A 144179-nucleotide genomic window follows, 5' to 3' on the forward strand; every position below is an offset into this window, starting at 1 on the left:
ACAAGGGGAGGCCTGGGAGACTATGGGCATCCTCCGTCTCCCTGTGCTGCTGGAAATCATGAACATCATCATGCTGTATGCGCACACAGGATGACCCTGGCGTCTCACAGAACTCAGGACCTCCACCCGGCAAAGGGACGTAACAGTATCTATAGCTTTGAGCATAAAGCGGGAATCCACTCGGAAAAACACAGCCCAGCACGCACCCGCGGCTCAGCCATCGCTCGCGTGGCGCGGCATCCGGCCACACCTCGTGGGAGCAGCCCGCGGCGCCTTCAGGGCCCGCTGATCCTAGGGCGGGGTAGAGGGGGTCGCAGGGTACGATTTCGTTAGGACAAAGCAGAGAACGGGTCGAGGCACGGGCACCGAGACCCTTCGCGGACCAAGTCCATCGGCGGTAGGTAAGGGGAAGTGGAGGCACACTTGTTAGGTAGGACAAGCTCCAAATGTCCCCGGGGGTGTCCTCGGGAGAGAAGAGTGCGCATTTCCGCAGCCCCCGGGAGAGGCTGTGATGGGTGGTCACTGGACGGCTCTGGGAAGAGAATACAGAGATGGGGAGTTTCTTTCATTTCGGGTCGGCCAGGAGCGCGATTAATAGGCTGGGGGTAAGATTAGGTAAACGGCCACCTCAGCCCAACCCAGAGCCAGACACTGCCATACTGCCGGTATAGAGAACTAACTGCCGCCACTCCCCTCCCCCATTCTGGCGGGTGAGGCGAGAGAACGGTTTGAAGGAAAATGCAGGCTCAGGGAACTGGATACTAAATCGCTGAAGCTCGATGTTCAATAATCGCGAGAAGTCGCAGGCGCAAAAAAAAAAAAAAAAAAGCCCGAGGTTTATACAGGTGGGAGGGGCTGAGCCCCAAACGCTTGGAAGTAATAACTTGCTGGTTGGAGGTGGGTCGGCTCTTGAAAGTACGCCTGCGTCTGAGCTTTGTGTGACGCAAGGGGGCGGTACGGGCACCTGGCTGCGCTTGCGCAGAGCTTGCTCAAAGGGCCTTATTTAGGTTGCGCAGGCGCCCGCTGGCCATTTCGCTCAGCCACGCTGAAGTTCTGCGATCAGGTTAGTGTTTGTTCTTCGATGCGTGCCGCCCAGTGGCCCCTGAGAATGCCGCTTTTGCGAGGATCGGTTGCCCCCAGATCTGTGTAGAACCTGGGGTGGGGGGACCTTGACAAGGAACGGGCTGCCGCCAGGAGCCAGGAATGGCTCGCCGAGGGGTGGCAGGGCCGCTGGGGCCTGCAGGCCGCGCCGACTCTATTGTGTGAGATGGAGGAGGCGGAGCGGAAGCGTGGCCGCCATTTCCTTGCCTCCACGCTGGCGCCAGGCCGGGCCCCCTGCGGCTTGGTGCTCCGGTAACTAGTGCCCAAGGCGGCTTTGGCGGCCCACCCGCTAGCTTAAGGGGGCGTTTGGTATTGGAGTCGCCAGGGTTCGGACTTGCGCACGGGCTTGGTTCTTATGGAGGCGCCGCGGTTCCGCGGAGTGCTTCGCGCGGGAGGGCAGTTTAATTTGAACAATTCCCGGGTCTGACCCTCATCCTCTCTCTACAGTCTCTTTCAACGCCAGGACCCACTACTAAGAGACGATGATGTTGGGCACCGAAAGCGGAGAGGGATTCGTGGTGAAGGTCCGGGGCTTGCCCTGGTCTTGCTCGGCGGACGAAGTGCAGCGTTTTTTTTCTGGTGAGTTTGAAGCCGAGGCGGGAGTTAGCAAACAGGGCCGCGGGGCGGGGGGGCGAGGGGCGGGCAGGCAAGCTGCCGGCCGGGCCGGGCGCGCCCCCTGGTGGGGCGCGTGCAGCAGCTGTTTTCGCTGGGCTGCTCTTGCCCTGGCGTCCGCTGTTACGCAGTGGAAACTGCGAAAGCTCCGCCTTCCCGTCTTCCGGGCGCTCTTGGAAGACTGGTCTCTCTGGAGGATATTTTTTTCTTTACCTACCTTTAATTTAAGCACTAGCTTTTCTGTGGGTGTCTTCGAAAGGATAAATTGGGTTTTCCCCCTCAATCTTAAGAAAAGTGCCCATTGGTTGGGCAAGTAGTAATATTTGGAAAACTTTGAGTATAACAACTTACAATTTTGGCATGCCCTTGAAAAGGGGGCATTTTTATTTCTAGAGTTAAACTGTCACTAATTTTAGACAATTTCCTAACCAAGATTTGATAATGGAATTCTTGTTCATCTAGTTCTTGATTAATAACCCACTTTACAGTTGACACTGAAGCATAGGCAAGTTCACTTGCCTACTAGCTTTCTTCCCCAAGTATGTAGGTTTCCTGAATAATTTCTGCCAAAATGTCCTTGTTCCTGTTAGTATAAGATTAGACTGATACAGATGATTTGGAAGAAATCTACAGGTTTTGGAAGGACCCTTGTAGTATTGACTTACTATCTGAATTTAATGTTGGTAACGGAAAACGACCTGTAAAACAAGAACCAAGTACACTGGAAGCCACCTTACAGTGGGCAGGACTGGGTTTGGCTTCAGCTGTTCATCTGGGAGCGTTTTAGCTTTGTAGCATTGATTCCCTTTCAGGTGAGTATTGGCCCTGCAATTTGGGTTGTAATGTTGCTGCTAGTAAGGTAAAACAGTCATAGGTCCCAGACCAAAAGTTGTAACAAATATTCAGAAAATGCATTAAAATGACAAGGTCCAGCCTTATTGAGAAGTTACAATGATGTTAATGGAGAACTTGGGGATTTTTGTTAAGAAATGTCTTTGAATATTGGGTTTTATTTATTGATTTAAACTATATCGTCTATTGAATACAGTTTGATCTGGAGAGGATAACTGCAAAGAAACTCTAGGAGTCAGTAATATCTTGGTCATTTTGGGCTTCACATGTGATCTACTTTGTAGTTGGGGCATGAATAGGCATTTTATCTATCATCCAGAGGTGGTGTTAAATTTTAAATTCTGTATTAACGGTTGTTTTCTTTCCAGACTGCAAAATTCAAAATGGGGCTCAAGGTATTCGTTTCATCTACACAAGAGAAGGCAGACCAAGTGGCGAGGCTTTTGTTGAACTTGAATCAGAAGATGAAGTCAAATTGGCCCTGAAAAAAGACAGAGAAACTATGGGACACAGATATGTTGAAGGTTTGACTTATGTTGCCCTAGTACCAGTAAATAAACATTAAACACAGAGAGATCTGTTTTATCCCTTCTGAATTTTAGGTATTTGACCGCATGGAAATGGTCACCTAAGGGAGTTTGTGGCAGCTCTTCCTAGATTATCTAAAGACCTAGGAAGTCTGAACTTTGTTCTCTAACTTTCCAAAATTGACTAATTCTAAGCACCTCTTTCAGTATTCAAGTCAAACAACGTTGAAATGGATTGGGTGTTGAAGCATACTGGTCCAAATAGTCCTGACACGGCCAATGATGGCTTTGTACGGCTTAGAGGACTCCCCTTTGGATGTAGCAAGGAAGAAATTGTTCAGTTCTTCTCAGGTATGTAGTTGTGTTTGTTGCTGAGCAGTGAGTTTTGGCTAGCTACTGGCAACATGATTTAATAGATCTTAAAGTTGAGTAGCTTAGCTATTTAAACAGGTTGTGAGTATATGCAGATGAATTAATGTTTTCTTTCTGGAGACCTTAACAATTTATGTCCATCTTAATGGTGGAAATTAATTACTTCGAAATGCTGTCTTTGCCTGTACTTAGTATTATAGTTCAGAATAGATCTTTGAGGCTTGTCCTCAGCAGCTTTAACTACTTGCCTCACAATGCTGTTTAGCAAAGTACTTCAAGTTAAAGGTAAGATCCCTTAACATTAGATTAGTGTGAGTTAGTGGTTGTAATTTATGGCAGGTGTCTATATTTGTAAGACAAAGTGGGTTCTGGGTCCAGAAATGTCCCTAACGGTCTAATTCTCTTTATGCAGAAAACCTATTAAGGCAACAGCTGGTTTAGCCAGGGAATTATAAACTTATTGAAAGTAAAAGATGGGTTGAATGTATAGTCTTAGTATTTGAAATACAGAAAGGGTTTTAAAGTTGTTCTGGGCCTTGAAGTATTTGAATGTTTTTATGCCAAAGAGCTGATAAAATTGCATGTTTAGTAGAATGTTCAATAATATATCTAAAATACTATCATTTGATATTCATGATGTCATAAACTGGAATTAACAAATCCTTTCATGGTTTAGGGTAGTATGTATTAAAATCCTGACTGTTAAATATGCATCAAGTCCTAATATTTTGCCAGAATTTTTGAAATCAAGTCTGTTTTTATTGTTTTATCTAAATTGGTGAGAATTTAATGCTGTCAACGTTAAATATGAACATAATTTCATATCTTCTAGGAAAGTGCTTTAAGCCCTTTTTGTAAGCTTGGGAATGTATCCACGGAAAGGATTTTTCATAGACGGGATTTCCAGAAGTGAATCATACTGCTGTTAGAGCATGAGAGTGCATGATTGTGTTGTCTAGATCAGTTTGTTGAAAGTTTAGATTGTATGTTTGTCAATGATATACTTAAGCAATGTTTCAATTTGTATGTAAAAATGTTTAAATGTGTAAATTTTTTAAACTTGAAGTTCCACTAACTTAAAACATTGAACTATAAAATGAGGTGTAAAAGGTGTGCCTTGAATTTAGTAAAACTGTTGTATTTAATGCTTAAAACTATTCTTGTGTAATTTTCAACATTAAGTTGAATAGATAAGAGTGTTTGTAATTGTTGAAGTCTTAATTCATCCTGTGTTCAGCAAGTTTTTTCTTAAATACTGTGCCATGGGGTGTGTTAAGAATTGTTATACTTAGTAATAATGGAACTTCATATTTACTGCAATGCATATTTATAGAGTATTTGTTGAAAGCATACCATTCACCTAAAGTTAAAATTCTGGTTTATTTAAAGCTTTAAGAAGAATCATTTCTGGGCTTGTGATGTTAATATTGCCCCCCTACTGGGGTTATTTGTCCTTGGGTTGAAGGGTTGGAAATCGTGCCAAATGGGATAACATTGCCGGTGGACTTCCAGGGGAGGAGTACGGGGGAGGCCTTCGTGCAGTTTGCTTCACAGGAAATAGCTGAAAAGGCTCTAAAGAAACACAAGGAAAGAATAGGGCACAGGTGGGGATGGATGGTTGGTTGGATTTGTCACTTTTCTTATGGTAAAAAAATTAAGTCCATATTCTCTCTGCTTAGAAGGAATAAATCTATTTCCTAGTCCCTGTTAATTGATGTTTGGCCACAATTTTCAAATTTTACACTATGTCAAAGTCCTATAATGCATTCAGATTAAATTTTAGGTTTAAAAATTGTTCTCAGTTAATTTGGTCTACTTTACAATTTTGTAAGATGCCTACTTAACCCCAATCAATTGAGTTGAGAGACTATGGCTTTAAAAAATAAGTAATGCAAACCTGGCTTTAGCTGTAATAACCCACACATACATAGTAAATTAATATTACCATAAGAAAATGTGATACTTTCTGATCTTGTTTTTAAAGTTGAAATGCAACAAACTTTCTTGCTGTATAAATATTCTGCATATGTATTAATAAGCATAGCTTTCAAGAAATTGTCACAAAAGGTTTTATTCTCTTCGCTTGTGACTATTTTTCATTGAAGCATGCGCTTACCTATGCTGATTCCTACTAAAAGCATAGGCTGGGGTATTTGTTGGCGAAAGGAAATGTGTAGTGTGGGCTAGACTGTTGGTGGAGGCTGGCTTTTTAGCCCTCTTGCTATACATGTTGCCAAAGCATTTAAGACACAAAATGTTGAAAGTTGAGTGGAATCCTTTCCCTCCTAAAACATTTATTTTCAGTACTCCTCTCCACCCCTAAGGGTGGGCTCTCTGCCTTAGAGGAGTGAGTTTTCTGTAAAGTTTACATGAAATAATCTTACAATTGAGTGAATTTCTGGTCATTGCCTATGCAAATATAAGAAATCTGGCTTTAAATATTAGTCAGTTTCATGGCTATGACTACATTGTTTTTTTGTGTAACTAAATGTTTGTATGATATGAACTAATGTTTTCTCTCCCCTCCCCATTCCCTTCCTTCATGAACAACGCTTTTAGGTATATTGAAATCTTTAAGAGCAGTCGAGCTGAAGTTAGAACTCATTATGATCCACCACGAAAGCTTATGGCCATGCAGCGGCCAGGTCCCTATGACAGACCTGGGGCTGGCAGAGGGTATAACAGCATTGGCAGGGGAGCTGGCTTTGAAAGGATGAGGCGTGGTGCTTATGGTGGAGGTATGTGAGAATATGCAGGGGTGAGGAGAGGGTTCTTTGTGTGTTTTCATTTGATTGATTGTGCTTTTTTGTCTTTCAGGTTATGGAGGCTATGATGATTATAATGGCTATAATGATGGCTATGGTTTTGGGTCAGATAGATTTGGAAGAGGTAAGGTAAGAATTGAATTTCTCAACCGAAGGCTACTTACACTCTTGTCCATCTAGACCTCAATTATTGTTTTTCAGGAATGTCTGACCACAGATACGGAGATGGTGGCTCTACTTTCCAGAGCACAACAGGACACTGTGTACACATGCGGGGATTACCTTATAGAGCTACTGAGAATGACATTTATAATGTAAGTATAAGATGAATTCATAAGTCAGCTATTTCAGTATAGCAGTAAAATTGGGGTCTTAATTCTGCATAAGTGAAGCAGCATGTTTTAAATTTTTTCTAACATTAGAAAGTTGACTTGATTCTCTGGAATACCTTGCATTTAGTTTTTTTCACCGCTCAACCCTGTAAGAGTACATATTGAAATTGGTCCTGATGGCAGAGTAACTGGTGAAGCAGATGTCGAGTTTGCAACTCATGAAGATGCTGTGGCAGCTATGTCGAAAGACAAAGCAAATATGCGTAAGTGTGATTTAAATATCTTGGGGAGCCTTTATTGATGGTTGTGTGACTAACATGATGGAGGAATAGTAAGACTGTATGAGAACTTTGCTGATAATAGGTTAACTCTTGGGGATGTGTTAACAAATTTTTGTGGGTTTTTAAAATTAGTGTGACTGAAAAGGATTTGTTATATGAACATTGACTTGAAGTATATCCTTACAAACCTAAAGTAATTTAGGTGAACATTTAAAACAAGGCTAGTTTTGGAAAGCTGCATAAAGTAAATCACCTAGAAAAATGCATAGAATAGTATCTTTTTTTAATATATAACAAAAAAAGTAGATCTTGTTTAAAAACTTAGTGTTCTTTCACCAACAAACATTTTCAAACTTTTTTTTCTCATTTCAGAACACAGATATGTAGAACTCTTCTTGAATTCTACAGCAGGAGCAAGCGGTGGTGCTTACGGTAGCCAAATGCTAGGAGGCATGGGTTTGTGTAAATATCACTTTAGTGTCTTTTTTTTAAGCTAACCTTGTATGCCTTTTCTCTCATTTCAGAACACAGATATGTAGAACTCTTCTTGAATTCTACAGCAGGAGCAAGCGGTGGTGCTTATGGTAGCCAAATGATGGGAGGCATGGGCTTGTGTAAATATCGTTAGTTTTTTTAAAAACCAAAACATTTATATCTATATCTGTCAGTTTAGTATATTAAGTTAGGCAAAGGAAGAAGTTTTAATTTGAATTTTGTGTCTGACTTTTAAATCCTTGTTATGTAAAACTACCAATTTTAAGTACTTTGGGGGGGAGGAGGGCATTACAGAAAAAGTAGTTGAATCGTCTAAGTATAAAAATCTAAAATTAATGACTTAGAAAAAAGCATAGGATCAAAATAATTTAAATTTCTGGACAGAATTTATTGGGTATAATTAGGTAGGTGTTCAGTGATACCCATGTATTGACATAGTCTTATATATCAAATTATGGGGAACCACCCTACTAAGTTTAAATAGTTCATAAAGGTTTTCTCAGAATGCCTCTAGAATCGTGGATTTAGTCCTGCCGAAGTTTATACTCTTGGCCAATTGGTTTATAAATGTTTGACCAGCTCAAATGATTGATAGAAAGGTAGTATGTTCATAGAAAATAGGCAAAGGGTTATAGTAATTTATATACTCAAAATCATAGATTTAGAATTACAAGCCCGGTACCACCAGGGTACCACATTACATAGGGAACAAGGTTCTAATGGTGTCTTAACTTAACAGCAAACCAGTCCAGTTATGGTGGCCCAACCAGCCAGCAGCTGAGTGGTGGTTATGGAGGCGGCTATGGTGGCCAGAGCAGCATGAGTGGATATGGTGAGTGTGTTTTTTAATATACTTAACAGTAAGTGTTAGGTAGGTTTCTTTAGTTGGGGAACATGCAGGTTCCTTTTTTGGTTAAATTGGGTTATTAAATAACATTCTTTTGATTCGATTATAACGGTTTTTAATAGCTTATTTTGTAGAACCAATCATTGGGAGGGGGAAGTGTTCTATAAATTAAATATGCTTGGAATAATGTAGAGCCAGAAGACATCTGCCTTCATTTATTAAAACATTAAATAAATAGTTCACTTTTTTTTTTGGTTAGCGTGTTGAAACTATTTTAGATGGAGGGAGAATTTAAATTAGTAAAAATGGTGGTTGGGTTCAGGATCGTATTTTACTAGTCAGTTAACAGGATTGGTTTTATTTTTTTCAATTGGTCTAAAGAATGGTGATATTGGTATTATAGTCTTACCGTACAAAATCCTTTTGCAGACCAAGTTTTACAGGAAAACTCCAGTGATTTTCAATCAAACATTGCATAGGTAAATATTTTCTCAAAAAATGTAATTTAAATTCCCAATAGCAAATACTGATATATGTTGTGCTAATACTATTTCTATAGCAGTCAATGGCTGTGAATTAACTCCATGGAAGCTGCCATTTTGGGCATAGTGAGATGCCTTTAGTCCCACTTTGTCTCACTTCCTGCCCACCATGAATAGGAAAGGCAAGAGACTGCCCCTGTGCTCCCTATTCATACACACCATTCGATGGACACATTGTGAGTGCTAATGGTAAAATTTTTTAAAATGCCTTGTTTAGCTTTAGAAACATGAAGTAATTTTGCAATTTTTGAAAAACACTAGTTTTCCTTTAAACTTAATTTTTCATGTTGATCCTGAAGCATCTGCTTAAAATGGTAGCACAAGAGTCTGGCAAGACTTTGGTACTGCAGAGAAAAGGGATTAATTGAGACTTGTTTGGAGTCGGGAGTCCCCTTTCCCAAACATGCATCTCGCCACTTGGACAGCAGCCATTTGTACTCGTATACTTTTTAAACTTTTTCTTGGAATGCTATATTTTACTTGACTGATACGGTGTGGTATTTCTCCTGACTTATCAAATTGATCTCTTTGCAGGCAGCCAAGGAGCAGTGAACAGCAGCTACTACAGTAGTGGAAGCCGTATATCTATGGGAGTGAACGGAATGGGAGGGATATCTAGCATGTCCAGTATGAGTGGTGGATGGGGAATGTAAATTGATCCTTATCACTGACTCTTGGTCAACATTATTTTAAAGAAAAAAAAACAAAACAAAACTTAAGTTTAACAGTTTTGCAATACCAGCTTGTGATTTAGGCTTACTCTAAGTGGAAATCAGGATTGAATTAAAGACTTAAGGTTCAATATTTTTGAACACATATTCATCTAGGATGTAACAACTAAGTTGAGTAACTATAACTGTTAAACGATTTTTAGCTTTTCTCAAGTTAGTTCTATTGTAGGATGTACTTAAGCAGTAAGTATATTTAGGTTAAAGCAGTTGAATTATGTTAAATGTTGCTCTTACACATTACATTGAACACTGTTTGGAAGCATGTTGAAAGACGTGCTTTTTTTTGTTTTTGTTTTGTAAAACTATAGGAGCTGTGTCTACAATTAAAAGTGAAATATTTGGCATGTTTGTTAATTCTAGTTTCATTTAATAACTTCTAAGGCATGTAAGTTTAAGCTTTTTTTTTTTTTTTTTTTTTTTTTTTAAGTTAATGGGGAACATTTGAGACGCTATACCAATACTTTAGGATTTTGGTCTTGGTGTTTGTATGAAATTCCAAGGCCTTGATTTAAGTCTTTCATTGTATTGTGTTTTTCTTTTATAGGTGTATTGCGCTAAGTGAAACTTGTCAAATAAATCTTCCTTTTAAAAACTGCACTTTGTCTTGTCTATGCTTCAGTGTCATGTGGACTGTTTCTTGGTGCTCTATTCCTGCCTGGTGCGTAGGTGACAGTGGCCCATGTCTCTGGCTGTGACAGAGAGGCTCTACAGTTGAGGCTGTTGTGTAGATGTCTTCAGACTTCCCTCCAATACTACAACAGAAGGTAATCCTGGCTTTGGGGCCCTTGTGGAGGGGCTATATGTTTGTGTACTGCATTTGATTTGCTAAGCGCAAAGTAGAGGCAGAAGTGTCCTCACTGCATGTTGCATGTCCACAGAGGCCTTGAGGCATGGCTGAGAAGTGCTAAAAGCAACAGGCAAAGGGTGGTTGAAGCTGTCCTCAGTTGGATAGCATCTTTTGAGTTTTTCATTTTATATTTTATTGATTTTGGGGGAGTAGAGAGAAAAACATTGATTTGTTCCACTTATTTATGCCTTCATTGGTTGATTTCTTGTATTTGTGTTCACTGGGGATTGAACCTGCAACTTTGGCGTATCAGGACAATACTTCAACCAAATGAGCTTACCTGGCCCAGGGCTTTTTTGAGTTTTTATATTAAGTGTCTTCTAGAAGCTAGCTCATAAAATGTTTTCAAGTCGAAGGTTACTTTTTTTCTCCCCAAAGTAGAACGTTTGTTTAGAAAATTACAGAGATTGGAAGAAGTGGGTTTAGGAAACAAGTTACAGAGGCAAAAGAAAAAGGGCCCTTGGAGTTGGAGCTTGGGAGTGAGGAAGGCTAATGGGTAGTGCCCCTGGTGGGGCGGGCGGGGAGGGGAGAGGAGTTGCTACCAGGTTAGAGAATTCCAATTGAGGTTTTAATCTTTATATTTTTGTCTCATTCCTAAAGATCCAGGACCACTTAGGAGCAAAATTCTTTTCAAGCTACTGAGGTAAAATACCACATATTTCTGAAAGTAAAAATGGCTAGTTTAAGTCATTAATATTTATTTGGTAGATTAGGACTGAAATTTGACATTTGCTAGATTAATAGTTCTAGTAATCCCTTCAGTAGATACTTAGACTGTAGTTTGGGAACTACCATTCATTTACCATCCCTTTAGACCAGCAATTTTCAACTCATGGCACACAAAAATTACTAATACTCTGGCACACCAAAAATACTTTTTGCCAACCTGGCAATAGTTTTGGTGAGTTCCAGAAACAACAAAACCCTTTTTGCTCCAAAGTGACTTAAGTCAGGTGCTGCCTGTACTTGCATATAAGGATTTCTGGTACGAAGAATTAGTCAGATGCAACCTTATTACGTGACATGACCAGTACGATGCAATTCTGTTATGACATATAGTTCAAGAGGGCATTCATTCCAGGCAGCTATTGTGTTGGCTGTTTTTTTTGTTTTTTTTTTAATTTAAAATATTACTGTTTGGTTAATTCTTACCCAAGGGTATTTTCCCATTGATTGTTAGATCAAACAGAGACATTGATGTGAGAGAGAGATTGATTGGTTGCCTTCTGCATGACCCTGACCATGGCCAGTGATCGAACCTGCAACCCAGGTATATGCGCCTGACTGAATCAAACCCATGACCCTTTGGTCTGTGAGCCAATGCTTTAATTGCTGAGCCAAACCAGCCAGGGCTGTGTTCATTTGTAAAATTAAAAAAATTCTTTTTTGATTTAGAGAGAGAGGGAGAGAGAAACATCAATGAGAGAGAACATCGATTGGCCGCCTACTACTGCATGCCCCCCCTGGGGATTGGGCCCACAACCTGGGCATATGTCCTGACCAGGAACCGAAACAGCGACCTCTTGGTGCATGGGTCGACACTCAACCATTGAGCCACACTGGTCGGACTCATATTTAAATTTGACAATCTTTAAGGAAAAGGTTAGTGCTCTTGACCAAATAGTCAGGTATTGCATGTTTTAAAAATTCTTGTGGCACACCGGTTGAAAATTACTGCTTGCTGTAGACTCAATTGCATTGAGTAGAATTTAAGTTGCAGATACAGGCTTGTACTGTTTGGAGCCTGATGTGTGCACATCTTGCTGTGACAAGTGCTGGTCTTCTCTGTTCCTGGGTGAGATTTGTTGGGTGGGTCTACTCAATTCTAAGTCTGTAAGTAGAAGCATTGCCTGGCTGCATGCTCTCTGCTGGCTACTGGTGCTGCTTCACACTGGGGAAAGGGTTATGGATACGTAAGTGTTGCACATGGAATGTTTGTCAGTTCAGCAGGTTTAGAAATTAATAATTTTCAGTGTGAGCATTGGTGATCAACTACAATCTAAATCTAATATTGCCTGAGATCAATGTGGATTGGAGGCACCTGGTGTTGAGAAGGCCCAAGGAGTGTTCCTTCCCCTAGTCCTTTAGTTGTTTTAAGTAAGGAACATTTTCATTGAAAAACATGGAGGAGGGGAAGGAAAGGGACAGAACTAGAAACATGGAGTAAAGCTATTGAGTAAGCTAACCCAGAACATTCTGTGGGTTCTTAGGAACTTTGTGTTCCATGGACCAGCATCCTGCGAGCTTGTTAAGGATGACCAGAACCTTCACGCAGTCTGCATTTATCTTCAGATAGAGTGGAAGGGAGAGAGGGAGGAAGAGAGAGAGAGAGAGAATCAATGTGAGAGAGAGACAACTGGTTGCCATCCACACAACCCCAACCAGGGCCCAGGACAAACTGCAACCAACGTACATACCCTTAGCGGGAACCGAACCCTGGACTCTCCTGTCTGTGGGCCAACGCTCTAACCGCTGAGCCAAACCTGAAAGGGCTGCATTTTAACACAAATCTCCACTTCAATCCCCAGGTCAACTTGTGTACTTAAGCTTGAGAAGCACACTGTCTTAGACCATCTGTCATTATCCAGGTCGGGAAGGTTGCCAGACCATACGACCTCAAAGTTCAGGAGCTCATTTGATGTCTGAGTAAAATGTTCTTTCTTCCATGCAGCTAAATATTGGTAACTGGCACAAGGATTCTTTGTGAATAATGCTTGTTAAACATTTGTTGGTTTGGGGAGAAAATAAGTGTGCTAAAGGGAAGAGCATTAAGTGTGGCACAGTGGATGGGCATGTCATATACTTAGCCTTCAGAACAGTACAGAAGTAGGGGGCTATTACCCTGCTTCCTTTTGTATGTGCAGATGAGAACTAAGGCTCAGAAGTGAAGTGACATGCCTAAGGGTCCCCAGCAAGCTGGAGTATGAATAGGGTGCACTGAAGACAAGTTACATATATCTAATGCTAGACCAGTTTAGAGTAGTACAGCAGTAGGTAAATGTTTGGGGGAAAGTTGGGCCATGAATATTTAATTTTTTGTGTTTTTTTTTTTTTTTCCATTTTTTGTTCAGATGGAGTGGGAGTGGGGAGAGAGAGACGTGAAAGGGACACATTGAGTGGCTGCCTCCCGCACGACCCAACCAGGGCCAGGGACAAACTGCAACTGATGTACGTGCCCTTAGTTGGAACTGAACCCAGGATTCTGGTCCATGGGCTGATGCTCTAACCACTGCACCAAACTGGCCAGGCCATGAATATTTCATTTTTAAAATGTTTTTACTAATTTTTTTTTGGAGAGGAAAGGAGAGGGAGAAACTGATCCGATGGGCTGCCTCCTACACATCACCTTATGAGCCCGCAAGGGAGGCTGGGCAGGCCAGGAGGGTTAGCCCCTGATAGGTTTCATGGCTTTGGAGTTAGGCATGGTTTTGGAGGCTGGCTGCACAGATCCTGGGACTTAACCTCATGGAGCCTCTGTCTCCCATTTATATAATATAAAGATATATTTAAAGGAACAGATGTGGAACCTTGCACCAGGCTATGGATGAGCCTTCTGCAGAGAGCCAGGACCTCCAGCAGGGGCTGGCTAGCTGGGAGCATTCCAGAGGGAGGACTGGTGAGAGGTGCAGATGGGCAATAAGTAAGGTGAATCTACCAAGAGGGCAGTAAGGTGAGTCAGGGTCAGTGCACTGAAGCCTAGTACATGAATGGACTGACTATCCCTGACAGTTACTGTTTTTTGAACATTTGAGGCCACTGACTACTGTCTGGGGGTGGGAGGTGAGCATGTGCTCAGAGGAAGGCTCAGCTGGTTTTCATAGCCCACAGCTAACATCTGTCCTAGCACTGCTTCTGAAATTCAAACCCCATAGGTGTGTCCATCTGTAATGAGCTTTGGCGACAGGCTTAAGGTCACTTCTTTTGCCAATTGATGGACTTAATGGATCACCTGAGCAGAGCACAGCCTGTATCCCAGAACCCGGCAGGCTTTACCCCAAAAACAGCCCCCAAAGGGCCTTTAGTCGTGAAATGGGCTTGCTCTGTCCTTCAGAAGCTAACACAAGCTCCTTCATTTTCTACACTAGAGTAAAAAATTATTTCATTGCAGAGCCAATGATGGATGCAAGGGTGTGAAACGGCCCATTTCTTGACTTAAGCAGCGCAGGTATAAAAGGGCAGTGGGAGATAGGAACTGATTCCTCAGTACATTAGTACAACTGTTGCAAAATAGGTTAACTCTTTGAAAAGTGAAAAGTGACAGTAGCAAAACCATGAAGTTACTTCAATCCTAAACCAGTGGTGCAGCCAAGTGAGAAGGAAGTTCCCATACAAGTGAAATGAAAGGCACATGGCCACCAGTGCCAGCAGCCTGACTCAGGAGCCTGTTTGTTTTTTTTCCCCTTAGATACTCTTGGGAAACAAGCTTCCTGAGCCCCTTGAATCCCTGCAGGTTGGCACTGTTCTGAGGCCTTTAGGAACCAGTAGAGGAGGAGCAGCGCTGCAGGAGCAGGGTGTGGCAGCTGTCACACACGCGCACAGGCTTGGGGTAGGAGGGCAGGGCCAGCTCATTACTGGAGCACGTGTTGCAAAAGATGTGGCCACAGTTTCGACAGTGGTGCTAGAAGACAGAAAAGAGGCAATCACAGGATATGCTGTGCTCCCTGGGTCCACATGCCCAGTCTAGATTTCCAGCCTTTCAGAGTTCATTTAATACTTTCAGAGCCCTCCCCCAGAGACATGTACCAATTTGGAAGAGGTTCCTCTAGATTAGTGGTTCTCAACCTGTGGATGGCGACCCCTTTGGGGGTCGAATGACCCTTTCACAGGGGTTACCTAAGACATAACAGCAAAAACAGTTATGAAGTAGCAATGAAAATAATTTTATGGTTGGGGGCCACCACAACATGAGGAACTGTATTAAAGGGTTGCGGCATTAGAAAGGTTGAGAAGCACTGCTCTAGATCTTTGTTTCTACATTTATGCTCCTGTGGAGAGGGGTGTGTGCTTGCAGAAATGAGGTTTTTTTCTTTAAAATGTGTTTCACTGGTCTTGAGCCCAGATAATCCTGTAACTGCTTCACTCGTGGTGCTGACTCAAGGCTACTGGTTCCTCCTGGGATGATGGTGTGTATGTTGCTTTGTAAGCAAAGCTGCTACAAACCTTGGGAACAAGGCAGATGCCAAGACCAGGACCTATGTGTCCTCTGCTCCTCTGGCTATACATTCTGCCAACTGGCCCACCCCCATCAGGCTAGAAGATGGACCTTGAACTGGTGTAGGGAGTGCCAGGCCTGTGGAGCCCCAATCTCGAACAGGCCTTGTGAACAAGTGTGATCTCAAAGGCAGCCTCAGGATGGCTACTGCTTATTATGACTAGAATTTGGGAGTTTTGCTTCCTTTTTTCCACAGAGAGGATTTTAATGTGGGCAGATGACAGTGCATCCACATGGGAAGATGGGGTGGTGGTACCAGTGTGGCAGGCATTCTTCCTTTTAATAAGGTACCCCAATTTTGCTTGGAATCTGACCTGCAGCTGTCCTGCTCAACTGGTCAATCATGGTCCTGTCAATCCTGGACCAAAGGCTGGGCCCAGGACCTTTCATTCTCAAAACCTGAAGGCATTCTACACGGGCAGAGAAGCAGGTTCACTGGGCGCAGGTCACCAGGACAAGCACACTGACCAGATGGTCTGTGAGTTTTTGGTGCTCCTTGGATGCCTGTCCTGATAATTGCTGCCCATAGATAGGTTCTCCATATAGATCCTTTTTTGGACTAACAGGCAGATTTTGGTTCTGTTGCTTACAAAGAATTTTCAATGATACATTCACCTACACCAGTTCTGTACACAAGCAGCCCGACTCCCAAAGAAATCTGCTAGTCATTGAAAGGACTATGTTGGGAACACAAGGCCTATGACTAGTGACTAGTCGGTACCCCCAGAAAGGGAGCAGTCTGGCACACCAGTGCATGACCACAGTGTGGTGCGCCAGGTCCCAAGGGCTTTCCCAGTGGGGCACCAACCCAGCCCCTGGGCGCATGGTGGAGCCCAGTCCACATACCTTTCTCCGGGAAATGGAGAACTCCTTCTCACACTGCTTACAGTGAGTAGCTTCATCATCTTTCAGCCAAGTGTGGCCCTAGAAGGAAAACACATTGGCAGGTGCCTGGTGGACCCATAGCTGTGTTCTGGCTGCCCAGTATCTGCTGTCCCTTCCTAATAGTCTACATGCTTTTTATTCACATGAAGTGGCTCACAGACCCGGTCTGCCCTGTTGCTCTGGTTTTCCAACCTCTGCATGCTGTCCCCTGGGCCTCAAGCCAGATTCTCCAGCTTCCTGTTAACTTTCTTTCAATATATGCCCTCTTGCTGAGTACCAAGAGTCAGGATCTGATGCTTGCAACCCTAACCCTGGCTGAGGTGCTCCAAAGTGCCTCCTGAACTGGCAAGAGGGAGAAGAGCCAACCCCATTAGCCAGACAAAAACAATCTGCCTCAGTGGTCCTTGCCACAGAGATGGGAAGACTCCCGATCCTTACATCAACATGGAGGAGGCAGATGTTTCCATTGTACAATGGAGGCAACTGAGGCTTTGAAAGGGGCTCTAGAGCAGCGGTTCTCAACCTGTAGGTCGCAACCCCTCTGGGGATTGTACGACCCTTTCATAAGGGTCACCTAACTGAGACACCGCTCCTCTATCCGTCTCCAGGCAGGTCTGCCTACATGCAGATACGCCCACATACAACATGAAGAACTGTATTAAAGGGTTGCGGCATAAGGAAAGTTGAGAACCACTGCTCTAGAGTCATGCTTTTTACCCTCCCTCTGGTGCTATTAGCTGTGAGCAGTGCGGGGGGACATGCAGACAGGCAGTTCACAGCAGTGAAGGAAGGAGCTTTCATTTCACTCTACAAGGGAGGATAAAATAAACAGATGGTTGTTCCAAGTTCAGGTGCTGATAGGTGCTATGACCCTTTGCTGCCTCTGACCTGCGTGCCCTTGTAGGTACGATAACCCAGTCATTAGGTCGCTGCTCCAGTGTGTACCTTGGGGAAGTGACTATGCACTGCTGCCACTGCCACTGCCACAGGTGGACTGTCTCTTTTATTCTGAACTGTCCTGGAAGGGGGCGGTAAATTGGAGCCTCTTACCCTTCCTTTCTCACTGTTCCCACCTCAACAGGCCAGCCTGACACTCGTCCTAGGTCTCCTGGTCCACATGTTCCTGCTCAAGTGGTGTGTCATTCTGCCCTCCCCAAAATGGTCCAGACACTTGCCCTGCTAAGGGTTTCGGTGGTCCCCAGAAATAGCATAGGCACCGCAGAGGGGCAGGATGGCCTCGGGACCCTCACTACTAAAAAAAAACCAAAAAACCCTGGACCTCTTTCTGCCACCTTTTGCCTCCTTCATTAGGGCACAGCTGGTGGCAGAGGAACAGAAATCAGAAGACCTTGGTTCTAAGTGGAACCTGCCACTTGTCAGCATTGCCATCGCAGCAGTGGCATGGCTTTGAGCAGCATTTTATCTTTATTTTTTTATCCTCACCCGAGGACATTTTTTCCATTTTTTGTTCAGATAGAGTGGGAGGGAGAGAGAGAGAGAGAGAGAGAAACATCAAAGTGAAAGGGACACATCGAGTGGTTGCCATCCGCACGACCCAACCAAGGCCGGAGACAAACTGGAACCGAGGTACATGTCCTTAGCGGGAACCAAACCCGGGTCTCTCTGGACCACAGGCCGACGCTCTAATCGCTGAGCCAAACCGGCCAGGGTAGCATTTTATCTTTAAATAAATGATAAGAACCATGCCTCAACCACACGTTTCTCCACAGGCTTTTGTGAGAAAACCTAGTAGCAACAGCCACAAGAATGGTTCTTATGCTAATAATATGAAATATTCAGTACCTTCAGTGCCTTATTTACTTCTTTGATATCTTCCATCTTCAGCTTTGACCTTTAAAAAAAGGAGAGAATTCATAGCTGTGAGAGAGGCTCCTAAAGCAAACGCACAGGGTTTCGCTTTGTGAGGATAACAATTTAGGAGTATAATTACATGAGTTCTAAAATATTTTCCACCTTTATATAATCCTAGAGTCACCTCATCCATTGGCTCACATGTAAAAGGTCTGCTGAGTCTGGACTGAATCTGGCCCCAAAACAGGATTTTTAGCCTGCAAGGGTTGAAAATGACTTTGAAATCATTGCAATCATTTAAAAAATTGAGAATTATCTCACAGAAGCCCAGATTTCTGGCTTCTCTGGGCAAACATTCCTACACATGACATGCTTGGTGTGTGTAGGGTGCTCCCCGCAAGCCCATGGCAGAAAGCCACATCTGCAGGGTTCCCCCTGCTGACTGCGGAGTCAGAGCATGATCATTTGTTCTTGTTCCATTCTTGTGTAAGAACAATTCCTTAGATGTCCGTATAAAAGGACTGAATGTGGCCTAAACTGGCAGAATTAAACTGAAAAAAAAAATGAAGCTCTAATTTGGGGAGAATAGTCAGTCCCCCCTTTTTTTTACATTTTCACCACCAATTTGTCCCCTCTATGCCCTCTTCCACCTCCACCCACACCCCTTCTGCCCCGCAATCAGCACACTGTTGTCCATGTCCATGAGTTCTCTTTTTTTACTCAATGCCCCCCCCCCCCCAATCCTAACTATTACTCCTACCCACAGCTGTCTGCTCTAAGGGTCAACATGTCAGTGCTCTGAGACACAGGCTAGACTTCTGGTCAGGGCTCAGGAAACCAAGCATCAGGGCTTTTAGAAAACACTGGCTTTCAAGAAAGATCACAGGAACTCCCTCCCTTTTTCCCAAAATTGGCCAGCAGATTGACAGGCCCAGAGGCTGCCCAGGATAGACAGACTCCCTGGGAAACCAGGTCAAAAGGGCAGCCTGAGCACACAAAGGCTTCCGAGAAATAAAACTTAGGAAGAACCCAGATGTTCCCAAAATAACTGGGCAGCCATGTCTGTAACAGGTGAAGGGTCTGAAGACAGATTTTCCCTCCTCTGTCACCTGGTGTGGGCTAGCAAGGAGAAGAAGGAGAAGAGGGGTGACAGCACACAGTCCTGCTCTTGTTGCACATCCCAGCTATGAGGCGCATTTTCCTGCCAGACAGGCAGCACTTCGAGGCTGCCAAGTACAGGGCTTTGTTTTCCAGATCAGGATCCATACATATTTCTGAGGCCTGAAGGGTGCTCTCTGACTGCAGTTCAATGTGAAGACGACAGGCAGGAGAGAAAATGGTGCTAGCCACTTGAGGAGGTATGTATAGGGACAGACCACACCCAAGGTGTCCTTCCCTTCCTCCCTCTGAACACAACAGTAAACCAAGGAGCCAGCTGTATACCATTGTCCACACCGGGTACGCATTAGTCTCATGGACACTCTCAGAGTGCCTGTGCTCCAAGTGTGGGGTGGATACCTAGTCTTGCCCACTGTCCAGGAGCCCCCTCAATATGGGGATGGGACAAGTACTAGCCAGAAGACAGAGCAGTGCAGGGCACTCAGTGGGAGAGGTGGCAGTTAGGCCTCAGAGTGGAAGGGATCAGTAGCCTTGAGCTGGTCTAGAAAGATACAATGAGTGAGACAGGATCTTCACCTCACATCCACCAACCAGAGCCTTAACATTTCCTTAATAACTTTTGTGGGCCAGCCTAGAGCACTGCTTTATCTAAACTTTCTAATTTTCCAGACTAAGAAAAACCATAAGGTGGTGCAGATCTGTGTCATACTTTAGTGTTTATAATTTATTCTCATGTTGGTCCCCACCTCTGTACCTTCCTGGTCACACTGTATTCAGTACTGGGCCTGAGCTGAGGCTGTGCTGGTCACCCCCATCTGTTTGGTCACTGCACTTGTGTGAGGATTCAGGTGGGAACAGTGAGGCAGCCTGGGGTCTCTGTGGGAGTGCTGGAGAAAGAAGAACTTGTGTTCTCATAGAAACTGCTGAGCACCCTTCTGCCCCAGTGGGGGCCAGATCTACCTGTGAGGTAAGCGACAGGATAGCAGAGGTGGGAGGTACAGACTAATTATGATGAATTTTTTTGCTTAAGTCAGTTTGAGTTGGATTTCTGTCACTTGCAACCAAGAACACTGACTCATAAGGGAACAAAGCTGTCCACTGGGTTTGGAAATGCAATGACCACACAAATGGACAAGTTCCACAATTTGCAGTGTGACCCATCAGATTGTCCTGGCAGGATAGGAACACCAGGGAAAGCTGTGAAGTCAAAAGGGAGACAGAACTCCCAGGGTTTGCACTACTTCAGCACCGCCCTGTGGAGACTGATGGACTCCTGAGAAAGGCAGGTGCAGCACAGCAGGCTGAACAAGCAACCCTCTCAGCACCCGTCTGGTTCCCCTGGGACCTAGATACTAAGTTAGTGAACACGAGGGTTCTGTGCCCCTGAGGACTGACTTCCTGGGGAGGCCTCCTTGACTGGTTCTCCCTCCTCTGACAACAGGACATAGATTTGGGACTCGAGTCATGTTGATGGCCAGATTCTTCATGGGGAGGTTCTTACTGGCTGAGATGCAGTCCCATTTCCTGGAGGGCTTGCTCTTGCTCGTCACAAACCTTCTGTAACTCTGCCTTCTCATCCTGGAGCTCTCGCAGCTTCTAAAATGAACAAACCAGACACTTGACACAGAATTGAAAGTCTTTTTTTTTTCTTCTTATCCTCACCTGAGGACATTTTTGCATTTATCTTCAGATAGAGCAGGAGGGAGAGGGGGAAGAGAGAGAATGTCAGTGTCAGAGAGAAACATCGACTGGCTGCCACCCACATGGCACAGTTGGGGCCAGGGACAAACTGCAACCAAGGTATGTGCCCCTAGTGGGAACCAAACCCAGGACTCTGGTCCATGGGCTGACACTCTAACCACTGAGCAAAACTGGCCAGGGCTAAAAGTCCTTTTTTTATAAGGTTTGTAATCATGGCAACAAGCAGGTCAGAATGTTTTTCAAGTAAAAGGCAGTTTTGTTGTGCTAACCTCATTCAATACAGGGCAATTTCATGGGTTACTTCTCACTAGCTTACTTTTCCAGAATGGGCAAATGGAAGGTGAGTAGCTCTGCAGCAGGAACAGTGTGACATGGGACAGGAAGCAGCTATGTAGGTTCATCAAACAACATTCAAAACAGTCAACCTCAGGGCAAATATGACTTTGCCTGTCTGAGTTTCTATTAAAAGATTTTTAAAATGCTCTTATTGACTTTTTTTTTTTTAAGAGAGGAAGGGAGAGAGAAAAAAAAACATTGTGAGAGACAAACATTGACCTGTTGCCTCCCACACACACCCCCGACTGGGAATCAAAATAGCGACCTTTTGGTGCATAGGACGACACTCAACCAACTGAGCCACAACGGCTAGGGCAAAAGATTTTTTTTTTAAATCCTCACTTCAGGATACATTTTTATTGATTTTAGAGAGAGGAAAGGAGAAAGAGAGAAACATTGATGTGAGAGAGAAACATCGATCAGTGCCTCCCATACCCTCCCATGACTGGGGATCAAATCCACAACTTGGGTATGTGCCCTGACCAAGAATCAAACCTTTCAGTGTAAGGGACGATGCTCCAACCAACTGAGCCACACTGGCCAGAGCTTCTATAGAAAGGTTTTTTAAAAAAACTACACCTCATAAAATACACAGATGAACCTTGTACAAAATTACATGAATTTATAGCAACCAAGGCTCATTTGAATGAACTCTTCTTAGAAAGGGCTGGTCAAATTTCCTGAGAATGAATAAGGCTGATGGATGAAGGCTAAGATCATCATGGCTGGAGTACAGCTAGACTTTCTGGAGGCCCTGAAACCCTGTGTAGGAGCAGTGCCTGGGGAATAAGGGAACACCCTTGATGAGGTGTGTAATTTGGGGCCAGTGCACCTGGAGGACATAGGCTAATGAGGGCCAAATGCAGACCCAGAAAGTAATTTGGGGTCCAGGGCTGACCATAGGTAGCCATAGGTCCTATGCCTCAGTGGTGGGCATTTCCCCATAGCCATCCCTGGGCCTTCTGCACCAGAGCCTGTTGACCGAGTCTTACTGGTGACCTCAGACATGTTTTTTTTTTTCTCTTTTGTGTATGTGTGTGGTGGTGGGGGTGTGGAATTCAAAATTTACACCAAAGTACACTGAGGTGGAGTAAAGGGGGTATGTTCCATGACACAGTAGAGGTTTCTAGAAGTCTTCTTCTACCCCCTGTTGCCTCTCCTCCCCTCTCTGAGACTCACTGGCTCTTGCAACTCTCCTCCCTTGTGATCCCACCCATGGCCTGGTGGGATCTGTCACAAGAGGCCCTAGGCACTTGCCAACAGAAATCAAAAGGGCCTTTCTTGGCTCATTCAAATTGTGCAACGGTACTCATTACCATGTTAAACACAACAAATCTAGGTCTGGAATCTGCCCCAGCCCCAAGGATCCTCCTCCAGAGATGAGGTGTGGGAAGGCCATCTATGGCTTGGCAGTCCCCTGAGCCTGGCATCAGTCCCATCAGGAGAAGCTATGGAGGCCAGAGATGCCCCGCGGATCCCTAGATGGCAGCCAACTCTGACCAGAACTGCCAGGCCCCTTTGTCTTTCTGGGGATGTATGGTAATTTTATAGTAGGGGGAAGAATGTAGACTACCTGAGTTTCAGAGAGGTCCCACATTCCACAATCAGATGGCAGTGCTGTGCTGACATCCCCACTTTCCTGCTCTGGAGCTTCACAGGATCTAGGCCATACCTTCAGGTGAAGTGAGGCATCCAGAGGAAGGAGGGAACTCCAGGGGTAAACTAGATTTAGGTCTAATCTAGGGAAGATTTAGGGCCCTAATTCAGTAGGCTTCCTGGGGATGACCAAGGACCAGGTGGCCAACCCATCTCTGGGGTGAAGTGTGGACTGGCATTTGCTGACAGTGTTGACTGGTTAATTTGTTTCCTCTCTTGCAAACTTACTACCCATTCTCCACATAGCAGGTGGTGATGATCTTAAAATGAAACGAGTTATGCCCCTCCAAAAGCTTCTTATCATGCTCAGAATAAAACCCAAATTTGTTTACACAGCTTCAAGGGCCCCCGGTTGGCTGTCCACTGGAGGCCTCAGCTCAAGCGCCTCCTCCCTCTGCTCGTCACACCTCAGCCACGCAGCCTTTTCTCTGCTTCACTATGACACACCCTCACACTTCTTGGTGTCTCTGACCAAATCTCTGCCTGGTTGTCTTTTCCATGTCCTTCAAGTCTCTGGTTAACTATCACTCTTTTCCCAGACCACCCTCGCCACACTGTGGGGACAGTTTCCTGTTTTATTCTCTTCACTGAGTCTCTGGTTTGCTCAGTGGGTTTTGCTCCATCTTACTCTTTTCTCCTAGAGCAAAGGCTCTGAGTGAGGGTGCAGGGGCAGTGCCTCCCAGACTTCAGACCCCTGGTGCATAGGAGACCCAGTTTTGGGGTGGCGAGGGTCATGGCAGGTGCTTCAGCAGAAATTTCTTGAGATGCTAGAAGCTCTTTTCCTCCTGAGGACAGTCCACCTTACCTTTTTTAATCCTTCCACTTGTTGTAGCTCTGCTCGGAGGAGAGAGGAGGTGTCTTTCTCACACTGTAATTCTTGTTGAAGAGCTTGCCTTTGTTCTTTTTCTGATTTCCACTCTTTCTCTAGACTTGAGCTGTTTTCCCAAAATGAATGTGAGTTAGTCTCAGTGGGAGATTTTCATGGAAAATCCACAATCCAACTCAAGACACCACACAGGAAATGGATTCACATAAATTGCCTCATGAGCTTTTACCCTTCAACAAAGCATAGAAACAAGACTCCTTCTCCCCCAGGGCTGTCTCCCCCTCCACAACACAGACCAGGAACACGTGGGAGAAAGGAGGTGCAGGCACACACTTGACAGTCCACGAATAGAGAGAAAGGGAAGAGCCCTGACACACTCAGGCACGCACAGCAGAACCCTCTACTGAGATGGAGACTAGAGGAGAAAGTGTGACATGGATTCTGCCTTTTCTACCCTGAGCCAGCTAATGATGTAGGATACCAGGGGGTTGGGGGTGAGGAGATAGCTACCGAGGGTCAAGAGTGTGTGCCCCATGAGGGTACTGAACCCCTCAGGCTGTTTTCTCCCTTGTGAAATAGGGTATACAGACATCTCTCATCATTGGCCTTTGTACTTTACAGCACACTTATATTCACCCCGATTCCAGCCTTGCAGGGGTATGAAACAGTATACTGTCTGCCCCAATGGGAGCCACTTTCCCCCTGCCACTGGCCCCCAGCTGGGGCACCTACCACTGGCTGTGCAGCTGGGAGAGCTGCTCCTGCAGCATATTGGTCCTGCAGCCCAGCTCCTGCTGCAGCTGGTGGCTCCGCTCCTCAGCACCCTGCCGCACCCTTTCTGAATGTTGTAACCTGGACCAAAGTAAAGGATCAAAGCTCCAATTTAATGTAGAAAATTTTCATATTCTTGCTGGCTTTAGTTTTTTCCTTTATCTTAATTAATATACAGTAAAAGTGACTCGTGTGTCCAGTTTCATGAGTTTTAGCACATGTCAAGACTGTGTAACCAGGAAACAGAACAGTTTCATTGCCCCAGAAAACTCTCCAGTGCTGCCCCCTATAGCCACCACACCCCCTTTTCCATCCCTAACCCCTGGGCAACAACTGAGCTGCTCTCTGACACTATGGCTTTGTCTTTTTGATAAGATTATTCCTATAACCTTCTGAGATTGGGTTCTTTCTCTTGGTATAACACTTTCAAGATCTGTCCACTTTTTTGTGTAGCAATGGTTCATTCCTTTCTATGGCTGAACAGTATTTCAGTGTATATAGTGCCAGTTTGGTTATTCATTCCCCTGATGAGAGATATCTGGGTTGCTTCTGGATTTTGGCAATTATGAATTGTGCTGCTATAGATTTATGTATAGACTTTTGTTTGAATATAAGTTTTTATCCTCCTTGGGAAAATAGCCAGGAGTGGGGCTTTTGAGTCATATGGTAAGAGTATAATCAGCTTCATTGTAAGAAACTGTTTTCCAAAGTGGCTGTACCATTTTACATTCTTATCAGTATTATATGAGAGTTCTAGTAGCTCCATAGCCTCACCAGACACTGGGTGTTGTCATTAATAAAATATTTAGTTGTTCTAATAGGTGTATAGAGGCATCTCAGCATGATTTTATTTTATTTTATTTATTTTTTACCCTCACTCGAGGACATTTTTCCATTTTTTGTTCAGATAGAGTGGGAAGAAGAGAGAGAGAGAGAGAGAGAAACATCGATGTGAAAGGGACACATTGAGTGGTTGCCATCTGCACGACCCAACCAGGGCCGGGGACAAACTGCAACTGAGGTACGTGCCCTTAGTGGGAACCGAACCCGGGTCTCTCTGGACCACAGGCCAATGCTCTAACCGCTGAGCCAAACCGGCCAGGGCCTCAGCATGATTTTAATATGCACTTCCCTAATTGCTTCTTTGCCATCTCTATGCCCTCTTTGGTGAAGTTCTGTTCAAGTCTTTTGTGCATTTGTTTTGAAAGTTTTTTTTATATACACTGAATACAAATCTTTTGTCAGATAGCATGTGATTTACAAATTTTCTCCCAATCTATAACTTGTATTTTGATTCTCTTAACAGAATAAAAGTTTTAAATTCCGATAAAGTAGTTTATCATGTTTTTCTCTCATGGATCATGCTTTTGTCATGTCTAAGAGCTCTTTGTATAACCCAAGGTCATAACGACTTTCTATGTATTCTTCTAAAAATTTTATGGTTTTGAGTTTTATATTTAGGCTGATGATCCATTTTCAGTTAATCTTTATATAAAACTGTGAGATTATATTTTTGTTTATAGATGTCTAATTGTTCCAACATCATTTATTGAAAATACTATTCTGTCTCCATTTAACTGCCTTTTCACTTTTGTAAAAAATCAGTTGTCCATATTTGTGTGGGTCTATTTTTAGACTCTATTCTGATCCACTACTGACCTGCTGTTTAAATGTGACAGCGACAATGAGCTCCCTAGAAAGCCCTGATCCCCTGAGAGGATACTATGTGATTCAGCAGCCCAAAGGCTAATTGAGTGAATACATGCCCCCTTGCTGAGCAAGACTATGAACTTGAAGGACAGCCATTGCAACCTGTCTGTACTTTTGAGAGGGACTCTGAGTAAGTCCCCAGGCTCAGAAAATGCCCAGCACCTTCTAGGGAATATCTTCCTGGGGAAGTGATTACCTTTCTTCCATCTGTTTCATGTCGGACATAACTTGATTGATTTTTTCTTTAAAAGATGTGATGACTTCATTCTTTTGCTGTAAACTGCTCTCTGTATCCTACAAAAGCAAGGCCGGTGGGTCAAAATCTGCCTCTCCCTCACCCCCATTTCTGTAGGGTTTGACTGTTCACTTGGTACTTTCATAACAATTTCAAGAGCATTTCATTCACTGCTGCTCATCCCCAGAGCCCTGGAAGGCAAACTGGATCAAGGTTCCCAGTGTTGATCCAGTGTTGAACAGAAAGAACGGCCAAGCAGGAGGTAATGAAGCTTTTTGTTTCCTCACAAACAGTCCATGCTCCTTTCTGCAAAGGACCTTCAAAGTTGCATCTGCCTGAATGTTCAGAAGCTATTCCTATGTGCAGGGCACAGCCACCAACAAGTTCATCTGACCCCTGCAGAAGTCTCCTGGTAGATGTTGTAATCCCCACTTCTCTGAGACAGAGAGGGAGGCTCAGAAAGACAAAGCATTTGGGTGAAGGTTAGCTGGGTTCATACTCACCACTGTGTGACTTTGTGAGCCCAGGCTTTTAACCATGGCAGATGCTGAGGGACCAGCAGGGGACAAAAAAGCACTGTGTTCCTGTGTGTCTATAAGAGACACTCTTAAAATAAGACACAAAAGGGCTGAGGACAGAAGGAAGTCCTAATAAATTCTTAGGAAATAATATACAAACTGTATTCTCTGACCTTAAGGTAATAGAATCAGACACTAACAAAATAATAGCTAAAAACATCTCATAACATGAAAAAAAATAGCATATTACTTAAAAAACGACTGAGCTTAAACAAAAAACAGAAGAGAAATTATGAAATACTTAGAGCTGGATGATAATTAAAATACAGTGCTGTATATTACTACACTGAAGATGCCATTGAGCATAAGATGCACCCTAATTTTACATACCACTAAAAAAAGCAAAAAACTACTACTTGAAATATGTCATGCCATTGACTACAAAATGGGATCTCAATTCCAGAGATGTTAAAATGTGAAAAATATACTTAGGATGAAATATCTTTTGTCAAAATTTGAGGGCCACAGCTAAAGCAGTACTTGTGGGTAATTTTTAACTTTATAAAAACGTTTCGTTATTTTAAGAATTAAATCTAGCCCTGGCTGGTTTGGCTCAGCGGTTAGAGTGCTGGCCTGTGGTCGAAGAGACCCAGGTTCAGTTCCTGCTTAGGGTATGTACCTCAGTTGCAGTTTGTCCCTGGCCCTGGTTGTGTCGTGTGGGTGGCAGCCACTCGATGTGTCCCTTTCACGTCAATGTTTCTCTCTCTCGCTCCCTCTCTTCCTCCCATTCTATCTGAACAAAAAATGGAAAAATATCCTCAGGTGAGGATAAAAAAATTAAAATTAAAATTAAATCTATTGGGGTCACATTGATTAACATTATATAATTTTCAGGTGTACAAGACTATAATTCAACATCTGTATACCCAATTGCATGCTCCCCACCCAAAGTCTAGTTTCCTTCTGTCACCATATATTTAACCCCCTTTCCCTTCATTCCCCTCCCCTGCCTTCCTCTCCCCTTTTGTAACTACCATTCTGTTGTGTGCATCCAAGTTTGTTTTTGTTTTGTTAGTGTGTTTGAGGTAACCAACCGAATGGGAGAAGGCATTTGCAAATGATACCTCTGATAAGGGGCTAATATCCAAAATATATAACAAATCCACACAACTCAACAACAACAAAATCTGATTAAAAAATGGGCAAAATAGACACTTTTCCAAAGAATACACATAAATGGGTAACAAACATGAAAAGATGTTCAACATCACTAGTTATAAGGGAAATGAAAATCAAAACCACAATGAGACACCATCTCACACCTGTCAGAATGGCTATTATCAATAAGACAAGAAATAAGTGTTGGAGAGGTTGTGGAGAAAAGGGAATCCTTGTACACTGTTGGTGGGAATGTAAATTAGTGCAGCCACTATGAAAATTTATTATTTTTTATATTTATCTTCAGATAGAACAGAAGGGAGAGAGGGAGAAAGAGAGAGAGAGAGAAAGAAACATCGATGTTGAGAGAGACATCGACTGGTAGTCACCCACATGACCCAACCAGGGCCAGGGACAAACCGCATGGTACATGCCCTTAGTGGGAACCGAACCCGGTTCTCTCTGGTCCGCGGGCCAACGCTCTAAATGCTGAGCCAAACTGGCCAGCACTGAAAATTTTAACTTTAAGTAAAATTTTTTAGGAAATAAAAAAATAAAATAAAACATGAGTTAAGCATGCATTTCAGAAGTTTAAAATGAGCTACAGAGTAAACCCAAAGAAGAAAGAAAGAATATAATAAAAGTGAGGATAGAAATCAATGAAATAAGGAACAATAAATAATAAAGAATATTGAGGGAAAAAAGATGGTTCTTTGAAAAGATTATTAAAGAACAGACACATCTCTGGTAAGACTCAATAAGGAAAAAAGAAAATGCAAATAAAAAATGGTGAATGAAAGAGATTTTAAAAATTTATAAAAGAACATTATGAAGAACTATGAGCTAAAACATTTTGAAAACTTAAACAAAATAAGATACATTTTGGAGAAAAATAGAAAAATATACCAAAATGGGCCTGAGAATAAATGGAAAACATGAATAAATAGGCCAGTAATAGTAATCAAAGTCTGTCTGCTCAAAAGCCCCAGCTCAGAAGAATCCTATCACATTGGTGGGTTCTCAAAACCTTTGGAGTCTAGCCAGTGTGGCTCAGTGGTTGAGCACTGACCCATGCACAAAGAGGTCACTGGTTCGATTCCTGGTCAGGACACACGCCCAGGTTGTGGGCCAAATCCCCAGTGGGGGTCATGCAGGAGGTGGCCAGTCGATGTTTTCTCTCATGGATGTTTCTTTTTCTTTTTTCTTTATTGATTTTAGAGAGAGAGGAAGGGAGAGGGAGAGAGAGATAGAAACATCCATGAGAGAGAACTTTGACTGGTTGTCTCCTGCATGCCCCCATTGGGCCCACAACCTGGGCATGTGCCCTGACCGGGAATCGAACCAGCGACCTCTTGGTGCCTGGGTTGACGCTCAACCACTGAGCCACACCAGCCGGGCTCTCATCGATGTTTCTATCTCTCTCTCCCTCTCACTTCCTCTCTCTCTAAAATTAGTAAAGGAAAAAAAAAGTTAAAAAACAAAACAAAAACCTTTGGAAGACACTTGCTATCTTATACAAATTATTCCAGAGAAAAAGAGCAGGAAATCTTTTTTCTTTTTAAATCCTCACCTGAGGATATTTTCCCATCTATTTTCAGACAGAGTGGGAGGGGGGAAGGGAAAGAGAGAGAAAGAATCATCGATGTGAGAGAGACACCTCGATTGGTTGCCTCTTGCACCACCATAACCAGAGCTGGGGACTGAATAGCAACTGAGGTATGTGCCCTTGACTGGAATTGAACCCAATACTTCAGTTCGCAGGCTGATGCTTTAACCACTGAGCAAACCAGCCAGGGCAGGAAAACTTATTTTATAGGGCCAGTCCAATTTTGGTTCTGAAATAAATAAGGTTTGTTAAAAGAAAGCAAATTAGAGGTCCACCTCATATATAAACACACATATACAGGGTGTCCCAAAAAATGTATACATACTTTGAATAATTATAAATTCCAATGGATTAAATCTGAAAAGAAACACCAATTGAGCTATCAGCTGTTAAGTGTGTATACATTTTTTTGGGATATCCTATATAACTAGATAACTGGATCCAGAGTATATTTAAATATATCATAATCAAGTAGGATTCTAGGAATACAAGTCTATTAATATAAATTCCAACATAAGAGAAAAAGAACATGATTATCACATAGAGAAAGTGCAAAAAAAAAAAAAGAGCATTTAATAAAGGTCAACATTTATTTATGACAGAACCGCTCAGCAAATAAGAAATCATAAAGGAACATCTTTAATTCGGTAAAGATCATATACCATGCATCTAGCAAGCATTACACTTAATAGAGAACTTTTAGATGCATTCCTTTTAAGATAGGACCACAAGTCTGCTCACTGTTTCTACTCCTGTTAATGTAGTCTTGGAGGCCCTGGCCAATGCTATAAGAAACAAAAAAGAAAGGGTACAAAAATTGAAGGTGAAGAGATTAAACTGTATTTGCTTATGATATGATCAGTTACATCTAAAACCAACATGAACAATAGACAAACCATTAGAACCAGGTGGTAAGCAAGGCTGTCAAATACAAAGGCAACTTATAAGTACAACAGTGCTGTTTCTCCATACCACCAGCAAGACCTAATTGGAGAATGCAGTCAAAAGAAGGCAGCAGTCATAGTAGCAACAACTATACAGAATCTAGGACTTCACTGTAGAAAATGCAGGACGTTTATGGAGTAAAAAAGGATACAAAAAGAGAAAAGAATATCTGAATAAATGGAGAGTTACCCCATGGTCTTGGATGGATGACTTTATAGAGTACTGAGGTCAATTTTTTTCTCAAATTAATCTATCAATTTGATGTAATTCCCATTTACAAAATTCAGCTGGATTTAAAAAAAGGAAATTTATAAATTTATTCTAAAGTCTGGATCAAGAATAAAGATCTATGAATAGATAAGTCAATCTTAAAAAAAAAAAAGAGAGAGAGAGAGAGAGAGAAAGCAAGGAGGCAAAGAACACAGGCTTTACTTGTTATGGATTGAGTCCCTCCCAAACCTGTATGTTAAATCCTAACCCCAGTATCATACAACGTGACCTTATTTGGAAAATGGGTTATTGCAGACATAATTAGTGAAGACAAGGTCCTACTGGACCCCTAAGTAAGGTGGGCCCCTAATCCAACATGACTGGTTTCCTTACAAAATGGGAAATCTGGACATAGGCAGGCATATAGGAAGAATGCTATGTGAAAGTGAAGGCAGAGATGGCAGTGAAAACTTCTGCAACTGGGTTCTCCACAGACTGCCAGCAACCACCAAAAGTGAGGAGAGAAGGATGGGGCAGATTCTTCTATACAGACTCAGAAGAAACCAACCCTGCTGAGATCTTAATCTTGGACTTCTGACCTCCAGAACAATTTAGTTGAGAGTAAATTTCTGTGAGCCACTCAGTTTGTGGTACTTGGTTACAGCAACCCTAGCAAAGTAAGACAACTAACAAAGCATCAAAACATACTACAAAGATACCGTAATTAAAACAGATAAGTAGATTATAAAACAGAATAGAGACCTCAGAGATAGTAGTTCCATTTTATATGGGAACTTAATCTTATGATAAAGGTGGCACCACATATCAATGAGAAAAGAATGGCTTAGCTTTTAAGTGGCCAATAAGCCCTGCAAACAACACACCCAAAGAATAGACTCAGCAGGCACCAGAACCCTGAATACCACTCTGTGGCATCAGCTCCCACACAACAGCTTGTTCACTGTAGTCACAGCCAGTTCGCAAAATCAGTTAGCTGGAAAGTCAATCCTACCCACTGACATGCCAACAGCAATCAAAATTCAACTTACAGCCCTGGTTGGGTGGCTCAGATGGTTGGAGTATTGTTCCATATACCAAAAGGCTGTGGGTTTGATTCCCAGTCAGGGTACATAACTAGTTTGTGGGTTCAATCCCCTGTTGGGGTATATATGGGAAGCAAATGATTTTTCACTTTTTCTTTCCCTTTCTCTCTTTTTAAAACAAACAAACAAATCCTCGGGTAAGGATAAAAAAAAATCCACAACTCAATTACAACAGGAGAACACATACAACCCACACAAGGGACACATCTAGAGCACCCAGCTCAGGTGACCAGAGAGACTGCACCACTGGGTCCCACAGGATACCTATTATATAAGGTTATTCTACAAAGACCAGGAGACATAATGAATCTACCTAATACATAGAAACAAATACAGGGAGACAGCCAAAATGAAGAAACAAACAAAAAACATATCCCAAATGAAAGAATAGGATAAAAGTCCAGAAAAAGAATGTAATAAAGGCAAGAAATCTGTCAGATACAGAGTTCAAAACACTGGTTAAAAGATACTCAATGAACTTAACTCAGAAGTTACACAAAGAAAAACCATAAAAAAGAACAAGTCAAAGTGAAGAATACAATGTATCAAATGAAAATATGTAAGATGAAATCAACATATTAGATGAAGTAGAGGACTGAATCAGTGATTTGGAAGACAAGGTAGTGAAAAATACCCAATAACAGAAAAAGAATTCAAATAATGGAGATAGTTTAAGGGACATTTGGGATAACATTAGGTGTACAAACATTGACATCATAGGGGTACTGGAAGGAGGCGAGAGGGAGCAAAGGACTGAAAACCTATTTGAAGAAATGACTGAACACTTCCCTAACCTGGTGAAGGAAATAGACATACAAGTTGAGGAAGCACAGAGAGTCTGAAACAAGATGAACCATAAAGGCTGACACCAAAACATATAATTTAAATGCCAAAGGTTAAAGACAAAGAGAGAATCTTAAAAGCAGCAAGAGAAAAGCAGTTATTTACATACAAAGGAACTCCTATAAGACCGTCAGCTGATCTCACAACAGAAACTTTGCAGGCCAGGAAGGATTGGCACAAACTATTCCAAGTGATGAAAAGCAAGGACCTACAACCAAGATTATTCTACCCAGCAAGGCTATAATTTAGAATAAAAATAAAGATAAAAAGCTTCTCAGACAAAGAAAAGCTAAAGGAGTTAATCACCACCAAACCAGCATTATAAGAAATGTTGTAGATGGGTTAATAATGTGATCAAGGAAGAAATCAAGATACCTTGAAACAAAAATGAGAACATAACAACCTAAAATGTATGGGACACAGTGAAAGCAGTCCTAAAAGGAAAATTCATAGTATTACAGGCCTACCTCAAGAAACAAGAATCAATGACCAGGAGCTAGTTCTTGGAAAAGATAAACAAGGTTGACATGTATTTAACGAGACTCATCAAGAAAAAGAGAGGACCCAAATAAATAAAATCACAAATAAAAGAGAAGTAACAACTGACACTTCAGAAATACAAAGGATTGTAAGAAAATATTATGAGCAACTATATGCCAACAAATTGAAAAATTTAGAAGAAATGGATAAATTCCAAGAAACATACAATCATGCAAAACTGAATCAGGAAAAAAAATCAGAAAATCTGAATAGACAGATTACAAGTAATGAAATTAAAGCAGTAAAAAAAAAACCCAAAACCTCTCAACAAACAAAAGTTCTGGACTTGATGGCTTTATAAGAGAATTTTACCAAACATTCAAAAAGAGCTAACACCTATCCTTCCCAAACTATTCCAAAAAATTCAAGAAGAGGGAAGACTCCCAAGCCCATTTTCTGAGGCCAGCATTATCCTAATTTCGAAACCAAATAAAGACACTACAAAGAAAGAAAATTATAAGCCAATATACCTGATGAACATAGATGCTGAAATCCTTAACATACTATTAAAAAACCAGATCCAGCAATACATTAAAAAGTGCATACACCATAATCAGGTGGGATATATTCCTGGGATGCAAGATTGGTACACTATCCCCAAATAAACAAATGTGATACATAACATAAAAAAAAAAAAAGGATAAAAATCACATGATCATATCAATAGATGCAGGAAAGGCATTTCATAAAATCCAGCACCCATTTATGATAAAAAGACTCAGCAAAGTAAGAATATAGGGAACATACCTCAACATAATTAAGGCCATATATGACAAACCCATGGGTAATATCAAACTCAATGAGGCAATGCTAAAAGTGCTTTCCTTAAGATCAGGAACAAGAGAAGGTTGCCCACTTTCACCACTTTTATTTGACATAGTACTGGAAATCCTAGCCACAGCGATCAGACAAGAAGAAATAAAAATTATCCAAATAGAAAAGGAAGAAGTAAAACTGCCATTATTTGCCAATGACATGATACTGCATATATAACCCTTAAAAGCCCACCAAAAAAACTATTAGAACTGATAAATGAATTTAGGAAAGTAGCAGGATACAAAATAAATATCCAGAAATCAGCTGAATTTCTATATACCAATGACCTATCAGAAAGGAAAACTAAGAAAACAATCCCATTTACAACTGCATAAAAAAATAACTAGGAATAAATTTAAGCAAGGATATAAAAGAATTGTACATGGAAAATTATAAGACATTGAAGAAAGAAAGTGAAGAAGATACAAATAAGTGGAAGCACATATCATGTTCATGGATAGGAAGAATTAACATCATTAAAATGTCCAAATACCCAAAGCAACCTACAAATTTGATGCAACTCCTATCAAGATACCAATGGTGGATTTCACAGAAGTAAAACAAATATTCCATAAATTTGTGTGGAACCACAGAAGACTCTACCTGATATCAAACTACACTATAACGGTAATCAAAATAGCACTATATTGGCATAAAAAATGACATAAATTTTTGGAACAGAATTGGGAGCCCAGAAATCAACCCATCCTTATATGATCAATTAATATTTGACAAAGGAGGCAAGAACATACAATGAGGTAAAGATAGTCTATTTGATAAACGGTGCTGGGAAAATAGGATTATGTGCAAACAAATGAAACTAGACAACCTTATTACAACATACATAAGAATAAACTCAAAATAAATAGAAGCCTTAAATGTAAGTCATGAAATCATAAAAAATCCTAAAAGAAAACATAGGCAATAAAATCTCAGAATTCTCTAATATCGATATTTTTGCTGATGAGGCGATATCCTCGGCAAGGGGGAAAAATTAACAAATGGGACTACATCAAACTAAAAAGTTTTTGCACAGCAAAGGAAACCATCAACAAAATGAAAAGACAACCCACTGAATGGGAAAAAATATTTGCCAATGATACACCTCATAAGAAGTTAATATCCAAAATTTATAAAGAAGTTATAAAACTCAACACCAAAAATACAAATAATTCAATTAAAAAATGGGCAAAGGACCTCAATAGGCTCTTCTCCAAAGAGGACATACAGATGGCCAATAGACATAAAAAGATGCTCAGCATCACTAATCATCACAAAAACGCAAATTAAAACCACAATGTTACCAAGACTGTGAAGAAAAGGGAACACTTATGCCCTGTTGATGGAAATGCAGATTGGTACAGCTACTGTAGAAAGCAGTACGGAGTTACCTCAAAATTGAAAATGGAACTGTGTTATGACCCAGTGATTCCACTTGTAGGAATTTATCTGAAGAAAACCAAAACAATAATTTGAAAAAATATATGCAGCCCTATGTTCATTGTAGTATTGCTTACAATAGCCAAGATTTGGAAGCATCCCAAGTGCCTATCAGTAGATGAGTGGATTAAAAAGCTGTGGTACATCTACACAATGGAATACTACTTGGCTATAAAAAACAAGGAAATCTTACCTTTTGCAATAGCATGGATGGACCTGGAGAGTATTATGCTCAGTGAAATAAACCAGTGAGAGAAAGACAAATACCACATGATTTCACTTGTATGTGGTATCTAATGAACAAAATGAACTAAAAAACAAAATAGAAACAGACTCATAGATACAGAGAACAGACTGACAGCTGTCAGAGGGGAGGGAGCTTGGGGGCTTGGTGAAAAGTTGAAAGTATTAGGCAATAAAACATACATACAAACAAACAAAAACCCAACTCATAGATAGACAACATATGGTGATTATCAGAGGGAAAGGGGGAAGGGGGAGGTAGAGAGGGTAAACAGGAGATAAATGATGATGAAAGGAGATTTGACTTGGGGTGGTGAACACACAATACAATATACAGATAATTTATTATAGAATTGTACAGCCCTGGCCTAGTAGTTCAGTTGGTTAGAGCATCACCTCGATACCCCAAGGTTGTGGGGTCGATCCCTGGTCAAGGGCACATACAAGAAGCAACCAATGAATGCATGAGTAGAAAAGCAAACTGATGTGTCTCTCTTCTTTCCTCTCTTTCTCTAAAATCAATCAATCAATAAAAATAGAACTGGACACGTGAAACCTATATAATTTTAGTAGTTGTTGTTAATCCTCACCCAAGGATATTCCTCCAATGATTTTTAGGTAGCATTGGAGGGGAGGGAGGGGATGAGGGAGGGAGAAAGAGAGATAGAGACATTGATGTGAGAGAGACACATCAATTGGTTGCCTCCTGCACAACCCAGACTGGGACTAGAGACCAAACCTGCAACCCAGGTACTTGCCCTTGACCAGAAATCAAACCCAAGACCCTTTGGTCCGAGGTCTGATGCTCTAACTGCTGCGTCAAACCTGTCAGGGCATATAATTTTATTTATTTTTAAAAAGGGAATGTTAACCATGGCCAGTTTTGCTCAGCGGTTAGAGCATCAGCCCATGGACCAATGAATCGTGGGTTCGATTCCAGTCAAGGGCACGTACCTTTGAAGTTCGTCCCCGGCCCTGGTCTGGTCATGTGGGAAGCAACCAGTCAATGTGGCTCAGTCACTTTGATGTATCTTTGTCTCTCTCTCCCTCCTTTCCACTCTATCTGATGATAAATAGAAAAGTATCCTTGGGTGAGGAATAAAAAAAGGGGGGAATGTTAAAGGGACTTCAAGAAGAAAAAAATGGATTAAATGCTCCAATCAAAAGATATAGAGTGATGGCTGAATAGATTAAAAAAAATAAGACCCATACATATGCTTCCTACAAGAGACCTACTTCAGATCAAAATATATACACAGACTGAAAGTAAAGGGATGGAAAATATTTTATGCAAATAAAAATAGAAGAAAAAAAAAAAAAGCTGGGTCACTTATATCAGACAAAATAAACTTAAAAAAAAAAAAAGGACACTGCATAATGACAAAGGGATCAACCCAATAAAATAACATAATCCTTATAAACATTTACATGCTCAATATAGGAGCATGTAAACACATCAAGCAAATATTGATGAACCTAAAGGACAGATCGACAGCACTACAGTCACAGGAGAGGAATTTAAGATCCCACTGACATCAACAGATAGACCCAGATAGAACATCAAAAAGGAAACAGCATCCTGAAATGATACATTAAACCAGATGTATTTAATTGATATTTTTAAAACATTTCACCCCAAAGCAGCAAAATGTACATTCTTTTTTAAGTACAAATGAAACAGTTTCCAAGATAGACCACATATTAGGCCACAAAACAAATCTCAATAAATTTAAGGTAAGTAAAATCATATCAAGTATCTTCTCCATATACAATGGTATAAAACTAGAAATCAATTACAAGGAGAAAACTAAAAAAACACACGAACACATGGAAGTTAAATAACATGCTCCTAAAAAATAAATGGTTTGCCCTGGCCGGTTTGGCTCAGTAATTAGAGCATTGGTCTGAGGACCAAAGGGTTGCGGGTTTGATTCCCAGGCAAGGACATGTACCTGGGTTGCAGGTTTGATCTCTGGCCCCAGTTGGGGCTGTGTGGGAGGCAACCAATTGATGTGCCTCTCTCACATTGATGTTTCTCTCTCTCCCTCCCACTCTATCTGAAGATAAATGCAAAAATGTCCTTGGGTGAGGATAAAAAACCAACAACAACAGTTTAACAATGAGATTAAGAAAAAAAAATTAAAAGATACCTTGATACAAATGATAATGAAAACACAATAACCCCGAATCTACGGGACACAGCCAATGCAGGTGTAAAAGGGAAATTCAAAGGAAATAATAAAGATCAGAGCGGAAATAAACAAAATAGAGTCTAAGAAAACAATACCAAAAAATCAATGAAATCCAAGAAAATTGATAAATCTTTAAACAAACTCATCAAGAAAAAAAAAAAGAGCTCTGGCTGCTGTGGTTGAGTTGGTTGGAGCATCTTCCCCATACACTGGAGGGTGGTGGGTTCCATCAGGAAATATGCTTGATTTATGGGTCTGATCTCCAGGCAAGAGGCGGCCAATCAATGTTTCTCTCTCACACAGATGTTGTATGCTCTCTCTCTCTCTCTGCTACTCTCTAAAAATCAATAAAATTTAAAAAAAAGAGGACTGAAGAAATAAAACAGAAATGAAAAATTGACAAGTAACACCACAGAAATACAAAGAATTGTAAGAAAACACTATGAATAACTATGTGCCAACAAATTGGGCAACCTGGAAGAAATAGGTAAATTCCTGAAAACACACAATTTTATAAGAATGAATCAAGAAGAAACAGAAAAGCTGAACAGATTGATAACTACTGAGAAATCAAATGCAGCCCAGCTGGTGTGGCTCAGTGGATTCAGCATTGTCCCATGGACAGAAAGGTCCCGATTCGATTTCCAGTCAAGGCACATGCCTGGGTTGCGGGCTTGATCCCCACTGGAGGATGTGCAGGAGGCAGCCGATCAATGTTTCCCTCTCACATCAATGTTTCTATCTCTCTCTCCCTTCCTCTCTAAAAAAAAATCAATAAAAACATATTAACAAAAATAAAAGAAATCAAATCCATAATAAAAAAAACTTCCAACAAAAGAAAGTTCTGGACAAGACAGCTTCACAAGTGGAGTTTACCGCCATTCAAAGAAAAATTAACACCTATTCTTCTCAAACTATTCCAAAACATTGAAGAGGTGGGAAGGCCTCCCAAACTCATTTTATAAGACCATCATTACCCTGATTCCAAAACCAGACAAAGGCATTACGAAAAAGGAAAATTATGGATCAATATCCCCAATGAATATACATGCAAAAATCCTCCATAAAATATTAGCAAACCAAATTTAGCAGTACATTAAAAAGACCATACACCATGATGAAGTGGGATTTATCCCTGGGATGCAAGGTTGCTTCAATATGCACAAATAAATTAATATAATGTATCATATAAACCAACTGTAGGATAAAAATCATATGGTTCTAGCAATAAATGTAGAAAAAGCATTTGACAAAACCTCAATATAATTAAGGTCATATATGACAAACCCATGGCTAATATCAAACTCAATGGGGAAAAGCTAAAAGTACTTTCATTAAGACCAGAAACAAGAGAAGGTTGCCCAATTTCGCCACTTTTTATTTGACATAGTACTGGAAATCCTAGCAACAGCAATCAGACAAGAAGAAATAAAAGGCATTCAAATTGGAAAGGAAGAAGTAACACTGTCATTTTAGCAGATTCAATGTGATATAGAGAGAACACTAAAGAATCCATCAAAAAAATACTAGAACTGATAAATGAATTCAGTACAATAGCAAGATACAAAATTATTATTCAGAAATTGGTTGCATTTTTATATATCAATAACAAACTATCATAAAGAAAAATTCAGAATACAATCCCATTTACAATTGCATAAAAATACATAGGAATAAATTTAACAAAGAAAGTAAAAGTGATAAAAAATTTATAAGGAATCCAAAATGGTGGCAGAGTGAATGGAAGCTACACAGACCATCTCCCAGGACCAAACTGCAATTACAACTAAAATAAAGACAAATCGATGGAAAAAAAGCAACAGAAAAACAGCTTGTGAGGATCATATAACCAGGGACACTGACTCGATCCTGGTAGAATTGCGGAGGCACGAGGAGCCCACAGACAGCAGCGGCCTTAGCTGTGAGCAGCGCCATTGGGTTAAACTCCCAAGCGGCTCCACAGTGCAGAGCCCGGACAGACGCTAAAATAGCCACAGCCACTCACCTTGAACTCCGGCAGAGCAGAGGTGGGGCAGACTGGACTAAAATTCTGTGGGGACACTCGGAATTTGGACGGGGCTCAGAGCTTTTGCTGAGTTGCAGCGACGCAGGACGGTGGCCTTCTTACTCCTTCCCAAGGCTCTGGGGGGAGGAGGAAGCCCCTCCCTCAGAGATTCAACACCACCCAGGTGGGCCACTGAAATGCGAATTGAGGCTCACTAACAACCAGCATCTACCCCACCCTCAAAAAATCCCCTTACACTGAGCACCTGAGGGAGGTTTTCATTCAACTGAGAACCCAAGGCTCTTCAAGTAACTGCTACTGCTAGACTCCAGGCAAAAAGCTAGAGGATAACTGTACCATTCCTGGGCTAGCAACTCTAACCAGGAAAGTAAGACTTGACAGTGGTGTTTAATGTGTGTCCTCCCTCATTCATCTGAACCCAGGAGAGGGAGTCACAAATAGCAGAACACCAACAACCACAGGGAAAATCTGGCAGTCTCCAAAGACCACTGTGATAGCCAAAATGGTGAAACAAAGAAACAAAAGCTAAATGAAAGAACAAGAGACCTCTACCGAAGATGAGATAAATGAGGAGCAGTTAAGCAAGTTAACAGAGCTAGAATTCAGAGCCATGATCTTGAGGAAGCTCAACAGCATGAGTAAGGACATAGAGAGGTTGAAAATCAACCAATTGGAGATTCAAAACCACCAAGAAGAAATTAAGAATCACATATCAGAAATAAAGAACACACTGGAAGGTCTAAACAGCAGAGTAGAGGAAGCTGAGGACTGGATCAGCGAATTAGACAGGGTAGAAAAAATCGACCAATCAGAAAACCAAAAGGAAAAAACGATTAAAAAACAGGAAGACAGCTTAAGAGAACTGTGGGACAACTGGAAACATAATAATATTCGCATCATAGCAGTCCCCGAAGAAGAAAATGAGCAAGGGTTAGAGAACATATATGAAGAAATAGTGACAGAAAACTTCCCTAATTTGGTGAAGGAAGAAAGCATTCAAGTTCAAGAGGCACAAAGAGCCCCAAGTAAGAAGAACCCAAACAGGCCCACACCAAGACACATACTAATTAAAATGCCAAAAATTAAAGACAAAGAGAGAATTCTAAAAGCAGCAAGAGATAAGCAACAGGTTACCTACAAAGAAACCTCCATAAGGCTCTCAGCTGACTTCTCAAAAGAAACACTACAGGCCAGAAGGGAATGGCATGAAGTAATCAAGGTCATGAAAAACAAGGATCTGAATCCAAGACTACTCTACCCAGCAAGGCTGTCATTCGAAACAGAAGGTCAAATAAAGAGCTTCCCAGACAAAAAAAGGCTAAGGGCATACATTAGCACCAAACCAGCATTGCAAATGTTAAAAGGAATGCTGTAATAAGTAGAAGAAATAGGAAGAAAAATATAACTAAACTAAACAAAAGTGGCAATAAATCAATAATCACCTTAAATGTAAATGAACTGAATGCTCCGATAAAAAGACACAGATTAGCTGATTGAATAAGAAAGCATGACTCATCTATATGTTGTTTAAAAGAGACCCACCTCACAACAAAAGACTCACATAAGATGAAAGTGAAGGGATGGAAAAAATCTTCCAAGCAAACGGAAAGGAAAAAAAAGCTGGGGTAGTAATACTCATATCTGACAAAATAGATTTCAAAATGAAGACCATAACTAGAGACAAAGAAGGCCACTACATAATATTGAAAGGATCTATTCAACAGGAAGATATAACCTTGATAAACATATATGCACCCAATATAGGAGCACCAAAATATATTAAAAATTCTGGAGGACTTCAAAGGAGAAATCGACAGCAATACAATCATAGCAGGGAACTTCAACACCCCTCTGACACCACTGGATAGATCCTCTAGAAAAAAAATTAGCATGAAAACAGAGACTCTAAATGAAGCACTAGACCAAATGGATTTAATATATATCTACAGAGAATTACACACCAAAACTATAAAATTCATATTCTTCTCAAGTGCACATGGGACATTCTCAAAGATAGACCACATGATAGGACAAAAACTAAATCTCAACAAGTTCAAGAAGATTGGAATCATATCAAGCATCTTCTCAGATCATAATGGCATGAAACTAGAAATCACTTGCAACAAGAACATGCAAAGACATTTGAACACATGGAGGCTAAATAGCATATTATTAAACAATGAATGGGCCCTGGCCGGTTTGGCTCAGCGGTTAGAGCGTCCGCCTGCAGTCCCGAGAGACCCGGGTATGGTTCCCGCTAAGGGCATGTACCTCGGGTGCAGTTTGTACCCGGCCCTGGTTGGGTCGTGCGGGTGGCAGCCATCGATGTGTCCCTTCCACATCGATGTTTCCCTCTCTCTCTCTTCCTCTCTCTCCCTCCCACTCTATCTGTACCAAAAAATGGAAAAATGTCCTCGGGTGAGGATAAAAAAAAAACAAAAAAAACCAACAACAACAAAAAAAACAATGAATGGGTTAACGAGGAGATCAAGGAAGAAATTTAAAACTTCCTGGAATCCAATGAAAATGAATACATAACAACACAAAATCTATGGGATGCAGCGAAAGCAGTTCTGAGAGGGAAGTTCATAGCACTAGAGGCCTACCACATGAAACAAGAAAAATTTCTAATTGACTGTCTAACCTCACAACTTAAAGAATTAGAAAGCAAACAAAAGAAAACCCCAGAGCAAGTAGAAGGAAGGAAATAGTAAAGATCAGAGCAGAAATAAATAACATAGACCAAAAAAACGATTCCAAGTGTCAATGAAACAAAGAGCTGTTTTTTCAAAAAGATAAACAAGATTGATGGACCCTTACCTAGACTCACCAAGAAACAAAGAGAGAGAACCCAAACACACAAAATCAGAAATGAAAGAGGAGAAGTAACAACTGACACCAGAGAAATCCAAAAGATCATTAACAACTACTATGAACAATTATATGGCAACAAATTTGACAATCTAAGCGAAATGGATAAATTTCTAGAAACACACATCTCCCAAAACTGGACCGGTAAGACATAGAAAAAAAAATTTTTTTTGTTCCCTTACCCAAGGACATTTTTTTGTTTTTTGTTCAGATAGAGAGGGAGGGAGGGAGAGGAAGAGACAGAGAGAGAAACATAGAAGTAAAAGGGACACATTGAGTGGCTGCCTTCCACATGACCCAACCAGGGCCAGGGAAAACTGCAACCTAGGTACATGCCCTTAGTGGGAACCGAACCCGGGTCTCTCCAGACCGAAGGCCAAGGCTCTAACCGCTGAGCCAAACCAGCCAGGGCAGAGATAGATTACTTGAATAGACCAATAACAACTAAGGAAATTGAAGAGGTAATCAAGACTCTCCCAGCAAACAAAAGCTGAGGTCCAGATGGCTTCATGGGGGAGTTTTAACAATCATTCAAAAAAGAACTAACACCCATTCTCCTCAAACTATTTCAAAAAATTCAAGAAGAAGGAAGACTTTCAAACTCGTTTTATGAGGCCAGCATAATTCTAATTCCAAAACCAGAAAAAGGCACTACAAAAAAAGAAAACTACAGGCCAATGTCCCTGATGAACATAGATGCCAAAATCCTCAACAAAATACTAGCAAATCAGATCCAGCAATACATCAAAAAAATTATTTACCATGACCAAGTGGGATTCATCCCAGGGATGCAAGGCTGGTATAATATTTGCAAATCAATAAATGTGATGATACACCACATAAACATAATGAAGAATAAAAAACAAATGATCATATCAATAGATGCTGAATAAGCATTCGACAAAATCCAGCATCCATTTCTGATAAAAATTTAGCAGTGTGGGAATAGAGGGATTATATCTCGACATAATAAAGGCCATATATGAAAGACCTACAGCCAACATCATACTCAATGGGCAGAAACGAAATGTATTTCCCTTAAGAACAGGAACAAGACAAGGATGCCCACTTTCGCCACTCTTATTTAACATAGTACTGGAAGTCTTAGCCACAGCAATCAGACAGGAAGAAAAAATAAAATGGATCCAAACTGGAAAGGAGGAAGTGAAACTGTCATTATTTGCAGATGACATAATATTATACATAGAAAACTCTAAAGACTCCATCAAAAATCTAGACTTAATAAATGAATTTGGCAAAGTAGCAGGAGACAAAATTAATGTCAAGAACTCGACGGCATTCTTATACACCAATGATGAATTCACAGAAAGAGAAACTGAAAAAACAGTCCCATTTACCATCACAGCAAAAAATTTAAGATACCTAAGAATAAACTTAACCAAAGAAGTAAAGGACCTATTTGCAGAAAACTACAGGACATTGAAAAAAGAAATAGAGGAAGATATGAAAAAGTGGAAGCACATACCTTGTTCATGGATTGGTAGAATTAACATCATTAAAATGTCTACATTACCCAAAGTAATCTATAGATTCAATGCAATCCCCATCAAAATACCAACAACATATTTCACAGAACTAGAAAAAGTACTTCAGAAGTTCATATGGAAACAAAAAAGACCCCAAATAGCTATAGCAATCTTGAAAAAGAAGGACAAAGTAGGTAGGATCACAATACCAGACATCAGGTTATACTACAAAGCGACTATAATCAAAGCAGTCTGGTACTGGCACAAGAACAGGCATATAGACCAGTGGAACAGAATAGAGAACCCAGAAATAGACTCAAGACACTATCCTGAATTAATATTTGATAAAGGTGGCAAGAGCATACAATGGAGTAAAGACAGCCTCTTTAATAAATGGTGCTAGGAAAATTGGACAAGCTACATGCAAAAAATGAAACTAGATCATCAACTTACACCATACACAAAAATAAACTCAAAATGGATAAAAGACTTAAATGTGACCCGTGAAACCATAAAAATTGTAGAAGAAAATGTAGGCAACAAAATTTCGGACATCATACGCAGCAGAAATTTCACTGATACATCACCTAAGGCAACAGAAAGAAAGGAAAAAATGAACACATGGGACTACATCAAACTAAAAAGCTTCTGCAGAGCAAAAGAAACAACCATCAAAATGGAAAGGCAACCCACTATATGGGAGAACATCATTGTCAATGATACATCAGATAAGTGGTTAATTTCCAAAATATATAGAATACTCATACAACTCAACAAAAGGAAGACAAAGAACGAATTAAAAAATGAGCAGAGGAGCTGAACAGACACCTCTCTAAACAGGACATACAAATGGCCAAGAGACATATAAAGAAATGCTCAAAATCACTCATCATCAGACAGATGTAAATTAAAACAACAATGAGGTATCACCTCACACCTGTTAGAATGGCCGCCATCAACAAATCATCAAACAACAAGTGTTGGCGAGTGTGTGGAGAAAAGGGACTGTAGTACGCTGCTGGTGGGAATGCAGACTGGTGCAGCCACTATGGAAAACAATAAGATGTTACCTCAGGAAATTAAAAAGTGAACTGCTATTTGACCCAGTGATCCTGCTTCTGGGAATATACCCTAAGAAGCCGGAAACCCCAATCAGAAAGAATATATGTACCCCATGTTCATGGCAGCACTATTTACAATAGCTAAGATCTAGAAACAGCCCAAGTGTCCATCAGTAGACAAACGGATAAAAAAGCAGTGGTGGTACATATACACAATGGAGTACTATGCACTGTAAGAAAGAAAGATCTCTTATCCTTTGAGATGACATGGAGGGACCTGGAAGTATTATCCTAAGTGAAACAAGCCAAGCAGAAAAAGACAAATACCACATGATCTCACTTATTTGTGGAATATAATGAACATAACAGTCTGAGGAACAGGGTAGACCGAGAAACATGGAAGTAGGGTACAGACTGACAACCCTCAGAAGAGGGGGTGGTGGGGGTAGGGAAGAGATAAACCACAGAACTTATATGCATGTATGCATAACCAATGGACATGGACAACAAAGCCAGGGATGGGGCAGGGAGGATGGGGAGGAGGGTGTCAATGGGGTAAAAAAGGAGAAATGTGTAACAAAAAAAAAAAAACTAAAAAAAAAAATTATAAGACATTGAAGAACCTGAAGATACAAATAAATGGAAGCATAATATATATACCAATGCTCACAAATAAGAAGAATTAACATCTTTAAAATGTCCACACTAGCATGGCTGATGTGGCTCAGTGGTTGAGCATCAACCCATGCACCAAGAGGTTGTTAGTTTGATTCCCGGTCAGTGCACATGCACAGTGGTGGGACAAATCCCCAGTGGAAGGCCATGCAGAAGGCGGCCAATCAGTGTTCTCTCTCCTTTTTTGTAAAAAAAAAAAAAAAAAAAAAAAAAAAAATGTCTTTATTGATTTTAGAGAGAGAGAAAGGGAGAGGGAGAAAAAGATAAAAACATTGATGTGAGAGAGTACATCAATTGGCTGCTTTCTGCATGCCCCCTACTGGGGATCCGGCCCACAATCTGGGCATGTGCCCTGACCAGGAATTGTACCAGTGACTTCCTGCTGCATGAGTTGATGCTCAACCACTGAGCCACACTAGCCGGGCTCAATATTCTCTCTCACTGATGTTTTTATCTCTCTCTCCCTCTCCATTTCTCTCTCTAAAATCAATAAAGAATAAATAAATAAATAAATAAAAATTAAAAAATGTCCACAATACCCAAAGCAATGTACGGATTCAAATGCAATCTCTAACAAAATACCAATGTCATTTTTCAGCGAACTAGAACAAACAATCCTAAACTTTATGTGGAATTACAAAAGATCCCTAAATAGCCACAGAATTCTTGAAAAAGAACAAAGTTGGAGGTGTCATGCTACCTCTTATCAAGCTACACTACAAGGCTATAGTAATCAAAACAGCACAGTACTGGCATAAAAACAGACACATAGATCAATGGAAAAGAATAGAGAGCCCCAAAATAAACCCATGCCTATATGGTCAATTAACCTGTGACAAAGAAGACAAGCATATAGAATGAGGTAAAGACAGAATGGTGTTGGGAAAATTGAACAGATACATACAAAAAAATAAAACTGGACCATTTTCTTACACCATATACAAGAATAAGCTCAAAATAGATTTCAAGAGTTAAACATACAACTTAAAACCATAAATTTCCCAGAAGAAAATATAGCCGGTAAACTCTGACACTGCTCTTTTTTTTTCCCCCTCACCTGAGGATATTTTTCCATTTTTTGTTCAGATAGAGTGGGAGGGAGAGAGAGGGAGGGAGAGGGGGGGGGAGAGAGAGAGAGAGAGAGAGAGAGAGGTGAAAGGGACACATCGAGTGGTTGCCACCCACAGGACCCAACTAGGGCCGAGGACAAACTGCATCCGAGGTATGTGTCCTTAGCAGGAACCAAATTAGGGTCTCTCTGGACCACAGGCCGACACTCTAACTGCTGTGCCAAACTGGCCAGGGCTCTGACACTGCTCTTAGTTATATATTTTTTGAATATGTCTCCTTGGGCAAGGAAAACAAAAGAAAAAATAGACATGTGGGACTACATCAAACTAAAAAGGTTTTGCACAGCAAAAGAAACCATCAACAAAATGAAAGACAATCTATTGAATGGAAGAAGATATTTGCCAATGATATATCTAACAAGGGTTAATATCCAAAACATAACGAAGCCATACAACTTTATGTCAAGACAAACAATTGATTAAAAAAAATAGGCAGATGATCTGAATAGACACTTCTCCAAAGATGACATACAGACAGTCAAAAGACATGTTGCTCAACAGCACTAATCATTAGAGAAACACAAATTAAAACCACAATATCACTTCATACCTGTCAGAATGGCTATCATCAGTAAATCATTAAACAATAAATGTTGGCAAAAATGTGAAATACTTGAGAAAAGGGAATCTTTGTGCACTCTTGGTGGGATAGCAAATTGATGTAGCTACCATGGAAGGTCCCCCAGAAAATTAAAACTAAAACTACCACCTTGGCCAGTGTGGCTCAGTTGGTTGAGCATTGTACTGTGCACCAAAAGGTTGCTGGTTTGATTTTCAGTCTGGGCACATGCCTGGGTTGTGGGATTGATCCCCAGTGGGGGATGTGCAGGAGACAGCTGATTTTTTTTAAAATTTTTTAAAAAATTACAATATCCCAGTCTATTTATTTATTTATTTATTTATTTATTTATTTATTTATTTATTGGTATGTGACCCTAGGGGGAACCGAACCCAGGACTCTCTGGTCTGCAGGCCCATGCTCCAACCACTGAGCCAAACTGGCCAGGGCAGGAGACAGCTGATTGATGTTTCTTTCTTACATCAATGTTTCTTTCTCTCCCTCTCCCTTCCTCCCTTTCTAAAACATTAATAAAAATATAGGGTGGTTTGAGGGGCTGGGGAAAAAAGGTGAAGAGATTAAGATGTGTAAATTGGTAGTTACAAAACAGTCATGGTGATGTAAAGTACAGTTTAAGGAACATAATCAATAATACTGTAATACTATGTATGGTACAAGGTGGGTACTAGACTTACTGGGGGGATCACTTTGTAAGTTATTTAATGTCTAACCACTATACTGTATACCTGAAACTAATATAATACTGAATGATAATTAAAAACTAAAGAAGTCTCCACTCAAGATGGCGGTGTCATTTAATGCAGGACTCACATCCTCCCTCAACCACATCAAAATTACAACTAAATTACAGAACAACCATCATTCAGAATTGCCTGAAATCTAGTTGAACAGAAGCCCTACATCTATGGAATTAAAGAAGCTACTCTGAGACTGGTAGGAAGGGCAGAGATGCAGAATTGACTGGCCTCACACCCATGTGTGGCAGATGAAAATCAGGAGGGATACCTTGACTGCAAGAGCTCCACCCTGAGGAGCAAAGGGTCCCAGTCCTACATCAGGCTCCCCTCAGCCCAGGGTTCCAGTGCCAGGAAGAGAAGTCCCCATAACTTCTGGCTGTAAAAACCAGCAGGGACTGTGGTTGCACAAGATGGAGGGCTGATGTAGTCTGAGGCAGTTCCTCTTAAGGGGTCTGTGCACAGACTTACTCAGACTCACTGGCTCTGAGCTCCAGCACTGGTGCTGCAGCTAGAAAGGCACCGGGGACATATGGGGAAGAACTTAACTATCTGGTACCTGGGCAAGAGCTGGAAGGGCAGCTTTCTCCCAGACAGGAGTGCTGGCAGAGGTCATTGTTCCTTTTCTGAGCCTGTCCCCAGAGACAGCAGGCAGGCACAATATCTGAGTCCCCATCAACCTGGCTAATGTGGTTTGCTCCCGCCTTGATTCCCTGAGACCCCACCCCACCCAACTTGAGGGTCCACACAGGCTGTTTCCAGTGGCTTTCCCATACAAACAGCCTGTCTTGGCTTATGCTTCAAATTTTTCTAAAGTCTCAAACAAGCAGCATCTGGTTCCTGCATACCCCGTACCTCTCCCTAAGTGGCCCCAGGCCTGACACTAGCAGCAGGCAGCCTTGGTTTGCAGCTTAGCCTCTCCTATGCACCTTGAAGCATAGCACAAGTAACAGCCATGTGCAGACCACTTTGTAGCTCAGGCCAAGTGGCCCTGGGTAGTACATAGGTGGTGGCTGACATTGATCTGCACCTCTTGGGAGGCTCCAGAGTCAGTGCACCCCATGGACAGTTTCTAACCACATTGAAGCACCTCCCAACCACCTCCACAATTGAAACACTCAAGGGGTAGACGCAGTGGGCACCAGAGTCCCCCTGAAGAAAGTCCTGCTCTATGGGGTTGACCTCTGCACTGCTAATCCTCCCCAGTGATCACCCCCTTGCAGCTATTGGCCTGGGGGTAAATCCTTCCTATTGATGTGCCAACAGCAATCAAGGCTCAACAACAGAAGCATGTACATACTCCACATGGGGTGGAAGATAGGGTGGCAGCAGCACACCTAGAGTGACCAGCTTGGGAGGTAAGGGAGGCTGCGCCATTGGACCCTACAGAACACCTACTACATAAGGCCATTCTGTCAATCCTGGGAGATGCAGCAGCTCTACCTGACATGTAGAAAGAAACACAGCAAGGTGGTCAAAATGAGGAGACAAAAGAAACATGTCCCAAATGAAAGAAGAAAACAAAACTCCAAAAAAAGAATGAAATAAAATGGAGATGGGCAATCTACTACATGCAGAGTTCAAAACACTGATTATGAGAATGCTCAATGAACTTAGGGGAAGAGTAGATAAACTTAGTGAGAAATTGAACAAAGAGATAGGAAACATAAAAACAGAACTAGAAAACATAAAAAAGAACCAGTCAGAAATGAAGACTACATTAACTGATATAAAGACTACATTATAGGGAATCAACACTGGAGTAGAGAAGGCAGACAATCAAATAAACTCTTTGGAAGATAAAGAAGCAGAAAACACCCAATTAGAATAGCAAAAAGAAAAAAAAATACAAAAAAATGAGAGTAGTGTAAGGAGCCTCTGGCACAACTTCAAGTGTACCAACATTCACATCATGGAGTACCAGAAGGAGAGAGCAAGGATTTGAAAACTTATGTTAAAAAAATGACAGTTAGTTCCCTAACCTGGTTGCCTGGCTGGTGTGGCTCAGTTGGTTGAGTGTCATCTGTGCACCAAGAGGTTGCCGGTTTGATTCCTGGTCCGTCACATGCCTGGGTTGCAGCTCAATCCCCAGTAGGGGGTATGCAGGAGGCAGCCGATTGATGTTTCCCACTCATCGGTGTTTCTATCTCTCTCTCCCTCTTCCTTCCTCTCTCTCTAAAATCAATGAAAACATATTTTTAAAAAACTTAGAAGAAAACACACCAAAAATTTTCCCTAACCTGGTGAAGGAAATAGACATACAAGTCCAGGTAGCACAGAAAGTCCCAAACATGATGAACCCAAAGAGGCCCACACCAAGACACATCATCATCAAAATGCGATAGGTTAAAGACAAAGAGAGAATCTTAAAAGCAGCAAGAGAAAAGCAGTTACTTACAAGAGAGCTCCCATAAGACTGTCAGCTAATTTCTCAACAGAAACTTTGCAGGCCAGAAGGGAGTGGCAAGAAATATTCAAAGTGATGAAAAGCAAGGACCTGTAGCCAACATTAATCTACCCAGCAAAGCTATTATTTAGAACTGAAGGACATATAAAGAGCTTCCCAGACAAAGAAAACTAAAGGAGTTCATCACCACCAAACCAGTACAGCCAGCCCTTGTTTATTGCGGTTAATCAGTTCCAGAATTTACCGTGATAAATGAATTTCAGCGAAGTAGGATTCTTTATTTATATAAAATGTTAAAGGGTCTTTAAGAAGTAGAAGGAAAAAAAAAAAAAAAAAGGAACAACAAAATGGCAATAAATACATATCTATCAACAATTGAATATAGCCCTGGCTGGGTAGCTCAGTTGGTTAGAGCATTGTCCTGATATGCCAAGGTTGTGGGTTCAATCCCTGGTCCAGGCACATAGAAGAATCAAATAGAGAATGCATTAATAAGTGGTACAACAATAGATGTTTCTCTCTCTCTCTCCCCCTTCCTCTGTCTCTAAAATCAATAATAAAAAAAGAATGTCATTACAAATATTGAATCTATAAAAATAAACAAGCAAAACAGAAAATTAAAAAAATAAAAAATTCATGTACTCAAAATAATTAAACATGTTTTAGAAAGACAAAAAACAACAACAACAAACAAACTCCAAAAGATGAACATTTAGAATGTTAGCATAAAGGAAGGAGGATGGGAGTAGGGGAGAGGGGTTATAAAAGGAAATAAGAACATAAGAGAGGTGTCTTACCACAGTGTGTCCCAAACTGAAGGATACAACTGATTCCTTTATACATGCAGCCCAAAGAGGTACAGGGTGGGAAGTGAAAATGGGCCAACAAGGGATGTGAGGTGTGGTGCTGCTACAGGAAATCTAATGCCTAGAGCACTGACTCAGCAGCCAGGGGTTTGGTACTGTCAAATGCATGTTACAAGCTGGAAAGCTGGTGACCTTTGTTAGTTATGGCAAACAGATATTATAACTGTCACCTGCCCAAACTTGGAACACAGAATTCCCTGCCAGCCATGCTGGGCTCAAGGGGAACTGGTTGTAAAAGGCCAGGATGCTAGTATATGTGGTAGGGTCTGACTGGGCACTGTAAGCAAGGAGTTTGCAGGGAGAGGACAGGAACAGAGGGGCCAAAGGTAGGGGCCTCATGGGTTAGAAAAACCAGCTGCTTATGACCCTGACATAAGTGACAGAAGACTGAAGACTGAGCAGCAGAGGTCCTGGGATATCCTGCAGGAAAGGTCAGGTTAGGGGCCTTTCCTCACAGCTCAATTAGCTGGTTCAGATGACTGGTCACTAATATGAGAGAAAGAGAGAAAGATACCTATAGACCAAAGAAATGAAGTAGGCACAAGAATGGTGTTTAAAAAAAATAAACTGTTCTACAGGCTGAGTGGAAATAAACAGACCAGAGGCTATGACTGAGGGCACTGCATTGTCAAAGAGACCATAAGTCAGACCTGAAAAGTACCTGTAACTGATACAGATACAACCTCCAGGCTGGCAAACTGAGATCACAAGCAGCTGGCTAGAAAAGCTATGTAGTCGCCAGGAAGGCCATGCTGCCCAAGAACCTACTCTCATATGCCAGATGATGGTGGACCTCTCAGGAGCCACAGAGGAAGGCTAACAAATTCTTTTGAAGGAAGAAGCAGGGTAGCAGACATGCTAAGAAATAGTGCCCCCTGCCCACTGGGCAGCCTTCACAATTCCTGCCCAGAAAACGTATTATTGTCATAGGCCATATCCCTTGTTCTCTTTTCCAAACAGGCACTTCTCTGTTGTTATCTTGTTTCTGCTCTACCACTTTACACTGGATGGGATGAGTTAACATGAGGAAGATAGCAGGTTTTCTGGTGCAAACACAGGCTATGCTAGTTGATGAAGTGCTGCCACACCCAGGGGTTATGGACTTTGAGGATGCAAGGACTGGATGGGCCTGTGTGGTAGGGACAGCTATGTCTACCAAACACTTATTCTCCCCTTCATCTGACTTGTAGCTGAGAAATGACCATTCCAGGCACCCCTGCAGCTGAGTGGCCACACTGAGCATGGAAGAATGTCTGCCATTTGTGTCTCACAGCTTGAGAGGAAACCCTCAATGCTGAACTTTTGCTTTTCTCCCTCACCTTCAAATGGCAAGATGGTGACAACCAGAGAGGCCTTGAGAGCTGGAGCTGCCATTAGTCCCTGAATGACTGTGCTGAGCAAAGCTGGTCTGAAATACTATCCTTGGAAACAATTATATGTAACTAAGATATAAACTTCCATAGTTGTTTTTTTTTTTTTTTGGTATGTGCCCTTAGCAGGAACCAAACCCGGGACTCTCTAGTCCGCAGGCCAATGCTCCAATTGCTGAGCCAAACCGGCCAGGGCTAAACTTTCATATTTTTAAGCCACTCTAGGGTCCGCTAAATTACTACAGTAAGTTTAGTTTCCCCTAACATACATGTCACATTATGTTTACATACTCACCCAAACCAGATGAAAACATGAAAAAATTAAAATAGATAATTTGTTAGGAGGGTAAAATTCTTTCTCCTTTTCTCTTTTTACTTCGATTTTCACTGTTGCTATTATAGTGATGATGATGTGATAGTTTTAAAAATACAGGAAAAAATAACAGTTTATTTGTACTGTCTGCTCTCACATTGTCTTAGACAAGTGAAACTAAAACCACATCCATGGAAAAGGAAGTGGGACTATTTTGGCAGTAAAAGAGAAAACAAAACTTCAAAAAGAAAAGTTCTGAGGACACAGAATGGTATCTTTCTGGATAGATTCTGGGCAATGAAGCTTTCCAATTTTAGACTCTATCTTTCAAACTCTGGCATGATGGATTCTTTCTGGGCTGACTCCCTTGATCACCCTGAAATGACAGGTGAGGTGAGCAGCTCATTGTGTGGCCTGGAGACTCAGCAAACCTAGAAAAAAACAATACAAACTTCTATCCTTAATCCACTTCTCCAACAGTTACCACTGAAGTAGAAGGGAACAAACAGCAGGGAGACAGTGAAGGTACAACAGGCACAATTCAGTTTTCAGCTCTACTGATCAGCTGTGCCACTTTAGCCACTCAGTTCTGTCTTGTCACTGACATTTCCGCCATTTTATAAACTTTTCTAGGGGGTTGCTGGGATACCCAAATAAAATAAATACAGTAACATGTAATAGGGCCTAGGACTAGGTCTGACCCATACTGGGACCTTACAGATGTGTTTATTTTCTCCCTCTACAAGGATGAATGATACGACTGAGAGGCAGCATGTGACAGCTCTGCTGCTATAGATAGCAGCAAGAACCTAGGCTATGATGCAGACACAAAGCCAGCTCCCACCTGAACTTTGTGGAACATTTGCAAATTGATCGCTTTGACTTCTTCCAGCTGCTGGCGGAGGGCAACAAGAGTGTCCTGCTTCTCGTGGGTGTCCTTTTCTAGTAACTTCATTGCAATTTCCATTTCCGTTTTCATTCCAATTTGTAACTGCAGTTCTTTTTGCAGTTCCTTAAAAGGATAGTAACAAGAAAAATATTACTAAAGTAGAACACAGAATCAATTTAACAGGCTGTCTTGGGCAATATGTAAAATATAAACTGAAAATCAGAATAGGTTAGTGAGATTTTATTTATTTAAAAAAATTGCCCTGGCCAGTTTGGCTCAGCGGTTGGAGCGTCAGCCCGCAGACCTAAGAGGCCCGGGTTCGGTTCCTGCTAAGGGCACGTACCTCGGTTGCGGTTCGTCCCTGGCCCCGGTTGGGGTTGTGTGGGTGGCAGTCACTCGATGTGTCTCTCTCACATCAATGTTTCCCTCTCTCCCTCCCTCCCTCCCTCCCCGGTCTATCTCAAGATAAATGCAAAAATGTCTTTGGGTGAGGATAAAAAAAAAATTATTTTCAGAAAGATGGCGTCAGGCAGGACCAGAGGGAGGGTGAGTGCGTAAGTGAGGGAGTATGAGTTGACGTTAGTGTGGATGAGCAACCTCCAGCAGTGCAGAAATGTGGAGCAGAAAGTTCCTGTGCTGTGGATGAAGAGAGCCAGCTACAGTGGTAAGTAGCTCTTCAGGGCCTTCTTCCTGCATGGCTAGGAGGCTCTGCCATTTTGGAAGATCCCTGGTCTTTTCTGGGAGTGGCTAGGGCCCAGCAACCTGAGTCCACCAGTGCACCTGGTACCATCGGACCAGTAGATCCTGCTATGTCAACACAGACCAGTGCACTGTCAAGGTGCCTGCTGTGGTAGCCTCAAACAGAAGCCGCAAATGGCTGGGAGTCAAGCACCATCCCCTACAGTAGCAGCCTGATCAGAGCTGAGACACAACCCCCAGCAACAAAGGCTCTGGAGGAGACTTCCATTCTGCGGCAGCAGCAGCACAAATTCGTAGCTGACACCCATCCCCAAAAGCTTCAGCAGAGGCTGAGAAGGAGCTTAATCCCACCAGGTAGCAGCACTCCCCAGGCATCAGCAGTGGGACCTGGGGCTCCAGTGGAGCCTGTGCAATATAGCTGCCCACAGGACTGGTGGGAAGCACAGCTCCAGTGGGGACTGTGCGACACAGCTGCCTGTGGGACTGGCGGGAAGCACAGCTCCAGCAGGCCCTGAGCAATACAGCTACCTGCGGCACCAGCAACCAGCGGGGAGCGTGGCTTCAGTGGGGCTCATGTGATCCAGCAGCAGCGCCTACCAGGACAGACCAATATCAGCCCCAGTAGTCAATCCTCCAGGACCCACAGCAGGCAAGGGGCAACATGCACCAGAATAGCCTAGGAGGCACAGTAGCCTTATTTGATACACAGTGACCTGCCTACACAACCCAACATCCCTCACCGGGTCTAGAACTACCAGATGGCTAACATGGGACAAAGAAATAACACCCAAATGAAAAAAAGGAGGAATCACCAGAAAAAGAACTACAGGAAATGGAAGAAAGCAATTTGTCAGATAAAGAATTTGAAGCAATGATTTTAAGGGTGCTCAAACAATTCAGTGAGAACTACAAGCAACTTAATGAGAATTATAAAGAGCTCAGTGGGAACTACAGTAGCTTAAAAAAAGAGGTAGAAGCTATGAATAAAAATCAAGAGGAAATTAAAAAAATGACATAGCTGATATAAAAAATACCTTAAAAGGATTCAATAGCAGATTGGAAGAAGCTGAAGACCGAATCAGTGAGTTAGAAGACAAGGTAGAAAAATATGCCCAAATAGAGCAACAAATGGGGAAAAAAATTAAAAAACAGGAGGAGAGTTTAAGGGAGCTTTAGAACAACACAAAACGTAACAACATTCACATAATATGGGTATTAGAAGGAGAAGAATCAGAGAAAAGAATAGAGAACCTGTTTGAAGAAATAATGACAGAAAACTTCCCTAATTTGATGAAGGAAAAAGTCACACAAGTCCAGAAAACACAGAGAGTCCCAAGCAAGATGAACCCAAAAAGACCCACAGCTAGACACATCATAATTAAAATAGCAAACATTAAAGACAAAAAAAGAATCTTAAAGGAAGCAAGAGAGAGTCACAAAGTTACCTATAAGGGAGCCCCCATTAGACTGTCAGCTGATTTCTCAATAGAAACACAGCAAGCCAGAAGGGAGTGGCATGAAGTGTACAAAGTAATGAAAGGCAAGGGTCTGAATTCAAGACTACTTTATCCAGCAAGGCTATCATTCAAAATTGAAGGTGAAAGAAACAGCTTCACAGACAAAAAAAAAAAGCTAAAGGAATTTACCACCACCAAACTAGCACTGTAAGAAATGCTAAAGGAACTGCTATAAGAAGAAGAAGAAATAGAGAGAGAGAGAGAGAGAGAGAGAAACACAGGCATTAAATAAAAATGGCAACTAATAGGTATATATCTATAACAACCTTAAATGTAAATGGTTTGAATGCCCCAATCAAAAGATAGAGGGTAGCTGACTGGATAAGAAAACATGACCCATATATATATATATATATATATATATATATATATATATATATATATGCTGTCTACAAAAGACCTACCTCACAACAAAAGACACACAGGATAAAAGTGAAGGGATGGAAAAAAAATTTCCAGGCAAATGGAAATGAAAAAAAAAAAAAACCTGGTGTAGCAACACTCCTATCTGATAAGACTCACTTCAAAACGAGGGGCATAATAAGAGACGAAGGTCACTACATAATATTAAAAGGAACAATCCAACAAGAGGATATAACTCTGGTAAACATATATGCACCAAACACAGGAGCTCCAAAATATGTTTAAAAAACTTCTAGAGGACTTCAGAGGAGAGATCAATAGCAATACAATCATAGTGGGTGACTTGAACACACAACTGACACCACTGGATAAATCTTCTAGACAAAAAATTAGCAGGGACACATAGTCCTTAAATGACCAACTAGATTAGCTGGACTTAATTGATATTTACAGAACCTTTCACCCTAAAGCTGCAGAATATACATTCTTTTCAAGTGTACATGGGATATTCTTGAAGATAGACCACATGTTTGGTAAATCTCCACAAATTCAAGAACATTGAAATCATATCAAGCATCTTCTCAGATCACAATGGCATGAAACTAGAAATCAGTTACAACAAAAACATTCAAACACATGGAGGCTAAATAGCATGTTATTATACAATGAATGGGTTACCAAGGAGATCAAGGAAGAAATTAAAAACTTCCTGGAAACCAATGAAAATGAACACACAACAACACAATATCTATGGGATGCAGCGAAAGCAGTCCTGAGAGGGAAGTTTATAGCACTACAGGCCTATCTCAAGAAAAAATAAAAATGCCTAATTGACTTTCTAATCCTACAACTCAAAGAACTAGAATGTAAACAAAAAGAAAATCCCAGAGCAAATAGAGCAGAAATAAATGACATAGAAACTAAAAAAAAAACAAAAAAACAAACAAAAAACAATTCAAAAGATCAATGAAACAAAGAGCTGGTTCTTTGAAAAGATAAACAAGATTGATGGACCCTTAGCCAGACTCACCAAGAAACAAAAAGAGAAGACCCAAATAAACAAAATCAGAAACGAAAGAGGAGAAGCAACAACTGACACTACAAAAACCATACCACAAACAATTATATGCCAACAACTTGGACAATGTAGGCGAAATGGACAAATTTCTAGAAACACACAGTCTCCCAAAACTGAACCAGGAAGAGAAAGAAAACTTAAATAGACCAATAACCAAGGACAGTAAAGATATAACCAAGAAACTCCCAGCAAACAAAAGCCCAGGCCTGAATGGCTTCCCAGGGGAGTTTTACCAAACATTCAAAGATGATCTAATACCTGTTCTCCTCAAACTATTCCAAAAAATCCAAGAAGACAGAAGACTTCTAAACTCATTCTATGAGGCCAACATAACTCTAATTACAAAACAAGATAAAGATACTACAAAGAAAGAAAACTACAGGCCAATATCCCTGATGAACACAGATGCCAAAATCGTTAACAAAATATTAGCAAATCCAATCCAGCAATACATCAAAAAAAATATTCATCGTGACCAAATGGAATTCATCCTAGGGACGCAAGGATGGTACAATACAGTGATACCTTGGTTCTCGAACGCCTTGACTTTCGACCAAATCGGTATTCGACCAGGAGATTCGAGAAACTTTTGTCTTGGAATCCGAACAAATATTTGGAACTCGAACTTCCGAGATGAGCCGAGTTGAGCCGAATGGCGTTCATTCGGCCCAGCGCGCCTTGCTTGCGTCATCAGTGTGAGTGCAGAGAGAGAGTCACGCTTTGTGGAGAGAGTCACGCTTTACACTGAATTTAACCCTTAGACATACTGTACACTTTTATTTCTTGTTGAGACTTATGTTTTTCTACATATTATGTACAAATTAGGCCAGTAAATAGGCATTTTCTGGGGCTTGGAACGAATTAATCCAGTTTCCATTATTTCCTATTGGGTTTCATTGCTTCGGTTCTCGAACAATTTGGTTCTCGACCGTCCTCCTGGAACGAATTATGTTCGAGAACCGAGGTATCACTGTATCTGCAGATCAAGAAATGTGATACACCACATAAACAAAATGAAAGATAAAAACCACATGATCATATCAATAGATGCTGAAAAAACATTTGACAAAATCCAGAACCCATTTTTGATAAAAACACTCAGCAATGTGGAAATAGAGGGATGATACAAGTGATACCTCGGTTCTCGAACATAATTCGTTCCAGGAGGACGGTCGAGAACCAAATTGTTCGAGAACCGAAGCAATGAAACCAATAGGAAATAATGGAAACTGGATTAATTCGTTCCAAGCCCCAGAAAATGCCTATTTACTGGCCTAATTTGTATATAATATGTAGAAAAACATAAGTCTCAACAAGAAATAAAAGTGTACAGTATGTCTAAGGGTTAAATTCAGTGTAAAGCGTGACTCTCTCCACAAAGCGTGACTCTCTCTCTGCACTCACACTGATGACGCAAGCAAGGCGCGCTGGGCCGAATGAACGCCATTCGGCTCAACTCGGCTCATCTCGGAAATTCGAGTTCCAAATATTTGTTCGGATTCCAAGACAAAAGTTTCTCGAATCTCCTGGTCGAATACCGATTTGGTCGAAAGTCAAGGCGTTCGAGAACCGAGGTATCACTGTACTTTACTTTTTTGGTTAAGTTTATTCCTAAGTATCTTCCTTTTTTTGCTTTAATGGTAAATGGGGTTGCTTTTTTAGTTTCTCTTTCATTGAGTTTGTTGTTGGTGTACAAGAACACCATCGATTTCTTGATGTTAATTTTGTATCCTGGTACTTTGCCAAATTCATTTATTAAATCTAGTAGATTTTTGATGGAGTCTTTAGGGTTTTCTATGCACAGTATCATGTCATCTGCAAATAATGACAGTTTCACTTCCTCCTTTCCAATTTGGATTCCTTTCATGTTTTCTTTGTGTCTAATAGCTGTGGCTAAGATTTCCAGTACTATGTTAAAAAAGAGTAGCAAGCCCTGGCCAGTTTGGCTCAGCGGTTAGAGCGTCGACCTGCGGTCCCGAGAGGCCCGAGTTCGGTTCCCGCTAAGGGCATGTACCTCGGTTGCAGTTTGTCCCCGGCCCTGGTTGGTTGTGCGGGTGGCAGCCACTCGATGTGTCCCTTTCACATCGATGTTTCTCTCTCTCTCTCTCTGTTCCTGTCTCTCCCCCCCACTCTACCAGAACAAAAAAGGAAAAATGTCCTCAGGTGAGGATAAAAAAAATAATAAAAAAAATAATTAAAAAAAAAGAGTAGCAAGACTGGACATCCCTGTCTGGTTCCTGTTCTTAAGGGAAATGCTTGTAGCTTTTGCCCATTTAGTAGGATGCTGACTCTAGGCTTTTAATATATGGCCTTTATCATATCAAGATACATACCTATTTGCAGAAAACTACAGGTCACTGAACAAAGAAATAGAAGATATAAAAAAGTGGAAGCATATACCTTGTTCATGAATTGGAAGAATTAACATCATTAAAATGTCCATACTACCCAAAGCAATCTATAGATTCAAGGAAATCCCCATCAAAATACCAACGACATATTTCACAGAACTAGAACAAATACTCCAAAAGTTTATATGAAACCAAAAAAGACCCTCAATAGCCACAGCAATCTTGAAAAAGAAGAACAAAGTAGGAAGGATCACAATACCAGATATCAGGTTATATTACAAAGCCGTAGTAATCAAAACAGCCTGGTAAAAGCAAAAGAACAGGCATATAGATCAATGGGAAAGAACAGAGAACCCAGAAATTGACCCAAGTCATTATGCTCCATTAACATTTGACAACAGTGGCAAGAGCATACAACGGAGTAAAGGAAACCTCTTTAATGAATCGTGTTGGGAAAACTGGACAGCTACATGCAAAAAAACTGAAGCTAGACCACCAACTTACACCATACACAAGAATAAACTTAAAATGGATAAACGACTTAAATGTGACCGATGAATCCGTAAAAATCCTAGAAGAAAATATAGGCAACAAAATTTCAGACACTACACGCAACAGAATTTTCACTGATACAATGCTTAAGGGAATAGAAACAAAGGAAAAAATGAACACATGGGACTACATCAAACTAAAAAGCTTCTACACAGCAAAAGAAACAACCATCAAAATGGAAAGGGAACTCACTATATAGGAGAGCATAATTGCCAATGATACGTCAGATAAAGGACTAATTTCCAAAATATATAGAGTACTCCTACAACTCAACAAAAGACAAAGAATCCAATTAAAAAATGGGCAGAGGACCTAAACAGACACCTCTCCAAACAGGACATACAAATGGTCAAGAGACATAAGAAAAAATGCTCAACATCACTAATCATCAGAGAGATGCAAAGTACAACAACTATGAGGTATTACTTCACACCTGTCAGAATGTTTGCCATCAACAAATCATCAAACAAGTGCTAGTGAGGGTGTGGAGAAAGGGGACTCTAGTACACTGCTGGTGGGAATGCAGACTGGTGCAACCACTATGGAAAACAATATGGTGTTTCCTCAAAAAATTAAAAAATTGAACTACCATTTGACCCAGTGATCCCACTTCTAGGAGTATATCCTAAGAAACCTGAAACACCAGTCAGAAAGAATATACGTACCCCTGGGTTCATAGCAGGACTATTTACAATTGCTAAGATCTGGAAACAGCCCAAGTGTCCATCAATAAATGAGTGGATAAAAAAGCTGTGGTACATATACACAATGGAATACTATGCAGCTCTAAGGAAGAAAGATATCTTATCCTTTGAGACAACATGGAAGGACCTGGAGAGTATTATCCTAAGAGAAACAAGCCAATCAGAGAAAGACAAATATCACATGATCTCACTTATTTGTGGAATATAATGAACAAAACAAGCTGAGGAACAAAACAGACCCAGAGACATGGAAGTGGGGTGCAGACTGACAAACCCCAGAAGAGGTGGATGTCAGGGGAAGGAAGAGATAAACCACAGAATTTTTAGGTATGTATATGTAAACAAGGACATAGACAATAATGCTGGTAGGGGGTGGGGATTGGGAGCAGGGTGTCAATGGGGGAGAAAAAGAGAAACATCTGTAACAAAAATAAATTAATTAATTTAAAATTTTTATTTTTTTAAATTTATTTTAGAGAGAGAGGAAGGGAGAAGGAGAGAGCTAGAAACGTCGATGAGAAAGAACAATTAGTCGCCTCCTGCATGCTCCCACTGGGGATCAGGCCCACAACCTGGGCATATGACCTGATTGGTAATCGAACTGATGACCTCCTGGTGCATGGGTTGACACTGAACCACTGAACCACACTGGCTGGGCACTTAGAGAGATTTTTAAAAGTCTAACTAAATTAGGTTTTTTCTTTTTTCTTATTTTACAATAAAAACCAGCTCTGCATTAAGTCAACAGAAAGCTGGTAGGTGGCAATATGGGCCTAGAATTCTTGCAACCATATTCTTTAAACCCTAAGATCAGAACATATGATTTGAAAGAATGTGTCTTGTATTTCAGTGCTAATGCAATTTGACATTGCAATGTTAGAGCTTCTGGAATGATTTGCTGGTTTATGGCAACAAAGGTGAAACCATTTTGAAATAGCTCTATCCTGGGTAACTCAGGACACACATTCTCCACATCCATGCAAAGGAGCAAAGAAATGAAGCAGGTGCAAGAACTGTTTTAAATAAAAAACACCAGACCCTGCCCGGCTGGTGTGGCTAAGTGGTTGAGCGTCCACCCATGCACCAAGAGGTCGCCAGTTTGATTCCCGGTCAGGGCACATGTTCAGGTTGTGGGCCCGATCCCCAGTGGTGGGCATGCAGGAGGCAGCCAATTGATGTTCTCTCTCATTGATGTTTCTATTTCTCTCACCTTCTCCCTTCCTCTCTCTTTAAAACCATTAAAGAAAAAAAAAATTAAAAAACAACAATACCAGGCCCTGACTGGGTAACACAATAGGTTAGAGCGTTGTCCCCATATGTCAAGGTGTGGGTTCGATCCCTGGTCAGGGCACATATAAGAAACAACCAAACGCCCTGGCCGGTTTGGCTCAGCGGTTAGAGCGTCGGCCTGCGGTCTGGAGAGACCCGGGTTCGGTTCCCGCTAAGGGCACGTACCTCGGTTGCAGTTTGTCCCCGGCCCTGGTTGGTTGTGCAGGTGGCAGACACTCGATGTGTTCCTTTCACATCGATGTTTCTCTCTCTCTCTGTTCCTCTCTCTCCCTCCCACTCTACTTGAACAAAAAATGGAAAAATGTCCTCGGGTGAGGATAAAAAAAAAAAAGAAAAAAAAGCCCTGGCCAGTTTGGCTCAGAGGTTAGAGCGTCGGCCTGCGGTCCGGAGAGACCCGGGTTCGGTTCCTGCTAAGGGCACGTACTTCGGTTGCAGTTTGTCCCCAGCCCTGGTTGGTCGTGCGGGTGGCAGCCACTCAATGTGTCCCTTCACGTCGATGTTTCTCACTCTCTCTCTCCCTCCCACTCTATCTGTACAAAAAGTGGAAAAATATCCTCGGGTGAGGATAAAAAAAAAAAAGAAACAACCAATGATTGCATAAATAAGTGGAAGAACAAATCGACGTCTCTCTCTAAAAAAATCAATCAATCAGGAAACAAAAACAAAAAAAACCACAAGCCACTGACTCATAGAAAGGGTGGAAATAAACGGACTAGAGGCTCTGACTGAGGCAAATGTATTGTCAAAGAAACCATGCATTTGATTTCACAGTGATCTCCAAAAAGGGTTTATAAAATTGGAAAAATGTGACAATGCAGAATTGAATGGTAAACATAATTTTTTTTCCCCCAAAGGGACAATTTTGGACTGTCTGTTGGTGTCGGCAGGGTAAGCACATATGTGAAAAGTGATGAAGAAATCACTTACAGGGCTTTTGGAGAATCCTTTCTAAAGACACTCAGGCTTGCACACTCACCAAATGGACTTTTTTCTCTTCCTTCAGCTGCTTCCACACGTCACTATACATTTCATCCAGACCCTGCCGTGTTTGTTTGTAAGTCTCCAGCTCAACTTTTGTGTCCTGTTTTGTTATCTGTATCCAACAAGAACACAAAGTGAAAGGTTTCATGGGAAACAAGTCAACTACAAAGTATTTAAAAATATATCATAATTTTTTTAAAAGTAGCATAATTTAAGTTCTATTTAAGTAAAATTTTAAAAAATGGTTAAAATTTTAAAGCTATTTTGAAATATCTTTGAACTCGAGGATAAGAACAAGTCAATAGATTTTTAAAAAATAAAATTTAGGAGCTTTGCACAGTGGCAGTATCGTAGCCAATGAGGTTTATCCGAGGTGCGATTATTGCTAATTGAAAAAAGAAGAAAATTTAGGTTCAGAAAACAGCTTTACTTTTCTTTAAAACAGAATAATCATTCTTAGTAAAAAAAAAGGCCCCACTCAATCCATTATTCAGTATTTATCAGTCGTGTTTTTAGCAGTGGATGAATTTTGAGATGAATCAGATATGATCTCTACCTTCAAATCATCAGGTGAGCAAGCCAGCAATTCTACAAAACAGCAAACAGACTCTATATAGGAGAGAGATGCAAAGAACAACAGGGACACAGGAGGAGAGCCCGGGTCCACTGATGGATGCTTCCACTGATGGATGCTAGGGATGGTACTATGGATGGCATTACAGAGGACCAAGCTCAGGAGTGAAAGCTGAAGAATGAACAGGAACTTTAGTGTGCAAAAACCCAGAGGTGAGAGGGCAGGGTGCTTGGGAAACCCCAAGTGGTCCAACTGGCTTGAGAGTGACAACAGAGGCACCTCCTGAGGGCTGGGTTGTAATTCAACTATGAGCTTGAGATTTTGATGGACACATCTCAGTGAGAAACATGCCAATCAACTGTGAGGTCAAGTTCTTACCTCTACACTCTTCTCACTTCTTTCACGAATTAATTCATTTTGTTCTCTTAATTGTAGCTGTTCTTCTTGAAGTGAAAAAATCCGGTCTGTTGCTGCTGAAAGCTGATTGAGAAAGATTTTTATATTTCCTTTAAAAAACATAAACTTCTTGTTTTATATTTTAATTTTAATATGTTTTTATTGATTTCAGGGAGAGGGAAAGAGAGATAGAACATCAATGAGAAACATTGATTGGCTGCCTCATGCACGCCCCCTGCTGGGGACCAAGCCTGCAACCCTGGGCATGTGCCCTGACCAGGAATCAAAACCGGACCTCTCAGTCCATGGGGTGACACTCGATCCACTGAGCCACACCGGCCAGGCAAGATTTTTATATTTCTTAACATCAAAATGAATCTTACTATTCAAAATAAAATCTAACATTTGGCATCTTCACAATCGACAATTTATTTTCACATATTTGATATTGAATAGGTAATACATTCACATGTTACAAAATTCCAAAAATATAAAAATAGATATAACAAAATCTCTCCCACCCCTTCCCCTGACCATCTCTGCTACAACCCCCCACCCCCCAGTCTTCTCCTTTTATAAAAGTGATAACTTACTACATAATGTAGGAAAAGATTTATGGACACAAGACATTAGAAATAGCCTGACTGTTCATATTAGAGAAATGGTTTAATATATTACAGTGGAAGCATAAAGCAGAAAAATGCAATTATTGAAATGTTTACAACTGTTAATATGAGAACATATTTATAATACCAATATGGAAATAAAATAGGTTATATAGTATTTTCTCACCCCTTAATTTTAAAAAATCTGTGTTAAAATGCTTGGGAAATATATATACCACATGAGAAAAATGGATGTCACTTAGCCAAGGGATTATGGGCTTTTTTTATGATTCTTTATTCTTTTCAGTGTTCCTACCAATGAGCAAAAGGATATTTAATCATGAGAGGAAGAATTTTGGGGTAGGAATCACAACCACACCATTAAAGATGTGCCCGAGGAAGACTTGAACAACTTATCATAGCTTAGAGATGCATTCACGGACCTGCTGAGGAGAGGTAAGGTAGAGAAGTAAATATGTCAATCAATCCCTCCTTATCGAAATTCTGAACACAGCCTGGAGAGAGAAAGTGAGGCTGGAAGAGAAAGAAGCAAGATATCTGCCTTTGGTACTTGGCTGTGCTCTTAGCATCATTCACTTATAAGGGCCTTGAAACACTGAGCTCTTCATCTTTTCTGAATCAAGAGCATCTAAGTTCACTCAGACTCAGAATCTAGAACTGGGGTTTCTAAACATAACAGCTATGCCCAAATAAGGAAATTTAAGGCTTTAAAGGAGGCGCAAGTAACTACAAGGGAAGATGCAGGCAAAAACCATGAGAAAATTCCATTTTACTCTCTGAAGATATAGAGTATACTATGAAGAGAGGTATATTTTTTTTCTAAAGGACATTTTCTAATACGATTGTTTGCCTTTGAAGAAAAAGGCAACCCAGTCATTTAGTTTCAAAAGTTAAATTAGACCTTCCTTCAAAGCATGCCACTTTGTCTGGGAGAACAAAGAGTAAATCTGCTTATTCTTATATCAACTAACATCTCAAGTGCCATCCACATGCCAACTGTTGTAATTAGGCACATTTATATGACATTAATCCAACGTAATCTTTACAACAATGTAAGGTATGGATTATAATCCAATTTAGAGATGAGAACTCAAACACCTACCACCTAGACTAAGGCCCAAAGGCCCACCCAGCTAAGGTGAAGACGAATTCTCCAGTTCTAGGTGGGGCCAGGTCTCTCCTGTGATGCCTATTTATGAATGCCACCTTTGAATTTCCTTCTCTGAAAGCTCTCCTGAAAGCTTTTTAGGCTAGCCTCTCAGGAGAGCCTTAAACTGGGCCCTCCACACAAAGGTGTGCTCTGCAACTCTCTTTTTTTTAATCCTAACCCGAGGATACGTTTCCATTTTTTGTTCAGATAAAGTGGGAGGGAGAGAGAGAAAAATATCGACTTGAAAGGGACACTTCGAGTGGTTGCCACCTGCACAACCCATCCGGGGCTGGGGACAAACTGCAACCAAGGTACGTGCCCTTAGCAGGAACTGAACCCAGGTCTCTCTGGACCGCAGGCTGATGCTCTAACCACTGAGCCAAACCGGCCAGGGCTGCAACTCTCATTTTGGCTATAACTTGCCTCCACCGTGTAGGGGTTGGGGGTCCACTCTCTGGCTCCTTCTCACAGCCCTCTTCCTCCTCAATGAGACTTGATGGGTACATCAGTAGCCAGGGACCACTACTTGTGGAAAGCCTCAGAAAGGCTGAGCAACCCTCCTCCTGCTAACAGGAGACAAGATGTGTTCAACAAGGGGACTGCTGGGCAGTTGGCAGCAAGCTGTCTTTCTCGATCTCAGCCCTCCTTCTTCCTGTCTTTTCATCCTCTCTCTTCCTAGTGAGAAAGCAGAGAAAGACCACACTGGGGAAACACAGAAGTAGGCAGGGGTACTGTTTATCTCAGAACAGAGTCTGTGCTGTCCGGGCAGCAGGGAGACACACTTCATTATAGGAAAGGTGGGGAGAGGAAGAGAAGAGCATGCTCACACAGGAGTTGGGCTTTTCCAGTGATGATTACTGTGAGGTGATGAAACTGAAGTCCCCTAGAACTGGCTCAGGATCAATTGCACTGGCTCATGGGAGCCCTCTCAGGGCAGAACAAAGACATTCTGAGGATGCAAAATCTGAGAGTGCCTGTCCCACGTGCAGCTCAACCCAAGGTCAGCAATTCAGTCCTACCAACAAGCAGCTCTGGTCAGGTATACTGACTACACCATTTCTCTTAACCCTGAGCCATTCTGTTTTAAGAATTTCAATTAAGTTACAAACCTCTTCTTGAAGCTTTGAATTAGTCTTTTCCAAGCCATCTATCTTGGTTTGAAGATTCCCAACTGTGCAGCTATAGAAAATACAATATTAAGTAAATGTGAACTTACAAAAACTGACTGCCTTCTCAACCTGTAAACAATGAGAATAGAGATTCCTAGATTTCCTGTAAGAAATGGAGTCAAAGGGTCTCCAATGAAATCAGATGATAATTCTAGATATATATGTATGTGTGTGTACATTTATTAAAAAGTTTTCAATGTTTTCCCCCCAAAATATGCTACCCATTTTTTTTAGTCAACTGGAAAAAAAAATAGTTTTTCTCCCCAACACAATAAATGGGAACCAAAATGTGTCGGCATTCATATATCTGAAGTAATATTCATAACAAGATACTGGTACTTCTGGAGCGTAGGATCAAAGGTGATTTATAAATATTTTAATACTTTGCCCCATTTTTCAAATATTTCTTTAAGTAATATGTACTACTTTCCTACTGAAAAATATGTAAAAAGCTAAAGAAGACTTAATAAGCAATATTAATAATAATCACAGAAATAATAGCAGTTACTTTCTGCTTGGACAATGTGCCAGGCCCTATTTGTTCTAAGCACTTTAAATGCATGCAATCCAACCCACAATACTGTGAGGTGAATTTTATTAACCTTTTTTACATACAAGGAAACCATAACTTTATATTAAAAAACTCACTCAAGTTCATACCCCTATGAAGGGGTGCCATGACTGAACCCAGGTAGTCTCCCCCAAGAGCCTGCATTTTAGGACAGTGGGCTTAACTGTCAAATATGGTGCCTTGTGCCTATGAGGGGGACAATGACACATTCCTGGCAAGGCTAGAGAATCAAGGCTCAAGAACTGGGTGGGAGCTTTTTAGAAACAGACAAGCTGGGGAGATCCTGGCCAGGTTGAGGACAGTGAAATCAGATGACAATTCCAGCCCTTTGACCCTCCCCTGAATCCCCTCAACAAAATGGTTTGATTCACCTCCACCCCAGAAAGAATTGGGTGAAAGAAAAATAAAAATACAAGGACACAAAATGAAAAAGGGAACAAAACAAATGATATGAAGGGAACTAAAAGTTTAAGAGTTTACAAATGTCAATTTTATATCAACTATATAGCTTAGAAAATATTAATAAAATTTATATTTTTCTTAGGAAACAAATTACCAAAAAGACAGATCACCCAGAGAAGAAAACCTAGAAGACCTTACAACTAAGTTGAAAAATAGAACGCTGGCAAAGTACTGCTTCCATACAGGCTCAGAGCTTCAAACATTCAAGGAGCAAGTAATGATCATAAACTAGAAGGCACATTCCCAGACACAGAAACAAGGTAAAGCTTCCTAGTTCACTCTGTGAAGCTGCATAGCCCTGCTAACATGCTAGAGGGAGAGAACTACAGGACAGTTAGATAAGTTCCCTGTTAAGAGAACAATTAAATTATTAAAACTAGGCTCAAGTACAGTTTATTCCTGTGATCCAGGAATGGCTCCATATGAAGAAAGCCATTAATAAAATAGATCACATCAACAGATTAAGGAAGAAAAGTCACGATTACCTTATTGGATGGTAAAAGGATTTAAGAAAATTAAACACCCATTCCTTATAAAAACTCTCAGTAAACTAGGAATTGATCAAGAATCTCTTTCAGCCCTGGCTGGTTTGGCTCAGAGGTTAGAGCATCGGCCGTGGACCAGAGTCCAGGGTTTGGTTCCCGCTAAGGGCACGTGCCTCAGTTGTAGTTTGCCCCCAGCCCCAGTTGGGGTCATGTGGGTGGCAACCACTCGATGTGTCTCTCTCACATTGATGTTTCTCTCTCTCTCTCCTTCCCGCTCTGTCTGAGGATAAATGCAAAGGTGTCCTCAGGTGAGGATTAAAACAAAAAGAATCTCTTTCAAAATAACAGCCAATATCACACTTAAGGAGAGCTTACAGCAGCACTTCCCTAGGTTCATTCTGAGGGACCTGCCAGCTCCTTTGCCTGTTTCACTGGCTTCTAGGGCCAGAGAGGCTGCTCCTGCAAAGCACTGCTAATGTGCACTGCACACTCTCTGACGAGGGACTCAGAGAGAGAATAATGTCTCCCAAACACAGGAGACAGAGAATCTCCACCATTCCCACCAATACCTCCAGTGACTGGTGTTTCTTATGACACAGCAGCAGCGGCTTTTCAATTAAAATGAAAAATCAAGTTCAAGATGTTGGCTATCGCTACTAAATGATCTTGAAGCTCTAGCCCAGTAGTCAATCCTTCTTTTCCTGCCCCAACACGCTGGAGGGATGTGTGCTAATTCCCAGCAGCAACAACAGTGCTTCACATTAAAGTGATTTCCAACTAAGTGGCTGTGGGGTGAGGGGTGGAGATTCAAGGTTTTATTTATTGACTCTCTAAATTATATAACTACATAAAACAAAGACCTAAAAAAGTCCCACAAGCTCTTTATCAAGAAATCAGACATCTCCAGTCTGTACATGTGAACAAAGGCACCGTAACCTTTCCTCTTGGTTTGGGAAAAAGTTAGTTATAAATAAGTGACAACTCAAAAAAGTTCCATGAAACAATTACTGGGTACTGAGAATGAACTATAACACTGGAAAAAGGAGTGAGCCCTACCTTAAGTGCCGGTTCAGTTCCTCCACATAATTTTTTTGATCAAGGACATCAGTAATTCTTTCATGCCTTTTAAAAAGAGAGTAAGGGTTAACACTTTGTAACTGTCCCCCAACCTTCCAATCACCTTATAGGAGTACCAACGTCATCAGGAAACCAAGAGATAGAGCTTAGTCACGTCTACATGGCCTTGAGTGAACAGAGCAAGGCTAGTGGGGGAAACAGCAGCCAGGGCCTTGGAAGACATGGAAACATGGGGCCTGGAGAGTAGGCTTCCTGCAGATGCCCTCTCACCCCTGCAATTGGCTGGGTATTTGGGAAGACGAAAGCCATGGACATGCAAGGTAGAAACACCAAATGGCACATGCAGATGGCTCCCAAGGTGGCAAATGCTATATTGAAGGAAAAAAGGTTAGCTTAGAAAAGGAGACCACAAGACTTTTCAAAACACAAAGCTGCTTGGCCAGTATGGCTCAGTGGTTGAACAGCAACCCATGCACCAAGAGGTCACTGGTTCAATTCCCGGTCAGGGCACATGCCCAGGTGTGGGCATGAAGAAGGCGGCCAATCCATGTTCTCTCTCATCTATGTTTCTGTCTCTTTCTCTCTCCTTCTTCCTTCCTCTCTCTCTCAAATCAATAAAGAAAACAACAACAACAGCAACAAAAAACCCCACAAAGCTGACCAATCTGCATTAAAAATTTTTTTAAAAAGCCCTGGCCGGTTTGGCTCTGGCGGTTGGAGCATTGACCTGCAGTCCAGAGAGACCTGGGTTCGGTTCCCGCTAAGGGCATGTACCCTGGTTGCAGTTTGTCCCTGGCCCTGGCTGCATCGTGCGGGAGGCAACCACTTGATGTGTCCCTTTCATGTCGATGTTTCTTTCTCTCTCTCTCCCTACCACTCTATCTGAACAAAAAATGGAAAAGATGTCCTCAGGTGAGGATAAAAAAAAAAAAATTTTTTTTTAAAAATATTTTAAAGTTAGCCTCCTACATTGTTTTACATGCATATATATATATATATATATATATACATACATACATACATATATATATACACATACACACACATAAATAGGATCATTCTACAGAGGTTCATGCCACAGGATTTGTTTTTCAGTGCAGTCACTTTTTCCCCTCTATCTATTCTTAAGTATATACTATGTGCATAAAATCATTGTATCTGTTGGTCTTGTGTATGTGTGTGTATACGACACAATTAAAATATAAAATACAGACTAGGGATTTTTTGAGTTTGTTTAAAAAATGGTAATATATACTTCTCAGTATCATACTTTTCTCACTTAATAATACCTTGTGGAAATCACTCTAAGTCAACTATACCACTAGCTCAAATCTGTTGTCTTTTTTTAGCTCTTCATGATATATCAGTGTGGAACTATGGATTTTCCATAGTTCATTCAAATGGAAATAGATTAAGTGGATAATCCATTTATTTCCAGTTTTTTAACTATAAAGAATATATTTTAAGTTTAAAGTAGGCAAATCCTTGTACTTAGGGTGCATGAAGCATTGATGGGGTTCCCTCTGGTCCCTTCCTTGGTAAGATGTGCTGCCAAGGCATGAGACAGGGGGGACAAGGTCCTTGTTAAAAAGATAACTGAATGACAAGTAACAGATGCACATAGTAAAACAGTCAAACATGACCCTGTCCTTTCCCCTTCGGCAGCAATGTTATCGAAACAGTCCATGGGTAAGGAAGTACAACATATAAATAGGGGCATATGTTCTTTATTTATCTTAACATAAATGGTAGCAGGTTTTACATATTTGCTTTTTTTCTTTTCTTTTTTTGGTCCATTCTTTTTTTAAAAAAGAATGCTCTTGTTGACAAGCATAGGTGAGAGTTACATGTGGCACAAAAGACATCAAAGATACACAGTGACTTATATATATAATAGTACTATCCCATTTACATTCAAACAAACCGCACAGCAAAATGCATCATGACCAATAGCCCTGGCAGGGTAGCTTAGTAGGTTAGAGCGTGATCCTGATATGCTGAGGTTGTGGGTTCAATTCCTGATCAGGGCAAATACAAAATCAACCAATGAATGCATAAATAAGTAGAACAACAAATTGATGTTTCTCTCTCTCTCTCTCTCAAATCAATTAAAAAAAAAAAGCCCTAGCCAGTGTGGCTTGGTTGGGCATCATACTGTGCACCAAAAGGTTGCTGGTTTGATTCCTAGCCAGGGCACATGCCCGAGTTAAGGACTCAATTCTAGGTAGAGGGCACGCAGAAGGCAGCTGATTGACGTCTTGATGTTTCTCTCTCTCTCCCTCTCCTTTCCTCTCTCTCTAAAAATAGATTAAAAAAATCTTTAAAAAAAAGCAAAGATGTATCTGCAGGGCATTAATAAAAGGCTTAAAAGGAACCCTGGCCAGTGTTGCTCAGTGGTTAGAGCAGTGGCCCATGCACCGAAGAGTTGCAGGTTTGATTCCTGGTCCCAGTCAGGGCACCTGCGGGAAGCAACCAATCAACTGATGTGTCTCACAATGATGTTGCTTTCTCTCCCTCTCTGTCTTATTCTCTCTCCCCCCTCCCCTTCTCTCCCTTCTTTCCACTCTCTCTAAAAATCAGTGGGAAAAATATCCTCGGGTAAGGATTAACAACAACAAAAAGGCTCCAAAGTAGACATGAGCAGCTTCCTCTGAGGGAGAAGTGCGAGTGGCAGTGGGATGGAGACAAGGGGACAGTATGAATGGAGAAATCTCACTTGTACTTTGAATTCTGTAGTACAATTCCTCAAACAATGGGAAAATTAATGTATCACCTCTGTAATTAAAAACACATAAATAAAAACTAGAATTTCAAACAAAGCTAAAACAAATGTGGCATTCTTTGCCAGAATTTCATTAAAAATGTGAATAGCATACAATCCAGTACTTACTCCTTGCCACCATCAAGATCCTGCATATCCTTAAGGTAGAGGGAAAAATCGATCACTCCGACCTGATCAAAATAAAATGCACAAGTTTAAATAAAAAATCACTTTCCTGCTTTCCATATAAACCTTGCAATCTTTAAAATTCTGGGTATTTACATTTCTGTTTCTTTCCTATAAGCATTTGTTAGGTTAGGCAGCTCTATAAAATAGTAATCAATCAAACAAGTCAAGAAAAAAACCCATCACTACCTTCTAGAAGAAAAACTTACTAAAAATCAGAATTTAAAGGGATATTCTGAAATTTTACCACCTAGTTAAGATTAGTTTTGTGTATTTAGTCAATAATCGGGTTGTTGACAAAAGATCAATCAAGTCTTTGGGTACAAAGTAATTATTTAAAAAAGGGGAAGGGGAGACCTGGACCTTGAGACTAATGTGGTGCCTTCACTAACACTCTGACTCCTTTGTTCCCTGGACGGTGGTGAAACGGATCGATTGGTATTCCAGGGAAAATTCTCTGCTGCTGCAGGGATCTAGGAAGGATGAAGACCCCTCAAACATCTCAAAGTCAGGGCTCTGTCCAGAAATAAAGCACCTGCGAGAGAGTAAGTGAGCATCCTAGCCTGCCACCATCCACTGCAGCATAAGTGAGGTCATTCCTATTTGAAATATAAGAATACTGGGTCCTTTGCTGTACAGAAGCTTTCCAGTTTGATGTAGGCCCATGTGTTCATTTTTTTTTCCTTTGTTTCTCTTGCCTTAGATGTTGTATCAGTGAAAATTCTGCTGCGTGTGATGTCTAAAATTTTGTTGCCTACATTTTCTTCTGGGATTTTTATAAATTAACGAGTAACATTTAAGTCTTTTATCCATTTTGAGTTTATTCTTGTGTACAGTGTAAGTTGGTGGTCTAGTTTCATTTTTTTGCATGTAGCTGTCTAATTTTCCCAACACCATTTACTGAAGAGGCTGTCTTTACTCCATTGTATGCTCTTGTCACCTTTCTCAAACAGTAATTGAGCATAATGTCTTGGGTCAATTTCCGGGTTCTCTGTTCCATTCCATTGATCTATATGCCTGTTCTTGTGCCAGTACCAGGCTGTTTTGATTACTATGGCTTTGTAGTATAACCTGATATCCGGTATTGTGATCCCTCCCACTTTGTCTTTCTTTTTCAAGACTGCTGTGGCTATTCAGGGTCTTTTTGGCTACATAGGAACTTTTTGAGTATTTGTTCTAGTTCTGTGAAATATGTTGTTGGTATTTTGATGGGAACTGCATTGAATCTATAGATTGCTTTGGGTAGTATGGACATTTTAAAGATGTTGATTATTCCAATCCATTAACAAGATATATGCTTCCACTTTTTTTATATCTTCTTCTATTTCTTTTTTCAATGTCCTGTAGTTTTCTACAAATAGGTACTTAACTTGTTTGGTTAAGTTTATTCCCAGGTATCTCAATTTTTTTGCTGCAATGGTAAATGAGATTGTTTCTTAGTTTTTCTTTCTGTGAGTTCATTATTGGTGTATGAGAATGCCGTCGACTTCTTGATGTTAATTTTGTATCCTGCTACTTTGCCAAATTCGTTTATTAAAGCTAAAGCTTCTGCACAGCAAAAGAAACAACCATCAAAATGGAAAGGGAACTCACTATATGGGAGAGCATAATTGCCAACAATATGTCAGATAAAGGGCTAATTTCCAAAATATACTGAGTGCTCATACAACTCAACAAAAGGAAGACAAAGAACCAAATTAAAAAATGGGCAGAGGACCTAAATAGACACTGCTCCAAAAAGGACATACAAATTCATATGCCAAGAGACATATGAAAAAATGCTCAATGTCATTAATCATCAGAGAGATGCAAATTAAAACAACTATGAGGTATCATCTCACACCTGCCAGAGTGGCTGCCATCAACAAATCATCAAACAACAAATGCTGGTGAGAGTGTGGAGAAAAGGGCACTCTAGTACACTGCTCATGGGAATGCAGACTGGTGCAACCACTATGGAAAACAATATGGTGTTTCCTCAAAAAATTAAAAATGGATCTGCCATTTGACCCAGTGATCCCACTTCAAGGAACATATCGTAAGAAGCCTGAAACACCAATCAGAAAGAATATATGTACCCCTATGTTCATAGCAGCACTGTTTACAGTTGCTAAGATCCAGAACCCTAGGCAACCATACCAAAGAATGCAGCAGATGGATATGCAATGATATGAAGGAAGCTCCACAATAAAATTTTAAGTCGAAGAATAACATGTATAGCATTTACTCCTTATCATAATCCCACCTGTGTTAAAAACCAAAGCTATGTGGGTTGGTTTCTGCAACTTCTCTGTAGTACCTTCTACCCATCTATATTCCTGACCCTTGATCCTGGGAGGTCTTAGTGTTGGTCTTGATGTAGAATGCAGCAGAAATAAGCCCTGGCTGGGTGGCTCAGTATGTTGGAGCTTTGTTCCTGTATACCAAAAGGTGGTGGGTTCGATTCCCGGTCAGGGCACATACCTAGGTTGCAGGCTCAATCCCTAGTCAGGGTGTTTACGGGAGGCAGCCACTTGATGTTTCTCTCTCTCTCTGTCTCTCTCTTCCTCTTTGTCTAAGAATCAATTAAAAAGCATAAATTAAAAAAAAAAAGAGCCCTGGCCAGTTTTGCTCAGTGGTTAGAGCACTGGCCCGTGGACCAGAGAGTCCCAGGTTCAGTTCCTGCTAAGGGCATGTACCTTGGTTGCAGTTTGTCCCCGGCCCTGGTTGGGGTCATGTGGGTGGTGACCAGTCGATGTGTCTCTCTCACATCAATGTTTCTCTCTCTCTTCCCCCTTCTCTCCCTCCTGCTTGATCTGAAGATAAATGAAAAAAAAAATTGATGTGCTTCAGAAAGCAGCAGAAATGATGCCATGACTACTGCAGCCTAGTGCTTGTTCTTGGGACACAGACCTTTGAAATTCTGAGCTGTCATGAAAGAAGTCTGGCTACCCTGAGCAATCATGCTGGACACCAAGTGGACAGACCACATGTGGACAGAAAGGCCAAGAAACCCTGCTGTTCCAGTCCTCAGCTCATGGAGCCTTCTTAATATCCTACAAAGCTATCATTTAGAATCGATGGCCATATAAAGAGTTTCCCAGGCAAGAAAAAGCTAAAGGAGGTCATCACCACCAAACCAGTATTATATGAAATGTTGACGGGTCTTCTTGAAGGAGAAAAAGAACAAAATATGAACAATAAAATGGCAATAAATACATACCTATGAACAACTGAATCTACAAACAAAATGAGCAAGCAGAACAGAAACAGACTCATAGATACAGAGAACGTTTTGTTTCTTGCCAGATGGGAGGGGTGTTGGAGGGATGGATGAAAAGGTGAAGGGATTAAGAAGTACAAATTGGTTGTTAGACTGAGGAACCTCAAAGGTAAAGGGGGAGGTGGGGTGGGAAGAGAGAAACCAAAGAATTTATATGCATATATGCATAACCAGTGGACACCGACAATAGTGTAGGGAAGGCAGGAGAGGGAAAGGAATGGGGAAGAGGAGGTCAAGGGGGGAAAAAAAGAGGGACATCTGTAATTCATTCAACAGTAAAGATAAGTTTAAAGAGATAAATAAATAAATTATAATGGTCTGCTTTAAATAATCATATTTTGGTTAAAAAACAAACAAACCCCAAACATCTCTCTCTAAGACACACACACACACCCTGCTTATTCAGGTGCTGGAAAGATATACTGTATACCAAAATGTAACACTTAATTTAGTTGTCTCCGAGTAATGGGATTATGTGTGACATTTAGTTTCTTTAAAAAAATACATCTCTGTATTTAAAAAATTTTTTTCAACATGCAAAAACAACAAAACTATTGGGGGGAAAAAAAGCACTGATCTAGGCATGGAGGGATTAAGGAAGCTTTAGAGTCTCTAGGTTTAATCATGTGGTTGGCAGAAGGCAGGATAGTGGCTTAGCCACAGATAAAGATGCCTTTCTTGCCCTGAAGAAAGGTGGGGATGAGTCAGGGTGTCTGTCCCCCTCAGACACCAGGAGATTGTGCCTCATCCCTGGTCACTGGCTCCCATCCTAAGAGGGCTGTCCCAACTCTCTGTACCTTTCTACTTTCCTTTGTGCCCTTGTATTATTAGCCTGACTTCCCAAATCTCTCCTGACTCTATCTCCTTATTCCCCATCCAATCTTCTGGGACTTGTAGACTTGTCTGCTCAATGTTTTTGCTGTGTCTATTCTTGGCTACTTCTAAGTCATGATCTGGATGTTGCTAGATTGATCATTCTCAAACTCTGACCTGATCATTTCACTGTATGGCTTTAAAAACCTCTCAGAGTTTCTTAAAGCTCAGGGACAGCCCTGGTCGGTTTGGCTTAGTGGTTAGAGTGTTGGCCTGCGGTCCGGAGAGACCTGGGTTTGGTTCCCACTAAAGGCACGTACCTCGGTTGCAGTTTGTCCCGGGCCCTGGTTGGGTTGTGCGGGTGGCAACCACTCGACGTGTCCCTTTCACGTCGATGTTTCTCTCTCTCTCTCTACCTCCTACTCTACCTTCCAACTCTATCTGAACAAATTATCGAAAAATGTCCTCGGGTGAAGATTAAAAAAATAAGCTCAGGGACAATGTTAAAGCCTTTAGCATGGCACTGGTGGCCCAACATCTGAGCTCAGCCTCCACCTTCCTCATGGAGCATCCTGTGTTAGTCACAGAAAACTGCTTCCTGTTCACAAACATGCCGTGCTTTCTGTGTACCTCTGCCCAAGCTCTTTCTTTACCCTTCCCTAGCTGCTTCCACTTCTACCCCAGCACAGTACCTCACACAGCCCTCTGTCAGATACCCTTTGTCCCTGTCTGAGGTTCAGCACTGTCTGCAGATTCTACATAAAATCCCTGGCCTAGAGAAATAATTTCATCTGGATCCAACTTCCCGCTTTACCTGAGAATCCAAGTCTTCTCCTTTTAAGCACAGATTGGCATCAAGAACATTGAGTCCCACCAGCAGACCGACGATCACCATCCCCTCTTCCTCCATCATTAACGCCTCTGGCTCATAAAACTCACTGCAAGAGATTGATAGCCAGGGGAGCCATTCAGGAATGCCCTCACCACTCCTTTTCCCCAACCCTTCTCCCCACCCCCAACAACCTGCCTTTCTATCTCTCAGCTCATGGCCTGGCTGCCAGAAGCTCCCTTGTGTGAACTTCCTTCCACCTTTCATTTCCCTCTCCTGCTGCAACTGCTGCTGTTTCTTCTCTGGCCTCTCTTCTCTTCCTATGGCTTAGAAAGGGCTCTTTCTAGCTCTGGTCTATGGTGAACTCTGCCATTTGGACCCTGGCGCCAGTCCTTCTCACCTCCTCTTGGCTTCTACATTCCTGACCATCATTCTGCCCCTCCTGTCCCCACAGGCTCCTTTTTCCACATTGCTGTGAACAATTCCCACACCCAAGAATAAAATTCTTCCCTCTTCCACATGTCCAATAGAGCAACACTGGCTGCTCTTACTTCCTTAAGGCCATCACCATGGCTGTTTGCAGTGGGGCTTCATCCCATCTCTGACTGCTTCTGGTCACCACTGATCTGCTAATTTACTATTGTGTGTGTGCACGTGCATGAGAACTTACTGTCTTAAGAATCAGTTTTTAAGACATAATCTGTATCTCAAAATTACTCAGTGTAACTATGCTCAAAGTACAAAGGATATGACATATTTGAAATCAGTATTTATCATGTAAAGATATAGCAATAATAAGCCATGATTTTGAAAATAATGAAAAATTTGGGGTGGCAGGCCATTCTGTAAAAGATATTTTTATTTCAATTAGGTAAGAAAATTAACTCTAGATTCTTCCCTTACAAAGTCTCATATTCTACAAAAAAATTCCTTTCATAGTGATTATTTTTGCTTATAGTTATAAATATCAAATATGGCCCGGCCAATGTGGCTCAGTGGTTGAGCGTCAACCCATGCACCAAGAGGTTGCCAGTTCAATTCCCAGTCAGGGCACATGCCCAGGTTGTGGGCCAAATTCCCAGTGTGGGGCACGCAGGAGGGGGGCCAATTGATGTTCTCTCTCACTGATGTTTCTCTCTCTCTGTCTCTCTCTCCCTTCTCCTCTCTCTAAAATCAACAAAGAAAATAAATAAATAAATATCAAATATGAACCAGTCATAAATTTCAGAGATAGCCAGTTAGTCTTGACTGATGCTAGGAGATATAAAATTTTAGAGACTGGATATGGAATCCTAAAATAGGTAAGATATGCCCTGGCTGGTTTGGTTCAGCGGTTAGAGCATTGACCCACGGTCCAGAGAGTATTGGGTTCAGTTACCGCTAACAGTGCATACCTCGTTTGCAGTTTGTCCCCAGCCCCAGTTGGGGTTGTGCAGGTGGCAACCACTCAATGTGTCTCTCTGACATCAATGTTTCTCTCTCTCTTCCTCCCTTTCGCCCTCCTGTTCTATCTGAGGATAAATGTAAAAATGTCCTTGAGTGAAGATAAAAAGTAAATATATAAAATAAATAAATAAAATAGGTAAGGTATTACAAAAAGCATTTACTTCTAAAGTCATTTATTCCTGTTATTATCCAAACTAATAAATAAAATGTTGTTGAAATTTAATGGAGTACATTGTCAACTACCTAATCTTAGGTATTTTTGAAGAATTATCTTCAAAATGATTTTAAAAAATAGAAAGTAATATAAATCTCAGTCATTCATATCAACTTTCAGATATCAGTGCTCAAAACATAAAATATAACTATTTTAGTCCAGCTGGTGTGGCTCAGTGGATTGAGTGTCTTCCCATGGACTAAGAGTTCCTGGTTAGATTCTCCGTCAGGGCACATACCTGGGTTGCAGGCTCGATGCCCAGTAGGGGGCATGCAGGAGGCAGCCGATTGATATTTCTCACATCAATGTTTCTATCTCTCTCTCCCTTCTTCTCTCTGAAAAAATCAATAAAAACAATTTAAAAAATAATTTTTTTATCCTCATCCGAGGACATTTTTCCATTTTTTGTTCAGATAGAGTGGGAGGAAGAGAGAGGAAGAGAGAGAGAGAAACATCGACCTGAAAGGGACACATCGAGTGGCTGCCACCTGCACGACCAACCAGGGCCGGGGACAAACTGCAACCGAGGTACATGCCCTTAGCGGAAACCGAACCCAGGTCTCTCTGGACCACAGGCCGACATTCTCACCACTGAACCAAACTGGCCAGGGCATAAAAACATATTTTTAAAAAAAAGTACTATTTTAAAAGTAAGCCAGAGAAGTTATGATTAATAATAATTTGAATAAAAGCTCTATATATTATAGACTCTATTTTAATTCAAAGCAAAAGACAAACAAAGATAGGTGATTAAATACCTGAAGAGATGTTTATTGTCTATTAGCACTTTCAGATAATCTGCCAGTTTCTTTTGCATAAGTGCAAGATAAAGCCAAGCTCTGCCTCTTCCCACAGCTGTCCTAGAATTCAAGTAGACAATCAAACTGTTATGGCATAACAATAACAACAAAAAAAAAACAACACAAAAAGACAAGTTAGCCCTGGAGATACACACATTCATGCTTGTGAATGCAGAGAACATTATAAGAATAGCTGCTTTGGGGACTGGGGCGCACATTGTCAGGGAAGGCAGTTTTCTCACTATATATCTCTCTGGGTACTGTTTGATTTTTGTATCACAGACGTGTTTTGTATCGTTTTTAATTTTGACAGAAGAGGAAAAAAATCTTAAACCACAAAAATCTGATTCCTGGAACAAATACAATCAGATAAAACTTTGATATATTAATAAAATTTCACAGGATCCAGGAAATATTAGATTAGTTTTGTGTAAGGGATAGTCTTTCAAAGATTAATACACAACATCATTAGTGCTTGTTAAAGTGTTGAAGTCTCACAAAGTTTCTGAGGTATTAGCTCAAAGGTACAATTTAAAAATAACTGTGGTAAAAACATATAACATAAAACTTACCTTTTTAAGTGTATTGGTTGGTAGTGTTAAGTGCATTCACATTGTTGTGCAACCAATATCAAAGGTGCAAACTTGAAAAGGCCTGCTTTAAACATTGGAAGAAAGCTTCCCAACCATAGACCTAGATGCATTGTACAGAGGTACTGCTGTGATCAGTATTTGCACCAGAGGGTGCTCTTAGGGCCACAGCCTGGCTGTGCACCCCAGTGACCTCAGGAGCCAGGCCCACAGGGTTCATCTAACTTCATCAATACAAAAGGCTCTGAACATCCCAACTCCACCACCACCACCCCACAAATAAATGATGAGGAAAAAAAAAAAAGAACCAGAGTGAAAAGGAAAGAAAATCTAGGAAAAAAAAAGAGGTATTTAACAATGGCATGATGTGAAAAATGGACACTGACAGGCTGCTCAGTGGAGGTTAAATTGGCACAACTCTTCCAGCAGGCAGCTTGGAGGCTGCTGGTTATCAGAATCCTACATCTAGTAATACATCCTAAGGAAATGATTAGGATGTACAAGAGGTATGTTTGGGATGGTCATCAATGCACTATTTGGGGAATGAGCATTGAAGACAACTACGAAGCCCAAAGGGGCATTTAACAAATGAACTGGACAACGGAAGGTTATGTGCCCATTTCAAAAATGATGCGAATGAATATCTGATACGAAAAGAGGTCTAAAATCTAATATGAAATGGGAACAAAGCCTACAAAACAGTATGTATGTATGGTTTAATATTTAATTTTTCCCCTGATCCCCTTCCCCATACATTAACATACTGTTTTTAGTTTAGGTTTATTTCCAAAATATTTTTAGGCACATGAAAACAAATACAAATTCTTATTTTTTTCTCCCCTTTTTACAAAAAACAACAAAAATTAATGTTATATATGCTGTCCTGTAATTTGCTTATTTCACAGAGTTCTGCAGTAACAGGGCTTGGTGGGATTTAGAGGGTTTCAGTCCAAGAGACATGTGTTCTCTTCCTGGCTATTACTCGCTTCTTGCCAAGGGACCTTGGGCATGTTACTCAACCACTTTGAGTCTCACTTTCCATGCCTGTCACTAGAGATACCAATAGCTTTCCTAGAGGCTTGTTGTGAAGGATTAAATGAGGTAATGAAACATCCCTAGCATAATGCCTGGCACATGGCACACCCTTAGTAAATGGTAGCTATTATTGTCTGAAGATGGATCAGGCTGGCTCCACAGGAAGAGAGTCAAACAGAGGCTGGGTAGTCCCAGGGGCCTCTTTTGCATCAGCCCAAGGGCCTCTTCTAAATGAGAGTCCATGATGATGCCTTGTTTGTGTTCTGTCCAGTTATTTATTTTGAGTCAATAATAGGGATCCAAGGACAAATCAAGACATGGGAAATGATTTGTTAGTCCCAGCCTTTTCACAAATGTCCCTTGTTCTGGAATCTAAAATCTGGTCCAGACTTTTATTCAGAAAACTTCCCAGATATATCTGAAGCAGTGATTCCAGGATTGTAACCATGACTCCTTTTCCTCCTGTAACTACTTCTCTATGACAATCCACTTTCACCCTACATAATCTTGTGTGACAAGCAGGAATCACTACCCCCATTTTAAAGAGAAGTAAACTGATGCCTGCCTGGTGTGGCTCAGTGGGTGAACATCAACCCATGCTCAAGAGGTCACCAGTTCCATTCCCAATCAGGACACATGCCCAGGTTGTGGGACAAATCCCCAGTGGGGGGCATGCAGGAGGCTGCCAATCAATGTTCTCTCTCATTGATGTTTCTATCTCTCTCTTCCTCTCCCTTCCTTTCTCTGTAGAATCAATAAAGGAAGAAAAATAAATAAATAAATTGAAGTTCAGAAAGGGGTAAATCTTGCTCAAGATCATGTGGCTAATGAGCAGCAGAACTGAGACTAAAGTCTAAGTAGAGTGTGGCTCATGAACTTAAATTAGAAAATGTTTTATCAGCAAAGAATTGAGAAATAGGTAAATATGAGGGAGTTTTTAAAACATCAAATCAGTGTAATGATTTCTTACTCACTTTAATTCTGGCAGATTTCTGACACTAGTGGCTATATCTGATGCTTCTGGACAAAGTTTCTCCACCAGCTCCAAAGGACCAAAGAAAGATTTATTTTGGCCAATAAAACTCTTCTTAACTAAAAGGAAAAACAAAAGTTTTAGTCATAAGAAGAGGTTGCAAAATGTCTTCAGGAATTCATGGTCTCTCTTCTAAAAGCCAAATAAATGCTTCAGATTTAATCCTCCCACTTAATTCTTCAGATTTAGTCCTGGGGACTGGGAGAGGCCAAGTAACAAATGAGCTCTTCCTTCTTCTGGGAACAGGGATTCTCTAATGTACCTACTATGCTCTTTCTCCAAGTATTTACTTGTCCATGAGATAAAACAAGTCCCTCATATGATCACTTGCGAAATCCTTCCCCTTTCTACTTCCTACCTGATGCCAAAATCAATGCTTGATTTCAAATGGACATCCACCACCATTCCTCATCTGCACTGCTGTGATAACCTCCTAATGAGTGTCAGTGCTACTAATAGCATCACCTCTCCACCCTTACAATCTGTATTCCACATAGCTGGGGTTCTTTTAAAAATGGAAGTCAGGTCATGTTTTCCCCTTGCTTAAAATCCTCCAAATACTCTTAGAATAAAATCCAATTCTTCACCTGACTTATAAAGGCTTACATATTCAGTTCTTTCCACCTCCCTCCTCTCAGCATCCCCCAGGTACCTGGTGTCTTCCTCAAACCAAGGATGGCCCCACTTAGGACCTTTGAACCCGGTTTTTGTTTTTTTATTTTTTATTTCCCCAAATCTTTGCATGACTGACTCCTTCTTCTCCTGTATGTCTCAGCTGACATTTCACCTCCCCAGACAAAAACTTACCCTTTTACCCTAGCTGAAAGGTTTTTCCCTTGATTCTCTATCATTTAACCCATTTTGCTTTCTTGAATTTGTAGCATTTTATAATTATGTTGGTTTGTTTCTGCATTTATCATCTACCTCCTCACCTAGAACTCCTGTCCAAGGTTATCACAAGCCACATGAGCTACTGAGCACTTGAAATGTAGCTAGTGCAATTGAGACATACTGTAAATATAAAACACAGTGGATTTTCAAGTCTTAGTATAAAAAAGAATGCAAACCATCTCAATAAGGCTTTTTAATGCTGATTATCAAAATGGTATTTTGGACATACGCAATTCAATAAAATATACCATTACCACTAATTTCACTTGTTTCTTTTAATATATATATATTTTAAATGTGGCTACTAGAACATTAAGCATTGCACACGTGGCTTGTATGACAATTTTTATGGGACAGCGTTGCTCAAGAATGTCGCATCTTGCGGGCAGGACCTTGTATATTTTGTACATTGCTAGCACCTAGAACAACGATAGGCACTGATGAGTACATGCTAAACCCCAGATGCCCTCAGGCTCACCTTTCAGGCCATGTTTGAGGCAGTGCTCCATCACCACGAAGAACTGCTGCAAGGGGGCATGGTCAGCATCCAGGCTGCGACCCAGGCTCAGGGCCGACTGTAGCAAGATCTTGATGCTGAGTTTCATCATGTGCATCAGGTTGGCACGCTCCTCCGTCATCTGGCCCTTGGAAGCTGTAGGGCATAAGCAGGTACAGCTTCCTCAGTGGACTGAATGTGCTCTGGGCGAGGAGGTTGGACGCGGGGCAAGAAAAGCAAGGCTGGCCAGGTGGGAAGCAGGCGGTCAGCACAGGGTGCAAATGTGCGGATTACTGGGGTCTACAGTCAGCCAGCCCCTGATCCCTGGAGGTCACAGCCGCATATGGATCACCTGGGCACCAAAGGCCTCTCCCAAATGGTTTTTGTGTTATTGTCTTCTCTCCCACCTAGCATTCTACTTTCAGCTCACCCATAGGCTCAAACTGCAGGAAGCCCCGCCCCAAGCTGGAGAAGGTGCTCCACCTTCAGACATTTCTATTGGATGAACCCAGCGAGGCCACACCCACAGAGTGTGTGGACGTAGTGTTGCGGGCTGGTCACCATTTTGGGTGTTGCTACCTGCTCTTTGGTGTTGGTGCCATCCTCGATCTTTCTGGTTATCATCTGCCATTCATTTCTGACTCACATTCAAATTGTTGCTCACCTTTGGTTCACAATTAGTGTACGATGAGTTTTCACTTTTGTAAATAAAAGCGTTAGAATAAAATAAACTCAGCTGTCTTTCCGTTTCAAAGCCATTAACTTTGTCCTTTTTGTAAGGACAGAAGATAGGATTTGGCATATTTTATGAACCCCCCCCCCCCAATTTATGAGAAGCATCTGGTACTTAAACATGGAGATTGCTGGTGTCTGCAACTTTAAACCACCTTTCTATCCAAACATTAAATAGATAAGGAATGGGCTCTTGTCAGCAGTTTTAGCATGTCAAAAGTAATTCACACCAAAGAGCCTCTAATGAATAGAAACTTCCCTTCTCCTTTAACCTTTCAAACAAATCTTCCACTTTCCAATTCTTTGCAACCCCTTCAAGTGAAACTCCTTTTTCTCTTTACTCCCAGGCATATGGTGCACTGGCAAAACTGTCTCCTAAAGAATCAACAAACCTATATTCCTCAAAGCAACTACCACCAGACCCACATTTGTTTGACTTCAAATACAACCCCCTCCCTAAAGCCCCCAATAAAAGAGCAACTCGCTCTTTCTGCCCTGCCCTTGTACTGCCAGTCAGTACATGGGTCCTTTCCTTGTCTATGGGGAAAGACAAATAAATGTCCTCCCTTTTTTCTCTTTTCTCAGTTATAAATTCTTTCACAAGCCCATCACCCACCTAAACAAAACTCTAACAGCTTTGTTTTGAGGTTTAAAAACTGTGTTCAATCAGTAATAGATATCCAGGACAGATGCTTGCCAAATGTCCCCTCAAACCTAGAAAACTGTTATCAAAGAAACTTTGTAAAAATGTAGGCCTTCAACTCTTAACAGTCCAGGTGGGTAAATACTCCAGGCAGGAAGGGCCCTTCGGAGGCAGGGGGCGTTGCCATCTCTGCACTATGTCACTCTTCTCCACATGGCTGCACCGACCCTGGGGGTCTTTCTAACATTTGTCAGTTGGAAGTGGGGTGGGGGTATCATATTGTCTTTGTTTGAACTTGTCTAGTTACTACTGAGTTTAATCGTCAGGTTCAGTCTCCTAGTCTGTGAATTGCTTGTTAAATCTTAACTTGGATACTCTCTTTCCCATTTTTTTGGGGGGAGGCAACCTAATTTTTGGAGGCCTTGTTTCCACAAGGCTGGTTAAAAAAAACATCTTAACTTGGATTGATCTGTATATCCCGGATGTTAATCCTTTGCTTACCTGTTTTTCTTTTATGAGCATTAATTAATATGGACATAAAGTTAAAAGTATATATATGTATGTAGCTAAATTAAAAATAACAATGTTATGAATAATTTATAATAAAGGCATTAAGTAAATATTATTGAGACTTGATATAGCCTGGGTAGGACTAAACATTCTCCATTCTCTCAGCAAAACCTGACTAGCTCTGGGAAAGGAAAATCCGTCTAAACATTTCATCTTGGTTGTGGAGAAAAAAAAAAAAGTAAAGCGTTTGGGGTAGGGGTGGCTTAATTACTTTTAAATGTTGAGATAATTCTATGTATTACATTTATAAATTTGAAAACTTAATGAAATGGATAATGGGCAAAGGAAATAAAAATTATAAAACTTCATCCAGAGTTAAGGTGTAATCCTGAACAGAACAATAACCATAAAAGCAATTTGTAAAGATTTAACTTTACACAAGACAGTGGGCCCAGGTCTATAAACTAGTGATTTTCAAATTACAATACATATCCAGGAAGTCTTGTAGAGGACTAGGCAGGCCCTGATGTTTTAAGGAAATCGATTTCCGTACCTTTCTGTTTCACAGGCACTTTTTCTTCTTTCATTCCACAGAGAGTGTCAATGTACTCTATCCTTTTGATGCATTGCCTGGGCACAGAAAGTCCCACACATGTCCCACACATCACATGGTACAGTGCCTCCTTTACAAGTAATCAAGTCACCAACAACATGAAGAGCTTCCAATCCCTCACTGCTTTATTGCACTTAGCTAAGAAAACTTGGTCTAAGGAGAGAGGGGTCACGTCTAATCCTCTGCAGGGTATTCTGAATTTAGAAAGTGAACCCCGCCAAATTATATGTAATTATTTTCAGCCAGTCTCAATATTCTAGGATGTGCCATTACCTTGATGAACATGTTCCATAAGTTAAGTGAGCCAAACTGTAGCTCCAATATTTTGATGAAAATGAATTTGAAGTGCATATAAATATAAACCAAGTCTTTTGGTCAAATAATATTGTGTTGGCAAAAGTGTAATAAAATAAGCAATATTTAGATGTCCCCAACAATTTTGAGTGTTCTGGGTTAAACAAGGCAACTAAGTATATAAAAGAATTACAACAGCCCTGGCCGGTTTGGCTCAGCAGTTAGAGCATCGGCCTGCGGTCCAAAGAGACCAGGGTTTGGTTCCCGCTAAGGGCACGTACCTCAGTTGCAGTTTGTCCCTGGCCCTGGTTGGCTCGTGCAGGAGGCAGCCACTCAATGTGTCCCTTTCACGTCGATGTTTCTCTCTTTCTCTCTCTCCCTCCCACTCTATCTGAACAAAAAATGGAAAAATGTCCTTGGGTGAGGATAAAAACAAAAGAAAACTTTATTAAAAGAATTACAACATAATTATCATTCAATAAGTCTTGGAAACTTCCCAGAGGTTGAGATATTTCTTAATACGACTAAGTTGCATCCTTTCTTGCAAGCCAGACAATTTTCATTTTCTTTGAATAACAACAAAATACTACTGAGAATAGATCAATGTGATTTGGGGCATATAACTTAGAAGTTCAAAGACTTGAGTAACATTGCTCTAACAAACTTGTCCATTTATATTTCTTATTTATGTGAACCAGGTTTCTCAGGGATCACATCTATAAAAACCAAAAATTGGAATAAAATTGATGCTGAGTCCTATCATACTTTAGCAGTAAATCATATATATTCATCTACAGATACATGCTACTAAAAGAACCAATACCATTTAGCTCATCTTAAGGGAAGCAATTCCATGAAAAATTAATGTATAATTAATTATTTATTTATTTATTTTCTCTGTTTTTTCCTTACCCGAGGATATTTTTCCATTTATTTTCAGAGAGAGAGGGAGGGAGGGAAAGAGAGAGAAACATCAATGTGTGAGACAGACACATTGATTGGTTGCCTCCCGCACAACCCCAGCAGGGCAGGGGATGAATCACAACAAAGGTAGGTGCTCTTGGCCAGAATTAAATGCAGGACTCTGGTTTGCGGGCCGATGCTCTAATCCACTGAGCCAAACCTGCCAGGGCAATGTATAATTATAAAATTACATTTAAATTCCTTGTGTCAACTTAGCATCTCTAATCATTTTAATGGTAATTCATTCCATAAGAAAAATTTGTTATATACTTAGAGCTTTAGTCACAAGAAAAGTTTATTTATTTTTATTTACATATTTTTGGCTGAGACATGAAAGGATGGCCAAAAAATTATAAAACATATGGAAGTGGAATGGAAATTCAAGTTCAAGGAATAAAAGAGGAGAAAAAGCTAACATTTTCAAATATTAAATAACATTTATTAAAAAAAAATTTTTTTGTTTATTGATGCTTTAGAGAGAGAGGAAGGGAGAGGGCGAGACAGATAGAAACATCAATGTGAGAGAACATCAACTGGCCACCTCCTGCATGCCCCCCACTGGGGATTGGGCCTGAAACCTGGGCATGTGCTCTGACTGGGTATCAAACCAGTGACCTCTTGGTGCATGGGTCAACGCTCAACCACTGAGCCACACTAGCCAGAGTTAAATAAATTAGTTTGAAGATGAATGATGTCCTGGCCAGTGTGGTTCAGTGGTTAGAGCATTGGTCTGAGGACTGATGGGTCTCGGGTTCGATTCCCGGTCAAGGGCACATATCTGGGTTGCAGGTTCTGAAAGGGGTGGGAGAGAATAATAGAATAGAGCACTAATTATAGTGGTGTACTAGCCATAGTTATAAGAAGTATTAATCATCCTTTACAATATTAATCATGATTGTTTTGTTCTGATTTAAGAAAAGCCACTCTGACCTGGCCAGGAGGTGTGCGCCTCAGGAGCTTACCTCAGGAATGTTGTCCATTCTCCTAATCTGAAGACAAGGGGGACTACTTGACCTTATGGAAAGAGTAACAACCTGGCCCTGCCCGGTTTGGCTCAGTGGTTAGAGAATCAGCCCACAGACCAATAAGTCATGGATTCAATTCTGGTCAAGGGCATATAACTTGGTTGCGGTTCGTCCCCGGCCCTGGGAAGCAACCAGTCAATGTGTCTCTCTCACATTGATGCTTCTCTCTCTCCCTCCCTCCCACTCTATCTAATGATAAATAGAAAAATATTTGCCCGGGCCGGTTTGGCTCAGCGGTTAGAGCGTCGGCCTGCGGTCCTGAGAGACCCTGGTTCGGTTCCCGCTAAGGGCGCGTACCTCGGTTGCAGTTTGTCCCCGGCCCTGGTCGGTTGTGCGGGTGGCAGGCACTCGATGTGTTCCTTTCACGTCAATGTTTCTCTCTCTCTCTCTGTTCCTCTCTCTCCCTCCCACTCTACCTGAACAAAAAATGGAAAAGTGTCCTCGGGTGAGGATAAAAAAAAAAAAAAAATCCTCAGGTGAGGATTAAAAAACAACAATAACACTATATATATATATATATATATATATCATAGATAACAACCTGATTTTTGGAACACTGGACTCGCCACTGCAACTCACTGGCGACTAGCCCTTGCAGCCCCTGGCCCACATTCCTTCCCCCTTTGCCCTGAAACCTTTTACAATCCCCACATTGTTCTTCCCCCATTGCCTGTAAACAATTTACAATTCATTTTTCCTTTTTGCCCTCCTGCCCCTTCTCATGTAGTCATTGTTTCTCTACCCTTTAAAACAGCTGGCAAAGTGAGGGGGGCAGAGCAGATTTTATGGGACAGCCCACTGCTCTCCCATTCTGCTGGCAACATTGGAATAAATGCTCATATATGATTCAACCTTGTCTATGCTTAATTGGCTCAAGTAGAGACAGGTGGTTGGGACCCATTTGTTGTCCGGTTTCAGTTTGATCCCAGCCCCAGTTGGGTCATGTAGGAGACAACCAATTGATGTGTCTCTCTCACATTGATGCCTCTCTCTCTCCCTCTCTCCCTCTCTCTCTATCTAAAAAATCAATGAAAAAATATCCTCAGCTGAGGATTAACAACAACAACAAAATGATAGTGCTTATATCATTAAGGTATTTACATACCACTTGATACACTTAAAAGTGATGTAACAGTTTTATTTCAAAGAGTCAATATTTACAATGAGCCAGAAAATGTATTATAAACTTTAAAATTATGAAGAATTTTATATGTCAACTTTAAAAGTTGAAGTTTCTTGCCCTGGTTGGGTAGCTCAGTTGGTTAGAGTGTCAACCCAATATGCCAAGGTTGCAGGTTCAATCCCAGATCAGGGCACTTAGAAGAAACAACCAATGAATGCATAAATAAGTGGAACAACAAATCAGTGTTTCTCTGTCCCCCCACTTTCCTCTCTCTCTAAAATAATAATTTTAAAAAGTTGAATATTCTTTAGGGGGTCATGTAAGCAAAAAAGGTGCAGACTAGAGTTTGAGATGGTCAGAGCTGGGGGGGTGGGGGTGGCAGTGGCTCGTAACACTGTTCCTGAAAATGGGGCAGTGCACTGTAGTCATCTCACCCACCCCCCTGGTTGGTAAGTCACCTATTCCCATTCATGCTCAATTTAGAATTATGGAAAATTCATGCTGGGAGGATTTTTAAGCTGGTCTATCTTTCAATTTTACTAGCTTGTGACCTTGGCCAAACTATTCACATCTCTAAGCTTCATTAATAACAGTTCAACACAACACACAGAATGCCACAAAATTCTACACTTATGGAATTGCCAAATAAATGGTCTGATCAGGGATCTCAACCTTCTCAACCTTGACCCTTTTAGAGGGGCGGAGCCTGTTGTAACATTTGATAAAGAGAATAAGTACTCAGGAGCAGGAGTGGGCTGTATAGGTTTTTAGGTTTTTTTTGAATCATAGAGAAGTGACTAGATTCTTATGGATAGATTTAAGTTTTAATTGAGTAGCTTTTTGGTTTCTTGAAAGATTTTATCATGCAGCATGGTATCATCCAACAAGAAAGAAAACCATTTTTATACTTTCCTAATTTTCACTTATGTCAATGGCTAACTTAATGAGTTCTGCAATGTGAAGTGGAAAAAGTTATCATGCTTCCTTTCGGAAAAAGTTGCACCACAAAATAAAATTTGCCATGAATGAGAACAGGCAAAGGCATACCTACCACCTACCCAATGCCAAATACATAATTTTTTTATATGAATTTTTATTTATTTTTTTGTTACAGATATTTTATCTTTTTACCCCATTGGCACCCCCCCCCTCCACCCTGTCCCCGGCTTAGTTGTCCATGTCCATTGGTCATGCATACATGCATATAAGTTCTGTGGTTTATCTCTTCCCACCCCCCCACCCCCCATCCCCTCTTCTGAGGGATTTTTAAATAAATGGATGCCTTCTTCAGTGAGTACCCACAAACACGACATTGTGCTGGGCAAGTTAATTCCATAAACATGTTTGCTTTGTTATTCATCCTTAAGGAGGAGGCATCACTCCAAAATGCAAGGTGTGGAACCTTGTGTGTGTAGCCTGTGGTTTGTGTGAAAAGTGTGTAGAGATAAAAGGACATGCCACATGTATAAACCTCTCTGAAAGATACAACAGGATTGGGAACAGTTTCTGGGATGGAGAAATTCCTCTTTACTGGGTCTTCTTTTGTATGTTTTTTGTTGTTGTTGTTTTACCCTGCACATTTATTATCTTAAAAAAAACAAAACCACCCCAGCCCAGCCAGTGTGGCTCAGTAGATTGAGCATCGTCCCATGGACTGAGAGGTCCCGGTTCAAATGCTGGTCAGTGTGCATGCCTGGGTTTCAGGCTCCATCCTGTTGTGGGGCGTATAAGAGGCAGCCAATAGATGTGTTTCTCTCACATCAATGTTTCTATCTCTCTCTCCCTTCCTCTCTCTAAAAAAGTCAATAAAACCGTATTTAAAAAAACACACCCCAAGACAAACAAGACAACTATGCAAATAGGATGACGATCACTGTGGCATGCTATGTACCAAACCCCAACAGGATAGCATTGTAAAAACAGATATTCAGAGCATTCCACAATATTCCACATCATTTTCCTTTAATATCTATTACAAAAAAAAATGTCATCTGGCAAGAGTGCTGCTCACACTGGATCTCTGCACCTTTACCACTTCCTTTGAGAAAGTCCTGTCCTCACTACTTGTGGAAGCAGACAAATGGGAAAGAAAGAAATGAGTGGGCCCTGGCTGAAGTGGGTGGAGGTGGGAGTGAGGTAGGGGGGACACCATCTTCTCCAGACCTGCTTTTCCGAGGCCTCTGCTGAGTGTGATACCCAGGGTCCATTTCCTTTCCCTACCCCAATTCCTGTCCTACTAGAGAGCTTCAAATCCAGGTCATCCTCCGGGATTAGCTACACAGCTCATCCCCGCTGTTCCCCATTTTTCAGCCCATGGTAAACCATGTTCACAATTTTTACCAGATCTGAATGGTAATTATTTATGTAATATTTTCTATCAATTGTCTAATTTAAAAATTCATATGTATACATTATGGCATTTTACTTATAAAATTAGAGGCATCGCGGCATTGAGGTGTTGTGACTAAGAGCATGGTTTCAAGAGGCAGAAGTCTTGGTTTCAGTACTGTCTCTGCCATGTCTAAGTAACTGGGTCAAGTTACTTCTCTTTAATTCAGTTTCTCTCCTTATAAAACAGGGATAATAATGGTACAGAACATGGGCCTGGTTACACTGGCAGAGGCAAGGAAGTCAATCTCCCCTTCATAGGTTCTAAGGCATTACAACTTCCTGCAGGGATACAGTCTGTATCTGGTTGGGGTGAGTGTGAGGCCTCTACCCAATTGTCTGCCTAGTATGCTGGGGTGCTGCCAGTCTGACTGCCCTGCCCTGAGATTCAGAAGGTGTGACCCCCAACTCCCTTGGGCCAGCAGTGGTCATGGGTTAGGGTCAGGGAAAGGTAGAGAGAAGCCCCAGGGCAGTCCTTAGTGGGCCAAAGAGGCTGAGAACCTGTTCCAAGGAGGCAGTGGAAGGTGGAAGCACACATGAGCCCAGCTCCAAGGCCCCTCTTCCCCACATATTCCTTTGTTCCACTGGACTTCACTTACAAAACACAAATTCAGAGAAATTACTAAGAATTTCAAGAGTGGGGCACTCCTCAGTGCCGGGTTCTAGGTGACCCACACTAACCAAAGCCTGCAGTGATTACACACCACGAAGCCAGTCCTGCTATTATGTAGTACTGTGAAGATAAAATGAATCAATGTACGTAGAGATCTAAGACTATCTTCCACGTAGGAAGCACAGTATAAGTGTTAGCTATTATTCATAACCCTACCATAAATGGAAAACAAGTATTCTTCAACTACAATGGGGCAAAAGTAGGTTTACAGCTGTGTATACAAAAGTTTATTCTTGTATTATTATTTATGAAGTGTTGTATTATTTCCATATGAACATCCATAAACCTACTTTTCCCCCACCCTGCAAGCATTTGAGTGCTAGGCAATGACACATTTTATTTGCTTACTAGTGCCATGAACTATCTAAGAGGACTCCAGAAGTCCCTAGGTCTTGACTCTCAGAATGGACTGCCAGTGGGTTGCGGTATACAAACACCCAGTGACATGTACACAAGTGGCAAGCTTGGGAACCAGAAATCTGGGTTGAGCAGCCTCTCATTACCTTCTAGAACTACTTTTCACTGCCAGAATTTCAAGTCAGATTTCAAACTTTACTCAATCTTTCTTAACCAATGAAACTTTCACAATTCACTATTCTGGTGTCAGTGCTGACTTCAAAAGCAAATTTACCAGTGGATAGGACAGAATCAAGAAACCTCCAATGCACACTAACACTTCTTAATCAGCACGCCAGTCTTTAGTCAGCTCTGTCCCACAGCACTTTCTATGAAGAAAACGCTCTCACCGCACTCTGCAATAGGTAGCCACTAGCCTCTTGTAGGCTAGAAAGTCATACATTTAATGTTTCCATCCTTCTCACAAATGTGCTGAAATTCTACACAAGGGCTGTAAAGGACTGTAAGAGATTATTGGGCGAATAAAGAAAAAAAATCCCCATTTTTTTCACGCTGGGAAGTGTGATGCTGGGTTCATCACACAAGTTGGTGGTGGAGCATGGGACTGGCCTGCACACCCAAATCTGTCTTCCGCCTTGGTGCAGTGAGTTCTCTGAGACTGTACACCTGCAGGTGGTAAACTGGGCTGGCATTTTGAGATTTACAGCAAAAAACAGTCCTGAATTCACTTAAGTATTTTAAAATTCATACAGATAACCTAAGCTCAGACTTGTATATTTTCCTAAAGTTCACCAATGAGAATAAGGTTGTTGTCTAGGAAACGCAAGTGGGAGTCGACCGCCCTCCCCACCCCCGCCCAAGCCCGCGTGCTCATCCAGGCTCGATCACACGGTGTGGAGAAAACACGACAAATCAGACGAGTGACTATGTTGGCTCTTTACAACTCCAATCAACAAGGCCCTGCCAGCTCTGCTCCCACGGCCAACGGTGGGCAACCTGTCCGCAGGGGGCACAGCGGAGCGCAACCAACTGACCCACCTGCGCGCGCCACGCCTTCCGTGCTGTCCAAGCCGTCAGTGCCGCCCAGCCCCTCGGTCGCGCGCAGCGCGCTCCCGAAACTCGCAGAGAGGTTGCCTGTGGCCCTGCGCGCCAGGGTCAAGATGGGCGCAGACCAACCCTCCGCCGCCGCCCGCCGCCTCGTCACGCTCTGCAGGTGCCCCGGGCTTGGCAGCTGGCTCCGGTCCACAATCTCAAACTCTTCTCCCGGCTCCGGCCTCGGACCCCGCTCGGCTGGGCAGCCGCCTCCCCTGTTAGCGGCCATCTTGGGTGCGTCACGTGGCCGAAGCCGGTGGCGGACGCCGGTGGGCAGGCGTTAGCTCTCGCGCCCTGGCTGTCTCAGTTTCCTGTTGGCCACGTCTTTCTACCTCTCCACTCGTCTCCTTTCCTTGCCTCCACTTTAGGCAGGTTAGGGAAGGCACGGGTCATAACGGAAGCAGCGCCTGCATTCCCACCAGCCGGGAGGACTTGTTTCAGGGAGTTTACCCTGGGCTAACTCCCCTTAAGGGAGGGCGCACCGAGCCTGGCCTGGAACACAGCTCCGCTGACCTTAGTTTTCTTTGCAACACCAGTTCCTCTTTTTCATTTTCAGTTCATGTTTTACTTTTTCTACTTCGTCATTTTTCTGCAGCACTCTTTAGGACAAGCCTTAAAAAGGGCAGTAAAGGAAACTGGAACAGGAGAGGCTGGAAACAGGATTTAAAAATAATCATTATTAAATACATCAGTTTGGCGGAAAAAGGACACGGCGGTGTATTGGAAATCAAAAGGTTGGGATTCTGCTATTAATTAGTTAAGTGGAGACTAACAAAATTCACCTCATTATTAAATAAGATTTTGCTGTAAGGAGCACAGGGTAGAGGTTAGCAATTATGATGACTGTGTGGCTTGGGCAAGTCATTCTGCATGTGTAAGGAGTTACAGGCTATTTTGTCATTTGGAAAAGAAAATTTGACAAAGTAGAAACCCAAACTTCACTAGCATTTGACATTTTGTTTGCAAAGTGCTGCACTTGGGCCTCATTAAACCAGAACTGCTTGGTTTGACTCCCAGAGTGCTTAAAATTAAAATTTAAATTTAAAAAATTGTATTGATTAATTGATTTCTTTTAAAGAGATCAAAACATTGACTTGTTCCACTTTTCTATGCATTCATTGGTTGATTCTTGTATGTGCCCTGACCTGGGATCAAACCCACAACCTTGGGTTATTGGGATGAGGCTCTAACCAACAAAGCTACTGGCCAGGGCCTTATTCAAATATTTAAAAATATGTTTTTGTTGATTTTTTAAGAGAGAGTGTAAGGGAGAGAGAGAGAGAGAGAGAGAGAGAGAGAGAGAGAGAAACATCAATCAGCTGCCTCCTGCATACCCCCAACCAGGGATCAAGCTCAAACCCTGTTAAGTGCCCTAACTGGGAATCGAACTGGGACCTATTAGTCCAAGGGACAAAGCTCAATCCACTGAACCACATTGGAATGGCAAATTCAAAATTTTTAAAACTTATCTTTACTGTTGAATGTATTACAGATGCCCCCCCCCCTTTTCCCCATTGACCCCTTCCTCCCCAATCCCACCCCACTCCTGCCTTCCCCAGTTATTGTGGGTGTCCATTGGTTATGCATATATGCATAAAAGTTCTTTGGTGTATCTATTCCTGCTCCCCTCCCTATTCCCTTTGAGGTTCATCAGTCTAACAACCAATTTGTACTTCTTAATTCCTTCATCTTTTGCACCCACCCCCAGCCCCCACCCATCTGGCAAGCAACAAAAATTCTCTGTATCTTGGAGCCTGTTTCTGATCTTCTTGCTCATTTTGTTTGTAGATTCAATTTTTGATAGCTATGTATTAATTGCCATTTTATTGTTTATATTTTTGTTCTCCTTCAGAAGACCCTTCAACATTTTATATAATACTGGTTTGGTGGTGATAAACTCCTTTAGCTTTTTCTTTTCTGGGAAACTCTTGATATGTCCATTGATTCTAAATGATAGCTTTGCAGGATACAATAATCTTGGTTGGAGGCCGCTGCATTTCATCACCTTGAATATCTCTTGCCACTCCTTTCTGGCCTGCAAAGTTTCTTTTGAGAAATCAGCCGACAGTCTTATGGGATCTCCTTAGTAGGTAATGAACTGCTTTTCTCTTGCTGCTTTTAAGATTCTCTCTTTGTGCCCTGGCCAGTTTGGCTCAGCGGTTAGAGCGCTGGCCTACAGTCAATAGAGACCTGGGTTTGGTTCCTGCTAAGGGCACATACCTCGGTTGCCGTTTGTCCCTGGCCCTGGTTGGGTTGTGCAGGTGGCAGCCAGTCGATGTGTCCCTTTCACGTCGATCTCTCTCTCTCTCTCTTCCTCTCTCTCCCTCCCGCTCTGTCTGAACAAAAAATGGAAAAATGTCCTAGGGTGAGGATAAAAAAATAAAAAAAAAGATTCTCTCTTTGTATTTAACCTTTGGCATTTTGATGGTGATGTGTCTTGGCGTGGACCTCTTTGGGTTCCTCTTGTTTGAGACTCTCTGTGCTTCCTGGACTTGTATGTCTGTTTCCTTCAGCAAGTTAGGGAAGTTTTCTGTCATTTTTTCAAATAGGTTTTCAATTTCTTGTTCTCTCTCTTCTCCTTCTGGCACCCCTATGATGCGAATGTTGGCACGCTTGAAATTGTCCCTGAGGCTCTTTACACTATTGTCATTTTTTTTGGATTCTTTTTTCTTTTGGTTGTTCTGATTGGGTGTTTTTTTGTTTGTTTTTTGCTTCCTTATATTCCAAATCGATGGTTTACTTCTTGGCTTTACCTACTCTACTATTGATTCCCTGTAAATTATTTTTTATTTCAGTTAGTGCATCCTTCATTTCTGACTGGTCCTTTTTTATGTTGTTGATGTTCTAAGTTTCTTGGAGGTCTCCTTGAGTTCCTTGAAGGTCTCACTAAGTTCCTTGAATGTCTCACCAAGTTCATTGAGCATCCTTATAATTAGTGTTTTGAACTATGCATCTGATTGATTGCTTATCTTCATTTTGTTTAGTCCTTTTTCTGGAGTTTTGTTCTATTTCGGTGGGACACATTTCTTTGTCTCCTCATTTTGGCTGCTTCCCTGTGTTTGTTTCTATGTATTAGGTAGAGTTGCTATGTCTTCTGGGCTTCCTTGGGTGGCCTGTTGTAGTAGGTGTCCTGTAGAGGACAATGGCACAGCCTTCCTAATCACCCCAGCTGTGCCCTCAAGTGCACCCCTTATGTGGACTGTACACTTTTCTGTTGTAATTGAGTCTTTATTGCTGTTGGCACATCAATGGGAGGGATTTACTCAGGCTGTCAGCTGCAAGGACATGTTATGCCCACTGACCACTGACCTCTGACTACCTGGAAGGATCAGCTGTGCATTGGCTCACCACACAAAACAAGACTTACTTCAGCAGGGTTCTGTTTCCCACTGAGTCTACTCTTTAAGTGTGTTGCTTGTGGAGATGGTTGGGTGACGATGGTGCTTTGATGTGCTCTGAAGCTGTCCACTGGGTGTGCTGGCTCTGGAGCAAGGTCAGCCACTGCCTGTGTTCTGCCCAGGGCCACCAGGCCGAAGCTACAAAGCAATCTGCAGATGGCTTCTGCTTGTGCTGGGCTCAGAGGTGCCCAGGCAAAGCCAAGCTGTGAATCAAGGCTGGATGCTTCTAGTGCCAGGCCTGGGACCACTCAGTGAGTGATATGTGTGTCTCACTAAGGCCAGATACTGTTTGAGGGAATTTAGGAAAATCTGAAGCAGAAGCCAAGACAGGCCAATCCTATGGTAAAGCCACTGGAAACAATTTGGGTACACCTTAATGTGGGAGGCACAGGGCCTCAGGAAATCAGCAGGGCAAAGCAAACTGTGTGAACCAGGTTGCTGAAGTCCCAGATATGGCGCCCATCTGCCACCCTCTGAAGGGCTCACCAAAGGAACAACAGCCTCCAACAGCAAGTCTGCCCTGAAGCAAGCTGCCCCTTCAGCTGTCCCCCAATGCCAAACAACTCAGTTCTTCCCCATATGTTTCTGGTGCCTTTCAAGCTATCTCCCCAATGCTGGAGCATGGAGGGAGCAAATCCAAGTAAGTCTGTGTGTGGGCCCTTTAAGAGGAATGGACTGGGATTTCAGCAGCCTCAGCCTCAATTCCCACTGGTTTTTACAGCCAGATGTTATGGTGACTTCTCTTCCTGGCACTAGAACCCTGAGCTGGGGTTTCTGGTATGGGACGGGGACCCCTCACTCCTCAGGGAGGACCTTCACAGGCAAGTTATCCCTACTGATTTTTATCTGCCACATATGAGTGTGGGACCGTCCTGTCCATGCCTCAGCCCCTCCTACCAATTTCAACATGGCTTCTTTATTATTGTAGTTGTAGGACTTCCATTCAGCTTAATTTCAGGAAGTTCTGGATGATGGTTGTTTTGTAGTTTAGTTGTAATTTTGGTGTGGTTGTGGGAGGAGGCGAGAACCATGTTTACCTTGAGTTTGGAACCTAGAGCTTGTGTGGTGGCTGTAACCAAATGGGATGTCAGTGCTGTTGCTGAGATGGCATCAAAGTCTAGTAGTTTAAAGAGTAATCAACTAAAAGGAAAACTTTCCCTACTCACCACACTTCTGACACTAATTACCCAGAGTGAACACAGGCCCCACAAGACTGCCCCTACTCCCACCCCCACATTAGAGGCTCATTGTTCATCTGGACATCTGGTACTTCTGACCAATGGCTATCAATCGGGGATTTCAATGACCCCCTCCTTGGGTTCAGTAATTTGCTAGAATGACTCACATAACTCAGGAAAGCACTTTACTTACTATAGTCTTTTATTACAAAGAATACAACTCAGGACCAGCCAAATGGAACTAGATGAGCAGGGCAAGGTTTGTGGGAAGAGATGCAGTGCTTCCATGCCATCTCTGGACATACCACCCTCCCAGAATCTTGATGTGTTCAGCAACCTGAAGATCTCTGAACCCCATTGTTTAGGATTTTTATGGAGCTTCCATTACTTATGATTGATGAAACCATTGGCCATGGGTGGTTGAACTCCATCTCTAGCCCCTTGTCCATTCCTGTGGTGGGGATGAAAGTTCCAACCCTCTAATTACCTGATTTTGGTTCCTCTGGCAACCAGCCCTCTTCCTCCAAGAGTCACTTCATTAGCATAAACTCAGGTATGGTTGAAAGGTGCATTTTAGAAATAATAAAAGATGCATTTATTTCCCCTATTACTCAGGAAAGTACAATGGTTTTAGGAGTTCTGTGCCAGGAATCAGGAACAGAAACCAAATATTATTTCTTCTCCTCCTCCTGCTCCTTATACTTTACTCTATACACCATTTATTTATTTAAAAATTATACCACACATGCCTGACCAGTGTGGCTCAGTGGATTGAGTGTTGTCCCATGGACTGAGAGGCCCCAGTTCAATAATTGGGTTGCAGGCTCGATCCCCAGTGGGGGGCATGCAGGAGGCAGCAGATCAGTGTTTCTCTCATCAATGTTTCTATCTTTCTCTCCCTTCCTCTCTCTCTAAAAAAAGTCAATAAAAATATAAAAGAATTATATTACGCAAATCAGGTTAGCCTTTCTATCTGATTACAGAGCTAACAGAAATTGCATTTGTATTTAGAGCAGCTACAGAAAATTTTACCAGAAAGATATTCTGAGTCTGGATCAAAGGACTAACATTCATTGGAAATCTAGTGACTAAAGGTACAACTGGCAACTAGGGTGCAACCACAGCAAGAAGATTCGAGTGTGTTTTCCATGCCTTTAATAATAAGCTGCTCAAGTCCGGCTGGTGTGGCTCAGTGGTTGAGCGTTGACCCATGCATCAAGAGGTTGCTGGTTCGATTCCTGGTCAGGACACATGCCCAGGTTGTTGGCCTGATCCCCAGTAGGGGGTATGTAGGAGGCGGCCAATCGATATTCTCTCTCATTGATGTTTTTCTCTCTCTCTCCCTCTCACTTCCTCTCTCTCTAAAATCAATAAAGGAAAAAAATAAAAGCTGCTCAATAGAAGGGATAATACATTAAGAAGGGGTTGATGGCCCTGGCCAGTTTGGCTCAGCGGTTAGAGTATTGGCCTGCGGTCCAGAGAGACCCAGGTTCGGTTTCCGCTAAGGGTGTGTACTTCAGTTGCAGTTTGTCCCCGGCCTTGCTTGGGTCGTGCAGGTGGCAGCCACTCGATGTGTCCTTTTCATGTCAATGTTTCTCTCTCTTTCTCCTTCTCTTTCCTTCCCACTCTATCTGAACAAAAGATGGAAAAATGTCCTCGGGTGAGGATAAAAAAAAAAGAAGGGAGTGATGTAGTCAGAGAAGAGATGATGTAGAAAACTACAGGAAATTCAACCAGTACAAATGAAGCAGAGGGTCCATGAAAACTTACAGGTCTTAAAAAACAAGCACTGACAATTCAGCTTCCTGGGTGACACCACCCTAAAGTAATATACCCCTGTGCCAGCTGCAGTTGGGAGGGACCTCATCTGGGCACTTCATTTTGAGAAATCAGATTAGTCATTTTTAAAAGGTTTTATTTTAAACTAGATACAACTTAGGGAGAGAAAGTGAAACATTGGGAAAGTATTAACTCTTGAGAACCCAAAGAGTATTTAGGAAGCCAAAGGAAGCAAAGGAAAATATAGATGAAAATGTTTCTCTAAGAATAAAAATTCTAAGAGTATGGTTTTCAAAGTAGGCTTCAGGCCTATCCTCGCCAACCCTTACTTAAATACAAACATTTCTAATTCTGTTTTGTCTTTTGTGGTTTCAGGAAAGATTTCCTTTAAAATCTTTTATTTCATAAAATAAATCTGACAAGTTATTTTAGGAAAATATTAACTCAAAATATATGTGCAAAAATGTTAACCTGAGACTTTTCATTATGAATTTGCATGATGTGTCCCTAATAGAAAGAACCCTCATTATGTCAGCTGAGTGACCTATCCTTTTCTGATTGGCATCTCACAATGACCATGGGTGGCAGAGAGAATCTTGAGTGCAGCCCAACTCACACTTTTGGGGAAAATATCGAGCAACAGCAGGAAACTTACCTCCTTAGAATAGCTATTCAGGAGTGGAATTGGTGGGTCAAAATATTAACATTGAAAAAAATCTTAATTTTCAGTATATTGCCAAATGAGGATTGTATACTTCTACCAACAGGCTATGAAAGGTTCACTTTTCTCCATCTTCTCAACAGATGTCAACGTTTTACAATTTGCTCAATTTGCTAAGCAAAAAAGATCTCTCACTTTAATTAGCATTTCTTTTATTATCACTGTATGAGACACACTGATAATTGTATGCCCAATATCAATTCCCTGCTCTGTTTTGCTAGTTGAATCCTGATGTTGTTAATAGGGTCAATCCTATGTAAGATACTCATGTTGACAACCTCCCTGGCAGCCAGGGCTGTCCTGTGGCCTAGTTCTTTTTAATTAGCTGCAATTAAAGTATGTTGGGTTTCGGGGATGACTTTTGGTTTTCCAAAAAGATAAATGAAAAAGTATAGCTGATGATTCATGTCCTTTTCTCTTCCTGCCTTGAATGTAGACATGATGCCTAGAGCTAAGACAGCAACTTTGCTACCATAGTGTAACCAGCATGAGGGAATAGTCCAGATAAATAACTCTGTTAAAGCCATGGTAAACCTCTTGCTTATAAGTATTCCTAACTGATGTACCCAGTGAATCCGAACTTCATTTTGTGTGCTGGTTGGCCATGATGAGCATCCTGCTGTGCAATAGTCCTTGGTTTGCCTGTCTGTTTTCTCTCTATAGTGGGAGCTCCTTAAGAAAAGAGACCTTCTCACAATAATACTCACTTCTGTATGTCAGAGCAGACACAGATTGGGTGCTCATTAAGTGTGTTTTGAAGGAATGAAGAATATAATTTAATTCCATAGACAAATTGTTTTTAAAATGGAGAGTCTGGGATAGATATTTACTTTCTAGGGTAGGTGACTCTTTTAGGTCATTTCCTGATCTAGTATTTTCAAACTTTTTGGTTCTTTTACTTATTTATCAGAACTAGAGATTCTCCTTCTCTAAAACTGTGCTCCCTAATCTATTTTACATCATAACCAACCTAGGACATGATAGTGTTTGATGTATAAGACAGCATTGTATAAAACAGACTGACAAATCTCAGAGGTAAGGGGGAGACAGGGGTGGGAAGAGACTAACCAAAGAATTTATATGCATATATGCATAACCAATGGACACAGACAGAAGTGTGGTGAAGGCCTGGGTGAGGGGTGGGAGTAGGGTAGAGGGGGTCAGTAGGGGATAAAAGGGGACAGGCATCTGTAATGCTCTCAACAATAAAGATACTTTTTAAAAAATGCAGCATTGTAAATAGAGGCTGCTTGCTGCAGAAGTAATACTTGAGGAGTCTGGCTTCACCAGACTTTACTTGATCACCCCTGAACCAAGGGCATCAGTATCTCTGCATAGCCAGTGGCCCAATAGCTGTACTAGTCGAAATCCTCTGCTATTTCCCAGTGAGGAATATCATGTATGCTTTTACATTTATGCCAGAAGGAAGATACAACTATCTAACAAATACTGCCTATGTTTGGCTCCATCTAGCGGTCTAAAATGGATTTAGGTTTCTAACCATTTAGGATTTGACAGTTTATATCTATCCATCCTCCCATCCATCCTTCAGTTCATTCGTATTCATTCTCTCGTCCATATAGCCATCACAGACCATGAGGTACTATGGGATCTAACCCCTGCCAATTTTTCTGATTCCATTTTATATCATTATATGTGGAGTTGTTAAGCCCCACATGGTTTCTTTCTGTTCCTTAAACACACCAAGCTTATTCTTTGCATATGTTTTAACTCTATTCCCCCAGTTTTAGCCTGACTGACTGTATCATCATCCTTCATCCTTTTTATTCAAGCTCAATTAAACTTTTCAGAGAAAACTTTCAAAAAATGTTTTGCCCTGGCCAGTTTGCTCAGTGGTTAGAGCGTCAACCCATGAGTCATGGGTTCAATTTGGTCAAGGGCACGGACCTCGGTTGAGGTTCCTCCCTGGCCCTGGTCTGGGTCCTGCAGGAGGCAACCAGTCAATGTGTCTCTATCACATCGATGTTTTTCTCTGTCTCTCTCTCCCTCTCCCTCCCTTTCACTCTATCTAATGATAAATAGAAAAATATCCTCAGGTAAGAAATATAAAAAAAATTTTAAAACATGTTTTTATTGATTTTTTTTTAGAGAGAGAGGAAAGGAGAGAGAGATAGAAACATCACGCACCTCCTACTGAAGATCAAGCCTGCAACCCAGGCATGTGCCCTGACTAGCATTGAACCAGGAACTCTCAGTCCATGGGACTATGCTTAATCCACTGAGCCACAGAGAACTTGCTTTTTTTTTTTTTAACCTCACCCGACGGCATTTTTTACATTTATCTTCAGATAGAGTGAGAGGTAGAGAGGGAGAAAGAGAGAGCAAGAAACATCGATGTGAGAGAGACACATCGAGTGGTTGCCACCCACATGACCGACCCCAACCAGGGCCAGAGACAAACTGCCACCGAGGTACATGCCCTTAGTGGGAACCAAACCCGGGACTCTGGTTCGCAGGGCAATGCTCTAACCACTGAGAAAACCTTTCTTAACCACTCTAAAATACACAGTCATCCCAGTTTTCAGTCCCTCTTTGTCACTGGGTGAAGTGACACAGTACTTGTCTATTCCTGTTGGAGGTTTATTTGGTATTGTCTTCCTTCCCTCAACAGACTATAGCTTAGAGGAAAGCCTGTCTCTCTTGTTCACTGCTGGATCCCCAGTGCTCAGAACAAAAAACCCCCATATGTCAGTGACTTTAAAAAACACAAGTTTAAGCCCTGGCCAGTTTGGCTTAGTGGTTGAGCGTTGGCTGGCGGACCAGAGATTCCCAGGTTTAGATCTTGCTAGGGGCATGTACCACAAAAAAACAAACAAAAAAACCCCATAAGTTTATGTCATGGTCACACCACACAGCCACCTTGGCTGGCAGATTTGCTTCTCATTCTTTCCACTTAGAGACCCTGTTGGCTGAGCCCCCATCCTCTGGAACTTCTTTGATCTCCTTAGCAGGGGGAAGGAACAGAGAGAAAAAATGACCTGCTCCTAAAGTCTTCCTCATAGAACTGACCATGTACTGTTGTGGCGCAACAGAGTCAAAGAAAGACCACTAAAAAATTAAAGTCCAAATAAGAGCTGTTTATTAGCCGGCCAGCATCTGATTCTGAACACCACTGTGACAGAGTCTATGGAATCAGCCCCAATATGCTTTATTACATTCCTTTTTTACCTTACAGAAAATAGGATCTTCTTAATGTAATGCCCAGGGCCACAGCAATGCTGTATAGAATTAGTTTGCCTTACAGGTAACAGGAACACCCAGGTATTTCAAGGTACACTGGGTCACACTTAGCCCCGAGCTGCACAAACACAATGCAAGCCTGATTCCTTGAGACTGTGAGGGAGGTCAAGTTTCTGACTCAAGATCTCCAGGTTCTGTGGACTCTATTAGACATGTAGCCGGCTCCCAACAATTTCTTGGTTCAGGGAGTATTCCAATTTACTGAGGTTATTTTGACTAAACAGGTTCAGCTAGAGGGCACACGGTGACTTTCCCAACCATCAATTATGGAGCTGCACAATAATTTACAAATCATCAATTATGGGGTTATAAACATGCCAGCACATTTCCCACTGGTTTTTTGGAGGAATCAAATCATTATTTCTTCATCATTTCCAGTACAGATATGCTGATAATGGACCATAAGACCATAAGTTTCACAGCTTGGATTCTTTGTCTAACATATGCAGTGAAACAATTCATTATGCAAGGTTCAAAAAACAGTCCTAGGGTGATTAGTATTAGGGGACCTGAAGCAGTGGATAAGAGAGTAGTTAGCCATGGGGACCAGTTCTATAATCCCTCAAACCAGTTGTCACTGTTTTTTTGTTGTACCTCTCTCTCTTTCTGTCTGTCTCACCATAGATAGGCTGTCTTTGATAATGCCAGAATGATCGGCATAGAAACAGCAGGTTTCCCCTAGGGCCAGGCATAATCCCCCTTGTTTTAGAAAGAGTAGGTCAAGTCCTCCTGAGTTCTGGAGGACTACCTCTGCCAAGGAATTTAATGAATTTTCTAAATGGGAGACTGACTTTTCCAGATCTTATAGATCTGGATCTATTTGGTGACTTAGAGTTTTGAAGTTTTTGTCTTCAGTTATAAGAACAACAGTTCCTACTGCAGTGGAGCCTGCCAACCCTATGCCTACTCGAAGGGGCACAAGGATAGGGGCTCTTTTGGTCCGCTGCATCTGTAATCCAAAATGTCCCCATTCCCCTTCTCTGGGGTAGAAATAAACCTGTGGAATAACATGGGTTAGTATACAGAGGCCAACTTTAGTCATAGTGCAAGGGTTGATGCAAGGGGTGAGACCAGTAGTAGAAGCAAACCAAGTGCCTTCAGGGGCTGTTAGGAAAAGGGGGCCCTCATCAAAGTCAGAGTCCTTGAGTTCTTCAACAGATATTATTCCTAGACAAGAGTCTTGATATGCTGAGTTATGCATCCGGTAGCCCTTTAATATGAGACAAAGGCCCTGTCCTTGAAAATCTCCCAAAGTTAGGTTTGGTTCCTGTCCCCAGCTACAAAGACTCATGTTCCACGTGATATATATATATATATACTTTTTTTGGTACGTGCCCCTAGCGGGAACTGAATCCGGGACTCTCTGGTCCACAGACCAACGCTCCAATTGCTGAGCCAATCTGGCCAGGGCCCACGTGATATTTTTGATGGAAATATTTCTGATCTGATTCATAGAGGAGCCTATGGATCCATTTGTCCCAATCCCTACATAATAAGGAGGGGATGGATATAAACAGAACTAACAATCTAAGATGACATTGGGGTTAGTCTAGTTTACAAATCTGTAGACTGCTTCGAGAGTGTCCAAAATAGGGTTAAGAACCAAGTTAGGGCCTATTGGCTTAGTAACATGCTTGATGGGAGTCTTTTGGATAGTAAAAGTAGTGGCAGGATCTCTGCCTGTTACATATGGCACAGGCCCAAAGTCTGTTAGGAAAATGGGGTTATCCCAGTTTTTTACACTTATTATGACAGGGTTGCAAGTCCCTGGTATTGTACATTTTTCTGGTGGGGGCTGAATTTGACATAGAAATGGAATATCTGGGTCCTGGGAGGTCCAGGGGCCAAGGTTTCACAACCCCAAGAAGCACAGTGATATTCATCTGGCCCCTGGCAGCCTGGGCTCCTCTCAGTAGGGCAAATATAGTGGTGAGAGTGCCATATCCCTTTTTCTGAGGAAGGTACCAAACCGTAGGCTGAAAGTCCTACATGTCCCCCACATCTAGGTGAAGGCATATTCCATTTTAGTCCAAAGAGGTTACACATATTGAATCGAAATTGGGGAGCCCTATAAGTGGGGTAGGTAGAGATGTTTTGTCCATCAGTGGTTCAGATGAGAGTCCAAATATGTTGTGTTGGCTGATGAAGATTTTCTTGAATTACAGTGGTCCCAATCAGCATAATCAGGATTGAGAGAGTTTTACCTTTAAGGGATCCTCTATAGGATGAATGGTCCATTTCTCTGGTATCTGGTCACGGTGTGCCTTCTTTACTTGAGTATGGTAAATCCAGAATCGGCGGCCTGCCACCTAAGGGCCATTGGAGTGGTGAGGATCACTGGCAACGGTCCAGTCCATCTGGGTTTGAGAGAAGCAGGTTGAATTTTTTTGACCCAGACCCAATCTCCTGGTTGAATGTTGTGGGCGTCTGAATTATCTGAAAGAGAATTCTTAGGAAGAGAATCCTTTATTATCTGATGATTTCTCTGTTGGAAAAATTGCAAAGCCTGTAAGGACTTAAGAAGAGAATGGTTATTCATTTCAGCTAATGTCTCCACCCCTATCTTGGGGAGGAGAGGTGGAGGTCTCCCACACATTATTTCATAGGAAGACAGAACCTGAATATAAGGAGAACATCTAGTTCTTAACAAGGCAAAAGGAAGAAGACTCACCCAATCTTTGCCTGTCTCTAGTCTTAGTTTAGTGAGGGTTTCTTTTTTTTTTTTTTTATCATCCTCACCCGAGGACATTTTTCCATTTTTTGTTCAGGTAGAGTGGGAGGGAGAGAGAGGAACAGAGAGAGAGAGAAACATCGATGTGAAAGGGATACATCGAGTGGTCGCCACCCGCACAACCAACCAGGGCCGGGGACAAACTGCAACCGAGGTATGTGCCCTTAGCGGGAACTGAACCCGGGTCTCTCCGGACCGCAGGCTGATGCTCTAACCGCTGAGCCAAACCGGCCAGGGCAGTGAGGGTTTCTTTTAATGTTCAATTCATCCTTTCTACCTGTCCTGAGCTCTGTGGTCTATTTATACAGTGGAGTTTCCAAGCTATGTTTAAGATTTTAGCTACTGTTTGGGTAATTTGGACAATAAACACTGGGCCATTGTCAGACCCCATTGCTAAGGGAAAGCCAAATTGAGGAACTATTTCCAAAATAAATTCTCCAGCAACTGTCTGAGCTGTCTCTGATTTGGTGAGGAAGGCTTCAGTTCATCCTGAAAAGGTGTCTATAAAAACTAGGAGGTACTTAAATTCGAATTTTTCCAGGATCACCTCGGGGAAGTCAACTTCCCATTGTTCCCTAGGCCCTTATTCTCTGGTCTGTGTCCCGGGTGTCAGTTTTTCCTTTTGGGCCTGCTTCACTTGTGCACAGGTAGGGCATCGAGCTGTGATTTGTTTGTCATAGCGGTGGAGCTTAGGTATATAATAGTCCCTCTGGAGAAGTTCAATTAGTTTAGTTCCCCCTAGGTGGGTACTCTGATGTGTCTTGTGGACGAGGTTCCATCCCAGAGCCTCTGGCAGCAGTAGTCTGTGGTCGGGGGGTATATACCACCTGGTGGTGTCCAGTGTCCTGCCTAAAACATTATTTAATTCTATTTCATCTTCAGAGTAGTTGGGGGCATTTGGGAGATGCCTTAGGGGTAATACAGGTAAAATCCGAAGAGGCCCCACTGGTTTTAATGTTACTTCTCTAGCAATTTGGTCTGCAAATGCATTACCCTGGGCTATGTTATCATCTGTAGTCTGATGCCCCTTACAATGTATAATAGCTACTCTCTGGGGTAGCCACATAGCCTCTAATAGGGCTAAGATTTCAGGTTTGTTTTTAATGTCCTTTCCCCATCTCCTGGTATAGTGCCCCATGGACATGGGCAGTGGAGAAGGCATACCCGCTATTGGTGTAGATGTTGATAGCTTTCTTATTCCCCCACTGTAAAGCTTGGGTGAGGGCTATTAGTTCAGCACTCTGGGCAGAGGTGCCATGGCCTAAGACTTGGGCCTAAAGTACCTTAATGGGGGTGATTACTGCAGCTCCAGCATACTGTGTTCCATCTTCCATGAAGCTACTCCCACTAGTATATAGTTCAGCATCTGGATCAGGCCATGGTGTGTCCCTTAGATCAGCTCTGAGATTGGTCAAAGAGCTGAGGACCTCCAGGTAGTCATGGATGTGTTCCTCTGGGTTGTCATCGGGGAGTAGCATGGCAGGATTTAAGGCAGCAGTTTTCAGGAACAGAATCCTCGGAGGGTCCAAGCGCAGTACCTGGTATTGGGCAATCCTGCATGGGACAGTCAATGCTCTGAAGGAGAGCCTCTACTGCATGAGGGGCAACAATGTGCAAGTCCTGCCCCAAGGTTAGCTTTGACACTTCTTTAGTTAGGATGGCCATAGCCACCACCACCCTCAAGCAATTTGGCCATCCTGCCACCACAGAATCTAGTTGTTTAGAGAGGTAGGTGACAGTATTTCCAAGGGCCCAAGGCCTGGGTGAGAACTCCCTTGGCAATACCTTGACCCTCAGAGACATATACTTGGAAGGGCTTGGTGACATCAGGCAGAGTAAGCGCAGGTGCACTGGTGAGGGCTTGCTTCAGGTTTTTAAAAGCACTCTCCTCTATTTCTGTCCAATTTAGGTAATCTTTCTTTCCCTTTGTGCTGGTATAGAAGGACTTGGAAATTTCAGGAAACTTAGGGATCCAAAGCCGGCAATACCCAATGGCCCCAAGAAGTTTTCAGACCTGCTTTTTGTTTTGGGGCTGCAGAATCTTTAAAATAGCTTCTCTCTGGCTTGTAGAGAGGGATTGTTTCCTCCATCTTAGTTCATATATTAGGTAGGTAGCATTCTCAGTACATAGTTGGGCTTTTTTAGCAGATACTCTATATCCAAGAGCACCTAGTTCCTTTAATAGGTCCTTAGTGGCCTTGTAACAGTCTGAGTCAGTTCTTGCAGCCAGTAAGAGGTCATCTACATATTAGAGCAGAATAATCTCAGGGTGCTCTTGTCTAAATTTAGACATGTCCTGACTCATGGCCTCATTAAACAATGTGGGAAAGTTCTTTATTTATTTGTTTTTATTCCAATCCAAGGACACTTTTGCATTTTTTGTCAGATGGAGCAAGAGGGAAAGAGGGAGGAAGAGAGAGAGAAACATTGATGTGAGAAACACACGTTGACTGGTTGCCACCCACACAACCCCAACCCGAGCCAGGGACAAAGTGCAACCAAGGTACGTGCCCTCAGCAAGAACCAAACCCGGAACTCTCTGGCCCTTGGGCCAACACTCTAACCATGGAGCCAAACCAGCCAGGGCCATGGGGGAGTTTTTAAACCCCTGTGGAAGCCGGGTACAAGCCATTTGCCCTGATAATCCCCTTTCAGGATCTGTCCATTCAGAAACAAAAAGAGGTTGGCTTACCTTGGCTAGAGGTTGACAGTATAGACTGTGTGTCTTGGTGGCAGGAGGCTGAGGAGGGTATAGGGGTTTGGCACAGTTGGGTGTATAATCTTGACCTGCTTATTTACCTCCCAGAGTTCCTGGACTGGTCAGAAGTCATTCATCCCTGGCTTTTGTACTGGCAGTAGAGGAGTGTTCCAAGCAGAATGGCAAGGGACAAGGATTCCTGCTTTGCGAAGATGCCTGGTGTGCTTTGCAATCCTATTTTGAGCCTTCAGATTAATTGAGTACTGGAAAATTCTCACTGGGGTAGCAGAACTGGTTAGCTGTACCATAATTGGAGGCTGATGGCTGGCCAACTCTGGGGGTTTGTTTCAGCCCAAATAGCAGGTATGGCTGCTTGAAGTTCCTGGAGTAGAGGGTTAGGCTGAGGAGGGACAGGTTCCTCAAAGAGGATGTATTTTTCAGAAAGAGGACAAGAGAAGAGAATAGCGGTGGGCTGTGACCCAACAGAGAGTGTGGCAGAATTTCCATGGAAAGAGATAGTAGCTCGGAGCTTCTGAAGAAGGTCTCTGCCCAGTAGGGAGTATGGACAGTCCGGCATGAGTAGGAAGAAGTGGGTGATAGTTTCTTTCCCTAAATCAGTTATTCTTGTTTTAGTCCATGGGTAAGATCTGGCCTTTCCAGTGGCCCCTTGGATTGGAGTTTTGTCTTTAGAGAGTGGTCCATCCTTTTCTTGGAGGATGGAGAAAGTGGCCCCTGTGTCGACTAAAAATTTGACTGGTTTGACCCTGACATTTAAAGTTACCTTGGACTCCTGGGGGCTCAGCTGAAAGGAGCCTCAGCCCATCATTCAGCCTCCTCAAGTAGAATGGGGACCTTCTGATCTGGTTTATCTTTTCTTTCAGGAAAATCTTTTTTCCAGTGACCCTTCTCTTTGCAATAGGCACATTGACCAGAGTCTAAATTAAGACTTTTCCCCCTGTTGTTATTCTGACCCTTCTTCTGGTTCCAGTTTCTGGCATTTCTCTCTGGTTTATTCTCTTCACTCATAGCTGCCACCAAAATCTTTGCTACCTTCTTAGCTTGGGTCACATCTGGGTCATCACGGTTGTTGAATACTCACTGAGCGATTTGACCAGTTCGCTTAAAACCTTTCCCACAAATCTTTCTAATTCTTGTAGTTTCTTTCTAATATCTGGGGCCGACTGAGTGACAAAGGCAATAACAATTGCTTTCCTCTTCTCAGGGGCTTCCGGGTTTATGGGGTAAATAACCGATAAGCTTCCATGAGATGCTCAAGGAATGTGGCAGGCGATTCACCTGGGCACTGAGTAGTCTCGCTTACCTTAGATAAAATAATCAGCCTTTTGGCCTCTTCCTGAATGCCCCATAATAGAGCCAGGTGATATTATTTGAGAGCCTTTTTATTTTGATCATCATTAGGGTTTCAGTCAGGTCTGGAGGTAGGCAACAGGCGACTAATTCGGTCAGGGTCGGAGTTGGGATGCCTGTCGATCCCGAAAACAGTTTTGGCAGCCTCCCTGTGAATTCTGTTTCTCTCCTCAGAGGTGAAGAGGACCTGGAGGACCTGCTGGCAGTCATCTCGGGTTGGATGGTGGGTGTGGAAAATAGTTTCTAACAGAGAGATTAGACCTTGCATTTTGTCAGAGAAAAAAGGGTTTCTGTTGTTTCCAGTTATAGAGATCACTTATAGAGAAGAGAACATACACCATAAAAGGTCTTTGGGGATCCCCACCAGGCGGAGGAGCAACCTGTTAGAGTGGCAGTATAGTGGCTGATGAACAGTCAGGGGCTGCAGCTTCTGCTACAGGCTGGTAATGAGTTTTTCTACAGGTATGTGGGGGACTGAGAGGCTGAGCTTTCTGAGGGGAATCGGCCAGGCATGGTGGCCTGAGTGCCCCCATATAGTGGGGAGGCTCAGTAAGTAGAGGGTCCTCAGCTGGGGCTGAAGGACAGGATAGAGATTCCTCCTGGGTGTAGAGGAATTATCATCCTACAGGGAAGGCTGAGGCTGAGGTCTTGTCAAAAGAACAGTCCTTTTGGATTTCATAGTACATTGACAATTCTTAAGATATTTAGGTTTATCATTAGTGATATCAATCCAGACATCTATGTAGGGGGCCTGATCTGGGTTGCCAGGATTGCCACATATTTTCTGTTGAATCTTAAAAGCCATTGCGAATTGAAGCTGCCTTTGGGTGACCAATAAACCCCGAAGGTGGGCCAGTCGACTTGACAGAATATCTGTAAGTCAAAGGGCGGTACTGTGGCCCCGTTTCCAACTGCCCACTTCTTAAAATCTTGGAAGTTATTAAGTATGCATTGCAAAGGAGTTATAGGCATTGATGAAGACTGAACCATAACGAGAAGCAGAACAATGGACAGACACCAGCAGAGACCAACAAGGACTAAGACACAAACAGTAAAACACAGATACAGATACCGGTATGAACAGAACTCAGGCCTGACTGATTTGAACTCAGGTCTAGGGTGATGTCTCATCCTAGGACCAGGCTGGGGAAGTAATGCTGTGTCCAGCCTTCCTCCAGCCATCGAATGGCACCAAACAGAACAAACAAAAAGTTTGTACTAACTGGTGAGATTCAATCCAGATGGCTCATAAATCCATTTGTAGACAAATTTGTGAATACTGCCTGGGAAGTCAAGGAGCCCCCTTGAGCACCCAGGGCTGAGGGACATCTATCAGAGTCTTTCCCCTGGGTGGGATGGATCCAAGCCTTCCTGGCTAGTGTAATGGTCTAGAGATTTCCAAGAAAGGGAAAATCTTGCTGGGGCCTCCAAATGTTTTGGCACGACAAAGTCAAAGAAAGACCACTGGAGAATTAAAGTCCAAATAAGAGCCGTTTATGAGCCGGCTGGCATCTGATTTCAAACACCTTTGTGACAGAGTCTTTGGAATCAGCCCTGATATGCTTTATTACATTCCTTTTATACCTTACAGAAAATAGGACCTTCTTGATATAATGCCCAGGGCCACAGCAATGCTGTATAGAATTAGTTTGCCTTATGGATAACAGGAACACACCGGCACACCCAGGAACACCCAGGTATTTCTGGTATTTCAAGGCACATTGGTTCACACTTAGCCCTGAGCTGCACAAACACAATGCAAACCTGATTCCTTGAGATTGTGGGGGAGGTCGAGTCTCTGATTCAAATCTCCAGGCTTTGTGGACTCTGTCAGACCTGTAGCTGGCTCCCAACAATTTCTTGGTTCAGGGAGTATTCCAATTTACTGAGGTTATTTTGACTAAACAGGTTCAGCTAGAGGGCATACAGTGACTTTCCCAATCATCAATTATGGAGCAGCACAATAATTTACAAATCATCAATTATGGGGTTATAAACATGCCAGCACAGTACTTGTGTTCACATTTCACTGGCCACAGTGAATACATAGTAATGCCTAACTTCAATGGGTAAGAGGGTGGGAAGTGCAATCCCACCGTGTGCCTAAAAGAAGAAGCAGATTGGATTTTATCAAGCCTGATGGTTTCCATCTTGGTGAGGCAGATACAAGTGAGGAGTGTCATGAGGGGCTGGGCTGGAAGGGATGGCAGAGCACAATACCTCATGATACACAAAGGAACCAATGGTCATCCTCTAGTATGGTGGTGAGAAGTGCTGAAAAGTGTTCATAAAGTTCACATGGAGCCTGGAAAGATGAGCAGTTGGGAGCTTGGGTAGGGAAAGCATCCAGAGCAAAGTGCAGAGGCCTGAAATGGCTGTGAGATCTTGTGCAGAATAAGCTGTGGGCTTTGAGTGGTTGAATGGGTAATGGCAAGCTACAAAAGTAGTTCGAGTGCAGACTTGGAGGGTGCCAAATGAGACTCTAAGGAGTCTGGACTTTATCTTGTAAGCAATAGGGACAAGAATGCTTGTAAGTAGGGAAGTGGCATGTTTAGAAATGTACTCTAGAAATTAAAGTATGGTAGCAGGCAGCATGGTTTCAGGGTCTATGAGATCAAAGAAAAGTGAGGAACTTGGGAAAATATTTGTGGTCTTCTAGGTGGGAGGCCTGCATTGAGGCAAAACAATGGGGTTACAAAAAGTGGTCTGATGCCAGAGATGTTGGAGAAGGAGCATCAGAGGACTTGTTGTTGGTGAGACATTAGGGTGAGGGGGAGGAGAAATGTAGGCCATGCTCAACTTTCTGACCTGGTGAGTGGATGTGTGGCGGGGAATAGGATGAGGACATGCTCACAGTGGACATCCAGGTAGAGTGGTGCAGGAAAGGGTGAGATGTGTAAACCCAGAGCTTAGGGGAGCCTGGAAGAGTGTCTCCTGCCACATAAATAATAGTAAAGGAATGCTGGTGCTAAATGCTCACTCCTTGTTACCTGTGAAGGAGCTAGACTAGGGAGATGAACCCACCAAGGCCTTCCTGTCAAGGCCTTTTTACCTGGAGAAGCATGGGATCTGGGTTTTCTTCCTGGTCTCCCACTGCCTCTGGGTAGCCTTGGATGGACCACTGTGGCCCTCAATTTGCTCTTCTGTGCAAGAATAATGTCTGCATTGTAAGCTTGTGGGAGGCACACATGATGGATTTATTCTTAAAAGAATTACACTTAATTCCATGCATACACTCTCATGAAAAATGAAAACATGGGAAAGCAAAAGTTCCATCTTTTGTCCCTTAAATCCTTCCCTTATCCAGTAGTAATCACTGCTAAAACCTTTTTGGGTGTCCATGGAGATGGTTTCCTTTGAATTTACTTATAGACATGTGAACTGAGATGCATAAATAGATTTTTGTTTTTCCCAACATTTTATTATGAACAATTTCAAACATACAGAAGAAAAAAATAAGGAATAAGCCTCCTACATTCGACTGGATTCTAGAATTCAAATTTGGTTGTATTGCTTTATCACATGTCAACCCATTTATCCATCTTTCTCTCCATTCATCCATCATTTTTTTTTTTAAAGTTTATTTTAAATAAGTTGTTGACATCAGGACACTTCATTCCTAACCACTTTAGCATACAGTGAATTGCACCAACCTACAGTTTTCATTATTAGATTTTTACAAATAAATATACTCATGCAATTCAAACCCCTATCAAGAACATATTTTTCCCTTCATTCCCCTGCTTGGTCAATCCCTCTCTTCACACAGTAGGGACAGGCAACCATTCCCTCCTCCCCCTCTCCTCCTCTTTCTCCTCTTCCTTAGTGAAGATTAGTTTTTATCTGTTCTAGAATTTTACGTAAATGGAATCATACAGCATATACTCCTTTGTGATTGGCTTTCTTCATTCAGCATGATATTTTGTTTTTGTTTTTGTTCTTTCCTAAAAAAACAATTTTAATTTGTCAATTATATTTTTATAAAGATGGAGAGAAAAAAATCACCTAGTAACATTATTAACATTACAGATTTCTTCAATCTTAACATAGTCCCCTTTCCAAAGATTTGATTCACAGGTCTCAGGTAAAATTGATAAATTTTTGTTTTTATTTATTTATTTTTTTATATGAATTTTTATTTATTTTTTTTGTTATAGATATTTTACCTTTTTACCCCATTGGCACCCCCCCACCCCACCCCACCTCCGCCCCGTCCCCGGCTTAGTTGTCCATGTCCATTGGTCATGCATACATGCATATAAGTTCTGTGGTTTATCTCTTCCCACCCCCCAACCCCCCATCCCCTCTTCTGAGGGATGTCAGTCTGTGCCCTACTTCCATGTGTCTGGGTCTACTGTATTCCTCAGACTGTTATGTTCATTATATTCCGTGATAAATTTTTGTTTTTAGAAAGCACTCTCCCTTCAAATTGCTGGTGTAAATTGAATGTAGATCATTCTTTTTTTTAGGTATCTATTTTTTATTTATTTATTAGGTATCTATTATTTATTTATTTTAATTAATTAATTTATATTTGTTACAGATGTTTCTCCTTTTCCCCCCACTGATTCCCTCCCTCCCTCCCTCCCTCCCTCCCTCCCTCCCTCCCTCCCTCCCCGCCCTGTCCCTAGCTTTGTTGTCCATGTCCATTGTTCATGCATACATCAACATGATATTTTGGAGATTCACCCATGTGTGGCTTCTATTAGTAGTTACTTTTTTAAAGTACAACTTTATCAAAATATAATTGACATATAATAAACTGCCTATGTTTGTTTGTTTGTTTATTTATTTTTATTTTGTTCAGATAGAGTGGGGGAGAGAGAGAGGGAGAGAGGGGGAGAGAGAGAGAGAGAGAGAGAGAGAGAGAGAGAGAGAGAGAGAGAGAAAGAGAGGAGAGAGAAACATCGACGTGAAAGGGACACATTGAGTGGTTGCCACCTTCACAACCCAACCAGGGCCGGGGACAAACTGTAACTGAGGCACATTCCATTAGCGGGAACCAAACCCGGGTCTCTCTGGACCACAGGCTGATGCTCTAACTGCTGAGCCAAACCGGCCAGGGCTATGTTTAAATTATACAATATAATATTTGACATATGCAAATACCATGATCAAGATAGTGAACAAATCCAATATCCTCAAGAGTTTCCTCCTTATAATCCCTTCCTCCAGTGCCTCCAGCACCTCCTCCATCCCCAGGCAATACCTGATTTGCTTCCTGTTACTGCAGATAGTTCACATTTTCTTTTTGTCTCTTTTCAGTCAGCATAATTATTTTGAGGTCTAACTATGGTGTTGTGTGTATCTAGTTCCTTATCATTGCTGAGCAGTTTCTGTTGTCAGGATACACCAAAATTTGTTTATCCATTTACCCTATTGATGGATATTTGGGTTGTTTTCAGTTTGTGCAAATAATCCTGCTGTGAGAAATTCCAGTCATTTGGATAATTGTTTCCCTTTATGTAATGAGTCTTTTTTTGTGGCTGCATTGAGTTTTTTCTTTGTCTTTTTTTATTAATTAATTTTTTTCACAGATGTCTCTCCTTTTTCTCCCATTGACACCCTCCCCCCTACTCCTGTCCCACCCCCACCTTCACCGTACTATTGTCTGTGTCCATTGGTTATGCATATATGAATATAGGTTCTTTGGTTTATCTCTTGCCACTTTCCCAACCCCTTCCCTCTGAGGTTTTCAGTTTGTGCAAATAATCCTGCTGTTCTCTACTTCTATGTCTCAGGATCTATATTGGTCATCAGCTTATTTTGTTCATTATATTCCACAAATATGTGAGATGATGTGATATTTGTCTTTCTCTGATTGGCTTATCTGGTTTCTTTCCTGTAAAACAGCCACTCAATTTTGTGAAAGGTTTTTGTATCTTACTACTTTGCCGAATTCATTTATTAAATCTAGGGTTATTTTGATGGAGTCTTTAGGGTTTTCTATATATAATATCATGTCATCTGTGAGTAATGACAATTTTACATCCTCCTTTCCAATTTGGATGCCTTTTATTTTTTCTTCTTGTCTGAAGCTGTGTCTAAGACTTTCAGTACTATATGGAGTAACAGTGGCAAAAGTGGACATTTCTGTCTTGTTCTTGTTCTTAAGGGAAATGCTTTTAGTTTTTACCCTTTGAGTATGATGTTGGCTGCAGGTTTGTCATATATGGCCTTTGTTATGTTGAGGTATGATCCTTCTATTCCCACTTTGCTGAGAGTTTTTATCAGAAATGGGTGCTGGATTTTGTCAAATGCTTTTTCATATGATCATATGATTTTTATCTTTTGTTTTGTTTATGTGATGTATCACATTTATTGATTTGTGAATATCATACCAGCCTTGCATCCCTGGGATAAATCCCACTTGGTCATAATATAATTTTTAAAAATCATTGCTGGAGCTGATTTGCTACAATTTTGTTGAGGATTTTGACATCTATGTTCATCAAAGATATTGGCCTCTAATTTTCTTTCTTTGTAGTATCTTTATCTTGTTTTGGGATTAGGATTATGCTGGCATTATCAAAAGAGGTTGGAAATCTTCCTTCCTCTAATTTTTTTGGAATAGTTTGAGGAGAATAGGTGTTAGTTCTTTGAATGTTTGGTAAAACTCCCCTGTAAAGCCATCTGGACCAGGGCTTTTGTTTGCTGGGAGTTTGTTGATTACTGCTTCTATTTCCTTAGTTATTATTGGTCTGTTCAGGTTTTCTGACTCTTCCCAATGGAGTTTTGGAAGACTTTATGATTCTAGGAGTTTGTCCATTTCACCTAGGTTGTTAAAATTGTTGGCATATAATTGTTCACAGTATTTTCTTACAATTCTTTCTATTTCTGTGGTGTCAGTTGTTACTTTGCCTCTTTAGTTTCTGATTTTATTAATTTGGGTCTTCTCTCTTTATTTCATGGTGAGTCTCACTGAAGGTTGATCAATCTTGTTTATCTTTTCAAAGAACCAGCTCTTGGTTTCATCAATGTTTTGTATTGTGTTTATTTAGTCTCCATGTCAATTATTTCTGCTCTGATCTTTATTATTTCCTTCTACTAACTCTACATTGTTCTCTTTCTAAATCTTTAAGTTGCAGGATTAGATGGTTTATTAGAAATTTTTCTTGTTTCTTGATGTAGATCTATATTGTTATGAACATCCCTCTCAGGACTGCTTTCACAGTGTCCCATAGATTTTTGTGTTGTTTTATGTTTATTTCATTAGTTTTCAGAACGTTTTTTAAACTTCTTTCTTTATCTCATTGGTAACCCATTCATTGTTTAATGACATACTATTTAGCCTCCATGTGTTTGAATGTTTTTGAGTGTTTTTATTATAATTGATTTAGAGTTTCATGCCACTGTGATCCAAGAAGATGCTTTATATGATTTCAATTTTCTTGAACTTGTAAAGACTTAGTTTGTGTTCTAACATGTGATCTATCTTTGAGAATATCCCATGTGCACTTGAGAAGAATATATATTCTGCAGCTTTAGGGTGAAGTGTTCTGTAAATATCAATAAAATCCAGCTGGTAGAGTGTGTCAGTTAGGGTCTCTGTTTTCTTGTAAATGTTTTGTCTAGATCTATCCAGTGGTGTCAGTGCAGTGTTAAAGTCCCTTACTATGATGGCATTGCTGTTGATCTCTCCCTTGAAGTCCTCCAGAGGCTTTTAAATATATTTTGGTGCTCCTATACTTGGTGCATATATGTTTGCCAGGGTTACATTCTCCTGTTAGATTGATCCTTTTGATATTATTAGGGAACTTCTTTATCTCTTGTTATGGTCTTCATTTTGAAGTCTATCTTATCAGATATGAGTATTGTTATACCAGCTTCTTTTCATTTCCATTTGCATGAAAAAATATTTCCATCCCTTTACTTTCATCCTGTGTGAGTCTTTTGGTTTGAGGTGGGTCTCTTGTAAACAGCATATATATGGGTCATGTTTTCTTATCCAATCAGCTACCCTATGTCTTTTGGTTGGAGGATTTAAGCCATTTACATTTATGGTTATTATTGATAGGTACTTATTTGTTGCCATTTTTATTCTTTATGCCTGTGCACCCCTCCGCCCCCCACCCATTTCTTCTTCTTACAACAGTCCCTTTAGCATTTCTTGCAGAGTAGGTATTGTGGTAGTAAATTCCTTTACCTTTTTTTGGTTGTGATGTTCTTTATTTCACCTTCAATGATAGCTTTTCCGGATAAAATAGTCTTGGATTCAGATCATTGCTTTTCATTACATTGTATACTTCATGCCACTGCCTTCTGGCCTGCAGTGTTTCTATTGAGAAATCAGCTGACTATCTAATGGGAGCTCCCTTTTAAGTAACTTTCTGACTCTCTTGCTGCCATTAAGATTCCTTCTTTGTCTTTAATGTTTGCCATTTTAATTATAATGTGTCTAGCTGTGGGTCTTTTTAGGTTCATCTTGATTGAAACTCTGTGTTTCCTGGACCTATGTGACTTTTTCTTTCACCATGTTAGGAAAGTTTTCTGTCATTTCCCCCTCAAACAGGTTTTCTATTCCTTTCTCTGTTTCTTCTCCTTCTGGTACCCCTATGCTGTGAATGTTGTTAGGTTTCATATTGTTCCACAGATCCCTTAAACTCTCCTCCTGCTTTTTAATGTTTTTCTGTTTGCTGTTCTATTTGGGTGGTTTTTTTTCTACCTTGTCTTCTAACTTGCTGATTCAGTATTCAGCTTCTTTTAGTCTTCCTAAGTATTTTCCTTCCAAGGTATTTTTTATATCAGTTATATCATCCTTGATTTCCACTTGATTTTATTGTAGCTTCTATATCTTTTCTTATGCTGGTGTAGTTTTCATTAAATTGTTTTTAGTTCTCACTAAGTTGTTGGAGCATCCTTAAAACCATTGCTTTGAATTCTTTATTTGACAAACTATTTGCCTCCATTTCATGTAGTTCCTTTTCTGGTGATTCCTCCTTTTCTTTCATTTAGTGATTGTTTTTTTGTATCACCATTTTAACAGTCTGGTAGTTCAGGGCCTGTTGAGACATGTTGAGTTGCATAGGCAGGTTGGTGTGTATCAGATAAGACTGCTATGCCTCCCAGTCTTGGTGTGGTGACCTTCTTGTGGGACCCAGTGGAGTAGTCTCCTTGATCTTCTGAGCTTAATGCTCTAAGAATGGCCCTTGTGTGGGTTATGTGGGCTCTCCTGTTGAATTTGAGTCTTGATTGCTGTTGTCCATTTGTGGGTGGCTTTGTACTGGCCTGCTCTTATCACCTTGTCCTGATTAAATAAACAAAAGGCCAACTATGAAACTTTCAGAGGCAAACTGAGGAAGTACCAGCTGGTCTGGTACTCCTCTAAATGAATTTGTTCTCTAAGCAAATTTGTTAGTTTTTATAACTTAGAAAATAAAATGAATAGCAGGATAGGTGTGTGATGACTCAGTTCACCCAGTTCCCTTCTGCCTCAGCTCCCTCTCACTTCTGTTTCCTCCTGCTTATCACTAGCTGCCTTTGCTTCTGTACTTGTTTGCTTGCTCTTCCTCAAGGCCAACAAGAAATGCCAGTTGCAGAAGTTTGTAACAAGCCCCTCTCTAAAATAAAAAATCAGCTGACAGTCGGGACTGATCTCCAAGAATTGGGGATCAGTCGCCAGCCAGCTTTGCTCTTTATTTGTCTTTAATTTGGCTCTGGTGGTCTCTCACGTCACAACAGGCTCAGTCCTTGGGGTTGTTAACTATGAGTCTCAACCCTGACCCTGTCGGCCCTCTCATGCCAACCATTATATAGGTGTTGACAGAATAAACCAAAGCAAAACCATACCAAACTAAAAAGAACCCCGCCCAAAATATCAGCATCAACAGTAATAAAAGCAACCACCAAAACAAAAAGATTAAAAGACACACAGACAGCCCTGGCCAGTTTGGCTCAGCGGTTAGAGTGTCGGCCTGCAGTCCGGAGAGACCCGGGTTCGGTTCCCGCTAAGGGCACATACTTCGGTTGCAGTTTGTCACCAGCCCTGATTGGTCATGCGGGTGGCAGCCACTCGATGTGTCCCTTCACGTCGATGTTTCTCTCTCTCTATCCCTTCCTCTCTCTCCCTTGCACTCTATCTGTACAAAAAAAATGGAAAAATATCCTCAGGTGAGGATAAAAAAAAAAAAAAAAAAAAAGACACACAGACAAACAAAAAACATACTCACCCCCCCTACACACACAATACTAAGAGGTACAAGATCAAAATTAGAAGGACAGAAGAAAAAAAAGAAAAAGAAAGTAAAGTAGGCAATGCACAACCCGACAAAATAAAAAAGAAACTGAAAAAAAATATCGGCATCAACAACAATAATAATCCCAGCCTCAACACAAAGACTATAAGATAAACTGAAAACACATACACAACAAAAAAGAATATGAAGGCAAAGAAGACCAGAAATAGGGTAATTATAAAAAATAAACGTAGAAAATAATGACTGAAATAACAATAATAATTTTAAAAAGTAATAATGCTATACAGAATAGGAAAGTAAAAATGGGAAAAGAAAAGAAGAAACAAAAATTGAATTAAAAATAATAATTAAAAAAGCACACATGATTCCAAAATGGCAGTGGAGTGAATGGAAGCTACACAAACTGTCTCCCAGGACCAAACTAAAATTGCAGCTAAAACACAGACAAATCAACAGGCAAAAGCAACAGAAAAGCAGCTTGTGAAGATCATATAACCAGGGACACTGACTCAATCCTAGTAGGATTGCAGAGGCATGAGACGAGGGCGGGAAGCCCACAGACAGCATTAGCTGTGAGCAGCACCCTCGGGTTAAACTCCCAAGTGGCTCCACAGCACAGAGCCAGGACAGACGCTAAAATAGTCACAGCCACTCACCTTGGGCTTCAGCAGAGGAAAGGCAGACTGGACTGGAACTGTGTGGGAACACTCGGAATTTGACAGGGCTCAGAGCTTTTGCTGAGTTGCAGCCACGCAGGACGGTGGCCATCTTGCTCTTTCCCAGGGCTCTGGGGAGAGGCAGTGGACCCTTCCTCAGAGATTCAACCCCACCCTGTGGGCCATTGAAATGCAAATTGAGGCTCACTAACAACAAGCATTTGCCCCACCCTCAAGAAATCCCCTTACGCTGAGCACCTGAAGGAGTTTTGCATTCAACTGACAACCCAAACCTCTTAAAGTAACCATTACTGATAGCCCCCAGGCAAAAAGTTAGAGGATAACTGTACCATTCCTGGGCGAGCAACTCTAACCAGGAAAGTAAGACTTGACAGTGGTGTTTAACGTGGGTCCTCCCTCGCTCATCTAAACACAGGAGAGGGAGCCACAAATAGCAGAACACCAACACCCACAGGAAAAAATTGGCAAGCTGCAAAGCCCACTGTGATAGCCAAAATGGTGAAACAAAGAAACAAAAGCCAAATGAAAGAACAAGAGACCTCTACCAAAGATGAGATAAATGTGGAGCAGTTAGGCATGTTAACAGATCTAGAATTCAGAGCCATGATCTTGAGGAAGCTCAACAGCATGAGTAAGGACATAGAGATGTTGAAAATCAACCAATTGGAAATTCAAAACCACCAAGAAGAAATTAAGAATCACATATCAGAAATAAAGAACACATTGAAAGGTCTAAACAGCAGAGTAGAGGAAGCTGAGGAATGGATCAGTGAATTAGAAGACAGGCAGAAAAAAAGTCAACCAATCAGAAACTAAAAAAAGAAAGAAAGAAAAAAAAACGATTAAAAACAGGAAGACAGCTTAAGAGAACTGTGGGACAACTGGAAACGTAATAATATTTGCATCATAGCAGTCCCCGAAGAAGAAAATGAGCAAGTGTTAGAGAATATACTCGAAGAAATAGTGACAGAAAACTTCCCTAATTTGGTGAAGAAAGAAGGCATTCAAGTTCAAGAGGCACAGAGAGACCCAAGTAAGAAGACCCCAAACAGGCCCACAACAAGACACATAGTAATTAAAATGCCAAAAATTAAAGACAAAGAGAGAATCCTAAGAACAGCAAGAGATAAGCAACAGGTTACCTACAAAGGAAACCCCATAAGGCTCTCAGCTCACTTCTCACAAGAAACACTACAGGCCAGAAGGGAATGGCATGAAGTAATCAAGGTCATGAAAAACAAGGATCTGAATCCAATACTACTCTATCCAGCAAGGCCGTCATTCAAAATATAAGGTCAAATAAAGAGCTTTCCAGACAAAAAAAGGCTAAGGGAATACATTAGCACCAAACCAGCACCGCAAAAAGACTGCTGTAATTAGTAGAAGAGATAAAAGAAAAATATAACCAAACTAAACAAAAATGGCAATAAATAAGTACATATCAATAGTCACCTTAAATGTTAACCAACTGAATGCTCTAATAAAAAGACACAGAGTAGCTGATTAGATAAGAAAGCATGACTCATCTATATGTTGTTTACGAGAGATCCACCTCACAACAAAAGACTCAGATAGGTTGAAAGTGAAGGGATGGAAAAAAATCTTCCAAGCAAATGGAAAGAAAAAAAAAAAAAAAGCTGGGGTAGTCATACTCATATCTGATAAAATAGATTTCAAAATGAAGGCCATAACTAGAGACAAAAAAGGCCACTACATGTATTGAAAGGATCTATCCAACAGGAAATGTAACCTTGGTAAACATATATGTACCCAATATAGGAGCACCAAAATATATTAAAAATCTTCTGGAGGACTTCAAAGGAGAAATCGACAGCAATACAATCATAGCAGGGGACTACAACGCCCCACTGGATAGATCCTCTAGACAAAAAATTAGCATGAAAACAGGGACCCTAAATGAAGCATTAGACTAAATGGATTCAATAGATATCTACAGAGAATTACACCCCAAAACTACAGAATTCAAGTTCTTCTCAAGTGCACATGGGACATTCTCAAAGACAGACCACATAATAGGACACAAACTAAATCTCTACAAATTCAAGAATATTGAAATCATATCAAGCATCTTCTCAGATCACAATGGCATGAAACTAGAAATCAATTGCAACAAAAATATGCAAAGATGTTTGAACATATGGAGGCTAAATAGCATGTTATTAAACAATGAATGGGTTACCGAGGAGATCAAGGAAGAAATTTAAAACTTCCTGAAAACCAATGAAAATGAATACACAACAACACAAAATCTATGGGATGCAGCAAAAGCAGTTCTGAGAGGGAAGTTCATAGCACTACTGGCCTACCTCAAGAAACAAGAAAAAATTCTAATTGACTGTCAAACCTCACAACTTAAAGAATTAGAAAGCAAACAAAAAGAAAACCCTAGAGCAAGTAGAAGGAAGGAAATAGTAAAGATCAGAGCAGAAATAAATGACACAGAGAAAAAAACCAAAAAAACAAAAACAAAAAACAATTCAAAGGATCAATGAAACAAAGAGCTGGTTTTTTCAAAAAGATAAACAAGATTGATGGACCCTTACCTAGACTCACCAAGAAACAAAGAGAGAGAACCCAAACACACAAAATCAGAAATGAAAGAGGAGAAGTAACAACTGACACCACAAAAATGCAAAAGATTGTTAACAGCTACTATGAACAATATATGGCAACAAATTCGACAATCTAAGCAAAATGGAAAAATTTCTAGAAACACACTCCCAAAACTGGACCAGGAAAAAATAGAAAACTTGAACAGACCAAGAACAACAAAGGAAATTGAAGAGGTAATCCAGACTCTCCCAGCAAACAAAAGCCCAGGCCCGAATGGCTTCACGGGGGAGTTTTACCAAACATTCAAAAAAAAACTAACATCCATTCTTCTCAAACTATTTAAAAATTAAAGAAGAAGATAGACTTCCAAACTCGTTTTATGAGTCCAGCATAATTCTAATTCCAAAACCAGAAAAAGACACTACAAAGAAAGAAAACTACAGGCCAATATTCCTAATGAACATAGACGCCAAAATCCTGAACAAAATACTAGCAAATCGAATCCAGCAATACATCAAAAAAATTATTTACCATGACCAAGTGGGATTCATTCCAGGGATGCAAGGCTGGTATAATATTTGCAAATCAATAAATGTGATGATACACCACATAAACAAAATGAAGAATAAAAAACACATGGTCATATCAATAGATGCTGAAAAAGCATTCGACAAAATCCAGCATCCATTTCTGATAAAAACGCTCAGCAATGTGGGAATAGAGGGATCATATCTCGACATAATAAAGGCCATATATGAAAGACCTACAGCCAACATCATACTCAATGGGCAGGAACTAAAAACATTTCCCTTCAAAACAGGAACAAGACACGGATGTTCACTTTTGCCACTCTTATTTAACATAGTACTGGAAGTCTTAGCCACAGCAATCAGACAGGAAGAAAAAATAAAAGGGATCCAAATTGGAAAGAAGAAAGTGAAGCTGTCATCATTTGCAGATGACATGATATTGTACATAGAAAACCCTAAAGACTCCATCAAAACTCTACTAGACTTAATAAATGAATTTGGCAAAGTAGCAGGATACAAAGTTAATGTCAAGAAATTGATGGCATTCTTATACACCAATGATGAACTCACAGAAAGAGAAACTGAAAAAACAATCCCATTTACCATTGAGGCAAAAAAATTAAGATGCCTAGGAATAAACTTAAGCAAAAAAGTAAGGGACCAGTTGCAGAAAACTATAGGACATTGAAAAAAAGAAATAAAGGAAGATATTAAAAAAGAGGAAGCACATACCTTGTTCATGGATTGGAAGAATTAACATCATTAAAATGTTCATATTACCAAAAGCAATCTATAGATTCAATGCAATCTCCATCAAAATACCAACAACATATTTCACAGAACTAGAACAAATACTCAAAAAGTTCATTTGGAACCAACAAAGACCCCAAATAGCTACAGCAATCTTGAAAAAGAAGGACAAAGCAGGTGGGATCACAATACTGAAAATCAGGTTATACTACAAAACAACTGTAATTAAAACAGCCTGGTACTGGCACAAGAACAGGCATATAGACCAGTGGAACAGAATAAAAAACCCAGAAATGGACCGAAGGCAATATGCTCAATTAATATTTGACAAAGGTGGCAAGAGCATACAGTGGAGTAAAGACAGTCTCTTTAAGAAATGGTGCTGGGCAAATTGGACAGCTATATGCAAAAAATGAAACTAGACCATCAACTTATCCCCTACACAAGAATAAACTCAAAATGGATAAAAGACTTAAATGTGACTCGTGAATCCATTAAAATTCTAGAAGAAAATGTAGGTAACAAAATTTTGGCCATCATATGCAGCAGAATTTTCACTGATACATCACCTAAGGCAACAGAAACAAAGGAAAAAATGAACACATGGGACTACATCAAACTAAAAAGCTTCTGCACAGCAAAAGAAACAACCATCAAAATGGAAAGGCAACCCACTGTATGGGAGAACATCATTGCCAATGATACATCAGGTAAGGGGTTAATTTCCAAAATATATAGAGTACTCATACAACTCAACAAAAGGAAGACAAAGAACCCAGTTATAAAATGGGCAGAGGAGCTGAACAGACACCTCTCCAAACAGGACATACAAATGGCCAAGAGACATGAAGAAATGCTCAACATCTCTAATCATCAGAGAGATGCAAATTAATACAACAATGAGGTGTCACCTCACACCTGTTAGAAGGGCCGCCATCAACAAATCATCAAACAAGTGTTGGCGAGGGTGTGGAGAAAAGGGGACTCTAGTGCACTGCTGGTGGAAATGCAGAATGGTGCAGCCACTGGAAAACAATATGACGTTAACCTCAAAAAATTAAAAAGTGAACTTCCATTTGACCCAGTGATCCCACTTCTAGAAATATACCCTAAGAAGCCTGAAACACCAATCAGAAAGAATATATGTACCCCCATGTTTGTAGCAGCACTATTTACAATAGCTAAGATCTGGAAACAGCCCAAGTGTCCATCAGTAGACAAATGGATAAAAAAGCAGTGGTACATATACACAATGGAGTACTATGCAGTTGTAAGAAAGAAAGATCTCTTATCCTTTGAGACTACATGGAGGGACCTGGAGAGTATCATCCTGAGTGAGGGAAGCCAAACAGAGGACAAGAATCATATGATCTCACTTATTTGTGGAATATAATGAACATAACAGTCTGAGCAATGGGGTAGTCCCAGAGATGTGGAGGTGGGGTACAGACTGACCATCCCCAGAAGAGGGGGTGGTGGGGGAGAGATAACCCACAGAACTTATATATGCATATATGCATGAACAGTGGACATGGACAACAAACTGGGGACAGGGCGGGGAGGGAGGGGGAGGTGGGAATCTGGGGGGGAATCTGGGGGGTAAAAAGGAGAAACATCTGTAACAAAAATTAATTAATAAAAAATAAAATAAATAAAATAAAAGAGCAGTGGTAGATATACACAATGGAGTACTATGCAGCTGTAAGAAAGAAAGATCTCTTATTCTTTGAGATGACGTGGAGGGACCTGGAAAGTATTATCCTAAGTGAAACTGTTGTAACCCAGGAGACTGACCAAACTCAGGCGCCGAGATGGGGTTTAATAAAAGGAATTTATTAAGCTAAGTCCGCAGGCCCCTGCAGTATGTCCCACATAGGAGTAACTACGGCCCCGGAAAGCTAAAATGGCTCCTTTTTATAGGATTTTGTAAGGGGGGGTGCTACATTTAAGCAAGCATGTTACAGAAGCGGAATTTAATGGTTAGCTAATTACCTGTTACTCAGTTTCCCAGACATCTCAAAGGTCAAGATGTTTTCAATACATTATTCCTGGTGCCGAGCCCAGGATTACTCAAGGGTTAGTTATTACCCCGGGGATAGCAATTACTCAGGGGTTAGTTAGTGAAGAGTGTTCTTCAGTAGATGAGTAACTGACAACCCCTTTGGTTGTCGTGAAGGCCTCTGGGAGTTTAGGTCAATGGCACTGAGTTATAACATTGCCCACTTCTTCTGGTGAATTAATCAAATCCTTGATTCATATTAGTCATCGATCAGGGGTAAGCGTTGGTAAGTTGCTTTTGGGCTAGTACCATAAGCTTAATTGATTGGACCCACTCCTTGACAAATGCAGTGATTCTGTTAAGGATGATAGGTCCGCAGGCTAAGGCTATGAATAAGAGGAGGAGCGGACCCACTAGAGGTGTGAGGAGGGTGGTCAGCCAGGGAGACCAATTGAACATACTCTCATACCATGAGGTGGAGGTAAGTTCTTCTCTCTCTCTCTATCTCATAATCACATTTGCAGCTCTTGCATAGATTGTCTGATGATACCTGATACCTGCGTGGTTAGCATAGAAACAACAGGTCTCTCCTAGGGCAGCACAGAGGCCTCCCTGTTTGAGGAAGAGCAGATCTAGACCTCTGCGATTTTGGAGGGCCACTTTGGCTAGGGAGTCAACCTGTTTTTCAAGGTATTTGACTTGGGTTTGGAGAAATTCGATATTGCGGGAGAACATGGCCGACAGATCATAGAGGGCAAGGTCATTCTTAATGAAGGCTGTTGCCCCTAGGGCAGTGGAGCTAGCAATACCAAGGGTAGCCAGTACAGGGATCAGAATGGGTACACGTTTCTGGAGTCTAGTATGATAGTCTGAGGCTAGAAAATGGGCTGCACCTGTGGGCCCTGCGTATAGGTATACCTGGGGAACTATATAGATAACAACACAAAGATCTGAATGATTCCCGGGGCTAATGCAACGGTGGATACCTGATAAGCATGCAAACTAAGTCCCACTAGGTGCAATCAGAGTCCATGAGGGTGAGCCTTGGGCTCACAGAGAGGTGTTGGTCAGGCAGTTGTCTTTGTATGGCAAAGGTTGGAGGTCAAGATTTCCAAGGATGAAGCAGGTCCCCTGTCCTTGAAGATCTCCTAGGGTGAGCTTGCTGGCTTGGGCACAGTTGGCTAGGGTTCCTTCCCCAGGTGAGTCTGAGTCACTAAAAGTTTGGTTCATGGGGGCAAGAGTACTCGTGGCATTTGCCCCAATACCAACATAGTAGGGTGGTGCTGGATCTACACAGAGCCAGCAGTCTTCGGTGGTGTTAGGTTGAGAACTATTTAAGAGGGAAAAAACAGAATCTAATATGGTTAGAAGCGAGTTGCTCAAGGAATTGAGGGGTTGTGGCGTTGGCACCTGAGGGGGCCCAGAAGTTGGAGCTGTTGTCCTATTCTGGCTCTCTAGAGACTCTATGGGTGTTACTGGGTTGAGAATGTGGTTTGGTCCGATGGGAAGCTGTGGGGGTAGACCCCTGGCAGGGTTGGGCGGGTCCCTCCGAGAAGAAACCCAGGGAAGTCGCTGGATGGTAAATAAGGTACCAATATCGTATCCAGTGAGATACAGTCTCAATCCTCATGTTTTTTCAGTGAACCAGGCTGAGTTTAGGGGCTGTTTTATAGTAATAGTGGTGGGGTTACAAGTTTCGTTCTTGCAAGTAGGGTCTATTTCACCTTGTCCCTTGTGGGTATGGGGTGTGCGGTCCCGCAGGAGGGTTATATCATCATCATCGCCGTCCCCTGGTGACCATCCGAGGGCTAGGGTCTCACAACCCCAGGCCTTACAATAAAATTCTCCCGGTCCACCACATGTAGCCCTCACATGCCTGGGGAGTGGGTTCTCGAGACAACCATAATGCTGAGTGCTCCGTAGGACATGGTTAAGGTGTCCCAGGTTACAGACTGAAGTTTTAGTTGCTGAGCCAAAGCGAGTTATTGGTTGGGTTGTGTGACAGAAACCAAATTCTCCGTGACAGAGGTTGTCATTGAAGAATTGTGAAAAGTCAGTCTGAAGGGTTACCTGGGACGTTTGGAAGGTCTCATTGATGGCTAGCCTAGAGCCATCTCTAGTCCTGGTGAGGATCCAGGTATGTTTAGTTGGAATGCTGCAGAGGGTAGGGACTCATAACAAACTCAAGAGGATGCAGTAAACTTGAGTTTTAGAGGGTCTGTGGGATCCTTGGAAAGAGTCCATTTCTTTGGGATCTGATCAGGGTGTGCTTTCTTTACCTGGGTGTGGTGAATCCACGGTCTCTTATTAGACACCTTAAAGGCTGTGGGGGTTGTCAGAATTACCAAGTGGGGCCCATCCCAGGTAGGTTCGAGGGTTTCCTTGTTAAACTTTTTGATCCAATTCCAGGCACCAGGCTCAATGTCCAGTGGGGGTGGTTCCACTTCAGTGGGTTGTTTTCTTTCCTTGGCTGAGAGGTGGGCCTCTCTTCTGATGACTTTGATGGCCTGCAAAGACTTGAGAAGCCCCTGGTTAGATGATTCGCCTATGTGGTCATAGTGAATCTTAGGGATAATAGGTGGTGGTCTCCCATAGATGATTTCACAAGGGGTAAGGTTCTTGAGATATGGGGTGCATCGGGTGCGCAACAGAGCAAACGGCAAGAGGTTTACCCAATTATCACCGGTTTCAATCTTAAGTTTTGTAAGAGTCTCCTTAAGAGTTCTATTCATTCTCTCTACCTGATCTGAGCTTTGGGGTCTATAGGCACAATGTAATTTCCAGCCTATTCTGAGAGCTTCTGCTATTAATTTGGAAATGTTGGCTATGAAAGCCAGCCCATTGTCTGACCCCAGTATTAAGGGCAGGCCAAATCTAGGAATGATCCCAGTTAGGAGATGTCTGGCAACTACATTAGCAGTCTCATGTCTTGTGGCAAAAGCCTCAGTCCATCCTGAGTAGGTGTCAACAAAAACTAGTAAGTACTTAAATCCAAATTTGCTGGTTGAGATCTCAGTAAAATCAAGTTCCCAATGCTCACCTGGTTCATGCCCTCTGATTCAAATCCCAAGTCCATGGGGTCTGGGAGGTCCTGGATTTACCTGTGCACAGGCAGAACATCGGGTAACCTCCGAAGTGGCTATAATCTTGAGATCTGAAATATAGAAGTGTCTATTGACTAGAGAGATTAATTTTGATGTGCCTAGGTGAGTGGAGATCTCTAATGAGAGCAATTCCCAAGGCTTTGGGGAGAAGTAGTCTTCCGTCGGGGAGCTGATGCCAATTCCCCTTTTCTGTTGAACAATTTAGTTTCTTTCCCAGGTTGAGCTCCTCTTCATTGTAGGATGGCGAGGAGGGCGATTCCCGAAGGGGAAGAGCAGGGAGGATTTCTATAGGTTTTACCTCAGTTAGGGCAATTTCCTTCTTTTGTCTGACTCAGCTTGGTTTTGTGCCCTCTGCAGTGAACAATGGCTACAGCCTTAGGTTGCCAGATGGCTGCTAAGAGGTTGAGTATTTCTTCTCTATTTTTAATTTCTTTCCCAGCTGATGTGAGGAGCCCTCTTTCTTGGTATAGGGCTCCATGCACATGAGCAGTTGCAAAGGCATAATGGTTGTCAGTATAGATATTGACCCTCTTGCCTTTTGCACAGTTGAGTGCCTGTGTCAGGGCAATCAGTTCTGCTTTCTGTGCAGAAGTTCTGTGGGGCAAGGCCTGAGCCCAGATTACCTGTAAATTGGTGACTACTGCTGCCCCAGCATACCGAGTTCCATCCTTGATGAAACTGCTCCCATCAGTATGGAGGTCATAGTCAGAGTTAGCTATTTGCTCGTCTTTGAGGTTCGGTCTTGTTCCCTCTATGGAATGAGTGGCAATCGTGGAGCAGTTGTTCTTGATTCCCGTCAGGGAGTAAGGTAGCCAGGTTGAGGGCAGTAGACTTGGAGAAGGTAACCTGTGGTGGGTTCAATAATAGTACCTGATATTGGGTGAGGCGAGCATTGGAAATCCATCTGTCAGGAGGAGACCTGAGTAAGGCTTCAGTGGAGTGGCCTCCGATTATTTGGAGGTCCTGGCCTAAGGTCAGCTTCTGCACCTCCTTGACAAGGAGAGCTGTTGCAGCTATTGCTCTCATGCAGGACGGCCAGCCTGCAGCAACAGGGTCAAGCTGTGGGTGGCTCTCTCGAAAGTTGAGGAGGTCCCGGCTCAGGGCTTCATCAAAAATGGCGGGAGAGTTCTTGAAGCCCTGAGGGAGTCTGGTCCAGGTAAGCTGGCCTGAGAAACCCCCTTCGGGGTCTGTCCATTCAAAGGCAAAGATGGGTTGGCTCTTCACAGCAAGCGGCAGGGTGAAGGTGTCTTTGAGGTCCAGGACTGAGTAGTAAGCCTCGTCTGGAGGTAAAAGACTCAGGAGGGTATATGGGTTAGGCACAGTAGGGTGGATAGACTCAACCCTTTTGTTTACCTCCCGCAAATCCTGAACTGGCCTATAATCTTCCGTTCCCAGTTTCTTCACGGGCAACAATGGGGTGTTCCAGGGGGACTGACACGGAATTAAAATGCCTGCATCTCTCAGTCTCTTAATATGTTTGGCAATCCCTTCCTTAGCCTTTTGGGGAATTGGGTATTGTCTGACTTGAATGGGAGTAGCAGTGCTGGCCAATTGCACAATTTTAGGGGGCTGGTGAGAGGCTAGCCCTCGTGGGTTTGTTTCAGCCCAAACTTCAGGAATCTGTATGGCTAATTTAGTAAAGACATCCTGTGAGTTACTTTCCCCAGTGGGAGGTGACATTTCCTCTTGAAGGAGATATTCCTCAGAAAGGGGTACTGTAACCATGATAGTGGAAGGTTGTTGGTTCCCTAAGCTTAGAGTTGTGCTATTGTCTTGAAAAGTTATAGTTGCTTTCAGCTTTCGCAGCAGGTCCTGCCAAGCAATGGGTAGGGGCAGTCGGGCATTATGAGGAAGGAGTGAGTGATAGTGCCCTTCCTGAGATCAGTGATTCTGGCCTTAGTCCATGGGTATGCTTTTGGCTTTCCTGTTGCCCCTATAATCGATGTCTTTTGGGAGGAGAGCTTTCCAGAGGCCTGCTGCAGGACCGAATAGGTGGCCCCCATGTTGACAAGGAAGTCAGTTTGTTTTCCCTCGACCGTCAGGGTTATCATGGGTTCCTGGAGGCCTAAATTGATGGAACCCTGACCCCCCTAATCTTCCTCAGTCTCTAGGAGTAAGCGTGCAGGGGTTTCTTGTGCTTTTCTTGCCATTAGCTTGGGGCAATCTTTCTTCCAGTGTCCCATAGCCTTGCAGAAGGCGCACTGATTTTTCTTAAATTGGGGTCTACCTTTAGATGGTTCCTTATTCCCCTGATAGGTGACTAGTGGTCCCTTGTTAGGGGTTGCCAGCAAGATTTGAGACAGTTGCATAGTTTGCTCCTTAATGGGATCCTCCCGGTTCTGAAAAACTTTCTGAGCTATTTCAAGTAACTCACTTCTATTCTTTCCCTCAAAGCCTTCTAATTTCTGCAATTTCTTTCTGATGTCTGGGGTTGACTCTGAGATGAAGGCCATGTTGACCATCCATCTATTCCCTTCTGCATCTGGGTCTAAGGGGGTATAAGTTCTGTAAGCCTCTCATAATCTTTCTAAAAAGGCCATGGGAGATTCGTCCTTCCCTTGCATAGTGGTTGCTACTTTTGCTAAATTGGTGGGTTTCTTAGCAGCGCCCCTTAGACCCCTGAGGAGGTTTCGGTAATAAACGTGTAACCTCTGCGTCCCCTCCCCAGTGTTTGGATCCCATTCTGGGGGTCGTTGAGGCAGTTCATCATCTAAGCCCTCAGGGCCAGCGTCATCCCTGACCACAGCCTTAATTGCCTCAGCACGTATCCTCTCCCTCTCCTCTGAGGTGAACAAAGTTTGTAAGATCTGTTGACAATCATCCCAAGTGGGTTGGTGGGTCCGGAATACAGACTCCAATAAACTTATCAGAGCCTGTGATTGCTCCGAGAAAGGGGGGTTTTGTTGTTTCCAATTATATAAATCACTAGTTGAAAAAGACATAGATTATACACGCCAGGAGCCTCTCGTAATGGGAGCATCAGGACTGAGGTGTCCGGTTCCCAGGCCAGTTGATAAGGGGTGCCGTCCCGTGTATGTGAGGGACTCAAAAGTCTGGCATTGTCAGCCGGGCCTGGGGCTCTTGCCTGAGGCTCGTCTGAGGGTGCCATCGCCTTCCCACCCGAGGTGATTCCTGCATAGGGTGGGGGCATCATTACTTCTAGGAGTGATTCCTCAGGATCCCCTGGGAGGACTAGATATAACCGGGGTTTGGGTGCTTTCCCAGGGGATTCTGGTTGGCTCTCTTTGGTTGCCCTCCACGGTCGCTCCTTTGGGGCTGCAACCATGATGGTATGGTTTCCTACCTTAGCTTCATTCCCTTTTGGGGCTTCTCCCTTCCACATTTTGTTATATAGGGAGGCTTGTCTAATACTATGTCAATCCAGACACCTATATATACCCGTTGATCTGGGTGAGGGACCCTATAGACAACTGAATGCATGGCGAAGAAGAGGTTAGGGTCAAAACTCCCCTCCGAGGGCCATTCCACCCCGAAGATTGGCCACTCTAGTTCACATAGTGTCCTCAGGAAGCTGGGGTCTGCTGGCTTCCCATAATTACAGGACCTTTTGAGAAAATCAGAAAAGTTAGAGAGCAGACATTCAAGGGGGGTTGGTTTCCTGGATGGTCCTTGGCCCATGGCATCTCTCCTGAAACAGAGCAGCAAGAGAGGCTGAACATACAAGAACACGAAATCAAAAGACAAACAAGAACAATCACTGAGACTAGTCTCACATCCTCACAGAATACGCACACCTTCAAAGTGAAGCAGCTAGGCTTCCAAAATCAGAAGTCAGCATCCTGACTCTGATTAGAGGCAGACAGTGCGTGGCGTCCTGCCTGTACAGCCTCGCCAAATGCTCCAGAGCCAACAAATGGAGCATCCACAGAGAAACAAATGGATTGATCCACTTACCAAGACCACGTGGCTCGAAGACCCTAAGCCGAATCTGGCCGCAGTCAGAAGATCAAATTTGTAGAGGCGAGGATGGAGGCGCCTCGCCTTGTGCCTCTTAGAGAGGGACTTTGAGGTGATCTCTCTGGGGCCTCCAAATGTTGTAACCCAGGAGATCGACCAAACTCAGATGCCAAGATGGGGTTTAATAAAAGGAGTTTATTGAGCTAAGTCCACAGGCACCTGCAGTATGTCCCACATAGGAGTAACTGCAGCCCTGGAAAGCTAAAATGGCTCCTTTTTATAGGATTTTGTAAGGGGGGATGCTATGTGTAAGCAAGCATGTTACAGAAGTGGAATTTAGTGGTTAATTGCCTGTTACTCGGTTTCCCAGACATCTCAAAGGTCAAGATGTTTTCAATAGATTATTCCTGGCACTGAGCTCAGGATTACTCAAGGGTTAGTTATTACCCCGGGGTTAGCGATTACTCAGGGGTTAGTTAGTGAAGAATGTTCTTCAGTAGATGAGTAACTGACAACCCCTTTGGTTGTTGTGAAGGCCTCTGGAAGTTTAGGTCAATGGCACTGAGTTATAACAAAACAAGCCAAGCAGAAAAAGACAAATACCACATGATCTCACTTATTTATGGAATATGATGAACATAACTGTCTGAGGAATAGGGTAGACCCAGAAACATGGAAGTAGGGTACAGACTGACAACCCTCAGAAGAGAGGGTTGTGGGGGGAGGGAAGAGATAAACCACAGAACTTATATGCAAGTATGCATAACCGATGGAGATGGACAACAAAGCCATGGACAGGGCCAGGGGCATGGAGAGGAGGGTGTCAATGGGGTAAAAAAAGGGTAACATCTGTAATAAAAATTAAATAAAAAATAAAATAAAATAAAAACACCCTCTATATGCAAAAAAACAAAAACAAACATAAACACACACACACATACCAAAACAAAAACAACAAAAACCTTGGATCTGCTATTTATGGAGCCCACTAGATTTTGCTACAATGTTGTTGGATCTGGTTCTTTGAGTGTGGGTCCCTGTCCTCTTGGGCAGTTCTCTGATGCAGGCTTATGTGAATCACTGTCCCTGCCTAGCCCTTGGTCTCCTGGCTGAAGCCCTGCTGGTTGGGGTCCCAGGTAGTTCTATGGGTGGGGCTTCCCTAGCTCAGAGGTTGGGTTGCCTTGGGCTTTTCCCATTGTATGTATTTGTTCTGGGATGCTTTCCCTTCCCCCACAGCACTGAGCTCAGTGGGGTATCAGGTCCAGTGAGGGTGGGGTACCTAAACAGATTTGTATTGGGCATAGTGCTTACAGCTTATAGGAAGGGCAGGCAATGTCTTCCTCTCCTTTCAATGCCTCGGCTCTGCCTGAGTTGTTGGCACCCACTGGTTGCCACCAGAAGCAGGGGAGAATAGAAAACAAGTAGAAGAAAAAGAAAGAAGAAATAGAACAACACCAAAAGATGCCCTGCTTGGCTCTTTAATCTTTTAACATGACCAGCTCATGCTGGGTGGAGCTTCTTCCCAGGCTCCCTCCTGGCCAAACAACTGAATTTCCAGAGCCTTCAGGCCCTGCTGCTGGGGTGTGGATTTCCAGCTCAATAATATTTCACAGGATGGGGGGGACCTCCTTTTTGCTCAAGGTGGGAAGGAATGCACCTCTTTTCCCAGGCACTCTGGCTAGCCGTGCTCAAAGTTCTGTCAGTGAATACCTAGCCCCTCAGATTCACTGCTGTGTGATTTGCCTATACCCCTCCTTAAATGTGCCATTCTGCTTTATGTTCTCTCTGGCTCCCACAATCAGGGGATCTTTCCAGGCTGGTGCCGTAACCACATACTGTGATAGTGCCGAGTCCCCCCAGGTGGGCCAAATCACCTCTGATTCCCACCATCTGATACTATGTGGGCTCCCCGTCCCTTCTCTGTTGCTGCATTTGGGGGTCTCTGTGTGGGTCCTCCACTCCCAGGGGACAGGAGCTGTGCCACCACACCCTCCCTCTATGTGCTGCGCAGCTACATGAGTTCACTCATCTGATTCAAGGCTTCTGCTATCTCTTCTTCATGCTCCTTGCACCCAGTATTCCAATCACCTATTTTCAGGTGGTGTTTTAAGTTGAATGCTCTGCAGTTTAGCCTCAGGTCCAGTCCTGTGCTTGGAGCAAGTGGACAGAACTTCCTAGGCTTCAGCCATCTTATCCCCAAGCTTCTTTGTCTTTTATTTTCAGCAATTTGATTATGATGTTTCTGGGCATGGACTTCTGTGGGTTTATCCTACTTAGGATTCACTGAGGTTCTTGAATCAGCAGACTTATGTCTTACGTCAAATTTGGAAAGTTTTTACCCATTATTTCTTTAAATATTCTTTTAGCAGTGCACCCTTTCTCCTCTCTTTCTGCATTTCCCCCATGACACGTGATGTTAGACTTTTAGATATTGTTTCACAGGTCTCTGAGGCTCTGTTAACTTTTTACAAATCTATTTAAGTGCCTGCTCTTCAGATTAGATAACATCTATTGGTCTAGTTTTTAAGTTTACAGACTCTTTCTACTTTCATTTACAATTTGTTCATGAGCTCCAGTAAATTTTTATTTCAGTGATTACACACACACACACACACACACACACACACACACACATTTGTAAGTTGTGAATTTTATTTTTATTTTTTTATATTTTATTTTTTATTGATTTGAGAGAGGAGGGAGAGGGAGAGAGAGATAGAAACATCAATAAGAGAGAACATCGATTGGCTGCCTCCTGCATGCCTCCCCACTGGGGATTGGGCCCACAACCTGGGCATGAGCCCTGACTGGGAATTGAACCAGTGACATCTTGGTGCATAGGTTGATGCTCAACCACTGAGGCACACTTGCTGGGCAGTGATTATATTCTTTAGTTTTAATATTTTTACTTGGTTAATTTTTGTATTATTTTATTTTTTTTCTTTATTGGTTTTTTAGAGAGAGGACGAGAGAGAGAGAGAGTGAGAGAAACTTAAATGAGAGAGAACATCAGTTGGCCACCTCTTGCATGCCCTCATTGGAGATCAGGCCCACAACCTGGGCATGTGTCCTGACTAGGAATCAAACCAGCGACCTCTTGGTGCATGGGTTGATGCTCAACCACTGACGCACACCGGCCAGGCAGTGATTATATTTTTACTTCTAATATTTCACTTGGTTTATTTTTTTAAAAGCTTCTTTGTATCTGCTGAGATATTCTATCTTTTGTTTGTTTCAAGAATGCTTGCCCTTACTTCTTGGAGCATGGTTATAATAACTTTTAAAATATAATAATTCCAAAACCTGGGTCATCATGAGTTGATGTGTTGTCTTTTCTTTTGAAAATAGATGACAATTTCTTGGTTATTTGCATATCAAACAATTTGGATCTTATCCTGGACCTTTGAAATATATTATATTATGAGACTCTGGATGTTGTTTAAATATTGTGGAGATTTTTTTTTCTTAGCAGATAGTTCATTTGAGTGACATTTAGGTTACAAGTTCCAACCTATCTTCTGTGGGTTCTGGTTCTAACATCAGTTCAGTTTTCACAGCTGATCTGAGTTCTTGGACTAACATGTTATTTAGTTCTCAAAGCCTTTGGTGTCCTGCTTGGGGTCAGATCCATGCATATGTATTGTGAGCATGAACCCAGGAGTTCATATACAACTTTACGGAATCCCTTTCTAATGCCCCCTCTTCGCAGTCTTCTTCACACTCTCCCACTCCCAGGACCTCCCTAGAAATCCAGAACTCTCCTCTCTGAACACCTTCTGTGAAGAGATTTGCCTTCATGGCTAAGTGGTGGAAAAAGAGAAAAAAATAGAAAAGAGAAAAAAAGAAATAGCTTCTGAACAGGGGAGAAAAACCAACCAGCCAGCCCAGGAGGCATTTTCCACTCTCTCCGTCTCTCTGAAGGATTCTCTTTCTGCTTCTCAGACAAGAAAAGGAGGGCTTGTCTTGGACCAATTTTTGTTGGCACTCACTATGCAGTTCCAGGATTTGAGCTGCCTTTGAATCCAGATTAGGAGATAAGGGAAGCAAAAAATCCCCAGAAACCCACTGCCAGATCATGTCTACTTTGAGTTCTGGTTTATTCTCCAATCTGTTTGCCACCACTTGTTTGTTTGTTTTTTAAATCCTCATCCAAGGACATTTTTCCATTTTTTGTTCAAATAAAGTGGGAGAGAGAGAGAGGAAGAAAGAGAGAGAGAGAGAGAGAGAGTGAGAGAGAGAGAAACACTGATATGAAAGGGACACATCGAGCGGCTGCCACCCACACAACCCAACCAGGGCCGGGGACAAACTGCAACTGAGGTACGTGCCCTTAGCGGGAACCGAACCCGGGTCTCTCTGGACCACAGACCGATGCTCTAACCACTGAGCCAAACCAGCCAGGGCTGCCACCACTTGTTTTTTCAGAGCTCCCAGAGAGCTGATCCGTGGGTCTGGTCATAGGGTTTCAGCTGCAATCTGTCAAAGAAAAGGAATGGACTGTGCTGACTTCATCTTACTTGGAACCAGAATGTCTTAATTGTTTTTAAGAAGATTTAAGAGACATTTAAAGCTGTATTTTAATTTTTCCCAGTGGGAAGCTTTGTTTGAATAAACTGGCCTGCCATTATTAGAATCCGAATATTTCAGAGTAAGTCCACCAAGTTCTGTAATTAATCCTATTGGAATTATAATGGAATTGCCTGAATTTGGTAGATTAATTTGAGAGCCCTTGGAATGTTTCTTCAGATGACCTTTTATGTCTTTTAAAAGAGTGTTTAGCTCTGGCTGAATGGCTTAGTTGCTTGGAGCATTGTCCTGTGCACCAAAAGGTTGTGGGGTCAATTCTGGTCAAGGAACATACCTAGGTTACAGGTTTAATCCCTGATTGGGGTACGTATGGAAGGCAACCAATTGATCTTTCTCTCTCACACTGATGTTTCTTTCTTTCTCTGACTTCTTCTCTCTATAAATCAATAAAAAACATATTCTTGATTGAGGATGAAAACATTCTTTTTAAAAATTTTCTCCATAGGGGTGTTGTATATATTGGTTAAGTTAATTTATACATCACTTTTTATTTATACATGTATATTTGCTATTGTGTATGGTATTTTACTTATATTAATTTTGTGTTGTTTGTGCTAGAGGGAACAAATATAATTAATTTATATATTTTCATAAGAAGTATATGGTCTGTATTTAGATTTCAGAAATATACAGTTGAAAAAGTAGTTTCATATACCTGAGTTGTTTCAAACATCAGTAAAAGTTTTGTTTTTTAAAAAACATTTTATTTAAGAGAGAGAGAAAAAGAAACATTGGTTTGCTGTTCCACTTATTTATGCATTCACTGGTTGATTTTTGTATGTGTCCTAACTGGGCTCAAACCCACAGCCTTGGCACATTGGGACGATGCCCTAACCAACTGAGCTACCCAGCTAGGGCTATAAGTTTTTTAATAGGTATATCCATACATTATATACTTATGATCCCATTTACAGAACATCTGGAAAAGGCAAAACTATAAGGACAGAGGACAGATCAGTGGTTGCCAGGGGTGAAGGGTTTAGCCAAAAAGAAGCACAAGGGACAATTTTAGGGCCAGAAAAACTCTTTTGTATCTCTTTTGTAGTGTTGGTTACACACCCCTATACGTTTATCAAAACTCAAAGTACTGTACACCAAAAATTAATAAATTTTAGTTTACTTTATGTAAATTTAAAAAATAAAATGATCCACAACTGAATAAATTTTTTTTTTTTTTTTTTTTTTTTATCCTCACCCGAGGACAGTTTTCCATTTTTTGTTCAGGTAGACGGAGAGGGAGAGAGAAGAACAGAGAGAGAGAGAGAAACATCGATGTGAGAGGGACACATCGAGTGGCTGCCACCCGCACAACCGACCAGGGCCGGGGACAAACTGCAACCGAGGTACATGCCCTTAGCGGGAACCGAACCCGCGTCTCTCCGGACTGCAGGCCGACGCTCTAACCGCTGAACCAAACCGGCCAGGGCTGAATAAATTTAATATATGCTGAACTTAATAACATTTTTCCAATAGTGGAAAAAATTTTCCAATAATGGAAAACTTATCAGTTATTCAATTAAAATGAAATAAAATTAAAACATTTTGAGAGCTCATAGCCACAAGTGGCTAAAGTAGTAGATGGTGCAACTCTAGAATAACTGGGATAAGAAAATAAGAAATGTTTTGTTGTGAGTTTGGAAGGGCTCACCTGTGAAATATCTGGTCCAGAGCCGGGCTTTTAAAATGTCTCATCTTGCCCTGGCCGGTTTGGCTCAGCAGTTAGAGCGTCGGCCTGCAGTCCAGAGAGACCCGAGTTCGGTTCCCGCTAAGGGCACGTACCTTGGTTGCAATTTGTCCCTGGCCCTGGTCGGTTGTGCAGGTGGCAGCCACTCGATGTGTTCCTTTCACGTCGATGTTTCTCTCTCTCTCTGTTCCTCTCTCTCCCTCTCCGTCTACCTGAACAAAAAATGGAAAAATGTCCTCGGGTGAGGATAAAAAAAAAAAAGTCTCATCTTGACCTGGCCGGTTTGGCTCAGCGGTTAGAGCGTCGGCCTGTGGTCTGGAGAGACCTGGGTTTGGTTCCCACTAAGGGCATGTACCTCGGTTGCAGTTTGTCCCTGGCCCTGGTGGGGTCATGTGGGAGGCAGCCACTCGATGTGTTCTTTTCACTCTATCTGAACAAAAAAAGGAAAAATGTCCTTGGGTGAGGATTAAATAAATAAATAAATAAATAAATAAATAAAATGTCTTATCTTGGGTGGGAGGAGGTTTTTTACTATAATTTCAATTAAAAAATTATTGATCTATTCAAATTATCTTTCCTTCTTGTACAATTTTAGTATTTTATTTTATTTATTTATGTTATTGTGTTAGTTGAATCCCACAAAATTTAACATTTCTGGCCTATGGTTCAATCTTAAATATTTCTTAATTTGCTTTCTGCTAAGTTATTTAGTAATACATTATTTGCTTTCTAATTTTCTGTCCTTTGACTTCCTTCCCTTTCTGCCCTTTTACCCTCCCCTCCCCTCCATCCTTCTCCTTGCCTCTCTCTCTTCCTCCCCCTTTCTCCCCTCTTTCTCTCCTTCTCTCTTAATCTCTCTCCTTCCCTTCTTCCCCCTCTGTTTTTTACAATTTTTATTATGTCTGGAGAACAGAGTTGATAATATACTAAGTATGCTTAACTCTTATAAATTTTCTGAACATGCTTGAAAATGATATGATTCTTTTTTTATTGTATATATATACATATATTTGTATATATATACATATATATATACACACACTCACACAAATATATATACATTTAAATATATACACACACCTTTTGAAAAATATTGTGCAGGTGTTTCATATCTCTGCTTATTTTCTTTTATGTGTTTGGTTTCTTCTTTTCTGAGAGAGGTGTGTTAAAATTCTGTCTTGTTTCCAGTTTCCTTTTTAAAAAATATTTTACATTTTTTATTTTATTTTATTAAAAATTTTAATATTGACATTATTGTAGACTTTCCCTATTCTCCACCCACTTTGCCCACATCCACCTACCCTTGCCTCCCCCTCCTTTGGCCTTACCACACTATTGTCTGTTCCCATGGGATATGCATATATGCATATATTAGTTTTTAGCTAATCCCTTCAACTTCTTTATTTAGTCTCCCAACCCCCTCCACTCTGGCTCCCACCAGTCTGTTTTATGTATCCATGATTCTGGTTCCATTTTATTTGCCACTTTATTTTGTTCATTAGATTCCACATATAACTGAAATCATATGGTATTTGTCTCTCTGACTGGCTTATTTTGCTTAGCATAATACTCTCCTGTTCCATCCATGCTGTTGCAAAGGGCAAGAGTTCCTTCTTTCTTAC

General features: G+C 41.7%; 2 protein-coding genes and 1 pseudogene across 9 annotated transcripts; 2 read left to right on the forward strand and 1 right to left on the reverse strand.

The window, feature by feature from the left end:
* Nucleotides 1-1000: 1000 nt before the first annotated feature.
* On the forward strand, nucleotides 1001-9858 carry HNRNPH1 (heterogeneous nuclear ribonucleoprotein H1). Of its 8 annotated transcripts, none has more exons than XM_036240852.1 (14): nucleotides 1001-1063; nucleotides 1549-1680; nucleotides 2934-3089; nucleotides 3300-3443; nucleotides 4930-5068; nucleotides 6024-6202; nucleotides 6282-6353; nucleotides 6410-6543; nucleotides 6689-6824; nucleotides 7215-7274; nucleotides 7367-7456; nucleotides 8077-8169; nucleotides 8614-8663; nucleotides 9261-9372. In XM_036240852.1, the coding sequence occupies exons 2-13, from the start codon at nucleotides 1584-1586 to the stop codon at nucleotides 8661-8663; spliced, it is 1350 nt and encodes a 449-aa protein (XP_036096745.1). In that variant the 5' UTR covers nucleotides 1001-1063; nucleotides 1549-1583; the 3' UTR covers nucleotides 9261-9372. The 8 variants fall into 8 exon arrangements, with proteins under 8 accessions (XP_036096745.1, XP_036096746.1, XP_036096741.1 ...); XM_036240853.1 differs by having other exon boundaries at nucleotides 7367-7426; XM_036240848.1 differs by lacking the exon at nucleotides 8614-8663 and having other exon boundaries at nucleotides 9261-9858.
* A 3972-nt stretch (nucleotides 9859-13830) lies between these two features.
* RUFY1 (RUN and FYVE domain containing 1) lies at nucleotides 13831-95652 on the reverse strand. The gene is made up of 18 exons (XM_036240847.1): nucleotides 95351-95652; nucleotides 84974-85147; nucleotides 83546-83663; nucleotides 80905-81006; nucleotides 78472-78595; nucleotides 73526-73587; nucleotides 70615-70680; nucleotides 67981-68050; nucleotides 65078-65179; nucleotides 64121-64237; nucleotides 54546-54713; nucleotides 26529-26626; nucleotides 24584-24703; nucleotides 23831-23960; nucleotides 20834-20928; nucleotides 18205-18253; nucleotides 16363-16440; nucleotides 13831-14922 (listed from the first exon to the last, which is right to left on the reverse strand). Exons 1-18 carry the CDS (start codon nucleotides 95631-95633, stop codon nucleotides 14776-14778), a joined length of 2103 nt encoding a protein of 700 aa, XP_036096740.1. The 5' UTR covers nucleotides 95634-95652; the 3' UTR covers nucleotides 13831-14775.
* LOC118616743 lies at nucleotides 64454-64567 on the forward strand (annotated as a pseudogene).
* Nucleotides 95653-144179: the final 48527 nt, after the last annotated feature.

This window comes from Molossus molossus, unplaced genomic scaffold (genome assembly GCF_014108415.1).
Source record: "Molossus molossus isolate mMolMol1 unplaced genomic scaffold, mMolMol1.p scaffold_m16_p_4, whole genome shotgun sequence".
Classification (NCBI taxonomy): Eukaryota; Metazoa; Chordata; class Mammalia; order Chiroptera; family Molossidae; genus Molossus; species Molossus molossus.

What these genes read in the sequence shown, in the direction of transcription:
- HNRNPH1 (XM_036240848.1), top strand. Translation starts at nt 1,584, where the DNA reads ATGATGTTGGGCACCGAAAGCGGAGAGGGATTCGTGGTGAAGGTCCGG. An exon ending in GATGGGAGGCATGGGCTTGT is followed by an intron (nt 7,457 to 8,076) that starts GTAAATATCGTT and finishes TTAACTTAACAG; the next exon opens with CAAACCAGTCCAGTTATGGT. An exon ending in GAGCAGCATGAGTGGATATG is followed by an intron (nt 8,170 to 9,260) that starts GTGAGTGTGTTT and finishes ATCTCTTTGCAG; the next exon opens with GCAGCCAAGGAGCAGTGAAC.
- RUFY1 (XM_036240847.1), bottom strand. Translation starts at nt 95,633, where the DNA reads ATGGCCGCTAACAGGGGAGGCGGCTGCCCAGCCGAGCGGGGTCCGAGG. An exon ending in GACAATAAACATCTCTTCAG is followed by an intron (nt 78,596 to 80,904) that starts GTATTTAATCAC and finishes AATCTCTTGCAG; the next exon opens with TGAGTTTTATGAGCCAGAGG. An exon ending in AAGTAAATAAGGCACTGAAG is followed by an intron (nt 16,441 to 18,204) that starts GTACTGAATATT and finishes TTTTCCTTCTAG; the next exon opens with GGCCACACTTGGCTGAAAGA.